General features: G+C 46.1%; 1 protein-coding gene across 1 annotated transcript; it reads right to left on the bottom strand.

The window, feature by feature from the left end:
• Window positions 1-8,049: 8,049 nt before the first annotated feature.
• KCNV1 (potassium voltage-gated channel modifier subfamily V member 1) lies at window positions 8,050-89,064 on the bottom strand. The gene is made up of 2 exons (XM_069732353.1): window positions 88,047-89,064; window positions 8,050-8,587 (listed from the first exon to the last, which is right to left on the bottom strand). The coding sequence occupies exons 1-2, from the start codon at window positions 89,062-89,064 to the stop codon at window positions 8,079-8,081; spliced, it is 1,527 nt and encodes a 508-aa protein (XP_069588454.1). The 3' UTR covers window positions 8,050-8,078.
• Window positions 89,065-144,179: the final 55,115 nt, after the last annotated feature.

Below are 144,179 nucleotides of genomic sequence, written 5' to 3' on the forward strand. Positions count from 1 at the left end.
GCAGGTGCTGCACTCATTGCCTAGGAGTTGCCGAATGTTGGCAATGAGCTGCAGGCTACAGAATTAATTTTCCTTTGTTTCTTGAGGATGGAGAGGATTTTTAATTAAAACTAAATTGCAAAGTTGCTGCTTTTTACAAGCACTTTGCAATTTTAACCATTTAATAAGTTGAGACAACATCTTCAAACTGATATATTTATCTTTTATTATGTTTTTATTACAGGATTTGACTGGAACAACCTCTATGTCGAGAATGGCTCTGAAAACACCAAAATCAAATATCAGGGTCACTCATTGTCATAACCGAACTTGTGGCCGTTTTATATCCTTTTGTTACACGTGTTTAGTGAACAATAAAAGCAAATTCAGATCTTGATTTTCTTGTGTCTGATTCTTTCCCATGTAGATTATAATGAGTGATCACAAATCAGAAAACCAGAACTAAATGCTGATGGTGGTTGTAGTCATTTAGAGTACTACTTCTAAGGGTTTATTCACACGAGCATATAAATCGGATATGTGCAAACCAATAAAAAGGGCATTCAGTGAGGCCGTGCAGATCTGTGTGTTTGGCGTGAATAAATAATCAAAACATGAGAAATCGGGCAAAACGAACTGGTGAAACAAATTCTTTCATTATTCACCAAAAAGTGCTCGGCAGAGGATAAAACAACATCAGCGTAGACAGATACATGATATGCGACATCGACGCGTTTCAGGTGGCTACACACGCTTAGTCATGATGTCCAACATTTTAGTGAGTAACTCTTTTTATGCTAAGTTCTGGTGAAGACACCGGTGTGTTGATTAATTAGCATAGTTACTGACGAGAAACAAAATGAAAACATGTGAGATGCATTATAATAATATATTCAGTTATATAATATCAATTGCAGGACAGCTGATCTGGTGGAACGATGGTACCTGCGAGTTTTAATTCTTTTTCTGTAGTATTTTTTGTATATTCTTCCCTTCCTAGAAAGAGAAAATCTGTGTTTTTGTCCATCAATTTGTATGTATCTTTGGAGATCAGAACTGATTTAATCACCAAAAGACAAAATATTTGGCACCCTTGGTTACATAGTGGTCATTCCTCTATTGACCCGCACCACCTTGTTTGATCGTTTACTTGAGTGGGAATAAGTAAGCATAATTGACATGTCTGTTTTTGTGTTTGTAATATTCTTATTCTGCCATAGTTTGCCAGGACCCCTTGTCTATAACTGAATTGCTAGATAATGTCTTGTGAATGCCTATACTCCTTTCCTCCCCCCCCCCTATTCCCCCTACTGTACCTATCCCTCCCCCCGCCTCTCTCCCCTACTTCTTCCTTTCTGATTGGTTTGGTTTTTCTCCTAACTTATTTCTGGTCATTTTTAGTTGACCTCTGTTACTGTTATTACTGTTAGACTGCACTGTATTGTTTTGGAAATCTTCAATAAACACTAATTGATAAAAAAAAAGAACTGATTTAATCCTCATAAATTAAGATGAATATATTCTTTGTGCTTTGTCCTGTCGAGTTCCGCTTTTTTCGATCTTCTGTAAAGTGACGACGGGCAGTAGCCATGGTCGAACTGCTGCTCCATATCGCCCTTGCAATTTACAGGAAAACCGTGTTCCAGTACCAATGTGCTATCATGTAGGGTTGGATCACCCTCACTTTTAGGCCGCGAACCTTCGTCTTCCATCTTCAGGAGCCACCACCCACAGATCTAGGGACACCTGGTTCGCTTTAACAACCAAAAGCTTACTGGATAGTTCAAGTTTATCAGATACATGCAGCATTGGGCACCACTCTTCCCATTCCTTGTTTCCTTAATATAGTATATTCTAAGCTTCGCTATCCATTCCTCCTGGACTATCCCCACGTTCAATTGCTCTCTCAGCCTCTGGGATTTCCCATCTAGTCTCGTAGTCCACCCTGGATCCTTTACCGTGCCTTCTCGCGGCTCCACGTCCATTGTCCCCTGTATGCCAGAGGTTAAGGCACTCTTCATGGCATCTATATTGAGCCCTGAGCTCGATGAATGTCTGCAAGGGATTTTGGTAAGGCCTCCCGCTGACATGAGCAATAGTTTATTGCCCACTGCAACTTGAAATTGACATTGGTGAACTTCCCTATCTGAGTTACTACTAGGAAGAAGTCTCTTTTTACTGGGAATTATACCTCCCACTATGGGTTAGTCCCAACCTTTATCTATGTCTGTACCTACAGTATGTAGCTGACAGAACTTCCCCAGATATTGTACACTAAATATATTGCATTTATAATGCTTATCCTATAGTAACTATTTATCCTATATCCCCAGCTAACTGCAGGTACTATCTTATACCAGTGTGTACTAATCCCATTGCCCATATCTTATGTCCTAGATCCTAATCTATATCTTAACCTACCCTGTACATTACCACATGACCATCTATTCACAACGTACACTAAAACCACAGTACGTAGTTGACATTTCACATAACACAATATATGTATACAACGCATGACATCATATACATGACCTGATTGGTGCCTTCAGTGGTAGGAGTCCCACCACTCTTATACTATCATTTAAAAAAAAATTGAGATGGGTTAAAGGAGACTAAAACATCTTTATAATTTTGAAAACCTTCAACTAAGAAAAAAAGTCTCACTTTACCAGGATTCCATTCATGTACTGTCATGGTCCAGTCCAGGGTTTGTTTTTTGCTTTCATCTCTCTGGACTGGTCATGCGAGGGTTAACACCCTCTGCATCATTTTGGAGCTGGCTGGGCTTTTTCAGTCCTCTGCAGTCTGCTGGCCAGCGTCAGTGATAGTTCATGCTTCTAGGCTAGAGCAGCTGACCCTTATTCCCTGGTGATCCTTCTGCCTCTGACTTCCTGTATTTGTGTTAGACCCATTCCCTATCCCTGACTTAGTGTTCGTCTGGTGGTTTTCCTTACAGTGTATGACTCAGCCTGATCTCTGAACCCCTCCTCTTGATTTTCGACTCTGATACCTCGTTCCCCGACCGACTTTGACTTCTGGCTTGTACCCTGACTTCATCTTATGTCTCACCTTTTAGATACCGCGCTCCTGTTTGGCTCTTACTTCTGACTTGCCTCTGACTTCGTGCATCCCTGTGACCTCTGGTACTTCTGCTCCTGACAGTTTCTGACTCTGCTCGTCTGACCACTCTTTTGTTACCTGTGACGCTCGTGCTGCTGCTCAGGGTTGCTACGCTGTGAGTGTGCAACCTCCCTTCCCTCACCAGTACCTCCTGGTGGAGGTTACACTAACTGCACTGCAGCCGAAGCACATGTACACTCAGTATCATTTCCATTTTTAACATTCTAATGGGTAGGAGATGTTTTTCAAAATTGTGGGGGGCATATGAGAAAAATCACAGATGAAAATCTGATCTAGCACACAAAATCTGTCTCTTCTTTTACAATAACAAAGAAAGACACCATTATCTGAACAATTAAAATGATTGGTTTCTTTATTCTTTTTAAGGCCTATCTGCAACACAATAAAAAATGTAATGGCGTTAAGTATTACTATTACTCAATAAAATCATACAATGTGACATTTAGATTATAGTCAATGGACATAAAATACATACAAAGCGATTCTGTAGAATTCTGTCTCTGCTTCTAAGGAACAGGAATAATATGCTACTCTTTCTCTGTATTCTTTAGAATAAATAAAGTATGAAAAATAAAATTAGAATGGGAAAATAATTTTGTTTCTACATTTTACTTTACACATTTGGTATGACTGTTGAGATTTACATCAGGGAGTAGATTCCACTTGATGGCAAAGGCCATCACTCACGTGTATTAGATAGTGATCAATAGAGGGTGCAATATTCAAAATACAGCGCAGCCCAGCTCCAAAATACCACTGCGTCCGGCATGTGCACATAAAACATATCTTTTTTGTCTTAGGGAGATAATGTGTACAGTAGTAGCAAATGCTAAAGATGCCAAAAGTAGAAAGTTTTTATAATATATGATCACAAAAACCATTTCCCTTAAAGGCTATGTATACTTTTGCTTTAAAGGTAACCTGTCACCCAGTTTTCCCAATGTAAACTGCGGCCACCACCTTTACCGCCTCTTTTGCAGCAGTATAACATGCTACATATAAGCCCCAAACCCCCTTCGCATGTCTCAAAAAATACCGTTTATAATCCTGTCATACGGTGTGGTGTGGTTGGCGTTGATGATCTTGCTCGGCGCCTCTTTTCTCCCCACAATTTCCATCCTCCTTCTCTACTTCATGTAGATGACGTGCCATACGTCATCCACACAGCACCCTCAATGCCACTCTTATGCAGGTCCACTTGGCTCTTGTGCAGGCGCTGTGGGCAGGACAAAGTACTGTAATGCGCATGCGTCGGGAGAAAACAAAAAAGTGCCGATGACTCAAAAGAAAAGACAGCGCATGCGCATTACAGGACTTTCCCTGCTCTCATGCACCAGATTTACTTCTGGGTTATTGGCACTTTTTTCTCCTCTCCCAGCACATACCCCAAGTGTGCCTGCATAGGAGCGAGATTGGGGGCGCTGGGCGGATGACGTAGGACACGTCATCCATATGAAGATGGGCAGGAGAAGGGCGATTGTGGGGAGTGGAGAGACGCCGAGCAAGACCATAAAATCAGATTATGTCATATGAGGGGATAATAAAAGGTGTCTTTTGGGCTACACAGAGAGGGTTGGGTCTTATATGCGGGTTGCTAGACTACTGTAAAAGAAAAGGGAAAGGTGGTGGCCATAGTTGATTTTGGGAAAACCTGGTGACAGCTGCCTTTTAAGCCATTTTTCAAATAGTCTCCATTTAGTGGTTGATTCCTTTTAATGGCTAACTGAAAAGGTGGTAACAAATTGCAAGCTTTCGAGACTACACAGGTCTCTTCATCAGGCACAGACTAAAGCAAATTCTGAAGAATCACATATTTATGCACAACATAGTACAGAACTGTCATTATGGGAGAGTGATAAGTGATAAACAGTTGTGTCCATAAATATTGGAAAGTTCCTAGATTAGGAGTGAATGTTTTGTTGTCCTCTGATTGGGATCTGGTTCTGTTGTGATGACCAGTCTGTGTCTGATGAAGAGACCTGTGTAGTCTCGAAAGCTTACAATTTGTTACCATCTTTTCAGTTAGCCATTAAAAGGTATCAACTAGGGTTGAGCGAAACGAGTCGGCCATTTTCAGAAGTCGCCGACTTTTGGCAAAGTCGGGTTTCATGAAACCCGACCCGACCCCTGTGTGGGGTCGGCCATGAGGTCGGCGATCTTCTGAATCTGGTATTGGAATTCTGATACCGAGTTCCGATATGTTTGCAATATCGGAAATCGGTATCGGAATCCATATTTAAGTATAAAATAAAGAATTAAAATAAAAAATATTGCTATACTCACCTTCTGACACGCCCTGGTACTAACCGGCAGCCTTCCTTCCTTAGAATCAGCGCGTGAAGGACCTTAGATGACGTCGTGGCTTGTGATTGGTCGCGCGACCGCCCATGTGACCGCTCACGTGACCAATCACAAGCCGCGACGTCACCGAAGGTCCTTCAAGCGCTGATTCTTAGGAAGGAAGGCTGCCGGAAAGAAGCAGGGCGCGTCCGAGGGTGAGTATATACCTAATAGGAATGATTGGTCGCGTGAGCGGTCACATGGGCGGTCGCGCGACCAATCACAAGCCACGACGTCATCTAAGGTCCTTCACGTGCTGATTCTAAGGAAGGAAGGCTGCCGGTTAGTACCAGGGCGCGTCAGAGGGTAAGTATAGCAATATTTTTTATTTTAATTCTTTATTTTACACTTAAATATGGATCCCAGGGCCTGAAGGAGAGTTTCCTCTCCTTCAGACCCTGGGAACCATAGTATCCCATTGCACTGCATTTGGGTTTCGTGTTTCAGCCGACCCCGACTTTTCTATAGGATCGGCCGATTTCACTCGACCCGACTTTTGAGAAAGTCGGGTTTCGTGAAACCCGACCCGATCCTATAAAAGTAAAAGTCGCTCGACCCAAGGAGTAGAATTTGCCATATTTCACCTAGAGATGCATCCAAAGTTTGATAATTATGTTTTATTTTCTTACATACAGTATTAATTACCAATTTTTTACTTCTTTCAAAAAGGACGTTGTATCATCAGTGTTCGAATAGCTTTTTAAAATCTAAAGATCGAGTGTCTTATTTCTGTAGGTAAAATTAACATTTTTCTTTAGATGCTGCTCTAACGTCTCATTTACTAATTTATGGACACTTTACTGTTTTGGCTTTTAATCATCTCTGTAGGCTCAGAATTGTTATTATTATTATTATCATTTTTATTAATGACTTTTTCTACTTTTAATAAAAAAAACTATTACATTTTTTTTTTCAGGATAAAAAAATATAAACTTTTAAATATACATTATTTGTGTATTCTAACTAGGGGAAATGTATTTAAGAATAACTGTTGTTTTATAATTTTTTTTTCTCCATAAATAATGATACATGTGAAAATAAGAATCTTTGTAATATATATTATCAGAGAAATCGTCTTCTGTCTCTGCCGGAACTGATCATTTGTTCTCAAAATTCTCAATTTAGGGGAAATCTGTCTTTGCAATACTGTAACTGTCATTTCAGGCAAGATGTTTGTCTCCGCCTCTAGCTCCTCCCTTCTTCATAGAATTTTAAAAGCACCAACTACCATCTCCTATCTCAGTAATGAGAAAATCTGTCTTCACAGAATGCATATTTTATATAGATTTTACTTATGAATTGAGAGTAATAAGTCCAAGAGGAAGAATAAAGCAAATTTCTCCATTAACATATCATATAAAGTTTCTTACTTTCATGTGTACTATTGATTTATGAAATAAAAATTAAAACAATGGTTACTCTTTAAAATGTGCTTGTTAAAGAAACTCTCCACCCATCCAAATTTTTATTCTCTTAATATATTGCACTCATCATATTATATAGCACTGTGTACTTACAATTGCTCATTTTGCCTTTCTAACTGGCTAATTATTGTTTTTCCCATTAGTTCTATGGCATAACGTGATTAAAAATGGACTAGCTGAATCCTTCTAAGCTCTATGTAGAAACAGGAGGTCAATTTTCCCTGCCTGAGTTATCAGTGACTGCAAAAGTCAATAGCGGGGGGAGGAGCGGAGCAGCTAGGTCAGAAGTGGAAGAGGGGAATGATAAATGAAGGGACAAGAGACTTCTTGTTTCTACACAGAGCAGAGAAAAGAGAAGAATTATCCGGGTAGAAAGGCAAAATGAGCACTTGTAAGTACACGGTGCTATCTAATATGATGATTGCAATGCGAGAGAATCGGAGCACACTGTGATCACAATCTGATCACACTCTAGAGTGTGATCAAAGTGTCATTTCAATAATCTTCCCGATTCTCTCGGATGAGAAAATCTAAGGTCATCAGCACCTGCTCTAACAGTAAGAAAAGGAAGTTCTGTCGAGAGGTCACCGGATCTGTAGGTCTCTAGGCTTCAGGATATTGTTTCTCTGCACAAAATATTGTATTAAAGTAAGTTTTTCATCCTTGGTTTAGCACTTTGGGCAAATGCTGCAAATCCAGACAGCCACCCTAAAGTCTTACGTTGTCCCCACTCGCTATTGATGGAGAGATCCGGACAGCCACCCTAAAGTCTTATGTTGTACCCACTCGTTATTGATGGAGAGATCCGGACAGCCACCCTAAAGTCTTATGTTGTCCCCACTCGTTATTGATGGAGAGATCCGGACAGCCACCCTAAAGTCTTATGTTGTACCCACTCGTTATTGATGGAGAGATCCCTGGTGTTTTCTTGAAGGTTTCTTGAAGGTTCCTTCTTGTATCTCACACATCGAGCATTTGTTCGCATTCCCGAGAATCTGCAGAGCAGAAGGGCGCTTTTAATGTGGCCAAAAGCTGGATTTATCACCATAACAAAAAGTGAAGCATAATAAAATCCCGAAAAAATGAAATGATCGATGCCTGCTACATCTGAATGCAAAAAGCCACATCCAATTGAAGCTAAATTGTAATTGAGACAAAAAAGGTAAAAAACAAACTCAAAACACTCTAGAATTACCAGAATTCATCTCCTCCGCTGCTTCTTGTGCTCGCCCGCTCTCGGGTTTTCAGTCGTAACATTTCCATTATACTTTTAGCATAAATGTCCCTTAGATTTACGTTGATATCGGACTCAGTGCTGATGTTTTTCATTAGCTTCTTTAAGGCCTCCCTTTGCCTCAGAGCTGCCTCCTTCATTTTTAATGTGAAGTAACAAGCAGCAAATCGGTCGTTGATAATTGCTATTGGCAACGCTAAAACTAAGATCCCCGATAAAATGCACAAAAACGCCACAATTTTACCAAACGTGGTGTCCGGTCTGATATCACCGTAGCCTACTGTGGTCATGGAGGTCGTTGCCCACCACCAGGCACTGGGGACACTGGTGAAAGTCGTGTCAGGGACGTTATGCTCAACGGCATATTCCAAGGCGGAGAATATGGAAATGCCCACCGAAAGGAAAAGTAGCAGAAGGCCGACTTCTTCATAACACTGAGCGATGGTCATTCCTAGAGACTTTAAACCTGAAATGTGAAAAGACAAAAATAATTTATTACCTTCCATGTTATCATAAAAAAATCTGAAGAAAAAAAACCATGGCTGCTTTGTCTCAGAAATGGCACCAAACTTGTGAATGGGTTGTGTCTAATATTACATTTTAGCTGCATAGAAGTAAATATTGTTGAGATGCAATACCACCCATAACCAGTGGACAGGGGTGGTGCTGTTTTTCCAACCATGAACATTAATATTTTATTGTCATATTCTTTATGGTTAGTTTTATCATTGCTTTGGACTGGGTGCTGTCTAATAAGGAGGGTGCCAAAAAGCCCCTCTGTGTTCATCAAAAAAGAGAATTTGACGGCAGCATCGTAACTTAGTGGAATAAAGTCTAATCCAGGAAAAAGGAAATCATGCATTTGTAATAAGCTGAACTTGAAATATGCATAACCTTACGTCAAGAACTTTTTTTTTTCATTTTCTTTCATGCTCTGGTGACTATTGATACATGTGTATTTCCTTTTGACCGTGTTCTGCCACTGACCTGCTCCTCTGGGAAGATGCTGAGAATCTTAATAACCGAGCGCCGGTGGCATTAGCGCTGCAATAACAGCCAAGGTTAAAGGACAAACAAACGTATTTAATAATAATTATTTTCTCCCATTATTATTCATTGCTTCTACGTAAGACATACATGAGTATGCTTTAATTATTCATGTTTGGGGTCGAGAGGAATCTAGACTGAATTTCATTGTGCGTTTATTTTTATTAATATCTAATGGATATTTATTGATGCTATGTGAATGTTATAGTTTTTCTTAGTTTCAAAAATTTTTAAACAAAATTAAGCTTGAATGGCAAATTTATCTGGACACAAGTTGGGGTCAATAGTTATAAAGTGTAAGAATCTTCACCTTTCAAATATTTCGTATTGACTCATTTTTCCTCTATAGTGCTATTGTCAGGACTCGAACTCAGTAGCTCTTGTGCACCACGCGCCAGCTCTTCCCTCGGAGTTATTCAGTTAGCTGGACAGTTCTGTGCTAACCCAGATACTTGTACCTTTGTTGTTTCTGATTGTCTCCACCCTGAGTTCCTGATTGGCTCCATCCTGAGTTCCAGATTAGCTCCACCTTTAGTTCCTGATTGGCTCCACCCTGAGTTCTTAATTGGCTCCATTCTGATTGAACACCCTATTTAAACCTGGCATTGCACTCTCTTCCTTGCGAGATTACTGAGCTCCCAGCCTTTAGTCAAGCTTCCTTTCACCTGCACCTTCATTCTAAGATTATATTGCTGCTTATGTGTACCGACTCCTTGGCTATCCCTGACTATGCTATTTGATGCTCCTTTAAACTACATTGCTGATCCTGTGTACTGACCCCTTGGCTATCCCTGACTACACTACCTGCTGGTACTGCCTCTAGTGGCTGCGATACCATTACTGCAACCCAGGTCAGTCTATAACAGTTATTTCAATTCAGGTCTATTTGCTCGAAGTCTCTAAAATTCTATAATTCAGTACTGGATCCTGACTACAAACACTCTTCTGTACTCACATTGTATCATATCAGTAGAAACTCCTCTTAGGCATCCCAGCAGATTGTTCTCTGTCTTAATTAAAGGGGTTCTCTCATATAAGACCTGAATATAATTAAATCCTGACTACAGTCTTCTCTGCCGTAGTAGGTTACCCTTAGTCTCACAGTACACAGAGTTATTCTGCTGATCAACTGCTTATATAATAACCACTCATATAATAACAGTTAGTTCTTAGTAGTCTTAACCATGGATACCTAAGCTACTACATTGCCCTGCACATGGGATAAAGGAAGGTGTTTGCCAATATTTTTATTATTACATCATCTATATATTGGGATAGGATCTTGGAGCTGTGAAAACCCCTTTAAGGACTGTCTGAAAATTTGCTGAAAATGCAGGCTACACGTCATTTAGTGTTTTTCTACTTGTACACATGTACAAATTTACACACTTATTCTTTTAAGCAGTCTTATCCCAAAATTTAAATATAAATTATATGTAAAGAACTATAAAAAATAAACCAAAGATCAAGCCGAAAGCAGCGAATCTGTATTTGGATTTGCAGCCAATTAGGGGATTTTTCCTATAAATCCTGTATCAGGGTCAGCTATTAATATGTGATCACTTTCGCCCCCACAGAACAGAGTAATGGGGGTCCTGAGTTTCTCTTTTCTATGAATTGTGGTGAGTCTGAATGTAGTGCTCACATACATATTGCCTCTTCATTGAAAGTCAATGGAACGGACAGAAACAGCAAAAATAGAAAATCTTGTACAATCAATGTGAGTCATTGCTTTACAGGCATAGTTCATGGATTCATAATGTGCATGGCTACGTCATTGGTGATGCATTACAGGTCTGAAATAAACGTGCCTGAAAGCCCGGTCATATGGGTAGAGTTGTATTTAGGCTGTAGCCTACGGCTCATACAACAGCGGAGAGTCTTCCATTATACCTAACATGACGGCACCAACAATGATCGTCAGCTTATTATTTCTTATAAATCAAAGCATTGGGCGACAAGTAATTTTTGACCACATCATTGCCTGCTTCACTGATCTGCAACTACAGTATTCTTTATTTGCCACAATATGATATAGAGCTGAGGAATTCTGGGGAAACTTTTTTTTTTGCAAACATTTTGCGGTTTTGACAATTGTAATCTAATTCCATGCAGGCGCGTATCTAAAATTGTTGCAGGGGTCGCCATCGCAACCGGGCCTGGCATGTGAGGTGCTCGCCAATGCCAGCAAATCCTTTCAGGTGAAGTGTATTGCGGCACACAAACCAGTCAGGTCAGAGGCCGGCAGCTGATGTCAGCAAGCGTGTGACTGGTGGCAGTGATGTGATGCGCTCCCGTTGCTTCAGAAGAAGATGCTGCATGGCGGGGGGTGGAGGGAAGATGAGTATAATTTTTATATATTTTTTTCTAGACATTTCAAAACAGCGGCAGAATGGGGTGCCCAATCTTTTGCATAGGCTCATTCTCCTTTTTCTAATTTTTAAAATTTTCACTTCAACACAAAAAAGTGAAACTTATATTATGTAGAGTCATTACAAACAGAGTGATCTATTTCACGTGTTTATTTCTGTCAATGTTGATGATTATGGCTTACAGCCAATGAAAACCCAAAAGTCATTATCTAATGTTTTGCTGTTTTGACTATTTTAATCTTATTCCATGCAGGCACGTGGAACAAAAACACCTGCAAAGGCATCCTAAGCATTTATAAAGGTCGCTTAGTCTGTTTCAGTAGCTCCACAATCATGGGGAAGACTGCTGACTTAACAGATGTCCAGAAGGCAGTATCTGACACACTCCACAAGGAGGGTAAGCCACAAAAGGTCATTGCTAAAGAAGCTGGATGCTCACAGACTGTTGTGTCCAAGCATATTATTGGAAAGTTGAGTGGAAGGAAAAAGTGTGATAGAAAAACATGCACAAGCAACCGGGATAACTGCAGTCTTGAAAGGATTGTTAAGAAATGGCCATTCAAAAATTTGGGGGAGATTCACAAGAAGTGGACTGCTGCTTGAGTCATTGCTTCAAAGGCCACCACACACACAAGTATCCAGGACATGGGCTACAAGTGTCGCATTCCTTGTGTCAAGCCACTCATGACCAGTAGACAATGCCAGAAGCGTCTTACCTGGGCCAAGGAGAAAAAGAACTGGACTGTTGTCAGTGGTCCAAGGTGTTGTTTTCAGATGAAAGTAATTTTTGCATTTCATTTGGAAATCAAGGTCCCAGAGTCTGGAGGAAGAGTGGAGAGGCAAACAATCCAATCTGCTTGAGGTCTAGGGTGAAGTTTCCACAAGCAGTGATGGTTGGGGGAGCCATGTTATCTGCTGGTGTAGGTCCACTGTGTTTTATCAAGACCAAAGTCAGTGCAGCCATCTACCAGGAAATTTTAGAGCACTTCATGCTTCCCTCTGCTGACAAACTTTTTGGAGATGGAAATGTAACACCCCAGATTCCTGCTTGTTACAGTGGCATTGCTTTCCTCATGGGGAGAGTGATGTCATGCTTGGAAGCAAGGAATGATCTCTTTCATCAAGTAATCACAAACATGCAACATGTTCGCACTCCAGGCCAGAAGAGGGAGCTCTGACCCAGCTTGTGGGTGGCTCCCCTATATATATATATATTCTGGTCTGGAGGGAAAGTCAGTCAGCCTGTCAGAGAGACACAGGAGAGAGGAAATCAGAGGGGCTGTGCAGCCACGTGAAGTGCTGCAGCTCCTGAAAAAGGAAGAGAAAGGAAGGACCGTGAAGGAGGAAAGAAGTAAAGGAGAAGTTAAGAGCTGGAGAGAGAAGTTGCGACTGGCCTTCCTCCACGTTGAGTGCAGATACCGGCAGTCGGAAGACCGAGGTTGTGGGGGTAACTCTATGCCCCACCGCAGAAACCGGCGGGACAGCAGATTGCAAGTTACCTGTTCACCATTGACACCTGAGGACACAGTAGTGCATATAGCCCGGGTCGTGATAGAGATCCTCTAAAAAGGCTCAAGCTACCTGTCGTACGGGTAGTGTCGTACCTAAAGGGGGACAGAGAGATAACCTGAGGACCTTGTGAGAGGCCCAGGGCAGCAAGGGACTACAGCACCACAGTGCTAGATGGAAGGCTTCCAACTCCACCTGGTAAAGGGGATTCCAGAATTGCTTCCAAGCCGGCCAGACTGTACCTGCACCTGTGATCCGGTACCCTGGACTGTGGCTGCTTGAGACCTTCAGTAAAGAGGTAAAGAGATTGCAACCCTGTGTCCTCCATTTCTTACTACACCACCTATCACCTATCCCTACTACACTGGGAGCCCTGGGGACCCAGCTTCACCTGTGGGAAGGAAGCCATACCATCTCAGCTGCCATAACACCACCCCAGAGGACCCCTTTAAGCAGCGTTATTTGCTCCTGACTGAATGCCACAGGTGGTGTCACGAACACAAACTTTATTCATATAATCCCTTTAAAGACATTCCCTTATACATGGGTGTCCAGGGCCGCGGACCGGGTTGCTGCCACCATGACACATCCCTTTAAGTACCGGGCCCGGTACCGAGAACCTCATGGCCCCGGCGGACGGTCCAGAAATGTCATTCTCCAGCAGGACTTGGCACCTGTTCACACTGCCAAAAGTACCAATACCTGGTTTAAAAACAACAGTATCACGGTGCTTGATTGGCCAGCAAACTCGCCTGACTTTAACCCCATAGAGAATCTATGGGATATTGTCAAGAGGAAGATGAGAGACACCAGACCCAACAATGCAGACAAGCTGAAGGCTACTATCAAAGCAACCTGGGCTTCTATAACATCTCAGCAGTGCCACAGACTGATCGCCTCCATGCCACGGCGCATTGATGCAGTAATTGATGCAAAAGGAGCCCGGACCAAGTATTGAGAGCATTGAGTAATTTTACAATTATTTTTCAAGCTCGTGTTATAAAGTATTCTAATTTACTGATATAATGACTTTTGGGTTTTATTTGGCTGTAAGTCATAATCATCAACATTAACAGAAATAAACACGTAATAGATCACTCTGTGTGTTATGACTATATATAATATAAATTTCACTTTTTGTGTTGAAGAACTGAAATGAATCAACTTTTTGATGTGTATCTTTTCTTGTATCTTGTGACTGTATAGTATCCCTTATCTTATAAGCTTTATAATTATGTTTAAAAGAACATGTGATTTATCACATCTACGCAGGGTCGTACTGGCCCACCAGTGGGCCCAGGCACTGACACCTGCTGGCATACTGGCGAGCAGCTGCCTAGGGCCCCCACTGTTCCTAATAGTGGCACACCAGGCAGGTATGGGGCCCCTGAGTCAGCGGAGCAGCAGCTGGAGAAAGGAGCCTGTCCCCACTGCTAAAGTGAAATGAATATTCACGCTTCCCCACGCCCCCATGGGCATGGAGAGGGGTGAATATCATTTCACTTTAACAGCGGGCAGTGTTAGCCGCAAGCTGAGGCTAGCACTGCCCGCATGTAAAGGCAGAGGTGGGCCCCTGCAGGACGGCTTACCCTGGGCAGAGCAGAGCTGCAGGGATCAAATGCGGCTTCCTTCCCGGCACTTCCTGTCTGACACAGCTCAGCTGGATGACTTCATCATTCAGAGCGCTGTTTCAGACAGAAAGTTGCCGGCGAGGAAGAGGCTGCCGTGATGTGTTGAGAGGAAATTGTGGAGAGGTGAATGGTGCTGTCTGTCTGCCTGCGGTGCTTTGTGTGTGAGTGTGAGAGAGTGCTGGAGTGCTGTGTGTGTGTATGTGGTGTGTTGCTTTGTGTGTGTGTGTGAGTGTGAGAGAGTGCTGCGGTGCTGTGTGTGTATGTGGTGTGTTGCTTTGTGTGTGTGTGTGAGTGAGAGAGAGTGCTGCAGTGCTGTGTGCGTGTATGTGGTGTGGTGCTTTGTGTGTGTGAGTGAGAGAGAGTGCTGCGGTGCTGTGTGCGTGTATGTGGTGTGGTGCTTTGTGTGTGTGAGTGAGAGAGAGTGCTGCAGTGCTGTGTGTGTATGTGGTGTGGTGCTTTGTGTGTGTGAGTGTGCGAGAGTGCTGCGGTGCTGTGTGTGTATGTGGTGTGGTGCTTTGTGTGTGTGTGTGAGTGAGAGAGAGTGCTGCAGTGCTGTGTGCGTGTATGTGGTGTGGTGCTTTGTGTGTGTGAGTGAGAGAGAGTGCTGTGGTGCTGTGTGTGTGTATGTGGTGTGGTGCTTTGTGTGTGTGAGTGTGTGAGAGTGCTGCAGTGCTGTGTGTGTATGTGGTGTGGTGCTTTGTGTGTGTGAGTGAGAGAGAGTGCTGCAGTGCTGTGTGTGTATGTGGTGTGGTGCTTTGTGTGTGTGAGTGAGAGAGAGTGCTGCGGTGCTGTGTGCGTGTATGTGGTGTGGTGCTTTGTGTGTGTGTGTGTGAGTGAGAGAGAGTGATGCAGTGCTGTGTATGTGTATTGGTAATTGCCAATGATGGGGATGGTGGGGAAGGAGGCAATAATGGAGGTGGAGAAATGGGCAGTGATAGGGTGGTGGTGGAGAATGCAATGATAGTTGTTGTGTAAAGGACAATAGTGGTGGTGAGGGAGGAGGCAATGATTGAGGTGGTGGAATGGACAATGATGGGGGTTGTGGGGGAGAAAACAATGATGGAGGTGGAGGGGGAGAACAAGAATGGAGGTGGAGAGGGGCTGCATTATACCCAATGAGAGGGGCTGCATTATACTTTGAGGGGGCTACATTATATTCTGTGGGGGAACTGCATTATTCTCAGGGGACTACATTTTATTCTGGGGGCTACATCATACTATATGAGGGGGCTACAGTATACTCTATGAGGGGCTGCATTATATTCTGTGGTGGGGTTGCATTATTTTCTCAGGGGACTGCATTATTTTCTGGGGGGCTACATCATACTATATGAGGGGGCAGCATTATGCCCTATGAGAGGGCTACAGTATACTCTATGGTGGGGACTGCATTATACCTTATGAGGGGAGTGCATTATATTTTGTGGGGTGTTGCATTATATTCTATGAGGGAGGTTACATTCTATTCTATGAGGGGGCTACTTTATATACTACAAGAAGGCTACCCCAACCCCTGCTACATAATTAAGACATGTACTACCTTATATTATACCCTGATATTAACGCATTTTACCGCACAATTGGAGGTCTTGTATTTATTTCTATGTAGATACATAGTGGGCCGCAAGAATGATTTTCTCTGGTGGGCCCAGGGTGCTCCAGTCCGACGCTGTATCCACACTTTAATTATTAGACAAATACACTTAACATATTCTAATACAAATTGTTGAGATTTCTTATTGGGGGGTTTCGGGGAAGGAGGGGAGATGGAGTGGAGGGTGAGGGTGTTTGGGCAGAGTTGAAGGACTTGCATGACCTGATTACTGCTGAGTAGGCAGAGACACTTACAAGCGTATTTCAAGGATGAATCTATTTTCTTTATACATTTGCATATTATTAATGTGAGTTCTGGGTGTTCTGAATGGAGCATGCTTTAGGATCCTATTCGCTAGAGAGGCCAGTATGCTGGATTCTGGGCTGGAGGGTCTCGTGGGAATACGTTACACATTCAGATCACTCCCACAAGGGATAACAGGCATTATAATCATTTCTAGAAGTAAATGAGTCACGTTCAAAGCATAGAATCTGCTTAAAACCACAGTTGCAGGCAGAACACAAGGAACGAATGGAGCAAGACTAGAGGGAATTCTTCATCAGAAAATAGCTGATTAAAAAAAAATAAAGGTGTTTTATTTCCCTAAACATAAATAACCTTTTAAAAAAAAAAAAAAATCATTACCTAGAGTTATTTAAAAATAAGTGTTGAAATGTTAATTTTTACACTTGTCACCATCAGGGTATGTGCACATGTTAAGTATTTGCTGCATTACATTCATGCATCAAAAACTTGTCGCTTGGCAGTAAAAATGCTGCATAAAAAACATGGGGTTTTGAAGTATTTTTTTGGATAACTTTTGGATGCGTTTTTTCCTTGTCATAAGGGCCCCTTTCCACTAGTGTGAGAAAAAAACGGTCCGATTTACGGACCGAAAAAACTGATGTAATGTCTGCGAGTGCCATGCGAGTGTCATGCGAGTGTCATGCGAGTGTCATGCGATTTTTTTATCGCAACATCCGTATGACATCCGTATTGCTGTCCGATTTTTACGCACGGGTCTCCTTTGAAAAGCCGGTAGATCAGCGCAGAGTACAGTAAAATCACACTGACAGGTTAGATTAGAGTAGATATATACACATAGAATAGGTATATATACATATATATATATGTCAGGGAGACACCTATATATATATATTTATATTTAATGCAGCGCGAGACAGCTTTAAAGCTGGTAATTCAATTACCGGCTTTTGCTTTCTCCTTCCTAAACCCGACATGATATGAGACCTGGTTTACATACAGTAAACCATCTCATATCACCATTTTTTTTGCATATTCCACACTACTAATGTCAGTAGTGTGTATATGCAAAATTTGGCCGTTCTAGCTATTATATTTAAGGGTTAAATGGCGGAAAAAATTGGCGTGGGCTCCCGCGCAATTTTCTCCGCCAGAGTAGTAAAGCCAGTGACTGAGGGCAGATATTAATAGCCTGGAGAGGGTCCACGGTTATTGGCCCCCCCCTGGCTAAAAATACCTGCCCCCAGCCACCCCAGAAGATGCGCCTATTCTGGCACTTGGCCACTCTCTTCCCATTCCTGTGTAGCGGTGGGATATGGGGTAGTGAAGGGTTAATGCCACCTTGCTATTGTAAGGTGACCTTAAGCCTAATTAATAATGGAGAGGCGTCAATTATGACACCTATCCATTATTAATCCAATTGAATGAAAGGGTTTAAAAAAACACACACATTATTAAAAAGTATTTTAATGAAATAAAAACAAAGGTTGTTGTAATATTTTATTTAACGCCCAATCCAATCACTGAAGACCCTCGATCTGTAAATAAAAAAACATAATAAACCAACAATATACTTACCTTCCGAGGATCTGTAAAGTCCAACGATGTAAATCCTTCTGAAGGGGTTAAAATATTTTGCAGCCAGGAGTTCTGCTAATGCAACGCTACTCCTGCCTGCAAAACCCCAGGGAATGAAGGTAAAGTAGGTCATTGACCTATATTTACCTGCATTTGCGGTGAGGCGCCCTCTGCTGGTTGTTCATAGATCATGGGAACTTTCCTAGAAAGCCTGGGAGCTTCCAGATGTGCCTTTTCTGGGGTGGCTGGGGGCAGGTATTTTTAGCCAGGGGGGGGCCAATAACCGTGGACCCTCTCCAGGCTATTAATATCTGCCCTCAGTCACTGGCTTTACTACTCTGGCGGAGAAAATTGCGCGGGAGCCCACGCCATTGTTTCCCCCCATTTAACCCTTAAATATAATAGCTAGAATGGCCAAATTTTGCATATACACACTACTGACATTAGTAGTGTGGAATATGCAAAAAAAATGGTGATATGAGATGGTTTACTGCATGTAAACCATGTCTCATATCATGTCGGGTTTAGGAAGGAGAAAGCAAAAGCCGGTAATTGAATTACCAGCTTTAAAGCTGTCTCGCGCTGCATTAAATATAAATATATATATATAGGTGTCTCCCTGACATATATATATGTATATATACCTATTCTATGTGTATATATCTACTCTAATCTAACATGTCAGTGTGATTTTACTGTACTCTGCGCTGAATTGCCGGCTTTTCTAAGGACACGGGTGCGTAAAAATCGGACAGCACTCGCATGGTGCGAGTGCTGTGCGTTTTTTTTCACGCACCCATTGACTTGCATTGGCGAGTCTCGTCCGAGAATCTCAGCAATACGCAGCATGCTGCGATTTTTTTCTCAGCCGACACAGATTTTTCTCAGTCCGATTTTGGCTGGGAAAAAAATCGCTAATGGAATGTCACCTATTGAAAAACATTGGTCCGAGTGCAATCCGATTTTTTATCGGATTGCACTCGTCCGTTTTTCTCACAAGTGGAAAGGGGCCCTTAGAATGAGTGAAAAATGCTGCAAAACATTGAAAGAATTGACACGCTGCAGATACATAACTGCTTCAAGTCTGCACGAAAAAAATAATCAGCGTGTGCATTTTAGAAATCTCATTCACTTTACTGATACAGTAAAATGCTGTATTTTTCGTGGCAAAAATGCTCGGGAAAGATTGGCAAAAACGCAACGTACCCTAGTTATTGGCTAACACTGGGAAAGTGAAAAATTCCTTTTAAAATGCATTTAGAGCCTCTCAAATACCCTCAGATGGGGCAATGCAGGAAATGACTATTATTCTTTACACTTATATATAAAAATAATATATTTTATCCAAGAATAATCACAACCACACCAGATCCAATAGGAAGTGAATGTGTACCCCGTATTGATTAGGTGATGGAGGTGAAAACTATACTGAACTGGAGATGAAGGTGCACACTGGATCCAATAAGAGATGTGTCTCGCTCAGTGGTGGTCGGGCTCAGCCTCCTCACCTCAGCCGTGTCTCTGAAGACTGAACAACTTGTACTTCTGTGTCTTGCTCAGTGGTGGTCGGGCTCAGCCTCCTCACCTCAGCCGTGTCTCTGAAGACTGAACAACTTGTACTTCTGTGTCTTGCTCAGTGGTGGTCGGGCTCAGCCTCCTCACCTCAGCCGTGTCTCTGAGCACTGAACAACTTGTACTTCTGTGCCTTGATCAGTGGTGGTCGGACTCAGCCTCCTCACGTCGGCCATGTCTCTGAGCACTGAACACCTTGTACTTCTGTGCCTTGATCAGTGGTGGTCGTACTCAGCCTCCTCACGTAGGCCGTGTCTCTGAGCACTGAACACCTTGTACTTCTGTGTCTTGATCAGTGGTGGTCGGACTCAGCCTCCTCACCTCAGCCGTGTCTATGAGCACTGAACAACTTGTACTTCTGTGTCTTGCTCATTGGTGGTCGGGCTCAGCCTCCTCACCTCAGCTGTGTCTATGAGCACTGAACACCTTGTACTTCTGTGTCTTGCTCAGTGGTGGTCGGGCTCAGCCTCCTCACCTCAGCCATGTCTATGAGCACTGAACAACTTGTACTTCTGTGCCTTGATCAGTGGTGGTCGGACTCAGCCTCCTCACGTCGGCCGTGTCTCTGAGCACTGAACACCTTGTACTTCTGTGTCTTGATCAGTGGTGGTCGGACTCAGCCTCCTCACGTCGGCCGTGTCTCTGAGCACTGAACACCTTGTACTTCTGTGTCTTGCTCAGTGGTGGTCAGGCTCAGCCTCCTCACCTCGGCCGTGTCTCTGAGCACTAAACACCTTGTACTTCTGTATCTTGCTCAGTGGTGGTCAGGCTCAGCCTCCTCACCTCGGCCGTGTCTCTGAGCACTAAACACCTTGTACTTCTGTATCTTGCTCAGTGGTGGTCCGGCTCAGCCTCCTCACCTCAGCCGTGTCTCTTAGCACTGAACACCTTGTACTTCTGTGTCTTGCTCAGTGGTGGTCGGGCTCAGCCTCCTCACCTCGGCCGTGTCTCTGAGCACTGAACACCTTGTACTTCTGTGCCTTGCTCAGTGGTGGTCGCGTACCGCATGGCCGATCCCACGCTGGGATCGGAGCAGGTTTCATGAAATCCGACTTTGCCAAAAGTCGGCGACTTGTGAAAATGACCGATCTGTTTCGCTCAACCCTAGTCCTTGAGCATTTCTTACAGATGACTTTGCAGTGATCATTCAGATCTTGGTTAAAAAATTGCCAGACTGCACTCTTCCTACTATTGAATACCTTTTCAGGCATTGCACACTGAGCTACTTTAACCGGATGGCCACGCTGTCCTACAACTGTTTTTGGTTTTGACACACATTTTTTGCCCAGATACGGGCCTGCCAGATGAAAGCTGTTGCGATGTTGATGCCTGCTGCGGCTCCTCCTCCTCCGCTTCAAAGCTACTGCCGGCGGCATCCTGTTCCCCCAATGGCTGCCAATCGTGATCAACAACTGGGTCATCTATGACCTTCTCTTCTATGTCCTGTGCACCTTCCTCTGTTTCACCGCGTAAGCCGGTGCTATAGCGTTCGGGACGGGGCACCATAGTCTCATCAGGGTCAGATTCTGGCTCAGTACACTGCGAGGGTAATGTTGTGATCTGAGTCAATGGAACAGCATAATAATCTGGCTGTGACTGTGCATCTGTGCACTCCATGTCCGATTCATCTTGTAATGGGCATGGCCTGTTAACAATTTCCCTTTCTAACCCAGGCACAGTATGTGTAAAGAGCTCCATGGAGTAACCCATTGTGTCGCCTGACGCATCCTTCTCTGTTGTTCTGGGTGAAGGACACAAGGAAGCGACTTGTTCCTGACTGGGAACATCCACTGACGACGTGCTGCTTTTAAATTTTGCACCTTCCGAAGAGGAGGCGAAAGAGCTAGAGGCAGAGTCAGCAAGGAAAGCCAAAACTTGTTCCTGCTGCTCCAGCTTTAAAAGCGGTTTTCCTACTCCCAGAAAAGGGAGCGTTCGAGGCCTTGTGTAGCCAGACGATGACGCTGGCTCAACAACTCGAGACTTAGGTGCTATATTGCTTTTCCCACGACCACCTGATGCTCCACCACCACTACCATCATTACCAGCTGGCAATGACCGACCACGGCCATGACCTCTTCCACCAGACTTCCTCATTCTTGGAAATATGTAACCAAACTAACAAACGTTATATGGTACTGTAAAACCAGTTAGAAGGTGTATGTAAACTTGTTGTGAGTTTAAATCTCCCTTTATAGGTGTGTGAGACTGCAGCAAAAAATCAGGCCCACTGTATTACACAACAGTTTGAGTGGCAGAAAGTGGATGACAGATGCCACAAACAGGACAGACGCAGATGCACTCAGTGGCAATACAAATCTCCCTATTTTATGTGAGGTAGACAGCGGGAAAAAATCAGGCCCACTGTATTACACTACAGTTTGAGTGGCAGAAAGTGGATGACAGATATATCAAAAAATACAAGGGCTGTAGTCGAATTTCAGTCTCCCTACTGTGAAGAGCAGAACAAAAATGATTACCTCAATGAGCAAAAATAAAAAAAAGAATTTGTGATAAATATTGACCTGTCCATTCAAGGACATTTTAGCTATAGTATGAAATCCTGTTTTTCTTGTCTGTGGAATTGCCTTTGTACTGTTTGTTGTGAAACTGCCGCCCACGAAACTGTTTTCTTTTCTTTTCTTTCTTTCCTGTTTTGTCTCTTTGTTTAAACATGCAAAACTTGTATAACCACTAAACCTACTGAAACAACTATATAAAGAAGGGATAGCACTTTGAAGGCAGGCGTGCTTCAGAGACTTCCCAGTGATACACTATACAAGACGTGTCTTGTGTATTATTTCTGGCGATTCCCCACTTCCAAAGGCTGCTCGACTGAGTGTGATCCCGACATTTCCTGGCGCCTGAACAGGGACCCGAGGTCTGTGTATTCCTTCAAGAACACCGGCAGAATACGAACGAAAAGAGAATCTGGGATAATGGACGGCAGATGAACAAAAACCTGGCCAGGTAAGAGACACTGTTAGATCTCTTATATCTGCCCTGCACTGTCCGTAAGATTTTCTGTGTCGTGTTCTTTAGCGGGTAGTTCTAGTAGAGGAGGATACCTATAGCTCGGGTTCTTGAACTATTTAGGAATTGATCACCTCACGGAGTACGGCATTGAATGAGAGTGAATGTGAATAGAAGGTGTGTGGAAGTTGGGAATAGCCCTATAAGCCGCCCAGGGGGTTGAAACAGAAGAAGTGACTGTCCCACTGGGCAACGTGGTTGCGTCCTTTCGGGGAGACCTCCGCGCCTATGTTCAATCTCTGATCCTGTCTTTGACAAAAACCTGGTGACGGATAAGTGTATGATAGTATGAGCCCAGGACAGATAAATTAGCCTGGGACAAGAATACGTTGTATGTGATAGTATAAGCCCAGGACAGATAAATTAGCCTGGGACAAGATACGTTGTATGTTCTTTTTCTTTTTCTGTCTGGTTGCATTTGTGTTGTTTGCTATAGGTGTAGGAATCAGGATTTTCTTACATCAACACAGTTTAAACATCCTAGCTCCTTAGGAAGAAGGTAACGAGGTATTCTTATACCCAAACGCCACCTAGGGCAAGAAAAAAGACATCCTAGCTCCTTAGGAAGAAGGTAACGAGGTATTCTCATACCCAAACGCCACCTAGGGCAAGAAAGCTCAGGATAAGAAAATGGGGAATAAGCAAACAAAGTCGGAACCAGAAGAATTAGATATCTATACTATCATAAAGGAGAGAAGTGGTGAAGATGCCACTAAGGGGCTGAAAAAGATTTTTAGTAAGTTTGGAGTTACTAGGGCAGAAGCTTTTAGTAGAAAACTATGGGAAGGAATTCAGGAAAGGAAAAAAGGCATAATCAGAGACAAGAAATGGATAGATCAGATCCAAGCATTGATTGATGTCTCTAGGGTAGCAGAAAATGAGGGATGGACATATAATCAACAGAGTAAAAAGTGGTGTATTAGACCCACAGGCTGTGGAGAAAAACAAAATGTGGAATCTAAAAATACCCCACCCCCATACCTTAACCCACATGCCCCATCTTTTCTCCAAACACCACCTCAAAGTTTAGCCGGACCAGGAGGATGGGTATGTCCGCACTGTGGACAACAAAATCCAGACTGGAGAAATGATTGCCTAGCCTGTGGTACACCTAGACATGGCGCTGTACTTGCCCCTGTTAGGGTAGTACCAAGACCCTTTAGGGAACCTGGTGCTGACGGAGTAATGGGAACTAGATATCACCAAACTCGACAATATTTCCCTTGGTCCCCCACTGAAGGCATGTCTCTCTTGCACAACGCACCAGATCCCACCCAGTGTCCAGTTAGATTTGCACAATATATACAGCAAATTATGCAGACTCACGCTGGAGTTTGGGCAGATGGAGAAGAATTATGTAGAATGAAAATGACTCCTGGACTCTTCCAGGAGCTATTAGCAAATCTACAGATACATAGGCCCCAAGCAGGAGATGGTGCCTTACAAACGATAGAATCAGGTACACAATTTGTAGATCACTTAATGGTTTTCATGAGGGAGAGACAGAGGCAGAGAGGAACAACGGGAGTGGTGGCTCAGAAATCTGGACAATCAGTAGACGAATATTATCTAAGTGTAGAAAATAATTTCAGAGATGAAGGCATGGATCTAACCGCTCCAGGAATGATGAGGTTAGTTACAAAAACCTTTATAGATGGATTGTCTCCAAAAGTGAAGGAAAAGCTTAAGGCCGCAACCCCTGATTGGAGAACCTTGGAAGACCCACACCTGGCTAGACAGAAAGCTGTAGGGATAGAAATGGACTTAAGAGAAAATTCTAAGCCAGTAAGAATTGCACAGGCTAATACTGGCTCTGCTAATCAAAAGTTTACTTGTCATTACTGTAAGAAGCCAGGACATTTCCAAAGGGAATGTAGGAAGAGAAAAGCAGATATAGATTCAGGAACCTTTGTACCCAAAAATAGGATAAATAACCCAGTGCCTGATCAAACAGACAGCTCAGAATGACTGAAAGTTATGCAGGTCTCTCTTCCTTCTAGAAGACCAATAATACAAGTTGAAGTTGAGGGTAAAAATGTACCTTTTCTGATAGATACGGGAGCAACATCCTCCATTTTAAATCAGGACTTTTTACCATATCCTGACAATATATCCTCAAAGGTTACATATGCAGAAGGGTATGATGGTAAAATTCAGGCGTTGCCCTTTACAAAACCTTTAAATGTGAGCTTTGGCCCTAAAACTTTTGTATCCAAATTTTTATTTGCTAAAGGTGCACCTACCTGCTTGTTGGGTACTGATGTCTTAAGTAAAATGCATGCAAACATCCATTTTAGAGAAGATGGCACAGTTATGCTGACCATCCCTGAAGATGCAGAAACTCTGGAACCATATGTTAGAATACAGGCAATGGAGGATTTTCCCGAAATTTACACTCAACAAGCAAAAATTGACTTGTCTCGGGTTCCTGACAGCCTATGGGCAAAAGGAGACACTGATGTAGGATTTTTATCAGTAGCTCCTATACTGTTAGAAACTGCCCCGGGAACCATATTACCTCAGCTTAGGCAATACCCCATCAGCGCCCAGCAAGAACAGGCGATTTCTCAACAAATTCAGGATTATGTGTTACAAGGTGTTTTGGTAGAAATCAGGTCACCCGCCAATACACCCTTATATCCTGTTAAAAAGAAAGTGTCCTCCAAAGAAACTATGGTGAAATATCGCATGGTGCACGACTTACGGGAAATCAATAAGGTTTTGGCACCGGTCACCCCTGTGGTACCGAATCCTCATACCTTACTGTCTCAAATTCCCAGCACTGCTGCATATTTTACGGTAATTGACTTATCAAACGCATTTTTTTCTGTGCCACTACATAAGAACTGTTGGCATTTGTTTGCCTTTACATTCAAGGGTAAACAATTAGCATGGACAAGATTGCCACAAGGTATGGTACACTCACCAACTTTGTACTCTGAAGCAATGCAGACCGTGCTAAAAAATTTCATCCCAGAACCAGGAGTAGTCATTCTACAGTATGTAGATGACTTACTTATTTGTTGCCCTGATGAGCAGACGGCAGTTACCTCAACTGTTAATTTCTTAATTTTCCTAGCGCAAGAAGGCTGTAAAGTAAATAGACAGAAACTCCAGGCTTGCCAACAAACAGTCGTGTTTTTAGGTCACTGCATATCACAGGGCATCAGACACCTCACACCTCAACGTACGGAAGCCATACGTAACATGCTTGAACCCAGGAATCACAAACAGCTGCGTGCTTTCCTAGGTATTGTTTCACACTGTAGACAGTGGATCATACATGCAAGTCAACTCATGCAGCCTTTATATGACTGTATTGCCAACACACCATATTCACTCAGTGAAGAGGCTAAACAGTCATTTTCCTCTTTGAAAACAGCACTGGTATCAGCTCCGGCTTTGGGACTCCCAGACTACACTAAACCTTTTCAATTGATGGCAGCTGAGATATCCTCACATGCTACAGGGGTGCTCACACAAAAACATGGAAACAAACAGAGACCTGTGGCATACATATCAGCTCATCTGGACCCTGTAGCTAGAGCCGCACCTTCTTGTGTAAGAGTAGTAGCCGCAATTTCACTGTTATTAGATAAAGCTTCTGAGATTGTTCTTGATCACCCACTTCTAGTTCAGACCACTCATGATGTACATGGCATTCTTAACCAGGTCCAACCTAAACATATTTCAATGGCCAGACACCTCCGTCTCCAATGTTCCCTACTACTGCCGCCCAACATTTCCTTTGCCAGGATTCAGACTCTTAATCTCGCGTCTTTGCTCCCTTTAGAGTCTGAGGGGGGTACCATACCTGATGAAACTGCACTCTCCAACTCCTTTGAAACTGCACTCTCCAACTCCTTTGACCCATCAAAGTCAATGCATGATTGTGTACAATTAATGGAACAAGAGACTCAGGGCTTATGTAATGTACGTGACAAGCCACTCTGTAATGCTACATTTGAACTTTTCATAGATGGCAGTAGATATGCAGATATGAATGGACAATTTCATACAGGTTATGCGGTAGTAACTCAGCATGAAGTGCTGAAAGCAGAACCTCTCCCTGCTAATCAGTCTGCACAAGAAGCAGAACTTACGGCATTAGTTGAAGCTCTAAAAATAGCCAAAGATCAGACAGCAAACATATACACTGATTCTAGATATGCACATGGCATTATTTTCGATTTTGGCGTAATATGGAGAGCCAGAGGTTATATGACTGCTTCAGGCCAACCTGTTAAACATGCCTCCCTCATTAGACAGATTCTGGAGGCAGCACAAGAAACTAAAGAAATAGCGGTGATAAAGGTAGCTGCACATGTGAGACTCGACACCGAGGCAGCAAAACAGGCAGCACGTAAACCCTTACATCATGCCCACACACTAGATAGCTCTGAAGATGATGAGGAAAGATTGAAGGAAGCTCAGAAACAGGTAGACGACGAAGAACGAGGGCAGTGGCAGAAAAAAGGGGCAGAAGATCAGCAAGGATTATGGAAAAAAAGGAACTTTGTTGTGTTTACCCAGAGCCTGGTACCCCGCAGTGGCAAGTGACCTCCACCTACCCACGCATGTGTCGGCAAATGGTATGACGCTCAAGGTAAAAGAAAGGTGGTTGGCTCCAGGCTTTGGTAATTTTGCTCGGAACATGTGTGCTGCATGCGCTATATGCCTGGCACACAATCCAGGTCAGGCCATTAAAACCCCAACCAAGCATCATGTAAGACCACTGTATCCCTTTCAAAGACTCCAGATCGACTACATCCAACTTCCTAGGTACAATGGATACGAATATGTGCTTGTGTGTGTGAACATGTTCTCAGGGTGGCCAGAGGCTTATCCAGTTCGTAAAGCCTCAGCAAAAACTACTGCCATTAAAATAGCACATGAACTGATACCCCGTTACGGCATGCCTGAGGTGATCGAGTCAGATAGGGGTACCCATTTTACTGGGGAAATATTCCAGAATGTTATGAAAATGTTGGGAGTAGAAAACCAGTTTCACACTCCATATCATCCACAGAGTTCAGGTAAAGTGGAAAGATTAAATGGGACAATAAAATTAAAAATCCAGAAGGCCATGGCAGAAACAGGAAAGCCTTGGACCGAGTGTCTACCACTTGCCCTGTATTCCATCCGAAACACCCCAAGGGGGAAGGCTAAGCTGTCACCAGATGAGATTCTTTTTGGTAGAGCAGCAAATTTGGGTTGTTATTTTCCACAACAACTGATGTTGAATACTGAGACTTTAACTGCTTATGTACAAGAATTACAAAAACGTTTAACTAAAGTGCATTCGCAAGTTTTTGCTTCCCTTCCAGATCCAGAAAATCTCGAAGGAGGCCACAAGTTGGAACCTGGTGATCAAGTCTACGTGAAAAGACACACCAGAAAGACTCTGGAACAGAGATTTGACGGACCTTTCCAAGTCCTGTTAACAACTCCAACAGCAGTTAAGCTTGAAGGAAAGGCATCATGGATACATGCAAGCCATTGCAAAAAAGCAGTATAAGACTCATGATATTGATGTTAATAATGTTAACCTCAACGGAGGCATGGGAAAGACTGAATTCTCTAGCCCCTTTGAACAATAGATTCGTACAACATCATAGAAAATTAGTGCATGACTTGTTAAATAATACGCAACCCCTGGCAGATTGTTGGATCTGTACCCATTCACCAGTATCAGCCACAAGTATACCTTTTCTAGCAGTTCCCGTGTCAGCTGAAGAAATATTCGCTTGGCCTAATTGTTCAGACAACCTGGCCAACAACCAACCTGGCAATACTAGGCTATGGAATACTACAATCGCCATACCAATTGTGGGATGGGTAGAATTTCCTTGGTGGCAGGGCAATCTTACAGGAAAAATAGACAACTTACAATTTTTAGCATTCAAGGGAGGAAAATGGGTACCTAGGAATAAGACTGGATTAACTGATTTAGGACAGGTCCCCACTGAAAATCTACAGCTCAGTTTCAGTACAACCACCCCTTCCTCTGATGCTTTCAAACCTACAGTATTGGAAAGATACATACATAATAGAAAATGGGAACATTCTGAGTTGTTCCCCCAAGGTGATGCAGACAGTTGTACAAGTAAGCCGGGGAACCTGGTTTGTAATAAATCCAATGAGTATGTCAACGGAATGCATGTATGTGGGAATCCCGCAGCCGGGTACTGTAGCCCCTTGGGACAAAAACCCTCTTGGTGTATGCTTCAGAATGTATCTAGTTTTGTGGATTTGGCTCACAGATTGGTATTGCAGCACTCAGCTTTGTGGGATCTGCCTGAGGGTACATTTTGGATATGCGGAGAAGGAGCATATAAATGGCTTCCCGTAGGTATAAAGGGTACTTGTACATTAGGACGCCTAACCCCGGCTACTTTCATAATTTCAAATAAACAAGTGAATATGCAAGCCGTGCCCAAGCACACACTATATAAAAGAGCTGCAGATAACTCACCACGTCCCTCGGGGAGGCCGCATATAGTACAAATGGGAATTCCCAACAAAATTGCTAGTACCATTTTTATTTATCCTATGTTAACACAAATGTGGGATAAATTAGTTAGAGCCACGGATTATCTAGATGATCAGATTTGGGATATATTGGACATATTAAATACTAGTATAGCTGTACAGAATCAGCTTATAATAGTCACTAACCAACATACCCTGGTATTGGATTACTTAACTGCCTCACAAGGGGGTATGTGTCAAATCATCGGACCCACCTGCTGTCATTATATAGACCCGAATAGTACTATGAGTATGAGATTTAAATTAAAAGACGTACAACGACTCAGGGATCAGTATGACAAAGACAATGACCAAAATAAGGATAGCTGGTGGTCAGATACCTTTTCTTTTCTTAACCCGGCCAATTGGTTCAGAGGGATCGGTGGGTGGGTTACCGGGATTATGCAAAGCCTAATACATACAGTTATGGTTATTGTAATTATATATGTATTATTCAAGGTTGTACTCAAGGGTATCTCGGTATGCACAAATAAATTTTGTGTAATGGATGCGAGAATATAAAGTTTTTTTTTTGTAATATCACAAAAAGAATGACTAAAATGATCGACAAGGTTTTGAATGGAATATGTCAAAGGGGGGATTGTGAAGAGCAGAACAAAAATGATTACCTCAATGAACAAAAATAAAAAAAAGAATTTGTGATAAATATTGACCTGTCCATTCAAGGACATTTTAGCTATAGTATGAAATCCTGTTTTTCTTGTCTGTGGAATTGCCTTTGTACTGTTTGTTGTGAAACTGCCGCCCACGAAACTGTTTTCTTTTCTTTTCTTTCTTTCCTGTTTTGTCTCTTTGTTTAAACATGCAAAACTTGTATAACCACTAAACCTACTGAAACAACTATATAAAGAAGGGATAGCACTTTGAAGGCAGGCGTGCTTCAGAGACTTCCCAGTGATACACTATACAAGACGTGTCTTGTGTATTATTTCTGGCGATTCCCCACTTCCAAAGGCTGCTCCGACTGAGTGTGATCCCGACACTACAATGATCAAAGGACAAGCATGGCAGCAATAAAAAGGACTGCTGCACACAAGAGTGTGGACAAAGAAACAAGAGAACTGTGCAGAAAAGAAGGAGCAACAGGATTTTTGCTTTGAAAAAAGCAGTTGGTTTGCACAGCGGCGTACACACAGCAATGCAGCTATCAGGGAGCCTTAGAATGCAGCCTAATAGGCTAGAAAGCTGATGCACCCAAAAAAACCTACACTGTCCCTGCAAAGAAAAGGTGGTGTTGGACAGTGGAAATCGCTACAGCACAAGCGGTTTGTGGGTTAATATTCCCTTCCTAACACTATGCCTGCTTCAGACGAAGCGACAGCAACCTCTCCCTATGCTCAGATCGGCAGAAGTAAGATGGCGGCCGGCGTGCACGCCCCTTTATAGCCCCTGTGAAGCCGCAGAAAGCAAGCCAATCACTGTAATGCCCTTCTCTAAGATGGTGGGGACCAAGAACTATGTCATCATGCTGCCCACACTATGAGTCCACCTTCATTGGCTGAGAAATGGCGCTTAACGCGTCATATGAAACGCGACTTTGGCGTGAAGATCGCCGACTACGTGGCCGATCCCACACTGGGATCGGCTCGGGTTTCACGAAACCCGACTTATGAAATTGACCGATCCGTTTCGCTCAACCCTAGTGGTCGGGCTCAGCCTCCTCACCTCTGTAACATCTCTGCTGGCATCACAGCATGGCCTCACATCTCTCACACAATCTTACCCACTGCTCCAGGCCATGATGTGGTTTCTGTTTCATGCCAGCTTCATGTTCTGTGTCTCTGCTCTGTGCATGCCTCATGGCTATGTGTATAGGGGGCCGACGCTTGAACTCTCTGGTTCTTATAGGAATCAGGTGCATCTGTCTAATCAGTTCCTGACCAATTATCAAGAGGCCTCCTGTATATAGTGCAGCTCCACCCTGTGGTCTGGGCCTGTGCAATGTGTTAGCTCAGTTAGTGTTTAGCTGCTGAGTTTGCCTGGCCTTGCTCTGAGTTACTCCCTCTGAGCTTTTCTCTGTGCTATTGCCTTGTTCTTGTAGTCCGCCCTCCAGGAGGCAGAATATCCTGGTCCCTGTGTCTTTGTCCCTGTGTCTTGTTCCATTGCCTTGTCTGTACTTTGTCTTTTCTCGGTCTCCTTGTCGGTGGCTTCCTTCCCTGCTTTGTCTATCCTTGTGTTCTCAGTCTGCTTACACTCCGCACTCTTGCGGCTCTGCACTCAGACCTTGCTTCGCACTCTCTGGCTTTGCTCTGTGGCTCCGCTCTTTGCAGTTCTATCTGGCTCCGCCTCCTGTGTTTCTACACTTGGCTCCGTCTCTGCTCTTGGCTTCGCCTCCAGCGTCTCTGCTCTTGGCTCCGCCTCCAGCGTCTCCGCTCTTGGCTCCGCCTCCAGCGTCTCCGCTCTTGGCTCCGCCTCCAGCGTCTCTGCTCTTGGCTCCGCCTCCAGTGTCTCCGCTCTTGGCTCCGCCTCCAGCGTCTCCGCTCTTGGCTCCGCCTCCAGCATCTCTGCTCTTGGCTCCGCCTCCAGCGTCTCTGCTCTTGGCTCCGCCTCCAGCGTCTCTGCCCTTGGCTCCCCCTCCAGCATCTCTGCCCTTGGCTCCGCCTCTTGCGGCTCCACCCTTGGCTCTGCCTTCTCCTTCTCTTCTCTTAGTTCCACCTTCTACTCTTACTCAGCCTCCTGCGTTTCTGTTCTTGGTTCTAGCTCTTGTGCTTTCGCTCTGCATCCGCTCTTGCGGTCTTTCTCTACCTGTTTCACATACCTAAATATACAAACAACTAAGGGCGCTGCACAAAGGGTTACGCTAGAATTTCTCCCTTGCTGCAAATAAAAGGACACAACTACCAAAAAGTGTCCAAGGTAAAATGTAAAAAACACAAAAACTAAAATATATATATATTTGCGCTAGGGAACCCCAAAAGCTGAGAAACAATTAGTAACAAAACTATTAGTAACAAAACTATATACCCAAGATGGTATAGCTCATAACATGTACCGAAAAGATTACCTATTTGGCATAATTTTTCCTTCATCCATACAATCTACACAATGTGACAGGCGTCCACGTGTGTGCTGCACTTTCCCGAATAGCAGTGACTCTCCAAAAACAAGTGAGGAAAAGGGTGTGAAAAACTGTCCCGGCCGGTGACAGTCACCCCCTACCTCACAGGCGATCTTCCTGGATCTTCAGCGGTGGGACCGCACTTACTCGGGCGAATACCCGGCGATAATCCCAGATCTTCAGCTGCAAAAAGCCGCGCTTCTGTAAACAAGTTTGCCGGCGAGGTGCAGAGAAGCTGCAGGACCTCGCGTGACGTCACATGCACGTGATGATACACGTGATCGGCTGACGAGATGCACCTAGGACCAAAAGACTTATCCAACGCGTTTCGGAGTCGGCAGACTCCTTCTTCAGGATATCGCCCGAGTAAGTGCGGTCCCACCGCTGAAGATCCAGGAAGATCGCCTGTGAGGTAGGGGGTGACTGTCACCGGCCGGGACAGTTTTTCACACCCTTTTCCTCACTTGTTTTTGGAGAGTCACTGCTATTCGGGAAAGTGCAGCACACACGTGGACGCCTGTCACATTGTGTAGATTGTATGGATGAAGGAAAAATTATGTCAAATAGGTAATCTTTTCGGTACATGTTATGAGCTATACCATCTTGGGTATATAGTTTTGTTACTAATAGTTTTGTTACTAATTGTTTCTCAGCTTTTGGGGTTCCCTAGCGCAAATATATATATATTTCTGTTTCACATACCTGCCTGCAGACCGGTCCCTACCGGTTCTTCCTATGTTCCAGCCGTACCCGCCTGCCTACCAGAGAGCCAGCCGTGTCCGCCTGCCCGCTAGTGTCTCTGTTGTACCCGTCTGCCTGCCTGTGTCCCAGCCGTGCCCGCCTGTCAGCCAGAGTGCCAGCCGTGCCCGCTCCGTTCCTTAGTGGGATCAGCAGCCACAGCCAGACATCACCCTGGAGTGGCACCTGGTAGCTTCCTATTGCACAAGTCTGACCTCACCATCAGAGGCTCCAGCGAACACCTAGGAAGCTACTTAGTCACGCCCCTTCCAGGGAAGTTTGGTCTGTGGTCAAGTGGGGCCACACCCCCGTATGCCCGTGCCAACTAGTCAGGGCGCGTGCGTGACAACCTCGGCAGTGTCTCTGAGCACTGGACACCTTGGACTTCTGTGTCTTGCTCAATGGTGGTCAGGCTCAGCCTCCTCACCTCGGCAATGTCTCTGAGCACTGAACACCTTGTAATGTTTCTTGCTCAGTGGTGGTCGGGCTCAGCCTCCTCACCTCGGCCGTGTCTCTGAGCACTGAACACTTGGTACTTCTGTGTCTTGCTCAGTGGTGGTCGGGCTCAGCCTCCTCACCTCGGCCGTGTCTCTGAGCACTGAACACCTTGTACTTCTGTTTCTTGCTTAGTGGTGGAGCGCCCCCAGACACAGGGCCACGAGTTCTCGGTACCGGGCCTCTCTGGTTCGGTTCTGAGGCTGTCATGGTGGCTAGGCCCGGTCCGCGACCCTGCTAAGGGGCGTCCAATAAAGGTGGTGCAGTCAGTCAGGGATTCGTGACGCCACCTGTGGTGTTCGGTCAGGGTGACCGACGATGCTGTGGGGTCCGCTGGGGTGATGGAATGGCAGCTGGATGGTATACCTTCCCACAGGTGAAGTATGTCCCCAGGGCTTCCCAGTGAGGTGGATGGCAATGGTGTAGGGTGCAGTCAATAACGAGGACACAGGGTTGCAGTCTCTTTACCTTTTTACTGAAGACATCAGGATCCTCAATCCAGAGCACGCTTAACAGGGCTATCTGAGACCAGCCGGTCCGATGGGCACATCCAGAGTTTCCTTCGCAGATCGAAATCGTTGCCTACCACTAGCGCCTGTGTGCTGTAGTCCTACCCTGCTGAGCATTCGGAGTAGTCCTCACAACTGCTGTTCTCGTTCGTTCGTTCTCTACAGCTCTCTCTCTTTTGGTTCCAGATGTTACTAGTTTCTCGTCCCCCAGGAATGTTATGGCTAGGACGCACCCATATGACGGGAAGGCTCGGAGCTCTTCTGGGACCCTAGAGACGCCCCTCTCCACGCGTTGCCCCCTATGTCTTCATAGGTGTAGTAAGGTAGACAGCCAACCTATGATTAACTGTCCTGCAGAGTTCGAAGTAAGGCCTAGAGTCAGTTACTCCCGAGGTGTTCCGGCCACCGGCTACGCGCCTCAGCACGACTCCTACTGGTTCTCCTTTGTGCTTGATCTCGTTTCTCACTGTTCCACAATATCCTTCCCTTCGTGTCTCTCTCCTGGATACCGCTGCGGGGTGTGCAGGCGCGGTTCCGTTACGTTCTGCTCTGTTCGCTAGGCACCTGCCAGATTCCCATGCCTGACAGGGACCCCGTGTCTTCTCCCTACAACACCCCCTGCCACGGGATGTTGCCTGAATCCAACCCAGTCAGCTTCTGACTAACTTCCTATCCAACCCCTAGTTTTACCAGTGTGAGCAGTGGCCCAATAAATGAAGCCTTTTTCTCCCCCTAGTGGCCGGAGTGTGAAGTGTAATGTGTTCTGGTGATACCTGGTCAGGAGAACTCCTTTAGTGCCATCAGACATACCATCACTCCCCTTAGTGGCAGAGCGTCATACTGCAACGACCAGGTCTCTGGGGCGCTCCAGTGGTGGTCGGGCTCAGCCTCCTCACCTTGGCTGTGTCTCTGAGCACTGAACAACTTGTACTTCTGTGTCTTGCTCAGTGGTGGTCAGGCTCAGCCTCCTCACCTCAGCCGTGTCTATGAGCACTGAACACCTTGTACTTCTGTGTCTTGCTCAGTGGTTGTCGGGCTCAGCCTCCTCACCTCGGCCGTGTCTCTGAGCACTGAACACCTTGTACTTCTGTGTCTTGCTCAGTGGTGGTCGGGTTCAGCCTTCTCACCTCGGCCGTGTCTCTGAGCACTGAAACCTTGTACTTCTGTGTCTTGCTCAGTGGTGGTCAAATTTCAGCCTCCTCACATCGGCCATGTGTCTGAGCACTGAACACCTTGTACTTCTGTGTCTTGCTCAGTGGTGGTCGGGCTCAGCCTCCTCACCTCGACCATGTGTCTGAGCACTGAACACCTTGTACTTCTGTGTCTTGCTCAGTGGTGGTTGGATTTCAGCTTCCTCACCTCGACCATGTGTCTGAGCACGGAACACCTTGTACTTCTGTGTCTTGCTCAGTGGTGGTTGGATTTCAGCTTCCTCACCTCGACCATGTGTCTGAGCACTGAACACCTTGTACTTCTGGGCCTCCAGGGAGGTTTCAGTTCGTGAATATGACAGCACTGGAGGATAATGGCTTCCTGGTGGCTTCACGTTTGACTCTTATCAGTTCTTTGGCATTTATTGTGCAGATTTTTTTTCTCAACACATTTTTTGTAACTGTTGACTATTTGCCCAAAAATTTTGGTTCTTTGGTCACGCCACAAAGCCTTAGCAATTGCAAGAATGCTTCATCCATCCTGAGACAAACAAGCTGCCTAATAATTCTGCACAACCTGATAAAGGGCAATATATCCTTAGGTCTCACCCCCATTACACAAATACATGTCACCTGATCTGCTTCATCCAATAAGCATTCAACGTTATACAGTGCGGAGTTGGAAAATCTGCATAAAAATGATGGCTATAGTCAGAATACTCTCTCTACCTAATAATTTTGCAAAAAGTATATATAACACAAAGACAATAAATGGACAGTCACAGGCAGGGCTGCCACTAGGAATTTCGGGGCACCATACTGGCAAAATTTTCGGGGCCCCTTTGAGACTCCGCCCAGGCAACACCCCAGCCCCTCTTCCACCCCTCGAACTGTCCACAGCAACACCGCTCTCTCTTAGAAAATCTCCACTTCTCACCATTCACACATTAACAGTTCCCATCACCAGATCACACATTTAACCAGCAGCCTTTGTTTCGGCCAAAAGATTTTTTAAGCTACCACCATGACACGGAAGACTCTTTTGGCCGGACCCTACTCTAACCTATTAAACATTTGTTAAAATATGCAATGCAATTTACGTGTATTTTTAAATCTTTAAAATGACCAATAATATCACACACAAGGGACAAATACCACAGTACCATGATCAGACACCATATTACCACCACATAGTGACCTATAATACCACATACAAAGAACAAATACCACCGCACCATGACCAAACCACATATTAAAATCATAGTGACCGAATAATATCATATACAAGGGACAAATATTGCCACACCATGACCAGACCACATATTACCATCACATAGTGACCAATAGTACCACATACAAGGAACAAGTACGCCACAGCATGGCCGGACAAAATATTACCTCCACTTTGTGACTGAATATTACAATACTGATCAGTGATAAGAAAAACCACAATACCAATATCACCATATGTGCCATTACACACAGGACAGGTGATCTGTGCTTAATATGCAGTGTCAGTGTAAAGGTAATACTGTGATCACTGGTGATATTATACACAGGACCAATGTATATAGCATACAGTGTATAGTGTCAGTGTATAGGTAACACACTGACTCCCCAGTGACGCCTCTAAGTGAAGTTTTTCATCTTCATCCAGCACAGACTGCCATCACTTCTTCCAGCCAGGACACATCTCTGCAGGAAATAACCCAGTTATCTAGAGCACCGCTTGCAGAACACATTACTTTTTTTTCCTCCAACTTCTACACTACACCAAACGAAGAAAAAATGGCAACATAGTGCCACTCTGCACAGTAACAAGACCGCCTCCCCATTTAAAACAGTATTCTCAAAAAATAAAATAAATACATCACTGCAGTAATAATATCCCTTAATTGGCCCCTATGGTAATAATATCCCCCATCCTGGTCATCGTGTGTCTCATTCCTGGCTCCAGCCATATGTTCTCCCATCCGACCCCCATGAGTATCCATTCTGCCCCTATGCGATGTCTCCATCCTGCCCCATCTGTCCCATGATCCTGCCCTATCTGTCCCATGATCCTACCTCATCTGTCCCATGATCCTTCCCCATCTGTCCCATGATCCTTCCCCATCTGTCCCATGATACTGCCCCATCTGTCCCATGATCCTGCCCCATGAACCTGCACCATCTGTTTCCATCCTGCCCGATCTGTCGCCCCATGTCTCCAATCCTGCTCCCTGTGTCTCCAATACTGCCCCCATATCTTTCATCCGGCCACCATGTCTCCAATCCTGCCCCCATATCTTTCATCCTGCCACCATGTCTCCCATCCTGCCCCCATATCATTCATTCTGACCGTGTCTCCAATCATGCACTCTGTGTCTCCAAACCTGCTCCCTGTGTCTCCAATCATTTCCCCTGTGTCTTCAATCATGCCTCCTATGTCTTCAATCATGCCCAGTGTGTCTCCATTCTGCCCCCTGTGTCTCCAATCATGCCCCCTGTGTCTCCAATCACGCCCTGTGTCTCCAATCATGCCCTGTGTCTCCAATCATGTCCCCTGCATCTCCAAATCATGCCTCCTGTGTCTCTAATCCTGCCCCCTGTGTCTCCAATCCTGCCCCCTGTGTCTCCATTCTGCCCCCTGTGTCTCCAATCTGCCCCCTGTGTCTCCATTCTACCCCGTGTCTCCAATCATGCCCGTGTCTCCAATCATGCCCCGTGTCTCCAATCGCACCCCGTGTCTCTAATCCTGCCCCGTGTCTCCAATCATGCCCCCTGTGTCTCCATTCTGCCCCCTGTGTCTCCATTCTGCCCCCTGTGTCTCCATTCTGCCCACTGTGTCTCCATTCTGCCCCCTGTGTCTCCAATCATGGTCAGTGACTCCAATCATGCCCCGTGTCTCCATCCTGCCCCCTGTATCTCCATTCTGCCCCCAGTGTCTCCATTCTGCCCCCTGTGTCTCCATTCTGCCCCATGTCTCCAATCATGCCCCCTGTGTCTCCAATCACACCCTGTGTCTCCAATCATGCCCTGTGTCTCCAATCATGCCCCCTGCATCTCCAAATCATGCCTCCTGTGTCTCTAATCCTGCCCCCTGTGTCTCCAATCCTGCCCCCTGTGTCTCCATTCTGCCCCCTGTGTCTCCAATCTGCCCCCTGTGTCTCCATTCTACCCCGTGTCTCCAATCATGCCCGTGTCTCCAATCATGCCCCGTGTCTCCAATCGCACCCCGTGTCTCTAATCCTGCCCTGTGTCTCCAATCATGCCCCCTGTGTCTCCATTCTGCCCCCTGTGTCTCCATTCTGCCCCCTGTGTCTCCATTCTGCCCCCTGTGTCTCCATTCTGCCCACTGTGTCTCCATTCTGCCCCCTGTGTCTCCAATCATGGTCAGTGACTCCAATCATGCCCCGTGTCTCCATCCTGCCCCCTGTATCTCCATTCTGCCCCCTGTGTCTCCATTCTTGCCCCTGTGTCTCCAATCATGCCCCGTGTCTCGAATCATGCCCTGTGTATCCAATCATGCCCCTGTGTCTCTAATCATGTCCTGTGTCTCCAATCATGCTCCGTGACTCCAATCATTTCCCGTATCTCCATTCTGCCCCCTGTATCTCAATCATGCCCCCTGTGTCTCCATTCTGCCCCCTGTGTCTCCATTCTGCCCCCTGTGTCTCCATTCTGCCCCGTGTCTCCATTCTGCCCCCTGTGTCTCCATTCTGCCCACTGTGTCTCCATTCTGCCCCCTGTGTCTCCAATCATGGTCAGTGACTCCAATCATGCCCCGTGTCTCCATCCTGCCCCCTGTATCTCCATTCTGCCCCCTGTGTCTCCATTCTTGCCCCTGTGTCTCCAATCATGCCCCGTGTCTCGAATCATGCCCTGTGTATCCAATCATGCCCCTGTGTCTCTAATCATGTCCTGTGTCTCCAATCATGCTCCGTGACTCCAATCATTTCCCGTATCTCCATTCTGCCCCCTGTATCTCAATCATGCCCCCTGTGTCTCCATTCTGCCCATGTCTCCATTCTTGCCCCTGTGTCTCCAATCATGCCTCTGTAGTGAGCTGGCCGGCTGTGACTGTTCTGTTATCATTGACATAGAATCTGTGACAGACACTGCCCCCGTGTGGCCAGAAGTTATACCTATGCCAAATGTGATTACAGAGGGACAAACTGTATTGGCAAAACTTCCCCCTGTGATGTCATGTGAACAGGAAGGGGAGGAAAAGAGAAAGCCCGGGAAACTGGTGTGTGCAGAGAGAGGTCTGTGTGTGCTGGCGTCCTCCTGTAGAGGCGATATAGAAGATTGCCTGGATGATCGCTATCTCTTGGAAGCCGACATCCAGATTGTTCCCAGCTCCCACACTGCGGAGCACCCAACGGTGACATCTTCACAGATCCTGGAGCCCATGAACTGTAAGCGGGTCCTCTGTTGAGAGGCCGAACATTCCACCCTTACCTGTTGAACCCCAAGGACTACAGTCTGGACCTGAGAGACGGAGTTTTGTTCAATCCCTGTTGTTTTCTCTTCGGCTGGAGCGTCTCCCTGCAGTGACAGACAGGCCTGCGACGTGGGAAGATAAACTCCTGGAGCAAAGGAACTGGTAACGTGTGGATAGGGAAAGTGAGGGACAGTTTGTTATTACACGTTATCTCTGTGAATAGGCATATTTTGTACTGTATATTATTGTGTTCCGCTGTGTTAAAGAAAATGTATAACAGTAAAGATACGGTTGTTAAAATAGAATCTGAGTGTGGAAGTTTTGCTGGGCCTGATCATGGATATACATGGGCGACCTTGCCCTCGGTCACTTCACCTCTGTGTCTCTAATCATGCCCCGTGTCTGCAATCATGCCCCGTGTCTCCATTCTGCCCCCTGTGTCTCCATTATTGCCCCTGTGTCTCCAATCACGCCCCTGTGTCTCTAATCATGCCCCCTGTGTCTCCATTCTGCCCCCTGTCTCCAATCATGCCCCGTGTCTCCATTCTGCCCCCTGTCAATCATGCCCCATGTCTCCATTATTCCCCCTGTCAGTCATGCCCCCTGTGTCTCCATTCTGCCCCGTGTCTCCAATCATGCCCCCTGTGTCTCCATTCTGCCCCGTGTCTGCAATCATGCCCCGTGTCTCCATTCTGCCCCCTGTGTCTCCATTATTGCCCCTGTGTCTCCAATCACGCCCCTGTGTCTCTAATCATGCCCCCTGTGTCTCCATTCTGCCCCGTGTCTCCAATCATGCCCCCTGTGTCTCCATTCTGCCCCGTGTCTCCAATCCTACCCCCTGTGTTCCCAACCATGCCTCCATATCTTTCACCCTGCCCCGTCTCCATTCTGCCCTGTCTCTATTCTGCCCCCGGCAGGATGGACACTTGTCTCCATCCTGACAGCTTGCCGCTTTCAATAAAAAAAAAAAAATCTTTCCTCTTACCATGCTTGCTACCATCCCTCCAGGCTGAAAGCGCGCACTCTCCGGCAAAGAGGATAACGTCAGACGCCGTCGACGTGCTGCCAGCCTCCTATTGGCGGGCGGCTTTAACTAGTGCCATGCAGGCCAGGGCCCGCAAGGGAATAGAGTGTAACTGAACCCTGCTCCTCGGACGCAGGGTTCAGTTGCAGCAGCGGCAAAATCCTGCCCCTGGGGCCCGATCAGCAGAAGAGACGCGGCCCGATGCGGTTCCCCCTGCTGACCGGGCCCCGTACTCCAGTCAGGGCAGTAATGCCCTGATGGCGGCCCTGGTCACAGGTAGTAATGATGTCAATGGATCCAATGCGTCAGTAACAGCTGTGACCAATGTGAATGACATGCAGATAATGCTGGGAACATTTCTAGTGCAGCTGACGGTATTGTGCTGCTGACACTGGGCAGATATTACCGATGTGATGTAAAAAGGCAACGCATCATATTTGTATATTCAGATGAGAGTTCGGAAACCAATCGCTAGAAACAGAAGGCAAATCATGTATATAACAATCAGCTTTAAAGTGTAAGCGCCATTTTCATTTTTACTACACGGATCAATAGTATGAAAATAAGCAACTTTGTAAAATATCACATCTGAGAAATCTGCTTTCATCCCTTCCTGGACTGATCATCCGTTCTCAAAATTCACAATTTACTGGTAAAATCTGTCTTCAGTGAGCATAGATTTTTTCATTACTGAGATAGGAGACGACAGTTGGTGCTCATGAAGTTCTATGGAGAATTGTAACTTTCCTTTAAGAAGAACTTGCAGTAGAATGTCTGTGCTTTTCTCCTCTTCCCTCCCCATAGAATTTTTAAAGCACCAACTACCATCTATCTGAGTAATGGGAAGGTCTGTCTTCACTGAATACATATTTTATAGATCTTATCTATGAATTGAGAGTAAAAAATGAGTCAAGTAGGTGAAAGAAGCAAATTTCTCTGATGATAATATATTAAAAAGTTGCTTATTTTCATGCGTCCTTTTATAAAATAAAAATTAAAATGACGGTTACTCTATATTTGGCCCATCCCACCCCGACAATGTATACTCAATCGGGACGGTCCTATCCTATCTCTAGTACTAAAATCTCACCTTGTGTCAGCTGAGCCCTTTATAGCTAAGGACAGAGCAGGAACCAGGCCCATGGGAAGCTATATAGATGAAATGCTTCGCTCAGAAAGGGGGGCCACGCCACTGTTTGTGCAGAGTACAAGAAAGTACAGCAAAACCAAGCAAATGAGCCGGAGCATAAAAGGAGCATAATATTTTAAATCAAAATATTGTTAGCTAAGTATCCCCTATGTTACTTATATGTGCTATTACTATTTACTTATTACCTTACTGCAGGGTCTGTGCTCAATAATTTGCTTTTTTCCTTAGGTTTTGTCCGTCAAGTGGCCACAGTGTGAACGTGCTCCTACACAGTGCACATATGCCAACTTATGCTCTCACTCATTTTTTTGGTTTTGCTTCTTACATCTGGCAAAAGTGAGGACAGTGGAGTAGATTAAAACATGATGTCAGACAGAGCCAGACCAACATAGATAGAAATTAGCAAGTAAAATAAGGATGTTCCAAAGAATTCCCCCAAACAGGCAGGTGCAGGAATATCCATATGTTTTGTACACTGTTCATTTTGAAATTCTTGACACAGTTTAAAAAACAATTCAGAGAACTGCTAGATCTGCCGCAGGTAAAACAGGGATTCTATCAAAACTGCAGCACGCAGCCTAATAAGTGACACATCCCTGAAATCAGGGTCACTGCCTCTACATCTAGCTGCTCCCAGATGGGTTAGCAACAACTTATTGACAGGTTTCCTTGAAGACAAGTCTATTTGGAAAGTTGCTTAATTTTTTTTTTAAATGCAACCCAAATTTTGGATGAAAAATTGCACATGGCCTTTAATATTTATGGTAAGATGCAAGAAGATATAGTAGATTAGATTTTATTTAACCAACTTTTATGTTCTCACAGTTGGTATTTTTTTGCATTGTCATTATCCCATGTAATAGTTGCAGAAAACAGATATAGGATAGGATCCCATGTACAGAAACACTCCCCAATCCTCACGGAGGTGTGATCACACCACAGTTATAAATATTTGGATGTGCTGAGAAGACATCATGTGCACCAAGGATTCGAGACTTAGAAGAGGACACTTTGTGGTCGTGCTATTTCACGTGTAAATTTAAGCATTTGTATTGGGGTCGTCCATCCTTCAAAATCCACCTCTCATCCTGTAAGTTTTTCAAGGATTCTTCATACCTGGCTCTTCAATCCAATTAACCCCTTCACAATATCCGCCATACATTTACGGTGCAAGTTGCAAGCAAGTGTATGGAGCAGATTCACGGGGTGAGCTCGCCCCAGACGTGGCAGGTGGTGGCAGGATCTGCTTCTAACAATCGCGGGTGACGTGAAGCACCGCCCACCATTGTTAATCTGTGAAATACCACTGTCATCGGCATTAACAACGCCCTGGCAGGGGGTTCGTCATTCTATGTGTCCATTAGCACGCTCATGACGTGACCACAGTGGCCAATGGATTGCATTGACAGCCTAGCGTCCACTGAAGACCTCCATGCTTGTCCTTCCATTGTCCTTCCAGAGATTCTTTGAAACCCTGCCGGTGGCCGGGCTCCAAAGGAGGCCGTGATTTTTACTACATACAGCAATGCTGAGGTATCACTGTAAGGTATCGTCGGTATTCCGGTCAGCCTCCGAACATAAGAGCTGATGTGTGGCCATGTGTTATGACCTGGTGGTTAAGTGCACACGGAAAGACCTGATAGTTACAATAATACAGGGCAAGCTCTGGGAAGTGGAAACTCTGCTGACCGCAATCCCTAATCCTATCACGCACACTAGAAATAGCCGTGGATTGCTCCTAACGCTCCCTATGCAACTCGTCACAGCCTCAGAACTAGCTAGCCCTAAAGATAGAAAATAAAGCCTACCTTGCCTCAGAGAAATTCCCCAAAGGAAAAGGAAGCCCCCCACATATAATGACTGTGAGTTAAGATGAAAATCACAAACACAGAGATGAAATAGATTTTAGCAAAGAGAGGCCCGACTTACTGAACAGACAGAGGATAGGGAAGGTAACTTTGCGGTCAGCACAAAAACTACAAAAAAACCACGCAGAGTGCGCAAAAAGACCCTCCGCACCGACTCACGGTGCGGAGGCGCCACCCTGCATCCCAGAGCTTCCAGCAAGCAAGACAAAAATCAAAATAGCAAGCTGGACAGAAAAATAGCAAACAAGTGAAAAACAAGCAGGAACTTAGCTTCTGCTGGAGAAAACAGGTCACCAGAACGATCCAGGAGCGAACTAGACCAATACTAGAACATTGACAGGTGGCATGGAGCAAAGATCTAAGTGGAGTTAAATAGAGCAGCCAGCTAACGAATTAACCTCGTCACCTGTGGAAGGAAACTCAGAAGCCGTAGCCCCACTCACAGCCACCAGAGGAAGCCCATGGACAGAACCAGCCAAAGTACCATTCATGACCACAGGAGGGAGCTTGACAACAGAATTCACAACAGCCATGGATGTCTAACATTTGTGTGGTTCTCCAAAACTTTTAGGAATCGACCAAGATGGTGAGCAGCGATGATGCCATAATCAGCATTATGATCCCACTTCTTTGTCTACTGAAACGCTCGAGGCTCACAAGAGGAAGATTTCCAGGAGGAGCAAGTTGAGATGGAGCAAGAAACTAAAATTAACCTACCCTTAAAATGATAGACTTTTCGTGCCTTTGGCAGTGGGCAAACTTACAAAATCAGCAAGGAATCAAATATTTAGTTGCCCCACTGTATATGTATACCCCCCAGGGGTAATTGTTTTTCAGCACATGCACTTAATGCATAGGCCTTACCAGTTTAGGATACCCACTCCTTAATAATGGGAAAAAATATTTTCTGAGGCCCTCCACTAAGTCTCTTAAAAAGGGGTATTGGAGTGGCTCCTTTTACTTTTTGGCATCCCTTGCACTTTCCCAGTGTAGGAGACCCACTCCTCAATAATTGGAAAAAATGCTTTTCTGTGGATTTGGAGCGCCCCCAGACACAGGGCCACGAGTTCTCGGTACCGGGCCTCTCTGGTTCGGTTCTGAGGCTGTTACGGTGGCTAGACCCGGTCCGCGACCCTGCTAAGGGGCGTCCAATAAAGGTGATGCAGTCTGTCAGGGGTTCGTGACGCCACCTGTGGTGTTCGGTCAGGGTGACCGACGCTACTGTGGGGTCCGCTGGGGTGATGGAATGGCAGCTGGATGGTATACCTTCCCACAGGTGAAGTATGTCCCCAGGGCTTCCCAGTAAGGTGGATGGTGATGGTGTGAGGTGCAGTCAATAATGAGGACACAAGGTTGCAGTCTCTTTACCTCTTTACTGAAGACTTCAGGATCCTCAATCCAGAGCACGCTTAACAGGGCTATCTGAGACCGGCCGGTCCGATGGACACTTCCAGAGTTCCCATTGCAGGTGGAAATCAGTGCCTACCACTAGCGCCTGAGTGTTGTAGTGCTACCCTGCTGAGCATTCGGAATAGTCCTCACAACTGCTGTTCTCGTTCGTTCGTTCTCTACAGCTCTCTCTCTCTTTAGTTCCAGATGTTACTAGTTTCTCGTCCCCCAGGTATGTTATGGCTAGGACGCACCCGTACGACGGGAAGGCTCGGAGCTCTTCCGGGACCCTAGAGACGCCTCTCTCCACGCGTTGCCCCCTATGTCTTCATAGGAAATTTAAGGTAGACAGCCAACCTATAATTAACTGTCCTGTGGAGTTTGAAGTAAGGCCTAGAGTCAGTTACTCCCGCGGTGTTCCGGCCACCGGCTACGCGCCTCAGTAGGATGTTGCCTCGGTCTCACGGCACGACTCGTACTGGTTCTCCTTTGTGCTTGATCTCGTTTCTCACTGTTCCACAATATCCTTCCCTTCGTGTCTCTCTCCTGGATACCGCCGCGGGGTGTTCAGGCGCGGTTCCGTTACGTTCTGCTCTGTTCGCTAGGCACCTGCCAGATTCCCATGCCTGACAGGGACCCCGTGTCTTCTCCCTACAACACCCCCTGCCACGGGATGTTGCCTGAATCCAACCCAGTCAGCTTCTGACTAACTTCCTATCCAACCCCTAGTTTTACCAGTGTGAGGAGGGGCCCAATAAATAAAGCCTTTTTCTCCCCCTAGTGGCCGGAGTGTGAAGTGTCATGTGTGCTGGTGATACCTGGTCAGTAGAATTCCTTCAGTGCCATCAGACGTACCATCACTCCCCTTAGTGGCAGAGTGTCATACCGCAACGGCCAGATCTCTGGGGCGCTGCACTCCCCCCCCCCCCCCCGGTTAAATCCAGTACTCCTGGACTGGGAAGAAGAACAACAATATAATACAGCAAAAGACATACAAAATTTTTGAAATGCTTAAAACAAGTCAATAGAACAATGCTTCCCTTTATGGGATGTGAGGACACTTGAACGTTACAAACAAAAACAGGATTAAATATTTTTAAATAACATGACTATAAATAACTCTTTTCACCCAGCCGGGCATTCTACTAAGTGCAAATTCTGAACAATAATTTAACTTTTCCTTTAAGGGCATATAAGCTGAACCCACTAAAGGCCTACTATAAAATACTATAAAATAACTCAACTTTTCTTTCTAGCAGTGACCAGATCTCTGGGGCACTGCAGATCCACCTTTCAGTTGAGGGAACGTTTTTGGAAACAAAATGAGCCGGTGAGTTCTATTAGTAATATATGATCCAGTGCCTTGTTGTGGGCTGTCGGGGTTATCATATTGGGAGTTCTCACACTTCATACAGGATTTCACAGCCGGGATTGGAGAGTCTGTACAGTAAATACAGAAGATCCTGGTCTCCTCCATATAAGGCTGATGCGAAACACTCCATTATATTCCCCAGCAGGGCTGATTAAATAACAGTCCTTGATGCTGCTACGTTAAACTATTCGCTTTTTTCAGGATGGCGACTGCCTGCTGAATGAGAAATATATATATGTTTTTCAAAATATATTATATTCAGTCTGTAAAATAGGGGGCAGGTTACTGAGGGATCAATGACCTGTTATAAGCCACACAGATGCATATATATGTAGGAGGGTGGCACGGTTATGAACAGTAAGGAACACGCTGATACTTAAAGAGACTGCACCCCCTTGTCTGGCGTGATGGAATGTTCTGCTTCTCCCCTGCAATAGACTGTATGAATGCACTGGACTGTGCAGATGGCAGGGGTGGAGCCTGAACTCTGTGTGTGAGCTGAGGCTGCTGCAGAGAGAACTTTGTGCTGATAGCTGCAAGAGAGGAGAACTGTGTCCTGATATAGCTGCAAGAGAGGACCCCCAGCCTGTAACGGAGTGGACTTATGAGATTTGATAGACTTTTCCAGTTGCAGTGAGGGTGGCTGTCCTGTGTTAGTTCGAGGAGCCACGAAGATACCGAGAAAGGGATTTACAGTTTCCAGTAGCACCTCCAGGACCCAGAAGCAAGGAGAAGACCACGTTTCACGGAGCTGGCAGAGAGCCGTGCGCACCACCGTACTAGACTGCTGGGGGCCCCCGGGGACTGGATCTGAGTCCCCAACATCACCGTGAGTTTGTTCCTGGTTTGTGCACATGTCAGGGCCAAGTGTAGGCTTCAATAGTCAGAACACGGCAGCCATGAGGCCTGCTTAGTAAAGGCCAGGGAGGTTATACATAGAGTAGCATCATTCTTTGTTTATTGTTTGCATTTACTTGTGTGACATATATTGAGTCTGTAACAGTTGGAGCACTGAGCTATTTTACGGACAAGCTAAAGAATATAACTCTTGTAAATTATCTTTTGCCATTGCATACCCCTGTTTGCATCTTCCTTATCCACTTCATTCCTTGCCTTCCAATAAATCTACCCTTTGTTATTTGCACCTCAGCTTGTGTACAGTAGTCTTCCTTCACTGTGGTGGTCCCCCGGCCATTGTTTTATATAAGCAGAGCACCACATAATGCCGCACCCACTACCCCACCCACAGCCCCGCCCACAGCTCCACATACAGCCCCACCCACAGCCCCGCCCACAGCTCCACATACAGCCCCACCCACAGCCCCGCCCACAGCTCCACATACAGCCCCACCCACAGTTTCACCCACAGCTCCACATACTGCCCCTCCCATAGGCCGCCCCAGAGTGTGAGAATCTCATTAACTGAAAACTAAAAATAAAGAATAAACAACAACCACAAGACGGATTTCATCACCCCAGGTATCATTTTAATCAGTATAATGGCGCCGACCTGACACTGTATGTAGGTTACTGAGCACAATCCTGCTGAAAGGTTCCCTTAAAGAAGTGGATAATCTCTTTAACTCTAGATGTTTAGGATACGCCATCAATACTTGACCGGCAGACGTCTGTTTCCCAGCCCCACATAACTGAAATAAGAAGCCAAATTATCTCCCTAGTGCTCAGTCACCACAAGAACTAACCTTGCGGCTGATATGGCAGATGACATTAATGGGACCAAGCAGCAAGACGATGGCGTACCAGGCGCAGCTAGAACAACAGCGATTCAACATTTCATTTTCTTCCATATTGCAGAAATGTTAGTGATACAGAATTACAATATGGATGCTGTAACAGTGGGAAGTGGCTCTGAATTGTGGATCCATAAAGCAGCCGTATATAATGTAGGCTGCAGCCTGATTCTTATATTTTCTGTAGTTATAATAAATCCAGTTTACTCCAAAACCATCTAAGCCCAGCACAGCACAAGTGAGAAAAGCACAGAATACCTTAGAAATCATAGGGTGCCATAAGAGAAGTGTTATCCTCCAAGAAAAGGGTCAACATGGTCCACCAGCATAGAAGGGGTTAGCCAGAAACATCAGGAAATTCAGCTCCTTATTGGTCAGTTGAATCTGCTGGTGATCGGGTCTACCAGGGATGTCGCGGCCTGGGAATCAGGCGGATGTTGGCGAGGGCTGGGCAGTTCAGGAGCTGCGGGGACCGGCGAGGTATGCCAATGTCTATACAGGAGTGGGAAAAATTCATACATCCATAAAAACCACACACACAGCTCTGCTACAGCCATAAAGACCACACACACAGCTCTGCTACATCCATAGTACACACACAGCCCTGCTACAGCCATAAAGACCACACACAGCTCTGCTACATCCATAGTACACACACAGCTCTGCTACAGCCAAAAAGACCACACACACAGCTCTGCTACAGCCATAGTACACACACAGCTCTGCTACAGCCATAGTACACACACAGCCCTGCTACAGCCATAAAGACCACACACAGCTCTGCTACAGCCATAAAGACCACACACACAGCTCTGCTACATCCATAGTACACACACAGCTCTGCTACAGCCATAAAGACCACACACACAGCTCTACTACAGCCATAGTACACACACAGCCCTGCTACAGCCATAAAGACCACACACAGCTCTGCTACATCCATAGTACACACACAGCTCTGCTACAGCCATAAAGACCACACACACAGCTCTGCTACAGCCATAGTACACACACAGCCCTGCTACAGCCATAAAGACCACACACAGCTCTGCTACATCCATAGTACACACACAGCCCTGCTACAGCCATAAAGACCACACACAGCTCTGCTACATCCATAGTACACACACAGCTCTGCTACAGCCATAAAGACCACACACACAGCTCTGCTACAGCCATAGTACACACACAGCCCTGCTACAGCCATAAAGACCACACACAGCTCTGCTACATCCATAGTACACACACAGCCCTGCTACAGCCATAAAGACCACACACACAGCTCTGCTACAGCCATAGTACACACACAGCTCTGTACATCCATAGTACATACACAGTTCTGCTACAGCCATAGTACATACACAGCTCTGCTACATCCATAAAAACCACATACACAACGCTGCTACATCCATAGTACACACAGAGCTCTGCTACAGCCATAGTACATAACCAGCTTTGCTACATCCATAAAAACCACACACACAGCTCTGCTACATCCATAGTACATGCACAGCTCTGCTACATCCATAGTACATGCACAGCTCTGCTACATCCATAGTACATACACAGCTCTGCTACATCTATAGTACACACAGCTCTGCTACATCCATAGTACATACACAGCTCTGCTATAGCCATAGTACACACACAGCTCTGCTACATCCATAGTACACACAGCTCTGCTACAGCCATAGTACACACAGCTCTGCTACATCCATAGTACACACACAGCTCTGCTACAGCCATAGTACACACACAGCTCTGCTACATCCATAGTACACACACAACACTGCTACATCCATAGTACACACACAGCTCTGCTACATCTATAGTACACACACAGCTTTGCTACATCCATAGTACACACAGCTCTGCTACATCCAAAGTACACACACAGCTCTGCTACAGCCATAGTACACACACAACACTGCTACATCCATAGTACACACACAGCTCTGCTACAGCCATAGTACACACACAGCTCTGCTACAGCCATAGTACAAATACAGTTCTGCTACATCCATAGTACACACACAGCTCTACTACAGCCATAGTACACACACAGCTCTGCTACATCCATAGTACACACAGCTCTGCTACATCCATAGTACATACACAGCTCTGCTACATCCATAGTACACACACAGCCCTGCTACATCCATAGTACATACACAGCTCTGCTACATCCATAGTACACACACAGCCCTGCTACAGCCATAGTACACACACAGCTCTGCTACAGCCATATCACACACACAGCTCTGCTACATCCATAAAAACCACACACACAGATCTGCTACAGCCATAGTACATACACAGCTCTGCTACATCCATAAAAACACACACACAGCTCTGCTACAGCCATAGTACATACACAGCTCTGCTGCAACCATAAAAACCACACACACAGCTCTACAACAGCCATAGTACATACACAGCTCTGCTACAGCTATAGTACATACACAGCTCTGCTACATCCATAAAAACCACACACACAGGTCTGCTACATCCATAGTATATACAAAGCTCTGCTGCAACCATAGTACATACACAGCTCTGCTACATCCATAGTGCACACACAGCTCTGATACAGCCATAGTACATACACAGCTCTGCTACATCCATAGTACACACACAGCTCTGATACAGCCATAGTACATACACAGATCTGCTACATCCATAGTGCACACACAGCTCTGATACAGCCATAGTACATACACAGCTCTGCTACATCCATAGTACACACACACAGCTCTGCTACAGCCATAGTACACACACAGCTCTGCTACATCCATAGTACACACACAGCTCTGCTACATCCATAGTACACACAGCTCTGCTACAGCCATAGTACACACACAGCTCTGCTACATCCATAGTACACACAGAGCCCTGCTACATCCATAGTACACACACAGCCCTGCTACATCCATAGTACACACACAGCTCTGCTACAGCCATATTATACACACAGCTCTGCTACATCCATAGTACACACACAGCTCTGCTACATCCATAGTACACACAGCTCTGCTACTTCCAAAGTACACACACAGCTCTGCTACATCCATAGTACACACACAACACTGCTACATCCATAGTACACACACAGCTCTGCTACATCTATAGTACACACACAGCTTTGCTACATCCATAGTACACACAGCTCTGCTACATCCAAAGTACACACACAGCTCTGCTACAGCCATAGTACACACACAACACTGCTACATCCATAGTACACACACAGCTCTGCTACAGCCATAGTACACACACAGCTCTGCTACAGCCATAGTACAAATACAGTTCTGCTACATCCATAGTACACACACAGCTCTGCTACAGCCATAGTACACACACAGCTCTGCAACATCCATAGTACACACAGCTCTGCTACATCCATAGTACACACACAGCTCTGCTACAGCCATAGTACACACACAGCTCTGCTACATCCATAGTACACACAGCTCTGCTACAGCCATAGTACACACACAGCTCTGCTACATCCATAGTACACACACAGCTCTGCTACAGCCATAGTACACACACAGCTCTGCTACATCCATAGTAAACACACAGCTCTGCTACATCCATAGTACACACAGCTCTGCTACAGCCATATTACACACACAGTTCTACTACATCCATAGCGTACACATAGCTCTGCTACATCCATAGCGCACACACAGCTTTGCTACAGCCATGGCACACACATAGCTCTGCTACATGCATAGTACACACACAGCTCTGCTACATCCATAGTACACACACAGCTCTGCTACATCCATAGTACACACACAGCTCTGCTACATCCATAGTACACACACAGCTCTGCTTCAGCCATAGTACACACACATCTCTGCTACATCCATAGTACACACACAGCTCTGCTACATCCATAGTACACGCACAGCTCTACTACATCCATAGTACACACAGCTCTGCTACATCCATAGTACACACACAGCTCTACTACATCCATAGCGCACACACAGCTTTGCTACAGCCATGGCACACACACAGCTCTGCTACATCCATAGTACACACACAGCTCTACTACATCCATAGTACACACACAGCTCTGCTACATCCATAGTACACACACAGCTCTGCTACATCCATAGTAAACACAGTTCTGCTACATCCATAGTACACACACAGCTCTGCGACATCCACAGTACACACACAGCTCTGCTAAATCCATAGTACACACACAGCCCTGCTACATCCATAGTAAACACAGCTCTGCTACATCCATAGTACACACACAGCATTGCTACATCCATAGTACACACACAGCCCTGCTACATCCATAGTACACACACAGCTCTGCTACATCCACAGTACACACACAGCTCTGCTACATCCACAGTACACACACAGCTCTGCTACATCCACAGTACACACACAGCTCTGCTACATCCATAGTACACACATAGCTTTGCTACATCCATAGTACATACAAAGCTCTGCTGCAACCATAGTACACACAGCTCTGCTACATCCACAGTACACACACAGCTCTGCTACCTCCATAGTACACACACAGCTCTGCTACATCCATAGTACACACAGCTCTGCTACATCCATAGCATACACACAGCTCTGCTACATCCATAGTACACACACAGCTCTGCTACATCCATAGTACACACACAGCTCTGCTACATCCATAGTACACACACAGCCCTGCTACATCCATAGTACACACACAGCTCTGCTACATCCATAGTACACACACAGCACTGCTACATCCATAGTACACACACAGCCCTGCTACATCCAAAGTACACACAGCTCTGCTACAGCCATTGTACACACACAGCTCTGCTACAGACATAGTACACACACAGCCCTGCTACATCCATAGTACACACACAGCTTTGCTACATCCATAGTACACGCAGCTCTGCTACATCCACAGTATACACACAGCTCTGCTACATCCATAGTACACACACAGCCCTGCTACATCCATAGTACACACACAGCTCTGCTACATCCATACTACACACACAGCTCTGCTACATCCATAGTACACGCAGCTCTGCTACATCCATAGTACACGCAGCTCTGCTACATCCACAGTACACACAGCTCTGCTACATCCATAGTACACACACAGCTCTGCTACATCCATAGCACACACACAGCTCTGCTACATCCATAGTACACACACAGCTCTGCTACATCCATAGTACACACACAGCACTGCTACATCCATAGTACACACACAGCCCTGCTACATCCATAGTACACACACAGCTCTGCTACATCCATAGTACACACACAGCACTGCTACATCCATAGTACACACACAGCTCTGCTACATCCATAGTACACGCAGCTCTGCTACATCCATAGTACACGCAGCTCTGCTACATCCACAGTACACACAGCTCTGCTACATCCATAGTACACACACAGCTCTGCTACAGCCATAGTACACACACAGCTCTGCTACAGCCATAGTACACACACAGCCTTGCTAAATCCATAGTACACACACAGCTCTGCTACATCCAAAGTACACACACAGCTCTGCTACAGCCATAGTACACACACAGCCTTGCTACATCCATAGTACACACACAGCTCTGCTGCATCCATAGTACACACACAGCCTTGCTACATCCATAGTACACACACAGCTCTGCTACATCCATAGTACACACACAGACTTGCTACATCCATAGTACACACACAGCTCTGCTACATCCATAGTACACACACAGCCTTGCTACATCCATAGTACACACACAGCCTTGCTACATCCATAGTACACACACAGCTCTGCTACATCCATAGTACACACACAGCCTTGCTACATCCACAGTACATACACAGCTTTGCTACATCCATATTACACACACAGCTCTGCTACATCCATACTACACACACAGCTCTGCTACATCCACAGTACACACACAGCCCTGCTACATGCATAGTACAGACACAGCTCTGCTACATCCATAGTACACACACAGCTCTGCTACATCCATAGTACACACACAGCTCTGCTACATCCATACTACACACACAGCTCTGCTACATCCATACTACACACACAGCTCTGCTACATCCATACTACACACACAGCTCTGCTACATCCTTAGTACACACACAGCTCTACTACAGCCATAGTACACACACAGCCCTGCTACATTCATAGTACACACACAGCTCTGCTACATCCATAGTACACACACAGCTCTGCTACATCCATAGTACACACACAGTTCTGCTACATCCATACTTCACACACAGCTCTGCTACATCCTTAGTACACACACAGCTCTACTACATCCATAGTACATTCACAGCTCTGCTACATCCATAGTACACACACAGCTCTGCTACATCCATAGTACACACACAGCTCTGCTACATCCATAGTACACACACAGCCCTGCTACATCCATAGTACACAAACAGCTCTGCTACAGCCATATTATACACACAGCTCTGCTACATCCATAGTACACACACAGCTCTGCTACATCCAAAGTACACACAGCTGTGCTACAGCCATAGTACACACACAGCACTACTGCATCCATAGTACACACACAGCTCTGCTACAGCCATAGTACACACACAGCTCTGCTACATCCAAAGTACACACAGCTGTGCTACAGCCATAGTACAAACACAGCTCTGCTACAGCCATAGTACACACACAGCTCTGCTACAGCTATAGTACATACGCAGCTCTGCTACAGCTATAGTACATACACAGCTTTGCTACATCCATAGTACACACACAGCTCTGCTACATCCATAGTACACACACAGCCTTGCTAAATCCATAGTACACACACAGCTCTGCTACAGCCATATTACCCACACAGCTCTGCTACAGCCATAGTACACCCACAGCTCTGCTACATCCATAGTACACACACAGCTCTGCTACATCCATAGTACACACACAGCCTTGCTAAATCCATAGTACACACACAGCTCTGCTACAGCCATATTACCCACACAGCTCTGCTACAGCCATAGTACACACAGCCCTGCTACATCCATAGTACACACACAGCTCTGCTACATCCATAGTACACACACAGCTCTGCTACATCCATAGTACACACACAGCCTTGCTAAATCCATAGTACACACACAGCTCTGCTACAGCCATATTACCCACACAGCTCTGCTACAGCCATAGTACACCCACAGCTCTGCTACATCCATAGTACACACACAGCCCTGCTACATCCATAGTACACAAACAGCTCTGCTACAGCCATATTATACACACAGCTCTGCTACATCCATAGTACACACACAGCCCTGCTACATCCAAAGTACACACAGCTCTGCTACATCCATACTACACACACAGCACTACTGCATCCATAGTACACACACAGCTCTGCTACATCCAAAGTACACACAGCTGTGCTACAGCCATAGTACAAACACAGCTCTGCTACAGCCATAGTACACACACAGCCCTGCTACATCCATAGTACACACACAGCTCTGCTACAGCCATAGTACACACACAGCTCTGCTACATCCATAGTACACACACAGCCTTGCTAAATCCATAGTACACACACAGCTCTGCTACAGCCATATTACCCACACAGCTCTGCTACAGCCATAGTACACCCACAGCTCTGCTACATCCATAGTACACACACAGCCCTGCTACATCCATAGTACACACACAGCTCTACTACCGCCATATTATACACACAGATCTGCTACATCCATAGTACACACACAGCTCTGCTACCGCCATATTATACACACGGTTCTGCTACATCCATAGTACACACACAGCTCTGCTACATCCATAGTACACACAGCTCTGCTACATCCATAGTACACACCCAGCTCTTCTACATCCATAGTACACACACACAGCCCTGCTACATCCATAGTACACACACAGCTCTGCTACATCCATAGTACACACACAGCTCTGCTACATCCATAGTACACACACAGCCCTGCTACATCCATAGTACACACACACACAGCTCTGCTACATCCATAAGAAACACACACACAGCTCTACTACATCCATAGTACACACACAGCTCTGCTGCATCCATAAAACCACACACACAGATCTGCTACAGCCATAAAAACACACACACACAGCTCTGCTACAGCCATAAAAACCACACACACAGATCTGCTACAGCCATAGTACACACACAGCCCTGCTACATCCATAGTACACACACAGCCCTGCTACATCCATAGTACACACACAGCTCTGCTACAGCCATAGTACACACACAGCTCTGCTACATCCATAGTACACCCACAGCCTTGCTAAATCCATAGTACACACACAGCTCTGCTACTTCCATAGTACACCCACAGCTCTGCTACATCCATAGTACACACACAGCCCTGCTACATCCATAGTACACACACAGCCCTGCTACATCCATAGTACACACACAGCTCTACTACCGCCATATTATATACACAGTTCTGCTACATCCATAGTACACACACAGCTCTGCTACCGCCATATTATACACACGGTTCTGGTACATCCATAGTACACACACAGCTCTGCTACATTCATAGTACACACAGCTCTGCTGCATCCATAGTACACACCCAGCTCTCCTACATCCATAGTACACACACAGCCGTGCTACATCCATAGTACACACACAGCTCTGCTACAGCCATAGTACACACACAGCTTTGCTACATCCATAGTACACACACAGTTCTGCTACATCCATAGTACACACACAGCCCTGCTACATCCATAGTACACACACAGCTCTGCTACAGCCATATTATACACACAGCTCTGCTACATCCATAGTACACACACAGCTCTGCTACATCCAAAGTTCACACAGCTGTGCTACAGCCATAGTACACACACAGCACTGCTGCATCCATAGTACACACACAGCTCTGCTACAGCCATAGTACACACACAGCTCTGCTACATCCAAAGTACACATAGCTGTGCTACAGCCATAGTACACACACAGCACTGTTACATCCATAGTACACACACAGCTCTGCTACAGCCATAGTACACACACAGATCTGCTACATCCATAGTACACACACAGCTCTGCTACATCCATAGTACACACACAGCTCTGCTACATCCATAGTACACACACAGCCCTGCTACATCCATAGTACACACACAGCTCTGCTACAGCCATATTATACACACAGCTCTGCTAAATCCATAGAGTACACACAGCTTTGCTGCATCCATAGTACACACACAGCTCTGCTACCGCCATATTATACACACAGCTCTGCTACATCCATAGTACACACAGCTCTGCTACATCCATAGTACACACCCAGCTCTTCTACATCCATAGTACACACACACAGCCCTGCTACATCCATAGTACACACACAGCTCTGCTACATCCATAGTACACACAGCTCTGCTACATCCATAGAACACACACAGCTCTGCTACATCCATAAAAAACACACACACAGCTCTGCTACATCCATAGTACACACACAGCTCTGCTGCATCCATAAAAACCACACACACAGATCTGCTACAACCATAAAAAACACACACACACAGCTCTGCTACAGCCATAAAAACCACACACACAGATCTGCTACAGCCATAGTACATACACAGCTCTGCTACATCCATAAAAAACACACACACAGATCTGCTACAGCCATGAAAACCACACACACAGATCTGCTACAGCCATAGTACATACACAGCTCTGCTACATCCATAGTACACACACAGCCCTGCTACATCCATAGTACACACACAGCTCTGCTACAGCCATAAAATCCACACACACAGATCTGCTACAGCCATAAAAACCACACACACAGATCTGCTACAGCCATAGTACATACACAGCTCTGCTACAGCTATAGTACATACACAGCTCTGCTACATCCATAGTACACACACAGCTCTGCTACAGCCATAGTACAAACACAGCTCTGCTACATCCATAGTACACACACAGCCTTGCTAAATCCATAGTACACACACAGCTCTACTACAGCCATATTACCCACACAGCTCTGCTACATCCATAGTACACACACAGCCCTGCTACATCCATAGAACACACACAGCTCTGCTACATCCATAGTACACACACAGCTCTGCTACATCCATAGTACTCACCCAGTTCTCCTACATCCATAGTACACACACAGCCCTGCTACATCCATAGTACACACACACAGCTCTGCTACATCCATAGTACACACACTGCTCTGCTACATCCATAGTACACACACAGCTCTGCTACAGCCATATTATACACACAGCTCTGCTACATTCATAGTACACACACAGCTCTGCTACATCCATAGTACACACCCAGCTCTTCTACATCCATAGTACACACACAGCCCTGCTACATCCATAGTACACACACAGCTCTGCTACAGCCATATTATACACACAGCTCTGCTACATCCATAGTACACACACAGCTCTGCTACATCCATAGTACACACCCAGCTCTTCTACATCCATAGTACACACACAGCCCTGCTACATCCATAGTACACACACAGCTCTGCTACATCCATAGTACACACACACAGCTCTGCTACATCTATAGTACACACACAGCCCTGCTACAGCCATAAAAACCACACACACAGATCTGCTACAGCCATAAGAAACACACACAGCTCTGCTACATCCATAAAAAACACACACACAGCTCTGCTACATCCATAGTACACACACAGCTCTGCTACAGCCATAAAAACCACACACACAGATCTGCTACAGCCATAAAAAACACACACAGCTCTGCTACATCCATAGTACACACACAGCTCTGCTACAGCCATAAAATCCACACACACAGCTCTGCTACAGCCATAAAAACCACACACACAGATCTGCTACAGACATAGTACATACACAGCTCTGCTACAGCTATATTACATACACAGCTCTGCTACATCCATAGTACACACACAGCCCTGCTACATCCATAGTACACACACAGCTCTGCTACAGCCATAGTACACACACAGCTCTGCTACATCCATAGTACACACACAGCCTTGCTAAATCCATAGTACACACACAGCTCTGCTACAGCCATATTACCCACACAGCCCTGCTACATCCATAGTACACACACAGCCCTGCTACATCCATAGTACACACACAGCTCTGCTACCGCCATATTATATACACAGTTCTGCTACATCCATAGTACACACACAGCTCTGCTACATCCATAGTACACACAGCTCTGCTACATCCATAGTACACACCCAGCTCTCCTACATCCATAGCACACACACAGCCCTGCTACATCCATAGTACACACACAGCTCTGCTACATCCATAGTACACACACAGCTCTGCTACATCCATAGTACACACACAGCCCTGCTACATCCATAGTACACACACAGCTCTGCTACATCCATAAAAAACACAAACACAGCTCTGCTACATCCATAGTACACACACAGCTCTGCTGCATCCATAAAAACCACACACACAGATCTGCTACAGCCATAAAAACCACACACACAGATCTGCTACAGCCATAGTACATACACAGCTCTGCTACATCCATAAAAACACACACACAGATCTGCTACAGCCATAAGAACCACACACACAGATCTGCTACAGCCATAGTACATACACAGCTCTGCTACATCCATAGTACACACACAGCCCTGCTACATCCATAGTACACACACAGCTCTGCTACATCCATAGTACACACACAGCCTTGCTAAATCCATAGTACACACACAGCTCTGCTACATCCATAGTACACCCACAGATCTGCTACATCCATAGTACACACACAGCCCTGCTATATCCATAGTACACACACAGCCCTGCTACATCCATAGTACACACACAGCTCTACTACCGCCATATTATACACACGGTTCTGCTACATCCATAGTACACATACAGCTCTGCTACATCCATAGTACACACAGCTCTGCTACATCCATAGTACACACCCAGCTCTTCTACATCCATAGTACACACACACAGCCCTGCTACATCCATAGTACACACACAGCTCTGCTACATCCATAGTACACATACAGCTCTGCTACATCCATAGAACACACACAGCTCTGCTACATCCATAAAAAACACAGACACAGCTCTGCTACATCCATAGTACACACACAGCTCTGCTGCATCCATAAAAACCACACACACAGATCTGCTACAGCCATAAAAAACACACACACACAGCTCTGCTACAGCCATTAAAACCACACACACAGATCTGCTACAGCCATAGTACATACACAGCTCTGCTACATCCATAAAAAACACACACACAGATCTGCTACAGCCATGAAAACCACACACACAGATCTGCTATAGCCATAGTACATACACAGCTCTGCTACATCCATAGTACACACACAGCCCTGCTACATCCATAGTACACACACAGCTCTGCTACAGCCATAAAATCCACACACACAGATCTGCTACAGCCATAAAAACCACACACACAGATCTGCTACAGCCATAGTACATACACAGCTCTGCTACAGCTATAGTACATACACAGCTCTGCTACATCCATAGTACACACACAGCCCTGCTACATCCATAGTACACACACAGCTCTGCTACAGCCATAGTACACACACAGCTCTGCTACATCCATAGTACACACACAGCCTTGCTAAATCCATAGTACACACACAGCTCTACTACAGCCATATTACCCACACAGCTCTGCTACATCCATAGTACACACACAGCCCTGCTACATCCATAGTACACACACAGCCCTGCTACATCCATAGTACACACACAGCTCTGCTACATCCATAGTACACACACAGCTCTGCTACATCCATAGTACACACACAGCCCTGCTACATCCATAGTACACACACAGCTCTGCTACCGCCATATTATATACACAGTTCTGCTACATCCATAGTACACACACAGCTCTGCTACCGCCATATTATACACACGGTTCTGCTGCATCCATAGTACACACACAGCTCTGCTACATCCATAGTACACACACAGCTCTGCTACATCCATAGTACACACCCAGTTCTCCTACATCCATAGTACACACACAGCCCTGCTACATCCATAGTACACACACAGCTCTGCTACATCCATAGTACACACACAGCTCTGCTACATCCATAGTACACACACAGCCCTGCTACATCCATAGTACACACACAGCTCTGCTACAGCCATATTATACACACAGCTCTGCTACATCCATAGTACACACACAGCTCTGCTACATCCATAGTACACACCCAGCTCTTCTACATCCATAGTACACACACAGCCCTGCTACATCCATAGTACACACACAGCTCTGCTACATCCATAGTACACACACAGCTCTGCTACATCTATAGTACACACACAGCCCTGCTACATCCATAGTACACACACAGCCCTGCTACAGCCATAAAAAACACACACAGCTCTGCTACAGCCATAAAAAACACACACAGCTCTGCTACATCCATAGTACACACACAGATCTGCTACAGCCATAAAAAACACACACACAGATCTGCTACAGCCATAAAAACCACACACACAGCTCTGCTACAGCTATAGTACATACACAGCTCTGCTACAGCCATAAAATCCACACACACAGATCTGCTACAGCCATATTACCCACACAGCTCTGCTACATCCATAGTACACACACAGCTCTGCTACAGCCATAAAAACCACACACACAGATCTCCTACAGCCATAAAAACCACACACAGAGATCTGCTACAGCCATAGTACATACACAGCTCTGCTACAGCTATAGTACATACACAGCTCTGCTACATCCATAGTACACACACAGCCCTGCTACATCCATAGTACACACACAGCTCTGCTACAGCCATAGTACACACACAGCTCTGCTACATCCATAGTACACACACAGCCTTGCTAAATCCATAGTACACACACAGCTCTGCTACAGCCATATTACCCACACAGCTCTGCTACATCCATAGTACACACACAGCCCTGCTACATCCATAGTACACACACAGCCCTGCTACATCCATAGTACACACACAGCTCTGCTACCGCCATATTATATACACAGTTCTGCTACATCCATAGTACACACACAGCTCTGCTACAGCCATAGTACACACACAGCTCTGCTACATCCATAGTACACACCCAGCTCTCCTACATCCATAGTACACACACAGCCCTGCTACATCCATAGTACACACACAGCTCTGCTACATCCATAGTACACACACAGCCCTGCTACATCGATAGTACACACACAGCCCTGCTACAGCCATAGTACACACACAGCTCTGCTACATCCATAAAAAACACACACACAGCTCTGCTACATCCATAGTACACACACAGCTCTGCTGCATCCATAAAAACCACACACACAGATCTGCTACAGCCATAAAAAACACACACACACACAGCTCTGCTACAGCCATAAAAACCACACACACAGATCTGCTACAGCCATAGTACATACACAGCTCTACTACATCCATAAAAAACACACAAACAGATCTGCTACAGCCATAAAAACCACACACACAGATCTGCTACAGCCATAGTACATACACAGCTCTGCTACATCCATAGTACACACACAGCCCTGCTACATCCATAGTACACACACAGCTCTGCTACAGCCATAGTACACACACAGCTCTGCTACATCCATAGTACACACACAGCTCTGCTACAGCCATAGTACACACACAGCTCTACTACCGCCATATTATATACACAGTTCTGCTACATCCATAGTACACACAGCTCTGCTACCGCCATATTATACACACGGTTCTGCTACATCCATAGTACACACACAGCTCTGCTACATCCATAGTACACACAGCTCTGCTACATCCATAGTACACACCCAGCTCTCCTACATCCATAGTACACACACAGCGTTGCTACATCCATAGTACACACACAGCCCTGCTACATCCATAGTACACACACAGCTCTGCTACATCCATAGTACACCCACAGCTCTGCTACATCCATAGTACACACACAGCCCTGCTACATCCATAGTACACACACAGCTCTACTACCGCCATATTATATACACAGTTCTGCTACATCCATAGTACACACAGCTCTGCTACCGCCATATTATACACACGGTTCTGCTACATCCATAGTACACACACAGCTCTGCTACATCCATAGTACACACAGCTCTGCTACATCCATAGTACACACCCAGCTCTCCTACATCCATAGTACACACACAGCGTTGCTACATCCATAGTACACACACAGCCCTGCTACATCCATAGTACACACACAGCTCTGCTACATCCATAGTACACACACAGCGTTGCTACATCCATAGTACACACACAGCCCTGCTACATCCATAGTACACACACAGCTCTGCTACATCCATAGTACACACAGCTCTGCTACATCCATAGTACACACCCAGCTCTCCTACATCCATAGTACACACACAGCCATGCTACATCCATAGTACACACACAGCTCTGCTACATCCATAGTACACACACACAGCTCTTCTACATCCATAGTACACACACAGCTCTGCTACATCCAAAGTACACACAGCTGTGCTACAGCCATAGTACACACACAGCTCTGCTACATCCATAGTACATACACAGCTCTGCTACAGCTATAGCACATACACAGCTCTGCTACATCCATAGTACACACACAGCTCTACTACATCCATAGTACACACACAGCTCTGCTACAGCCATAGTACACACACAGCTCTGCTACAGCCATAGTACATACACAGCTTTGCTACAGCTATAGTACATACACAGCTCTGCTACATCCATAGTACACACACAGCCCTGCTACATCCATAGTACACACCCAGCTCTCCTACATCCATAGTACACACACAGCCCTGCTACATCCATAGTACACACACAGCTCTGCTACATCCATGGTACACACACAGCTCTGCTACATCCATAGTACACACACAGCCCTGCTACATCCATAGTACACACACAGCTCTGCTACAGCCATAGTACACACACAGCTCTGCTACATCCAAAGTACACACAGCTGTGCTACAGCCATAGTACACACACAGCCCTGCTACATCCATAGTACACACACAGCACTGCTACATCCATAGTACATACACAGCTCTGCTACAGCTATAGCACATACACAGCTCTGCTACATCCATAGTACACACACAGCTCTACTACATCCATAGTACACACACAGCTCTGCTACAGCCATAGTACACACACAGCTCTGCTACAGCCAAAGTACATACACAGCTCTGCTACAGCTATAGTACATACACAGCTCTGCTACATCCATAGTACACACACAGCCCTGCTACATCCATAGTACACACACAGCTCTGCTACAGCCATAGTACACACACAGCTCTGCTACAGACATAGTACACCCACAGCTCTGCTACATCCATAGTACACACACAGCCTTGCTAAATCCATAGTACACACACAGCTCTGCTACAGCCATAGTACACCCACAGCTCTGCTACATCCATAGTACACACACAGCCCTGCTACATCCATAGTACACACACAGCCCTGCTACATCCATAGTACACACACAGCTCTACTACCGCCATATTATACACACAGTTCTGCTACATCCATAGTACACACACAGCTCTGCTACCGCCATATTATACACACAGTTCTGCTACATCCATAGTACACACACAGCTCTGCTACATCCATAGTACACACCCAGCTCTTCTACATCCATAGTACACACACACAGCCCTGCTACATCCATAGTACACACACAGCTCTGCTACATCCATAGTACACACACAGCTCTGCTACATCCATAGTACACACACAGCCCTGCTACATCCATAGTACACACACAGCTCTGCTACATCCATAAAAAACACACACACAGCTCTGCTACATCCATAGTACACACACAGCTCTGCTACAGCCATAAAAACCACACACACAGATCTGCTACAGCCATAAAAAACACACACAGCTCTGCTACATCCATAGTACACACACAGCTCTGCTACAGCCATAAAATCCACACACACAGATCTGCTACAGCCATAAAAACCACACACACAGATCTGCTACAGCCATAGTACATACACAGCTCTGCTACATCCATAGTACACACACAGCCCTGCTACATCCATAGAACACACACAGCTCTGCTACAGCCATAGTACACACACAGCTCTGCTACATCCATAGTACACACACAGCCTTGCAAAATCCATAGTACACACACAGCTCTGCTACAGCCATATTACCCACACAGCTCTGCTACATCCATAGTACACACACAGCCCTGCTACATCCATAGTACACACACAGCCCTGCTACATCCATAGTACACACACAGCTCTGCTACCGCCATATTATATACACAGTTCTGCTACATCCATAGTACACACACAGCTCTGCTACCGCCATATTATACACACGGTTCTGCTACATCCATAGTACACACACAGCTCTGCTACATCCATAGTACACACAGCTCTGCTACATCCATAGTACACACCCAGCTCTCCTACATCCATAGTACACAGACAGCCCTGCTACATCCATAGTACACACACAGCCCTGCTACATCCATAGTACACACACAGCTCTGCTACATCCATAGTACACACACAGCCCTGCTACATCCATAGTACACACACAGCTCTGCTACAGCCATATTATACACACAGCTCTGCTACATCCATAGTACACACACAGCTCTGCTACATCCAAAGTACACACAGCTGTGCTACAGCCATAATACACACACAGCACTGCTACATCCATAGTACACACACAGAGCTCTGCTACAGCCATAGTACACACACAGATCTGCTACATCCATAGTACACACATAGCCCTGCTAAATCCATAGTACACACACAGCTCTGCTACATCCATAGTACACACACAGCCCTGCTACATCCATAGTACACACACAGCTCTGCTACCGCCATATTATATACACAGTTCTGCTACATCCATAGTACACACACAGCTCTGCTACCGCCATATTATACACACGGTTCTGCTACATCCATAGTACACACACAGCTCTGCTACATCCATAGTACACACAGCTCTGCTACATCCATAGTACACACACAGCCCTGCTACATCCATAGTACACACACAGCCCTGCTACATCCATAGTACACACACAGCTCTGCTATAGCCATAGTACACACACAGATCTGCTACATCCATAGTACACACATAGCCCTGCTAAATCCATAGTACACACACAGCTCTGCTACATCCATAGTACACACACAGCCCTGCTACATCCATAGTACCCACACAGCTCTGCTACAGCCATATTATACACACAGCTCTGCTACATCCATAGTACACACAGCTCTGCTACATCCAAAGTACACACCCAGCTCTGCTACATCCATAGTACAAACACCGCTCTGCTACAGCCATATTATACACACAGCTTTGCTACATCCATAGTACACACAGCTCTGCTACATCCATAGTACACACACTGCTCTGCTACAGCCATAGTACACACACAGCTCTGCTACATCCATAGTACACACACAGCCTTGCTACATCCATAGTACACACACAGCCTTGCTACATCCATAGTACACACATAGCTCTGCTACATCCACAGTATACACACAGCTTTGCTACATCCACAGTACACACACAGCCCTGCTACATCCATAGTACACACACAGCTCTGCTATAGCCATAGTACACACACAGATCTGCTACATCCATAGTACACACATAGCCCTGCTACATCCATAGTACACACACAGCTCTGCTACAGCCATAGTACACACACAGCTCTGCTACATCCATAGTACACACACAGCTTTGCTACATCCACAGTACAAGCACAGCCCTGCTACAGCCATAGTACACACACAGCTCTGCTACATCCATAGTACACACACAGCTTTGCTACATCCACAGTACACACACAGCCCTGCTACAGCCATAGTACACACACAGCTCTGCTACATCCATAGTACACACACAGCTCTGCTACAACCATATTTTACACACAGCTCTGCTACATACATAGTACACACACAGCTTTGCTACAGCCATAGTACACACAGAGCTCTGCTACATCCATAGTACACACACAGCCTTGCTACATCCATAGTACACACACAGCTCTGCTACATCCATAGTACACACACAGCCTTGCTACATCCATAGTACACACACAGCTCTGCTACATCCATAGTACATACACAGCTCTGCTACATCCATAGTACACACACAGCTCTGCTACATCCATAGTACACACACAGCCTTGCTACATCCATAGTACACACACAGCTCTGCTACATCCATAGTACATACACAGCTCTGCTACAGCCATAGTACACACACAGCTCTGCTACATCCACAGTACACACACAGCCCTGCTACATCCATAGTACACACACAGCTCTGCTACATCCATACTACACACACAGCTCTGCTACATCCATAGTACACACACAGCTCTGGTACATCCACAGTACACACACACAGCTCTGCTACATCCATAGTACACACAGCTCTGCTACATCCAAAGTACACACCCAGGTCTGCTACATCCATAGTACACACACCACTCTGCTACAGCCATATTATACACACAGCTCTGCTACATCCATAGTACACACACAGCTCTGCTACATCCATAGTACACACACAGCTCTGGTACATCCACAGTACACACACACAGCTCTGCTACATCCATAGTACACACAGCTCTGCTACATCCAAAGTACACACCCAGGTCTGCTACATCCATAGTACACACACCTCTCTGCTACAGCCATATTATACACACAGCTCTGCTACATCCAAAGTACACACCCAGGTCTGCTACATCCATAGTACACACACCACTCTGCTACATCCATAGTACACACACAGCTCTGCTACATCCACAGTACACACACAGCTCTTCTACATCCATAGTAAACACACAGCCTTGCTACATCCATAGTACACACACAGCTCTGCTACATCCATAGTACACACACAGCCTTGCTACATCCATAGTACACACACAGCTCTGCTACATCCATAGTACACACACAGCTCTGCTACATCCATACTACACACACAGCTCTGCTACAGCCATAGTACACACACAGCTCTGCTACATCCAAAGTACACACAGCTGTGCTACAGCCATAGTACACACACAGCTCTGCTACATCCAAAGTACACACAGCTCTGCTACATCCATACTACACACACAGCTCTGCTACATCCATAGTACATACACAGCTCTGCTACAGCTATAGCACATACACAGCTCTGCTACATCCATAGTACACACACAGCTCTACTACATCCATAGTACACACACAGCTCTGCTACAGCCATAGTACATACACAGCCCTGCTACAGCTATAGCACATACACAGCCCTGCTACATCCATTGTACACACACAGCTCTGCTACATCCATAGTACACACACAGCTCTGCTACAGCCATAGTACACACACACAGCTCTGCTACATCCATAGTACACACACAGCCCTGCTACATCCATAGTACACACACAGCTGTGCTACATCCATACTACACACACAGCTCTGCTACATCCATAGTACACACACAGCCCTGCTACATCCATAGTACACACACAGCTCTGCTACATCCATAGTACACACACAGCTCTGCTACATCCATAGTACACACACAGCCCTGCTACATCCATAGTACACACACAGCTCTGCTACAGCCATAGTACACACACAGCTCTGCTACATCCATAGTACACACACAACCTTGCTAAATCCATAGTACACACACAGCTCTGCTACAGCCATATTACCCACACAGCTCTGCTACATCCATAGTACACACACAGCCCTGCTACATCCATAGTACACACACAGCCCTGCTACATCCATAGTACACACACAGCTCTGCTACCGCCATATTATATACACAGTTCTGCTACATCCATAGTACACACACAGCCCTGCTACATCCATAGTACACACACAGCTCTGCTACATCCATAGTACACACACAGCCCTGCTACATCCATAGTACACACACAGCCCTGATACAGCCATAGTACACACACAGCTCTGCTACATCCATAAAAAACACACACACAGCCCTGCTACATCCATAGTACACACACAGCCCTGATACAGCCATAGTACACACACAGATCTGCTACAGCCATAAAAAACACACACACACAGCTCTGCTACAGCCATAAAAACCACACACACAGATCTGCTACAGCCATAGTACATACACAGCTCTGCTACATCCATAAAAAACACACACACAGATCTGCTACAGCCATAAAAACCACACACACAGATCTGCTACAGCCATAGTACATACACAGCTCTGCTACATCCATAGTACACACACAGCCCTGCTACATCCATAGTACACACACAGCTCTGCTACAGCCATAGTACACACACAGCTCTGCTACATCCATAGTACACACACAGCCTTGCTAAATCCATAGTACACACACAGCTCTGCTACATCCATAGTACACACACAGCTCTGCTACATCCATAGTACATACACAGCTCTGCTACATCCATAGTACACACACAGCTCTGCTACATCCATAGTACACACACAGCCTTGCTACATCCATAGTACACACACAGCTCTGCTACATCCATAGTACATACACAGCTCTGCTACAGCCATAGTACACACACAGCTCTGCTACATCCACAGTACACACACAGCCCTGCTACATCCATAGTACACACACAGCTCTGCTACATCCATACTACACACACAGCTCTGCTACATCCATAGTACACACACAGCTCTGGTACATCCACAGTACACACACACAGCTCTGCTACATCCATAGTACACACAGCTCTGCTACATCCAAAGTACACACCCAGGTCTGCTACATCCATAGTACACACACCACTCTGCTACAGCCATATTATACACACAGCTCTGCTACATCCAAAGTACACACAGCTCTGCTACATCCATACTACACACACAGCTCTGCTACATCCATAGTACATACACAGCTCTGCTACAGCTATAGCACATACACAGCTCTGCTACATCCATAGTACACACACAGCTCTACTACATCCATAGTACACACACAGCTCTGCTACAGCCATAGTACATACACAGCCCTGCTACAGCTATAGCACATACACAGCCCTGCTACATCCATTGTACACACACAGCTCTGCTACATCCATAGTACACACACAGCTCTGCTACAGCCATAGTACACACACACAGCTCTGCTACATCCATAGTACACACACAGCCCTGCTACATCCATAGTACACACACAGCTGTGCTACATCCATACTACACACACAGCTCTGCTACATCCATAGTACACACACAGCCCTGCTACATCCATAGTACACACACAGCTCTGCTACATCCATAGTACACACACAGCTCTGCTACATCCATAGTACACACACAGCCCTGCTACATCCATAGTACACACACAGCTCTGCTACAGCCATAGTACACACACAGCTCTGCTACATCCATAGTACACACACAACCTTGCTAAATCCATAGTACACACACAGCTCTGCTACAGCCATATTACCCACACAGCTCTGCTACATCCATAGTACACACACAGCCCTGCTACATCCATAGTACACACACAGCCCTGCTACATCCATAGTACACACACAGCTCTGCTACCGCCATATTATATACACAGTTCTGCTACATCCATAGTACACACACAGCCCTGCTACATCCATAGTACACACACAGCTCTGCTACATCCATAGTACACACACAGCCCTGCTACATCCATAGTACACACACAGCCCTGATACAGCCATAGTACACACACAGCTCTGCTACATCCATAAAAAACACACACACAGCCCTGCTACATCCATAGTACACACACAGCCCTGATACAGCCATAGTACACACACAGATCTGCTACAGCCATAAAAAACACACACACACAGCTCTGCTACAGCCATAAAAACCACACACACAGATCTGCTACAGCCATAGTACATACACAGCTCTGCTACATCCATAAAAAACACACACACAGATCTGCTACAGCCATAAAAACCACACACACAGATCTGCTACAGCCATAGTACATACACAGCTCTGCTACATCCATAGTACACACACAGCCCTGCTACATCCATAGTACACACACAGCTCTGCTACAGCCATAGTACACACACAGCTCTGCTACATCCATAGTACACACACAGCCTTGCTAAATCCATAGTACACACACAGCTCTGCTACATCCATAGTACACACACAGCTCTGCTACATCCATAGTACATACACAGCTCTGCTACATCCATAGTACACACACAGCTCTGCTACATCCATAGTACACACACAGCCTTGCTACATCCATAGTACACACACAGCTCTGCTACATCCATAGTACATACACAGCTCTGCTACAGCCATAGTACACACACAGCTCTGCTACATCCACAGTACACACACAGCCCTGCTACATCCATAGTACACACACAGCTCTGCTACATCCATACTACACACACAGCTCTGCTACATCCATAGTACACACACAGCTCTGGTACATCCACAGTACACACACACAGCTCTGCTACATCCATAGTACACACAGCTCTGCTACATCCAAAGTACACACCCAGGTCTGCTACATCCATAGTACACACACCACTCTGCTACAGCCATATTATACACACAGCTCTGCTACATCCATAGTACACACACAGCTCTGCTACATCCATAGTACACACACAGCTCTGGTACATCCACAGTACACACACACAGCTCTGCTACATCCATAGTACACACAGCTCTGCTACATCCAAAGTACACACCCAGGTCTGCTACATCCATAGTACACACACCTCTCTGCTACAGCCATATTATACACACAGCTCTGCTACATCCAAAGTACACACCCAGGTCTGCTACATCCATAGTACACACACCACTCTGCTACATCCATAGTACACACACAGCTCTGCTACATCCACAGTACACACACAGCTCTTCTACATCCATAGTAAACACACAGCCTTGCTACATCCATAGTACACACACAGCTCTGCTACATCCATAGTACACACACAGCCTTGCTACATCCATAGTACACACACAGCTCTGCTACATCCATAGTACACACACAGCTCTGCTACATCCATACTACACACACAGCTCTGCTACAGCCATAGTACACACACAGCTCTGCTACATCCAAAGTACACACAGCTGTGCTACAGCCATAGTACACACACAGCTCTGCTACATCCAAAGTACACACAGCTCTGCTACATCCATACTACACACACAGCTCTGCTACATCCATAGTACATACACAGCTCTGCTACAGCTATAGCACATACACAGCTCTGCTACATCCATAGTACACACACAGCTCTACTACATCCATAGTACACACACAGCTCTGCTACAGCCATAGTACATACACAGCCCTGCTACAGCTATAGCACATACACAGCCCTGCTACATCCATTGTACACACACAGCTCTGCTACATCCATAGTACACACACAGCTCTGCTACAGCCATAGTACACACACACAGCTCTGCTACATCCATAGTACACACACAGCCCTGCTACATCCATAGTACACACACAGCTGTGCTACATCCATACTACACACACAGCTCTGCTACATCCATAGTACACACACAGCCCTGCTACATCCATAGTACACACACAGCTCTGCTACATCCATAGTACACACACAGCTCTGCTACATCCATAGTACACACACAGCCCTGCTACATCCATAGTACACACACAGCTCTGCTACAGCCATAGTACACACACAGCTCTGCTACATCCATAGTACACACACAACCTTGCTAAATCCATAGTACACACACAGCTCTGCTACAGCCATATTACCCACACAGCTCTGCTACATCCATAGTACACACACAGCCCTGCTACATCCATAGTACACACACAGCCCTGCTACATCCATAGTACACACACAGCTCTGCTACCGCCATATTATATACACAGTTCTGCTACATCCATAGTACACACACAGCCCTGCTACATCCATAGTACACACACAGCTCTGCTACATCCATAGTACACACACAGCCCTGCTACATCCATAGTACACACACAGCCCTGATACAGCCATAGTACACACACAGCTCTGCTACATCCATAAAAAACACACACACAGCCCTGCTACATCCATAGTACACACACAGCCCTGATACAGCCATAGTACACACACAGATCTGCTACAGCCATAAAAAACACACACACACAGCTCTGCTACAGCCATAAAAACCACACACACAGATCTGCTACAGCCATAGTACATACACAGCTCTGCTACATCCATAAAAAACACACACACAGATCTGCTACAGCCATAAAAACCACACACACAGATCTGCTACAGCCATAGTACATACACAGCTCTGCTACATCCATAGTACACACACAGCCCTGCTACATCCATAGTACACACACAGCTCTGCTACAGCCATAGTACACACACAGCTCTGCTACATCCATAGTACACACACAGCCTTGCTAAATCCATAGTACACACACAGCTCTGCTACATCCATAGTACACACACAGCCCTGCTACATCCATAGTACACACACAGCCCTGCTACATCCATAGTACACACACAGCTCTACTACCGCCATATTATATACACAGTTCTGCTACATCCATAGTACACACAGCTCTGCTACCGCCATATTATACACACGGTTCTGCTACATCCATAGTACACACACAGCTCTGCTACATCCATAGTACACACAGCTCTGCTACATCCATAGTACACACCCAGCTCTCCTACATCCATAGTACACACACAACCATGCTACATCCATAGTACACACACAGCTCTTCTACAGCCATAGTACACACACAGCTCTGCTACATCCAAAGTACACACAGCTGTGCTACAGCCATAGTACACACACAGCACTGCTACATCCATAGTACATACACAGCTCTGCTACAGCTATAGCACATACACAGCTCTGCTACATCCATAGTACACACACAGCTCTACTACATCCATAGTACACACACAGCTCTGCTACAGCCATAGTACACACACAGCCTTGCTAAATCCATAGTACACACAGCTGTGCTACAGCCATAGTACACACACAGCTCTGCTACAGCCATATTACCCACACAGCTCTGCTACATCCATAGTACACACACAGCCCTGCTACATCCATAAAAACCACACACACAGATCTGCTACAGCCATAGTACATACACAGCTCTGCTACAGCTATAGTACATACACAGCTCTGCTACATCCATAGTACACACACAGCCCTGCTACATCCATAGTACACACACAGCTCTGCTACAGCCATAGTACACACACAGCTCTGCTACATCCATAGTACACACACAGCCTTGCTAAATCCATAGTACACACACAGCTCTGCTACAGCCATATTACCCACACAGCTCTGCTACATCCATAGTACACACACAGCCCTGCTACATCCATAGTACACACACAGCCCTGCTACATCCATAGTACACACACAGCTCTGCTACCGCCATATTATATACACAGTTCTGCTACATCCATAGTACACACACAGCCCTGCTACATCCATAGTACACACACAGCTCTGCTACATCCATAGTACACACACAGCCCTGCTACATCCATAGTACACACACAGCCCTGATACAGCCATAGTACACACACAGCTCTGCTACATCCATAAAAAACACACACACAGCTCTGCTACATCCATAGTACACACACAGCTCTGCTGCATCCATAAAAACCACACACACAGATCTGCTACAGCCATAAAAAACACACACACAGATCTGCTACAGCCATAGTACATACACAGCTCTGCTGCATCCATAAAAACCACACACACAGCTCTGCTACAGCCATAAAAACCACACACACAGCTCTGCTACAGCCATAAAAACCACACACACAGATCTACTACAGCCATAGTACATACACAGCTCTGCTACATCCATAAAAAACACACACACAGATCTGCTACAGCCATAAAAACCACACACACAGATCTGCTACAGCCATAGTACATACACAGCTCTGCTACATCCATAGTACACACACAGCCCTGCTACATCCATAGTACACACACAGCTCTGCTACAGCCATAGTACACACACAGCTCTGCTACATCCATAGTACACACACAGCCTTGCTAAATCCATAGTACACACACAGCTCTGCTACATCCATAGTACACACACAGCCCTGCTACATCCATAGTACACACACAGCCCTGCTACATCCATAGTACACACACAGCCCTGCTACATCCATAGTACACACACAGCTCTACTACCGCCATATTATATACACAGTTCTGCTACATCCATAGTACACACAGCTCTGCTACCGCCATATTATACACACGGTTCTGCTACATCCATAGTACACACACAGCTCTGCTACATCCATAGTACACACAGCTCTGCTACATCCATAGTACACACCCAGCTCTCCTACATCCATAGTACACACACAGCCCTGCTACATCCATAGTACACACACAGCTCTTCTACAGCCATAGTACACACACAGCTCTGCTACATCCAAAGTACACACAGCTGTGCTACAGCCATAGTACACACACAGCACTGCTACATCCATAGTACATACACAGCTCTGCTACAGCTATAGCACATACACAGCTCTGCTACATCCATAGTACACACACAGCTCTACTACATCCATAGTACACACACAGCTCTGCTACAGCCATAGTACACACACAGCCTTGCTAAATCCATAGTACACACAGCTGTGCTACAGCCATAGTACACACACAGCTCTGCTACAGCCATATTACCCACACAGCTCTGCTACATCCATAGTACACACACAGCCCTGCTACATCCATAAAAACCACACACACAGATCTGCTACAGCCATAGTACATACACAGCTCTGCTACAGCTATAGTACATACACAGCTCTGCTACATCCATAGTACACACACAGCCCTGCTACATCCATAGTACACACACAGCTCTGCTACAGCCATAGTACACACACAGCCTTGCTAAATCCATAGTACACACACAGCTCTGCTACAGCCATATTACCCACACAGCTCTGCTACATCCATAGTACACACACAGCCCTGCTACATCCATAGTACACACACAGCCCTGCTACATCCATAGTACACACACAGCTCTGCTACCGCCATATTATATACACAGTTCTGCTACATCCATAGTACACACACAGCCCTGCTACATCCATAGTACACACACAGCTCTGCTACATCCATAGTACACACACAGCCCTGCTACATCCATAGTACACACACAGCCCTGATACAGCCATAGTACACACACAGCTCTGCTACATCCATAAAAAACACACACACAGCTCTGCTACATCCATAGTACACACACAGCTCTGCTGCATCCATAAAAACCACACACACAGATCTGCTACAGCCATAAAAAACACACACACAGATCTGCTACAGCCATAGTACATACACAGCTCTGCTGCATCCATAAAAACCACACACACAGCTCTGCTACAGCCATAAAAACCACACACACAGCTCTGCTACAGCCATAAAAACCACACACACAGATCTACTACAGCCATAGTACATACACAGCTCTGCTACATCCATAAAAAACACACACACAGATCTGCTACAGCCATAAAAACCACACACACAGATCTGCTACAGCCATAGTACATACACAGCTCTGCTACATCCATAGTACACACACAGCCCTGCTACATCCATAGTACACACACAGCTCTGCTACAGCCATAGTACACACACAGCTCTGCTACATCCATAGTACACACACAGCCTTGCTAAATCCATAGTACACACACAGCTCTGCTACATCCATAGTACACACACAGCCCTGCTACATCCATAGTACACACACAGCCCTGCTACATCCATAGTACACACACAGCCCTGCTACATCCATAGTACACACACAGCTCTACTACCGCCATATTATATACACAGTTCTGCTACATCCATAGTACACACAGCTCTGCTACCGCCATATTATACACACGGTTCTGCTACATCCATAGTACACACACAGCTCTGCTACATCCATAGTACACACAGCTCTGCTACATCCATAGTACACACCCAGCTCTCCTACATCCATAGTACACACACAGCCCTGCTACATCCATAGTACACACACAGCTCTTCTACAGCCATAGTACACACACAGCTCTGCTACATCCAAAGTACACACAGCTGTGCTACAGCCATAGTACACACACAGCACTGCTACATCCATAGTACATACACAGCTCTGCTACAGCTATAGCACATACACAGCTCTGCTACATCCATAGTACACACACAGCTCTACTACATCCATAGTACACACACAGCTCTGCTACAGCCATAGTACACACACAGCTCTGCTACAGCCATAGTACATACACAGCTTTGCTACAGCTATAGTACATACACAGCTCTGCTACATCCATAGTACACACACAGCCCTGCTACATCCATAGTACACACCCAGCTCTCCTACATCCATAGTACACACACAGCCCTGCTACATCCATAGTACACACACAGCTCTGCTACATCCATAGTACACACACAGCTCTGCTACATCCATAGTACACACACAGCCCTGCTACATCCATAGTACACACACAGCTCTGCTACAGCCATAGTACACACACAGCTCTGCTACATCCAAAGTACACACAGCTCTGCTACAGCTATAGCACATACACAGCTCTGCTACATCCATAGTACACACACAGCTCTGCTACATCCATAGTACACACACAGCCCTGCTACATCCATAGTACACACACAGCTCTGCTACAGCCATAGTACACACACAGCACTGCTACATCCATAGTACATACACAGCTCTGCTACAGCTATAGCACATACACAGCTCTGCTACATCCATAGTACACACACAGCTCTACTACATCCATAGTACACACACAGCTCTGCTACAGCCATAGTACACACACAGCTCTGCTACAGCCATAGTACATACACAGCTCTGCTACAGCTATAGTACATACACAGCTCTGCTACATCCATAGTACACACACAGCCCTGCTACATCCATAGTACACACACAGCTCTGCTACAGCCATAGTACACACACAGCTCTGCTACAGACATAGTACACACACAGCCTTGCTAAATCCATAGTACACACACAGCTCTGCTACAGCCATAGTACACCCACAGCTCTGCTACATCCATAGTACACACACAGCCCTGCTACATCCATAGTACACACACAGCCCTGCTACATCCATAGTACACACACAGCTCTGCTACATCCATAGTACACACACAGCCCTGCTACATACATAGTACACACACAGTTCTGCTACATCCATAGTACACACACAGCTCTGCTACCGCCATATTATACACACAGTTCTGCTACATCCATAGTACACACACAGCTCTGCTACATCCATAGTACTCACCCAGCTCTTCTACATCCATAGTACACACACACAGCCCTGCTACATCCATAGTACACACACAACTCTGCTACATCCATAGTACACACACAGCTCTGCTACATCCATAGTACACACACAGCCCTGCTACATCCATAGTACACACACAGCTCTGCTACATCCATAAAAAACACACACACAGCTCTGCTACATCCATAGTACACACACAGCTCTGCTACAGCCATAAAAACCACACACACAGATCTGCTACAGCCATAAAAAACACACACAGCTCTGCTACATCCATAGTACACACACAGCTCTGCTACAGCCATAAAATCCACACACACAGATCTGCTACAGCCATAAAACCACACACACAGATCTGCTACAGCCATAGTACATACACAGCTCTGCTACAGCTATAGTGCATACACAGCTCTGCTACATCCATAGTACACACACAGCCCTGCTACATCCATAGTACACACACAGCTCTGCTACAGCCATAGTACACACACAGCTCTGCTACATCCATAGTACACACACAGCCTTGCAAAATCCATAGTACACACACAGCTCTGCTACAGCCATATTACCCACACAGCTCTGCTACATCCATAGTACACACACAGGTCTGCTACATCCATAGTACACACACAGCCCTGCTACATCCATAGTACACACACAGCTCTGCTACCGCCATATTATATACACAGTTCTGCTACATCCATAGTACACACACAGCTCTGCTACCGCCATATTATACACACGGTTCTGCTACATCCATAGTACACACACAGCTCTGCTACATCCATAGTACACACAGCTCTGCTACATCCATAGTACACACCCAGCTCTCCTACATCCATAGTACACAGACAGCCCTGCTACATCCATAGTACACACACAGCCCTGCTACATCCATAGTACACACACAGCTCTGCTACATCCATAGTACACACACAGCTCTGCTACAGCCATAAAAACCACACACACAGATCTGCTACAGCCATAAAAAACACACACAGCTCTGCTACATCCATAGTACACACACAGCTCTGCTACAGCCATAAAATCCACACACACAGATCTGCTACAGCCATAAAAACCACACACACAGATCTGCTACAGCCATAGTACATACACAGCTCTGCTACAGCTATAGTGCATACACAGCTCTGCTACATCCATAGTACACACACAGCCCTGCTACATCCATAGTACACACACAGCTCTGCTACAGCCATAGTACACACACAGCTCTGCTACATCCATAGTACACACACAGCCTTGTAAAATCCATAGTACACACACAGCTCTGCTACAGCCATATTACCCACACAGCTCTGCTACATCCATAGTACACACACAGCCCTGCTACATCCATAGTACACACACAGCCCTGCTACATCCATAGTACACACACAGCTCTGCTACATCCATGGTACACACACAGCTCTACTACCGCCATATTATACACACAGCTCTGCTACATCCATAGTACACACAGCTCTGCTACATCCATAGTACACACCCAGCTCTCCTACATCCATAGTACACAGACAGCCCTGCTACATCCATAGTACACACACAGCCCTGCTACATCCATAGTACACACACAGCTCTGCTACATCCATAGTACACACACAGCCCTGCTACATCCATAGTACACACACAGCTCTGCTACAGCCATATTATACACACAGCTCTGCTACATCCATAGTACACACACAGCTCTGCTACATCCAAAGTACACACAGCTGTGCTACAGCCATAATACACACACAGCACTGCTACATCCATAGTACACACACAGAGCTCTGCTACAGCCATAGTACACACACAGATCTGCTACATCCATAGTACACACATAGCCCTGCTAAATCCATAGTACACACACAGCTCTGCTACATCCATAGTACACACACAGCCCTGCTACATCCATAGTACACACACAGCTCTGCTACATCCATAGTACACACACACAGCTCTGCTACATCCATAGTACACACACAGCCCTGCTACATCCATAGTACACACACAGCTCTGCTACCGCCATATTATATACACAGTTCTGCTACATCCATAGTACACACACAGCTCTGCTACCGCCATATTATACACACGGTTCTGCTACATCCATAGTACACACACAGCTCTGCTACATCCATAGTACACACAGCTCTGCTACATCCATAGTACACACCCAGCTCTCCTACATCCATAGTACACACACAGCCCTGCTACATCCATAGTACACACACAGCCCTGCTACATCCATAGTACACACACAGCTCTGCTATAGCCATAGTACACACACAGATCTGCTACATCCATAGTACACACATAGCCCTGCTAAATCCATAGTACACACACAGCTCTGCTACATCCATAGTACACACACAGCCCTGCTACATCCATAGTACCCACACAGCTCTGCTACAGCCATATTATACACACAGCTCTGCTACAACCATAGTACACACAGCTCTGCTACATCCAAAGTACACACCCAGCTCTGCTACATCCATAGTACAAACACCGCTCTGCTACAGCCATATTATACACACAGCTTTGCTACAGCCATAGTACACACACAGCTCTGCTACATCCATAGTACACACACAGCCTTGCTACATCCATAGTACACACATAGCTCTGCTACATCCACAGTATACACACAGCTTTGCTACATCCACAGTACACACACAGCCCTGCTACAGCCATAGTACACACACAGCTCTGCTACATCCATACTACACACACAGCTCTGCTACCATACTACACACACAGCTCTGCTACATCCATAGTACACACACAGCTCTGCTACAGCCATAGTACACACACAGCTCTGCTACATCCATAGTACACACACAGCTTTGCTACATCCACAGTACACACACAGCCCTGCTACAGCCATAGTACACACACAGCTCTGCTACATCCATAGTACACACACAGCTTTGCTACATCCACAGTACACACACAGCCCTGCTACAGCCATAGTACACACACAGCTCTGCTACATCCATAGTACACACACAGCTCTGCTACAACCATATTATACACACAGCTCTGCTACATCCATAGTACACACACAGCTCTGCTACAGCCATAGTACACACACAGCTCTGCTACATCCATAGTACACACACAGCCTTGCTACATCCATAGTACACACACAGCTCTGCTACATCCATATTACACACACAGCCTTGCTACATCCATAGTACACACACAGCTCTGCTACATCCATAGTACATACACAGCTCTGCTACATCCATAGTACACACACAGCTCTGCTACATCCATAGTACACAGCCTTGCTACATCCATAGTACACACACAGCTCTGCTACATCCATAGTACATACACAGCTCTGCTACAGCCATAGTACACACACAGCTCTGCTACATCCACAGTACACACACAGCCCTGCTACATCCATAGTACACACACAGCTCTGCTACATCCATACTACACACACAGCTCTGCTACATCCATAGTACACACACAGCTCTGGTACATCCACAGTACACACACACAGCTCTGCTACATCCATAGTACACACAGCTCTGCTACATCCAAAGTACACACCCAGGTCTGCTACATCCATAGTACACACACCACTCTGCTACAGCCATATTATACACACAGCTCTGCTACATCCATAGTACACACACAGCTCTGCTACATCCATAGTACGCACACAGCTCTGGTACATCCACAGTACACACACACAGCTCTGCTACATCCATAGTACACACAGCTCTGCTACATCCAAAGTACACACCCAGGTCTGCTACATCCATAGTACACACACCTCTCTGCTACAGCCATATTATACACACAGCTCTGCTACATCCATAGTAAACACACAGCCTTGCTACATCCAAAATACACACCCAGGTCTGCTACATCCATAGTACACACACCACTCTGCTACATCCATAGTACACACACAGCTCTTCTACATCCATAGTAAACACACAGCCTTGCTACATCCATAGTACACACACAGCTCTGCTACATCCATAGTACACACACAGCCTTGCTACATCCATAGTACACACACAGCTCTGCTACATCCACAGTACACACACAGCCCTGCTACATCCATAGTACACACACAGCTCTGCTACATCCATAGTACACACACAGCTCTGCTACATCCATACTACACACACAGCTCTGCTACAGCCATAGTACACACACAGCTCTGCTACATCCAAAGTACACACAGCTGTGCTACAGCCATAGTACACACACAGCTCTGCTACATCCAAAGTACACACAGCTCTGCTACATCCATACTACACACACAGCTCTGCTACATCCATAGTACATACACAGCTCTGCTACAGCTATAGCACATACACAGCTCTGCTACATCCATAGTACACACACAGCTCTATTACATCCATAGTACACACACAGCTCTGCTACAGCCATAGTACACACACAGCTCTGCTACAGCCATAGTACATACACAGTCCTGCTACAGCTATAGTACATACACAGCTCTGCTACATCCATAGTACACACACAGCCCTGCTACATCCATTGTACACACACAGCTCTGCTACATCCATAGTACACACACAGCTCTGCTACAGCCATAGTACACACACAGCCTTGCTAAATCCATAGTACACACACAGCTCTGCTACAGCCATATTACCCACACAGCTCTGCTACATCCATAGTACACCCACAGCTCTGCTACATCCATAGTACACACACAGCCCTGCTACATCCATAGTACACACACAGCCCTGCTACATCCATAGTACACACACAGCTCTACTACCGCCATATTATACACACAGTTCTGCTACATCCATAGTACACACACAGCTCTGCTACATCCATAGTACACACCCAGCTCTTCTACATCCATAGTACACACACACAGCCCTGCTACATCCATAGTACACACACAGCTCTGCTACATCCATAGTACACACACAGCTCTGCTACATCCATAGTACACACACAGCCCTGCTACATCCATAGTACACACACAGCTCTGCTACATCCATAAAAAACACACACACAGCTCTGCTACATCCATAGTACACACACAGCTCTGCTACAGCCATAAAATCCACACACACAGCTCTGCTACAGCCATAGTACATACACAGCTCTGCTACAGCTATAGTACATACACAGCTCTGCTACATCCATAGTACACACACAGCCCTGCTACATCCATAGTACACACACAGCTCTGCTACAGCCATAGTACACACACAGCTCTGCTACATCCATAGTACACACACAGCCTTGCTAAATCCATAGTACACACACAGCTCTGCTACAGCCATATTACCCACACAGCTCTGCTACATCCATAGTACACACACAGCCCTGCTACATCCATAGTACACACACAGCCCTGCTACATCCATAGTACACACACAGCTCTGCTACATCCATAGTACACACACAGCCCTGCTACATCCATAGTACACACACAGCTCTGCTACATCCATACTACACACACAGCTCTGCTACATCCACACTACACACACAGCTCTGCTACATCCATACTACACACACAGCTCTGCTACATCCATAGTACACACACAGCTCTGCTACATCCATAGTACACACACACAGCTCTGCTACATCCATAGTACACACACAGCCCTGCTACATCCATAGTACACACACAGCCCTGCTACATCCATAGTACACACACAGCTCTGCTACATCCATAGTACACACACAGCTCTGCTACATCCATAGTACACACACACAGCTCTGCTACATCCATAGTACACACACAGCCCTGCTACATCCATAGTACACACACACAGCTCTGCTACATCCATAGTACACACACAGCCCTGCTACATCCATAGTACACACACAGCTGTGCTACATCCATACTACACACACAGCTCTGCTACATCCATAGTACACACACAGCTCTGCTACATCCATAGTACACACACACAGCTCTGCTACATCCATAGTACACACACAGCCCTGCTACATCCATAGTACACACACAGCTGTGCTACATCCATACTACACACACAGCCCTGCTACATCCATAGTACACACACAGCTGTGCTACATCCATACTACACGCACAGCCCTGCTACATCCATAGTACACACACAGCCCTGCTACATCCATAGTACACACACAGCTCTGCTACATCCATACTACACACACAGCTCTGCTACATCCATAGTACACACACACAGCTCTGCTACATCCATAGTACACACACAGCTCTGCTACATCCATAGTACACACACAGCCCTGCTACATCCATACTACACACACAGCTCTGCTACATCCATACTACACACACAGCTCTGCTACATCCATACTACACACACAGCTCTGCTACATCCATACTACACACACAGCCCTGCTACATCCATACTACACACACAGCTCTGCTACAGCCATAGTACACACACAGCTCTGCTACAGCCATAGTACACACACAGCCCTGCTACATCCATAGTACACACACAGCTCTGCTACATCCATAGTACACACACAGCCTTGCTACATCCATAGTACACACACAGCTCTGCTACATCCACAGTACACACACAGCCCTGCTACATCCATAGTACACACACAGCTCTGCTACATCCATAGTACACACACAGCTCTGCTACATCCATACTACACACACAGCTCTGCTACAGCCATAGTACACACACAGCTCTGCTACATCCAAAGTACACACAGCTGTGCTACAGCCATAGTACACACACAGCTCTGCTACATCCAAAGTACACACAGCTCTGCTACATCCATACTACACACACAGCTCTGCTACATCCATAGTACACACACAGCTCTACTACATCCATAGTACACACACAGCTCTGCTACAGCCATAGTACATACACAGCTCTGCTACAGCTATAGTACATACACAGCTCTGCTACATCCATAGTAAACACACAGCCCTGCTACATCCATTGTACACACACAGCTCTGCTACAGCCATAGTACACACACAGCTCTGCTACAGCCATAGTACACACACAGCCTTGCTAAATCCATAGTACACACACAGCTCTGCTACAGCCATATTACCCACACAGCTCTGCTACATCCATAGTACACCCACAGCTCTGCTACATCCATAGTACACACACAGCCCTGCTACATCCATAGTACACACACAGCTCTACTACCGCCATATTATACACACAGTTCTGCTACATCCATAGTACACACACAGCTCTGCTACATCCATAGTACACACCCAGCTCTTCTACATCCATAGTACACACACACACAGCCCTGCTACATCCATAGTACACACACAGCTCTGCTACATCCATAGTACACACACAGCTCTGCTACATCCATAGTACACACACAGCCCTGCTACATCCATAGTACACACACAGCTCTGCTACATCCATAAAAAACACACACACAGCTCTGCTACATCCATAGTACACACACAGCTCTGCTACAGCCATAAAAACCACACACACAGATCTGCTACAGCCATAAAAAACACACACAGCTCTGCTACATCCATAGTACACTCACAGCTCTGCTACAGCCATAAAATCCACACACACAGATCTGCTACAGCCATAGTACATACACAGCTCTGCTACAGCTATAGTACATACACAGCTCTGCTACATCCATAGTACACACACAGCCCTGCTACATCCATAGTACACACACAGCTCTGCTACAGCCATAGTACACACACAGCTCTGCTACATCCATAGTACACACACAGCCTTGCTAAATCCATAGTACACACACAGCTCTGCTACAGCCATATTACCCACACAGCTCTGCTACATCCATAGTACACACACAGCCCTGCTACATCCATAGTACACACACAGCTCTGCTACATCCATACTACACACACAGCTCTGCTACATCCATAGTACACACACAGCTCTGCTACATCCATAGTACACACACAGCCCTGCTACATCCATAGTACATACACAGCCCTGCTACATCCATACTACACACACAGCTCTGCTACATCCATACTACACACACAGCTCTGCTACATCCATAGTACACACACAGCTCTGCTACATCCATAGTACACACACAGCTCTGCTACATCCATAGTGCACACACACAGCCCTGCTACATCCATAGTACACACACAGCCCTGCTACATCCATAGTACACACACAGCTGTGCTACATCCATACTACACACACAGCCCTGCTACATCCATAGTACACACACAGCTCTGCTACATCCATAGTACACACACAGCCCTGCTACATCCATAGTACACACACAGCTGTGCTACATCCATACTACACACACAGCCCTGCTACATCCATACTACACACACAGCTCTGCTACATCCATAGTACACACACAGCTCTGCTACATCCATACTACACACACAGCTCTGCTACATCCATAGTACACACACACAGCCCTGCTACATCCATACTACACACACAGCCCTGCTACATCCATACTACACACACAGCTCTGCTACATCCATAGTACACACACACACAGCCCTGCTACATCCATACTACACACACAGCTCTGCTACATCCATACTACACACAGAGCTCTGCTACATCCATACTACACACACAGCTCTGCTACATCCATAGTACACACACAGCTCTGCTACATCCATAGTACACACACAGCTCTGCTACATCCATACTACACACACAGCTCTGCTACATCCATAGTACACACACAGCTCTGCTACATCCATAGTACACACACAGCTCTGCTACATCCATAGTACACACAGTACATTCAGCTCTGAGCTGCAGCCCACCAGGCATTCTCATCCAGGGCAGGTGATACCCGGCAGTCTCTAGAGTAAAGGATGATGGAACTGTATGTGCGCAGTCACTGCCACTAGAGCTAGCAGAGGAGGACGCCACCGGCGACAGGAGACTGAACAGAGCCAAAGGGATGAGTGACGTGGGGGGAGGGGAGCTAAGGGGTTAACAGCTGCAAAAATGATCCATATATTAAAATTCCTTGTATTGGAAAACTTGTTTAATTATGAATGGAGAAAATGACCAGAAAACATCCTGCTATTGGTGACAAGTACAACAAGCTGTGAGGTCACATAACAGCCGGTCACTGGGAGGCCCAGCACCAGGACCCAGTGACCCCAGCTGTATATTCACCTATAGGGACACGCGGATTATTGATTGTTATCTCTATCTTCCTCTGTCCCTTATATTTCCAGTCTGTAGATAACTCATTATATACCCAGTTATGTATCTTAGTGGCTCCCCAATAATATTACCAGTAGTGTGCTCACATATTTGGAGGTAAGTAAGTGCACCTGACCTGGCACCGCCACATACATAATTAACAGCCCAATCCCGTGCCCATGAATACTTCATCGATGACTTTACCCGTTGAATGCCTTCCCAGCTTCAGCATCCTCAGCGATCTCAGCAGTCTCAGAATTTGTACTATCCTCCCCACGTTCTCAAGGTCGGTACTCTCACCAAAGCAGGATTCCACCACCAATGTAATGTAAAAGGGTAGGATGGCAATGAAGTCTATGATGTTGACCACACTCCTCATGAAACGGCATTTATCTCTCACACATAGGAACCTGAGAACTAGCTCCACTGTGAACCAGGAGACACAGATGTACTCCATCACATTTAGGAGAGGTTGGTCTATGGAGTTGACCTCCGAAGAGATCAGAACCATGTTAGCTATGGAGACCACCACAAAAGTCATAGAAACAGTGCCAAAGGTCTTAGCTGCTACAGAAGATCCAGGCTTCTCCAAGACATCCCAGAGCTTCTGCCTCAAGTCTTCAAATGCCACCCCTGTGAAGTCGTCTTCTTCAGCCTCAATCTCCTCCTCATCCTTCTTGATGTCAATTGTCTCAATCTTTAACTTCTTCCTGAAATATCTGTCCCTGCAGCAGTGGTCAATGCTCAGCTCATCAATGCCCCAATATTCAATCTCTTGGAGGAAAGACACTGCACACAGCTGGTCCATGACATGCAAGTGTCCAGTCTTGTAGTAGTTCATGATGTACTCAAACAATTGGGAGCTCCTGTCAAAGAAATACTCATTGTCCATCAAGTTGGCATCATCACACAGGTCATACACCTCGTCCCCTCCTGACGTTGCCAGCTTGCCCAGGCGAGTATGTGGATGGCTGGATAAGATTTGCTGTGAGAGAATGAATCTGCTGCCCCCCACATTGATGTTAAAGTGATCTCTGGGGGCTACAGAATAATCACTGCAGAAGACACTGGAGTCCAGGGAAAGAGCAGAATCTGAATCTCCGCAGGCAGTAAACGACATCTGCTTCTTCAAGTTACTGCTGCCAAAATGCGGGGGCAACTTGAGACCCCCTTCATCATCAGATTGAGATGGGACCTCGGAGAAGAAGAAACGTGGGAGCATCTGTCCTAGAGCAGGATCAGGCTGTGATCTGCAGAAGATCTCCCTGCTGTCAGCTGCTGCTGCCGCTCTCTGAAGTCGTGACTACCTGAGCAGAGTGTCTGCTGCTTGCCTGGCGATCACCACTCATGGAGACGTGGTAATTGCTCCTTTTGTCTTGGTCTCTCCCTCCCTTTGGTGCTGAAAACTTCCCTAGGCTCAAGTGAACAAAAGACTCATCCCGCGACGGATCACATTAATGTGGCAAAAGGGTTCTGTGAGCTGTAAAGCATTGTGAGAGGGGACAGGGCTGTGAGCTTTCTGCACTCTCTGGGTGGTCAGGGTTTATGTGCTTTACCACCTTCAGAATAGACAATAGTCTGCACCTTCAGCACCACCAGAGTGGACAGCGTTCAGCACTCTCAGGGTGGACAGCGTTCAGCACCACCAGAGTGGACAGCGTTCAGCACCACCAGAGTGGACAGCGTTCAGCACTCTCAGGGTGGACAGCGTTCAGCACCACCAGAGTGGACAGCGTTCAGCACCACCAGAGTGGACAGCGTTCAGCACGCTCAGGGTGGACAGTATTCAGCACCACCAGAGTGGACAGCGTTCAGCACTCTCAGGGTGGACAGCGTTCAGCACTCTCAGGGTGGACAGCGGTCAGCACTCTCAGGGTGGACAGCGTTCAGCACTCTCAGGGTGGACAGCGTTCAGCACTCTCAGGGTGGACAGCGTTCAGCACTCTCAGGGTGGACAGCGTTCAGCACTCTCAGGGTGGACAGCGTTCAGCACTCTCAGGGTGGACAGCGTTCAGCAATCTCAGGGTGGACAGCGTTCAGCACTCTCAGGGTGGACAGCGTTCAGCACTCTCAGGGTGGACAGCGTTCAGCACTCTCAGGGTGGACAGCGTTCAGCACTCTCAGGGTGGACAGCGTTCAGCACTCTCTGGGTGGACAGTGTTCTGTGCTTTACCACCTTCACAGTGGCAGCCTCCTGTGTTTTCAGCTCTGTAATGGTTCTGTACTATCAGCACCTCCAGAGCTCACAGCGTTATGTATTTTCCACATCATGAAAGTGGGTGTGATCTGTACTTTCAGCACCACCAGAGTGGACAGTGTCCTGTACTTTCAGTACCATTAGAGTGGACAGTGTCCTGTACTTTCAGCACCACCAGAGTGGACAGTGTCCTGTACTTTCAGGACTATCAGAGTGGACAGTGTCCTGTACTTTCAGCACCACCAGAGTGGACAGTGTCCTGTACTTTCAGGACTATCAGAGTGGACAGTGTCCTGTACTTTCAGCACCACCAGAGTGGACAGTGTTCTGTACTTTCAGGACCATCAGCGTGGACAGGGTTTTGTGTACTTATATGACTAGGGATGAGCGAACCTTTTAAGGTTCGGTTCGGCTGGGATCGTGAACTTCCCGATATTCACCAACCTTATAAGAACCCTGTTGAATTCAATAGAAGGCAAAATGAAACACATAGACAACACCTTCAGGGGGTCCCTAAAGCTGCCAAAGCAGCTCAAATTAGGGGCAGACACCAGAAAAATGACGGAACATGTGAGTGCCGTCCAAATTTTGCACACCTATGTCCTTGTAAATCCGACATTTCATCTGCTGCATACAATAAAATCAAAGCATTAGTTAACAGAATAAACAGATATATACACATAGATTAGATATATATAAAGATATCAGTCACATATATAATTAGTACAGTGCTTTTGTAGCTTACTGTACATGTATTTTATTACTAAATAAATATTTTCTGGAAAAATGACGTGGGATCACCCAAAACTTTATTAACCAGCAGAGAGAAAGGTGACAGGGAAAAGGGGCAGATGTTTATTGCCTGGGAAGGGGGTACTACCCATGCAGCAGCTTCCCAGGTTATTAATATCAGCTCATAGATGTATACTTAGCATTTACTGGTTATTAGAATGGAGACCCCCCAAAATGATGTAGGGTCCGCCTATAATTACTAACCAGCAAAGGCTATGCAGACAGCTGTGGGCTGATATTGATAGCCTGGGAAGGGGCCACAGATGACAGCATGGGGAGCACAATGTGCTCACAGCTTACACTTTCAAAATGGTGCTGAAGCCACATGTCTGCTTTTTATTTTGAAAGGGACATGTGACTTTGGCAGCCAATGATACAAACCCTGGTGTCTAAAAGTTATGGATGGTTTCTGCGCCCTGATTGGCTGCCAGAAACTCCACACATTAAGTTAATAAAAAAATTAATAAACAAATTAGAGTTTGCAGCTCCTCTGACTTCTCCCCACCCCCTCCCGTCATCAAACAGGTCCATGCCACTCCTCATACAGCACCACTATCCTAGCCAAAGTCCTAACAAAAGCATTAGTGGAAACCGAACTTTGACCGAATTTTGTCGATTTTGAGGAAAATGCTCTGGAATCAAAACATAAATCTGAATGTGCAAGGTTTGTGCCGACTGAGATTGGCGAACGTTTTCCCAACACGTTAGCTCATCTCTATTTAGGACCATCAGTGTTCCGTAATTTTAGCACCACCAGAATGGACAGCGCTCTTTACTTTCATTACTCTCCAAGGGTATATAGCTTTACATTCCCTAAAATTGGAAGGGTTTCTATACTTTTGGCCTCTTTGCAATAGACAGCAATATCCGTTTTCACCACGGTTTGCACGAACGAGTGGAAAGGGTTTCTGCTCTTTTAGTCCCATTTCCATTGTTTGCAGAACCATTAGCACGGATGCCTTTTCAGCACCATCAGAGTGGTCAGTGCTCTCTACTTTCTGTACTTTAACCTTCGTCAGGCTGCATAATTTGACAACGTTAACAGGCTGCAGAGGTACAATTGTACCTTCATATATATTTTATTGAAATTTGGCCAATATATTCTGGACCAAAACTTCAGAGATGTCACGAACTTTCAGCCCGCTACGGCTTTTCGAAAAAAAAAAATATTGCAATTTTAAAACGGAATAGTTACAATTGTACTGACTCAGCCGGACGAAGGTTAAGAGTGCACAGCCCTGTGTGTTTTCCTCCCCTCTAAGGTCAGCATGGTTTCTGTACTTTCAGCCTTAAATCCATGGTCAACACTGTTTGCTTTTAGCACAAATATCATACAGCAGTCTATGCTTTCAGAGTGGTCAACTGTCTCATCAAAATCCTCAGAGTGGTCGGCGTTCTTATGCTTTCAGTCCCATTTTCATGCATAGCCCTTTGTATTCAGCATCATTACTGTGGGCGCCTTTTCAGCACCATCGGTGGTCAGAGCTCTGTGCTGTCAGCACCATGACCTTAGGTTGCAGCTTTCAGCACCTCCAGAGCTGATGTTCACATTGCAGGAAAGTGGATGCACATATCAAAGCCAGGTGGAAACCAATAAGATGCATGTGTCCCGGCTGTCAGTCTCTATTATTATTATTATTATTTATTTATATAGCACCATTGATTCCATGGTGCTGTACATGAGAAGGGGTTACATACAAGTTACAAATATCACATACAGTAAACAAACTAACAATGACGGACTGGTACAGAGGGGCGAGGACCCTGCCCTTGCGGGCTTACATTCTACAGGATTATGGGGAAGGAGACAGTAGGTTGAGGGTTGCAGGAGCTCCGGTGTTGGTGAGGCGGTAGCTCCGGTGTTGGTGAGGCGGTAGCTCCGGTGTTGGTGAGGCGGTAGCTCCGGTGTTGGTGAGGCGGTAGTGGTGCATGCCACTAGACAAAACTGCTTCATAGCAATAGCTTCTTCTAACCTTGTTCTGTGGTACAAAAGAGACATGTAGAAAAATATTTTTTTTCTCATGGTTTAAGAATCACATGTTAAAAAGGAGGTATATAGTGATTTCTTTTTTTGTGTTTTATGATCAGGTGATACTTGCATCCAATTTATGCAGAAGCGCAATAAGTTAATTTAAAGGCGTTTTTTCTAGAAAGATAGATAGATAGATAGATAATAGAGAGATAGATGCATAGATTAAATTGTGCAAGGACAAAGGTACAGATTGAACCTATATTCCATTAGCTCCATTGGATGTATCTTAACCCCTTAGTGACAGAGCCAATTTGGTACTTAATGACCGAGCCAATTTTTACAATTCTGACCACTGTCACTTTCTGAGGTTATAACTCTGGAACGCTTCAACGGATCCCGCTGATTCTGAGATTGTTTTTTCGTGACATATTGTACTTCATGTTAGTGGTAACATTTCTTCAATATTACTTGCGATTATTTATGAAAAAAACGGAAATATGGCGAAAATTTTTAAAATTTTGCAATTTTCAAACTTTGTATTTTTATGCCCTTAAATCACAGAGATATGTCATGAAAATTAGTTCATAAATAACATTTCCCACATGTCTACTTTACATCAGCACAATTTTGGAACCAAAATTTTTTTTTGTTAGGGAGTTATAAGGGTTAAAAGTTGACCAGCAATTTCTCATTTTTACAAAACCATTTTTTTTTAGGGACCACATCTCATTTGAAGTCATTTTGAGGGGTCTATATGATAGAAAATAATAAAGTGTGACACCATTCTAAAAACTACACCCCTCAAGGTGCTCAAAACCACATTCAAGAAGTTTATTAACCCTTTACGTGCTGCACAGGAACTGAAACAATGTGGAAGGAAAAAATGAACATTTAACTTTTTTTTTGCAAACATCGTAATTCAGAACCATTTTTTTTATTTTCACATGTGTAAAAACAGAAATGTAACCATAAATTTTGTTATGCAATTTCTCCTGAATACGCCAATACCCCATATGTGGGGGTAAACCACTTTTTGGGCGCACCGCAGAACTTGGAAGTGAAGGAGCGCCGTTTGACTTTTTCAATGCAGAATTGGCTGGAATTGAGATTGGACGCCATGTCGCTTTTGGAGAGCCCCTGATGTACCTAAACAGTGGAAACTCCCCACAAGTGACACCATTTTGGAAACTAGACCCCTTAAGGAACTTATCTAGATGTGTGGTGAGCACTTTGAACCCCCAAGTGCTTCACGGAAGTTTATAACGTAGAGCCGTGAAAATAAAAAATCACTTTTGTTTACACAAAAATGATCTTTTCGCCCACAAATTCTTATTTTCACAAGGGTAACAGGAGAAATTAGACCACAAAAGTTGTTGTGCGATTTCTCCTGAATACGTCGATACCCCATATGTGACGGTAAACCACTGTTTGGACGCACCACAGAGCTTGGAAGGGAAGGAGCGCCGTTTTACTTTTTCAATGTAGAATTGTCTGGAATTGAGATTGGACGCCATGTTGCGTTTGGAGAGCCCCTGATGTGCCTAAACAGTGGAAACCCCCCACAAGTGACACCATTTTGGAAACTAGACCCCTTAAGGAACTTATCTAGATGTGTGGTGAGCACTTTGAACCCCCATGTGCTTCACAGAAGTTTATAACGTAGAGCCGTGAAAATAAAAAATCGCATTTTTTCTACAAAAATGATCTTTCTGCCCCCAAATTTTTATTTTCACAAGGGTAACAGGAGAAATTAGACCACAAAAGTTGTTGTGCAATTTCTCCTGAGTACGTTGATACCCAATATGTGGGGGTAAACCACTGTTTGGGCGCACCGCAGAGCTTGGAAGAGAAGGAGTGCCGTTTTACTTTTTCAATGTAAAATTGTCTGGAATTGAGATCGGACGCCATGTCGCGTTTGGAGAGCCCCTGATGTGCCTAAACAGTAGAAATCCCCCACAAGTGACCCCATTTTGGAAACTAGACCCCCCCATGGAACTTATCTAGATGTGTGGTGAGAATTTTGAATGCCCAACTGCTTCACAGAAGTTTAGAATGCAGAGTCTTGAAAATAAAAAATATTTTTTTTTCCACAAAAAAGATTTTTGTAGCCCCCAAGTTTTTATTTTCACAAGGGTAACAAGAGAAATTGGACCCCAAAAGTTGTTGTCCAATTTGTCCTGAGTATGCTGGTACCCCATATGTGGGGGTAAACCACTGTTTGGGCGCACGGCAGAGCTCGGAATGAAGGAGCGCCGTTTTGGAATGCAGACTTTGATAGAATGGTCTGTGGGCGTTATGTTGCGTTTGCAGAGCCCCTGATGTACCTAACCAGTAGAAACCCTCCACAAGTGACCCCATTTTGGAAACTAGACCCCCCAAGGAACTTATCTAGATGTGTGGTGAGAACTTTGAATGCCCAACTGCTTCACAGAAGTTTAGAATGCAGAGTCGTGAAAATAAAAAATATTTTTTTTTCCACAAAAAAGATATTGTAGCCCCCAAGGTTTTATTTTCACAAGGGTAACAGGAGAAATTAGACCACTAAAGTTGTTGTTCAATTTATCCCGAGTACACTGATGTGCCATATGTGGGGGTAAACCACTGTTTGGGTGCACGGCAGAGCTCGGAAGGGAAGGAGCGCCGTTTTGGAATGCAGACTTAGATAGAATGGCCTGTGGGCGTTATGTTGCGTTTGCAGAGCCCATGATGTATCTAAACAGTAGTAACCCCCACAAGTGACCCCGTTTTGGAAACTAGACCCCCCAAGGAACTTATATAGATGTGTGGTGAGAACTTTGGATGCCCAAGTGCTTCACAGAAGTTTATAATGTAGAGTCATAAAAATAAAAAATATTTTTTTTTCCACAAAAAAGATTTTGTAGCCCAAAGTTTTTATTTTCACAAGGGTAACAGGAGAAATTGGACTCCAGAAGTTGTTGTCCAATTTATCCCGAGTACGCTGATGCCCCATATGTGGGGGTAACCCACTGTTTGGGCACACGGCAAAGCTCAGAAGGGAGGGAGCACCATTTGACTTTTTGAGCGCAAAATTGGCTGTCGTGTTTGGAGACCCCCTGATGTACCTAAACAGTGGAAACCCCGCAATTCTAGCTCCAACCCTAACCCCAACACACCCCTAACCCTAATCCCAACCTGATCCATAATCCTAATCACTAACCCTAACGATAATCACAACCCTTACCCCAAAACAACCCTAATGTCAACACTAACCATAACCCTAATCAAAACCCTAAATCCAACACACCCCTAATCCTAATCTCAACCCTAACCTCAAACCTAACCCTAATCCCAATACACCCCCAATCACAACCCTAATCCCAAACCTAACCCTAATCCCAAGCGTAACCCTAATGCAAACCCTAACCCTAATACCAACCCTAATCCAAACCCTAACCCTAATCCCAACTCTAACCCTAACCTTAGCCCCAACCCCAGCCCTAACTTTAGCCCCAACCCTAACCCTAAGGCTACTTTCACACTTGCGTCATTTGGCATCCGTCGCAATCCGTCGTTTTGGACAAGAAACGGATCCTGCAAATGTGCCCGCGGGATGCGTTTTTTTGCCCATAGACTTGTATTGCCGACGGATCGTGACGGATGGCCACACGTCGCGTCCGTCGTGCACTGGATCAGTGTTTTGGCGGACCGTCAGCACAAAAAAAGTTCAATGTAACGTTTTTTGTATGTCGCATCCACCATTTCTGACCGCGCATGCGTGGCCGTAACTCCGCCCACTCCTCCCCAGGACATAGATTGGGCAGCGGATGCGTTGAAAAACTATATCCGCTGCCCACGTTGTGCACAATTTTCACAACGTGCGTCGGTATGTCGGGCCGACGCATTGTGATGGCCCCGTACCGACGTAAGTGTGAAAGAAGCCTAACCCTAAATTTAGCCCCAACCCTAACCCTAAATTTAGCCCCAACCCTAAATTTAGCCCCAACCCTAACCCTAAATTTAGCCCTAACCCTAAATTTAGCCCCAACCCTAACCCTAAATTTAGCCCTAACCCTATCCCTAACCATAACCCTAGCCCTAACCCTAGCCCTAACCCTAGCCCTAACCCTAGCCCTAACCCTAACCCTAGCCCTAACCCTAGCCCTAACCCTAACCCTAACCCTAACCCTAGCCCTAACCCTAGCCCTAGCCCTAACCCTAATTTTAGCCCCAACTGCTCTTCTCCTGCCGGCCGGCAGATGGAGACAGATGGCGGGCGCACTGCGCATGCGCCCGCCATTTTCTTTTGCCCAGAAGATGCTGGCGGCCAGGAGGAACAGCAGGAGGACCCAGGGACACCGGTAAGTATAATGGGGTCCCCGAATCCCCCTATTACACTTTGCTTTTTTTTTTTTTTTTGCGGTCGCCGTTAAACAGTTAATTACCGGCGATCGCAAAACAGGGGTCAGTAAAATCGACCCCGATCATGCTCTTTGGGGTCTCGGCTACCCCCGGCAGCCGAGACCCCAAAGATTCTCCCGGGGCCGGCGGGCGCACTGCGCATGCGCCCGCCATTTTGAAGATGGCGGCGCCCACCGGGAGCCACGTGGAGCACCGGGGGAGATAGCTGAGTATCGGGGGGCTATCTGGGACCCCCTTTCTCTGTCCTCTGATGTGCGATCACATCGGAGGACAGAGAAATTAAAAAGAGATCGCGTTTTTTTTTTTTTGCGATTGCCGGTAAGCGGTTAATTACCGGCGATCGCAAATGCGGGGTCGGTAAAACCCCCCCCGAATCATGTTCTCTGGGGTCTCGGCTACCCCCGGCAGCCGAGACCCTTGAGAAAATCCGACTCTGGGGGGCGCTATTCACTTTTTCCACAGCGCCGTTAATTAACGGCGCTGTGGTTTAAGTACCCTTAGCGGCCGCCGTTGAAAGGCGTATCGGCGGTCGCTAAGGGGCTAATTGACTCCTGAGTTCAACATTTAGATTGAAAAATGTATTGTTTTGATAAAGTGTAAAATGATCAGTTTTTGGTCTGATTTTTACAGATGTATGACTTAGATGCAAGGATAAATCAGTGTCTTTCAATGTAATATAGAAAACTGCAAGTAGCACATGTACACAACTTTCCCTGCTTCATCTGTCCATTAAATGACAGCAAAAACAAGAAAGCAGAATTGATAAAAGCACTTTACCTGCAAGACAAATGAATGACTGAAAGATTTCATTCTTCAATCAACATGTAAAAAACTACATACTTACATTTATTCCGTTGTCAGTGAAGATACTAGTTAAAGAGCTTGTCCCATTTTTATTATAGCAGATGTAGCATATTTTTATTTATATGTACAGTGGGGGAAATAAGTATTTGATCCCTTGCTCATTTTGTAAGTTTGCCCACTGACAAAGACATGAACAGTTTATAATTTTTAACCCCTTCAAGTCGCGGCCCTTTTTCATTTTTGCGTTTTCGTTTTTCACTTCCCTCCTTCCCAGAGCCATAACTTTTTTATTTTTCCGTCAATATGGTCATGTGAGGGCTTATTTTTTGCGGGACAAGTTGTACTTTTGAACGACTCCATTGGTTTTACCATGTCTTTTACTAGAAAACGGGAAAAAAATTCCAAGTGCGGTGAAATTGCAAAAAAAGTGCAATCCCACACTTGTTTTTTGTTTGGCTTTTTTGCTAGGTTCACTAAATGCTAAAACTAACCTGCCATTATGATTCTCTAGGTCAGTACGAGTTCATAGACACCTAACATGACTAGGTTATTTTTTATCTAAGTGGTGAAAAAAAATTCCAAACTTTGCTAAAAAAAAAAAAAAAAAAAGTGCCATTTTCCGATACCCGTAGCGTCTCCATTTTTCGTCATCTGGGGTCGGGTGAGGGCTTATTTTTTGCGTGCCGAGATGACGTTTTTAATGATACCATTTTTGCGCAGATACGTTCTTTTGATCGCCCGTTATTGCATTTTAATGCAATGTCGCGGCGACCAAAAAAACGTAATTCTGGCGTTTCGGATTTTTTTCTCGCTACGCCGTTTAGCGATCAGGTTAATGCTTTTTTTTAATTGATAGATCGGGCGATTCTGAACACGGCGATACCAAATACGTGTAGGTTTGGCTTTTTTTTTATTGTTTTATTTAGGATGGGGCGAAAGGGGGGTGATTTAAACTTTTATATTTTTTATATTTTTTTCATATTTTTAAAAACATTTTTTTTTTACTTGTGCCATGCTTCAATAGCCTCCATGGGAGGCTAGAAGCTGGCATAGCCTGATCGGCTCTGCTACATAGCAGCGATCATCAGATCGCTGCTATGTAGCAGAAATGCAGGTGTGCTGTGAGCGCCGACCACAGGGGGGCGCTCACAGCAGGCCTGCATCAGTAACCATAGAGGTCTCAAGGACCTCTATGGTTACCTTCCTGATGCATCGCCGACCCCCGATCATGTGACGGGGGTCGGCGATGACGTCATATCCGGCCGCCCGGCCGGATGCGGTAGTTAAATGCCGCTGTCTGTGTTTGACAGCGGCATTTAACAGGTTAATAGCGGCGGGTGAATAGCGATTTCACCCGCCGCTATTGCGCGAACATGTCAGCCCACATCAAAGGGGGAATCACGGCATGCGCAGTAGATGTACGGCGCATGTCGTGAAGGGGTTAAGGGTAGGTTAATTTTAACATTGAGAGATGAAATATCAAAAATAAAATCCAGAAAATCACATTGTATACATTAAATAAATGTATTTGCATTTTGCAGTGAGAAATAAGTATTTGATCCCTCTGGCAAACAAGACTCAATACTTGGTGGCAAAACCCTTGTTGGCAAGCACAGCAGTCAGATGTTGTTTGCAGTTGATGATGAGGTTTGCGCACATGTCAGGAGGAATTTTGGTCCACTCTTCTTTGCAGATCATCTCTAAATCATGAAGATTTTGAGGCTGTCGCTTACCAACTCGGAGCTTCAACTCCCTCCATAAGTTTTCTATGGGATTAAGGTCTGGAGACTGGGCACACAGCTTAAAAAAGCAGCAGCAGGCAGCTCTGCTCCTGATTCCCACGAAAAATAATTACCATATATACTCGAGTATAAGCCGACCCCCTAATTTTGCCACAAAAAACTGGGAAAACTTATTGACTCGAGTATAAGCCTAGGGTAGAAAATGCAGCATTTACCGGTGAATTTCAAAAATAAAAATAGATGCTCCATACCGTTCATTATTGCCCCATAGATGCTCCATATACAACTGTGCTATATAGAATGCTCTGCACCGTTCATTATGGCCCCATAGATGCTCCATATAATGCTGTGCCCCATATATGCTCTGCACCTTTATGGCCCCATAGATGCTCCTTATAATGCTGTGCCCCATATATGCTCTGCACCTTTATGGCCCCATAGGTGCTCCTTATAATGCTGTGCCCCATATATGCTCTGCACCTTTATGGCCCCATAGGTGCTCCTTATAATGCTGTGCCCCATATATGCTCTGCACCTTTATGGCCCCATAGGTGCTCCTTATAATGCTGTGCCATATATGCTCTGCACCTTTATGGCCCCATAGGTGCTCCTTATAATGCTGTGCCCCATATATGCTCTGCACCTTTATGGCCCCATAGATGCTCCTTATAATACTGTGCCATATATGCTCTGCACCTTTATGGCCCCATAGGTGCTCCTTATAATGCTGTGCCCCTTATATGCTCTGCACCTTTATGGCCCCATAGGTGCTCCTTATAATGCTGTGCCCCTTATATGCTCTGCACCTTTATGGCCCCATAGATGCTCCTTATAATGCTGTGCCATATATGCTCTGCACCTTTATGGCCCCATAGATGCTCGTTATAATACTGTGCCCCATATATGCTCTGCACCTTTATGGCCCCATAGATGCTCCTTATAATGCTGTGCCCCTTATATGCGCTGCACCTTTATGGCCCCATAGGTGCTCCTTATAATGCTGTGCCATATATGCTCTGCACCTTTATGGCCCCATAGATGCTCGTTATAATACTGTGCCCCATATATGCTCTGCACCTTTATGGCCCCATAGGTGCTCCTTATAATGCTGTGCCATATATGCTCTGCACCTTTATGGCCCCATAGGTGCTCCTTATAATGCTGTGCCCCATATATGCTCTGCACCTTTATGGCCCCATAGGTGCTCCTTATAATGCTGTGCCCCATATATGCTCTGCACCTTTATGGCCCCATAGGTGCTCCTTATAATGCTGTGCCCCTTATATGCTCTGCACCTTTATGGCCCCATAGGTGCTCCTTATAATGCTGTGCCCCATATATGCTCTGCACCTTTATGGCCCCATAGGTGCTCCTTATAATGCTGTGCCCCATATATGCTCTGCACCTTTATGGCCCCATAGGTGCTCCTTATAATGCTGTGCCCCATATATGCTCTGCACCTTTATGGCCCCATAGGTGCTCCTTATAATGCTGTGCCCCTTATATGCTCTGCACCTTTATGGCCCCATAGGTACTCCTTATAATGCTGTGCCATATATGCTCTGCACCTTTATGGCCCCATAGGTGCTCCTTATAATGCTGTGCCATATATGCTCTGCACCTTTATGGCCCCATAGGTGCTCCTTATAATGCTGTGCCCCTTATATGCTCTGCACCTTTATGGCCCTGTAGATGCTCCTTATAATGCTGTGCCCCATATATGCTCTGCACCTTTATGGCCCCATAGATGCTCCTTATAATACTGTGCCATATATGCTCTGCACCTTTATGGCCCCATAGGTGCTCCTTATAATGCTGTGCCCCTTATATGCTCTGCACCTTTATGGCCCCATAGGTGCTCCTTATAATACTGTGCCATATATGCTCTGCACCTTTATGGCCCCATAGGTGCTCCTTATAATGCTGTGCCATATATGCTCTGCACCTTTATGGCCCCATAGGTGCTCCTTATAATGCTGTGCCCCTTATATGCTCTGCACCTTTATGGCCCCATAGGTGCTCCTTATAATACTGTGCCATATATGCTCTGCACCTTTATGGCCCCATAGGTGCTCCTTATAATGCTGTGCCACATATATGCTCTGCACCTTTATGACCCCATAGATGCTCCTTATAATGCGGTGCCCCTTATATGCTCTGCATCTTTATGGCCCCATAGATGCTCCTTATAATGCTGTGCCCCATATATGCTCTGCACCTTTATGGCCCCATAGGTGCTCCTTATAATGCTGTGCCATATATGCTCTGCACCTTTATGGCCCCATAGATGCTCCTTATAATACTGTGCCATATATGCTCTGCACCTTTATGGCCCCATAGGTGCTCCTTATAATGCTGTGCCCCATATATGCTCTGCACCTTTATGGCCCCATAGATGCTCCTTATAATGCTGTGCCCCATATATGCTCTGCACCTTTATGGCCCCATAGGTGCTCCTTATAATGCTGTGCCCCATATATGCTCTGCACCTTTATGGCCCCATAGATGCTCCTTATAATGCTGTGCCCCATATATGCTCTGCACCTTTATGGCCCCATAGATGCTCCTTATAATGCTGTGCCCCATATATGCTCTGCACCTTTATGGCCCCATAGGTGCTCCTTATAATGCTGTGCCCCATATATGCTCTGCACCTTTATGGCCCCATAGGTGCTCCTTATAATGCTGTGCCCCATATATGCTCTGCACCTTTATGGCCCCATAGATGCTCCTTATAATGCTGTGCCCCATATATGCTCTGCACCTTTATGGCCCCATAGGTGCTCCTTATAATGCTGTGCCCCATATATGCTCTGCACCTTTATGGCCCCATAGATGCTCCTTATAATGCTGTGCCCCATATATGCTCTGCACCTTTATGGCCCCATAGATGCTCCTTATAATGCTGTGCCCCATATATGCTCTGCACCTTTATGGCCCCATAGGTGCTCCTTATAATGCTGTGCCCCATATATGCTCTGCACCTTTATGGCCCCATAGGTGCTCCTTATAATGCTGTGCCCCATATATGCTCTGCACCTTTATGGCCCCATAGGTGCTCCTTATAATGCTGTGCCCCTTATATGCGCTGCACCTTTATGGCCCCGTAGATGCTCCTTATAATGCTGTGCCCCATATATGCTCTGCACCTTTATGGCCCCATAGATGCTCCTTATGATGCTGTGCCCCATATATGCTCTGCACCTTTATGGCCCCATAGGTGCTCCTTATAATGCTGTGCCCCATATATGCTCTGCACCTTTATGGCCCCATAGGGGCTCCTTAGAAAGCTGTGCCCCTTATATGCTCTGCACCTTTATGGCCCCATAGGTGCTCCTTATAATGCTGTGCCCCATATATGCTCTGCACCTTTATGGCCCCATAGGTGCTCCTTAGAAAGCTGTGCCCCTTATATGCTCTGCACCTTTATGGCCCCATAGGTGCTCCTTATAATGCTGTGCCCCATATATGCTCTGCACCTTTATGGCCCCATAGATGCTCCTTATAATGCTGTGCCACATATATGCTCTGCACCTTTATGGCCCCATAGGGGCTCCTTAGAAAGCTGTGCCCCTTATATGCTCTGCACCTTTATGGCCCCATAGGTGCTCCTTATAATGCTGTGCCCCATATATGCTCTGCACCTTTATGGCCCCATAGGTGCTCCTTAGAAAGCTGTGCCCCTTATATGCTCTGCACCTTTATGGCCCCATAGGTGCTCCTTATAATGCTGTGCCCCATATATGCTCTGCACCTTTATGGCCCCATAAATGCTCCTTATAATGCTGTGCCCCATATATGCTCTGCACCTTTATGGCCCCATAAATGCTCCTTATAATGCTGTGCCCCATATATGCTCTGCACCGTTGATTATGGCCCCATAGGTGCTCCTTATAATGCTGTGCCCCATATATGCTCTGCACCTTTATGGCCCCATAGATGCTCCTTATAATGCTGTGCCCCATATATGCTCTGCACCTTTATGGCCCCATAGGTACTCCTTATAATGCTGTGCCCCATATATGCTCTGCACCTTTATGGCCCCGTAGGTGCTCCTTATAATGCTGTGCCCCATATATGCTCTGCACCTTTATGGCCCCATAGGTGCTCCTTATAATGCTGTGCCCCATATATGCTCTGCACCTTTATGGCCACATAGGTGCTCCTTATAATGCTGTGCCCCATATATGCTCTGCACCTTTATGGCCCCATATGTGCTCCTTATAATGCTGTGCCCCATATATGCTCTGCACCTTTATGGCCCCATAGATGCTCCTTATAATGCTGTGCCCCATATATGCTCTGCACCTTTATGGCCCCATAGGTGCTCCTTATAATGCTGTGCCCCATATATGCTCTGCACCTTTATGGCCCCATAGGTGCTCCTTATAATGCTGTTCCCCATATATGCTCTGCACCTTTATGGCCCCATAGATGCTCCTTATAATGCTGTGCCCCATATATGCTCTGCACCTTTATGGCCCCATAGGTGCTCCTTATAATGCTGTGCCCCATTTATGCTCTGCACCTTTATGGCCCCATAGGTGCTCCTTATAATGCTGTGCCCCTTATATGCTCTGCACCTTTATGGCCCCATAGGTGCTCCTTATAATGCTGTGCCCCATATATGCTCTGCACCTTTATGGCCCCATAGGTGCTCCTTATAATGCTGTGCCCCATATATGCTCTGCACCTTTATGGCCCCATAGATGCTCCTTATAATGCTGTGCCCCATATATGCTCTGCACCTTTATGGCCCCATAGGTGCTCCTTATAATGCTGTGCCCCATTTATGCTCTGCACCTTTATGGCCCCATAGGTGCTCCTTATAATGCTGTGCCCCATATATGCTCTGCACCTTTATGGCCCCATAGGTGCTCCTTATAATGCTGTGCCCCATATATGCTCTGCACCTTTATGGCCCCATAGGTACTCCTTATAATGCTGTGCCCCTTATATGCGCTGCACCTTTATGGCCCCATAGATGCTCCTTATAATGCTGTGCCCCATATATGCTCTGCACCTTTATGGCCCCATAGATGCTCCTTATAATGCTGTGCCCCATATATGCTCTGCACCTTTATGGCCCCATAGATGCTCCTTATAATGCTGTGCCCCATATATGCTCTGCACCTTTATGGCCCCATAGATGCTCCTTATAATGCTGAGCCCCATATATGCTCTGCACCTTTATGGCCCCATAGGTGCTCCTTATAATGCTGTGCCCCATATATGCTCTGCACCTTTATGGCCCCATAGATGCTCCTTATAATGCTGTGCCCCATATATGCTCTGCACCTTTATGGCCCCATAGGTGCTCCTTATAATGCTGTGCCCCATATATGCTCTGCACCTTTATGGCCCCATAGGTGCTCCTTAGAGTGCTGTGCCCCTTATATGCTCTGCACCTTTATGGCCCCATAGGTGCTCCTTATAATGCTGTGCCCCATATATGCTCTGCACCTTTATGGCCCCATAGGTGCTCCTTATAATGCTGTGCCCCATATATGCTCTGCACCTTTATGGCCCCATAGGTGCTCCTTAGAATGCTGTGCCCCATATATGCTCTGCACCTTTATGGCCCCATAGGTGCTCCTTAGAATGCTGTGCCCCTTATATGCGCTGCACCTTTATGGCCCCATAGGTGCTCCTTATAATGCTGTGCCCCTTATATGCTCTGCACCTTTATGGCCCCATAGGTGCTCCTTAGAATGCTGTGCCCCATATATGCTCTGCACCTTTATGGCCCCATAGGTGCTCCTTAGAATGCTGTGCCCCATATATGCTCTGCACCTTTATGGCCCCATAGGTGCTCCTTATAATGCTGTGCCCCATATATGCTCTGCACCTTTATGGCCCCATAGGTGCTCCTTAGAATGCTGTGCCCCATATATGCTCTGCACCTTTATGGCCCCATAGGTGCTCCTTAGAATGCTGTGCCCCTTATATGCGCTGCACCTTTATGGCCCCATAGGTGCTCCTTATAATGCTGTGCCCCTTATATGCTCTGCACCTTTATGGCCCCATAGGTGCTCCTTATAATGCTGTGCCCCATATATGCTCTGCACCTTTATGGCCCCATAGGTGCTCCTTATAATGCTGTGCCCCATATATGCTCTGCACCTTTATGGCCCCATAGATGCTCCTTATAATGCTGTGCCCCATATATGCTCTGCACCTTTATGGCCCCATAGGTGCTCCTTATAATGCTGTGCCCCATTTATGCTCTGCACCTTTATGGCCCCATAGGTGCTCCTTATAATGCTGTGCCCCATATATGCTCTGCACCTTTATGGCCCCATAGGTGCTCCTTATAATGCTGTGCCCCATATATGCTCTGCACCTTTATGGCCCCATAGGTACTCCTTATAATGCTGTGCCCCTTATATGCGCTGCACCTTTATGGCCCCATAGATGCTCCTTATAATGCTGTGCCCCATATATGCTCTGCACCTTTATGGCCCCATAGATGCTCCTTATAATGCTGTGCCCCATATATGCTCTGCACCTTTATGGCCCCATAGATGCTCCTTATAATGCTGTGCCCCATATATGCTCTGCACCTTTATGGCCCCATAGATGCTCCTTATAATGCTGTGCCCCATATATGCTCTGCACCTTTATGGCCCCATAGGTGCTCCTTATAATGCTGTGCCCCATATATGCTCTGCACCTTTATGGCCCCATAGATGCTCCTTATAATGCTGTGCCCCATATATGCTCTGCAACTTTATGGCCCCATAGGTGCTCCTTATAATGCTGTGCCCCATATATGCTCTGCACCTTTATGGCCCCATAGGTGCTCCTTAGAATGCTGTGCCCCTTATATGCTCTGCACCTTTATGGCCCCATAGGTGCTCCTTATAATGCTGTGCCCCATATATGCTCTGCACCTTTATGGCCCCATAGGTGCTCCTTATAATGCTGTGCCCCATATATGCTCTGCACCTTTATGGCCCCATAGGTGCTCCTTAGAATGCTGTGCCCCATATATGCTCTGCACCTTTATGGCCCCATAGGTGCTCCTTAGAATGCTGTGCCCCTTATATGCGCTGCACCTTTATGGCCCCATAGGTGCTCCTTATAATGCTGTGCCCCTTATATGCTCTGCACCTTTATGGCCCCATAGGTGCTCCTTAGAATGCTGTGCCCCATATATGCTCTGCACCTTTATGGCCCCATAGGTGCTCCTTAGAATGCTGTGCCCCATATATGCTCTGCACCTTTATGGCCCCATAGGTGCTCCTTATAATGCTGTGCCCCATATATGCTCTGCACCTTTATGGCCCCATAGATGCTCCTTATAATGCTGTGCCCCATATATGCTCTGCACCTTTATGGCCCCATAGGTGCTCCTTAGAATGCTGTGCCCCATATATGCTCTGCACCTTTATGGCCCCATAGGTGCTCCTTATAATGCTGTGCCCCTTATATGCTCTGCACCTTTATGGCCCCATAGGTGCTCCTTATAATGCTGTGCCCCATATATGCTCTGCACCTTTATGGCCCCATAGGTACTCCTTATAATGCTGTGCCCCTTATATGCTCTGCACCTTTATGGCCCCATAGGTGCTCCTTAGAATGCTGTGCCCCATATATGCTCTGCACCTTTATGGCCCCATAGGTGCTCCTTATAATGCTGTGCCCCTTATATGCTCTGCACCTTTATGGCCCCATAGGTGCTCCTTATAATGCTGTGCCCCATATATGCTCTGCACCTTTATGGCCCCATAGGTGCTCCTTATAATGCTGTGCCCCATATATGCTCTGCACCTTTATGGCCCCATAGGTGCTCCTTATAATGCTGTGCCCCTTATATGCTCTGCACCTTTATGGCCCCATAGGTGCTCCTTATAATGCTGTGCCATATATGCTCTGCACCTTTATGGCCCCATAGGTACTCCTTATAATGCTGTGCCCCTTATATGCTCTGCACCTTTATGGCCCCATAGGTGCTCCTTATAATGCTGTGCCCCTTATATGCTCTGCACCTTTATGGCCCCATAGGTGCTCCTTATAATGCTGTGCCCCTTATATGCTCTGCACCTTTATGGCCCCATAGGTGCTCCTTATAATGCTGTGCCCCTTATATGCTCTGCACCTTTATGGCCCCATAGATGCTCCTTATAATGCTGTGCCCCTTATATGCTCTGCACCTTTATGGCCCCATAGATGCTCCTTATAATGCTGCCCCATATATGCTCTGCACCTTTATGGCCCCATAGATGCTCCTTATAATGCTGTGCCCCATATATGCTCTGCACCTTTATGGCCCCATAGGTACTCCTTATAATGCTGTGCCCCTTATATGCTCTGCACCTTTATGGCCCCATAGGTGCTCCTTAGAATGCTGTGCCCCTTATATGCTCTGCACCTTTATGGCCCCATAGGTGCTCCTTATAATGCTGTGCCCCATATATGTTCTGCACCTTTATGGCCCCATAGGTGCTCCTTATAATGCTGTGCCCCTTATATGCTCTGCACCTTTATGGCCCCATAGATGCTCCTTATAATGCTGTGCCCCTTATATGCTCTGCACCTTTATGGCCCCATAGGTGCTCCTTATAATGCTGTGCCCCATTTATGCTCTGCACCTTTATGGCCCCATAGGTGCTCCTTATAATGCTGTGCCATATATGCTCTGCACCTTTATGGCCCCATAGGTGCTCCTTATAATGCTGTGCCCCTTATATGCTCTGCACCTTTATGGCCCCATAGGTGCTCCTTAGAATGCTGCTGGTGCTGCCATTAAAAAAATAAAAAATCACATACTCACCTCTCTTCTCAGGACGCCGGCGCTTTCAATATTTACCTGCTCCTCGTGCGGCTCCGTCTCCAGCACTGACGCTCAGCAGAGGGCGCGCACTGACTACGTCACAGCGCCCTCTAACCTGAGCGTCATTGCTAGAGGACGCTGCAGACGGAGCCGGAGCGAGGAGCAGGTAATTATAGCGCTGCGCTCCCCTTACCTGCTGCGGCGCGGTCCCTGCAGTCCCTGGCTTCTCCGGCGCTGCAGCTTCTTCCTGTAATTGAGCGGTCACATGGCACCGATCATTTACAGCAATGAATATGAGGCTCCTCCCCTATGGGGGTGGAGCTGCCTATTCATTTCTGTAATGAGCGGTGCCATGTGACCGCTCAGTGCAGGAAGAATCTGCAGCGCCGGAGAAGCCAGGGACTGCAGGGACCGCGCTGGGAGCAGGTAAGTATAACTACACAGCCCCTGCTCCCCCTCCCCTGCTGACACCCGGGTATATGACTCGAGTATAAGCCGAGAGGGGGACTTACAGCCCAAAAAAATGGGCTGAAAATCTCGGCTTATACTCGAGTATATACGGTAGGCGCACAGAGTGAAAACAACCCCCATGACAGATAAGAAGCTCTGTCTGGCTGTGGAGGGTGTGTGCAGTGCAGGGGCTGCACCTCATGTTGGGATTCTTCAAGTCTGCAACCCATAAACACACTTCATCTCCTGCTGCCCCATATCCAATTGTTTAACTCTTGCTGGACTGGAACAGTTTAATGTGGATGCTGAGGGCAACAATACCTGATTACCCATAAACAGAAAGCTACTTCTTGTGCTGAGTTAACTCTTTATATACAGACCACAAGTACACCTTATCTCCTGCTGCCCCATACCCACCTGATTAACATTCATTAGGTTGGCACGATAACTGTGGATGTGTTACTAGCTCCCTATAAAAGCCAATTTTAAGCTTCACCTAATCTCTCTTCCTTGGTTCCTCACCAACCCCCATAAGATGTAAACCCACACCTGGGGGAAACTGAGGGTGATCTGGGAGTTCTCATTATTTGCTGCACACCTCAAGCATGATGGTGAAACCCTCACAAAAGCTGACGAGATCGGGGTTAAAGTCCACCAGCTCCAAACCTCTTGCAGACATGGATAAATTCCTGAAAAAGCAAGGCAACACATCCAACTCTGCTAAATCCTCTCACTCAATAGGGAAAGATCCAGAAACTTACTCAGAATCCGAACGAGAGAGCGACGGAGACAATGACGACCAGGACAAGGGTGATCTGGTAACGAGATCATTTATTAAAAGGATTCTAGGCAAAACATTAGAACCCATAAGCAGAGATCTTTCTACCATCAAGCAAGACGTCAGCCAACTGGGACACAGAATTGAAGCGATAGAGGCCTCCCATGCGGAAATAGTCCAAAGCTCTAACTCCAATCTAACTTGCCATAAACGGCATGAGGACCACATCAATAAGATATATACCATACTGGAAGACCATGAAAATAGGGAAAGAAGGAACAATCTGAGACTCAAAGGTGTCCCCGAGTCCATACTTCCAGATGCCCTGATTCCCACCGTCACTGAAATCTTTCACTCAATCCTTACTTCCTCAGACTCATCAGAACTTGATATGGTGAGAGTCCACAGAGCACTGAGGCCCAAACCGAAGCCTGACAAAGCTCCTCGAGATGTCTTATGTCGTTTCCTCGACTTCAGAACAAAAGACCTACTTCTGAAAAGAGCCAGAGAAGCAGACTCGATCACTTTTGGAGGAACCCCAATCCAAATTTTCCAAGACCTCTCTGCCTCCACGCTCTATAAAAGACGCCTTTTAAGACCTCTCACCTCAATCCTTCAACAAAGGCATTATCCATATCGCTGGCTCTTCCCCTTTGGTATCTCCATATCCGCAAAAGATCGGAAATTTCTTATTAAATCTACCACCGATATTAAATCTGTCTGCGAAGCCTTGGAGATTCAACTCGACCAACCGCTTGTCCTAGAAACTACTTGTGAGTAGGGTTGAGCGAAACGGGTCGTTCATTTTCAAAAGTCGCCGACTTTTGGCAAAGTCGGGTTTCATGAAACCCGATCCGACCCCTGTGCGGGGTCGGCCATGCGGTACGCGACTTTCGCGCCAAAGTCGCGTTTCAATGACGCGAAAAGCGCCATTTATCAGCCAATGAAGGTAAACGCAGAGTGTGGGCAGCGTGATGACATAGGTCCTGGTCCCCACCATCTTAGAGAAGGGCATTGCAGTGATTGGCTTGCTGTCTGCGGCGTCACAGGGGCTATAAAGGGGCGTTCCCGCCGACCGCCATGTTACTGCTGCTGATCTGAGCTTAGGGAGAGGTTGCTGCCGCTTCGTCAGAAGCAGGGATAGCGTTAGGCAGGGTCCATTAACCACCAAACCGCTTGTGCTGTAGCGATTTCCACTGCCCAACACCACCTTCGGTGTGCAGGGACAGTGGAAGCTACATTTTTTTTTTCCCCCTCAGCGCTGTAGCTCATTGGGCTGCCCTAGAAGGCTCCCTGATAGCTGCATTGCTGTGTGTACGCCGCTGTGCAAACCAACTGCTTTTTTCAAAGCACAAATCCTCTTGTTCCTTCCTTTCTGCACAGCTATCTTGTTTGTTTGTCCACACTTTTTATTTAATTTGTGCATCAGTCCACTCCTTATTGCTGCCTGCCATACCTGGCTGAGATTACTGCAGGGAGATAGTAATTGAAGGACAGTTCCTTTTTTTTTTTTTTTTTTTTTTTTGTGGGAGATTAAGATTGGCATTTCTGCTAGAGTGCCATCCCTGTCTGTGTCATCTCTCACTCAGTGGGCCATAGAAAGCCTATTTATTTTTTTGCTTGATTTGGGTTCTAAAATCTACCTGAAAAAATCACTACATCAATCAGTGGGAGAAAAATATTGGCCTCAGGGCTTGTGTGCCACTCCTTACTCCTGTGTGTGCCATCTCTCACTCAGTGGGCCATAGAAAGCCTATTAATTTTTTTGCTTGATTTGGGTTCTAAATTCTACCTGAAAAAATCAATAAATCAATCAGTGGGAGATTAATATTGGCCGTTGGGCTTGTGTGCCAGTCCTAAGCGTGCCATCTCTCTTTCTCAGATAGTGGGCCATAGAAAGCCTATTTATTATTTTTTTTATTGGGTTTATAAATTTTCCCTGGAAAAAAAAAAAAAGTGGGAGATTAATATTGGCCTCTGGGCTTGTGTGCCAGTCCTGAGCGTGCCATCTCTCTCACAAATAGTGGGCCATAGAAAGCCTATTTATTTTTTTGGTTGATTTGGGTTCTAAATTCTACCTGAAAAAATCAATAAATCAATCAGTGGGAGATTAATATTGGCCTTTGGGCTTGTGTGCCAGTCCTAAGCGTGCCATCTCTCTCTCTCAGATAGTGGGCCATAGAAAGCCTATTTATTATTTTTTTTATTGGGTTTATAAATTTTCCCTGGAAAAAAAAAAAAAAAAGTGGGAGATTAATATTGGCCTCTGGGCTTGTGTGCCAGTCCTGAGCGTGCCATCTCTCTCACAAATAGTGGGCCATAGAAAGCCTATTTATTTTTTTGGTTGATTTGGGTTCTAAATTCTACCTGAAAAAATCAATAAATCAATCAGTGAGAGATTAATATTGGCCTTTGGGCTTGTGTGCCAGTCCTAAGCGTGCCATCTCTCTCTCTCAGATAGTGGGCCATAGAAAGCCTATTTATTATTTTTTTTATTGGGTTTATAAATTTTCCCTGGAAAAAAAAAAAAAAGTGGGAGATTAATATTGGCCTCTGGGCTTGTGTGCCAGTCCTGAGCGTGCCATCTCTCTCACAAATAGTGGGCCATAGAAAGCCTATTTATTTTTTTGGTTGATTTGGGTTCTAAATTCTACCTGAAAAAAACAATAAATCAATCAGTGGGAGATAAATATTGGCCTCTGGGCTTGTGTGCCACTCCTGACTCCTGTATGCGTCCTCTCTCACTCAGTGGGCCCTACAAAGCCTATTTTTTTAAATTTGTTTTCTAAATTCTCCCTGAAACAATCATTTTATTTTATTTGGTTTCTAAATTATTCCTGAAAAAATCATTTTTTTTGTATTTTTTTTTTTCTAAAGTCTCCCTGAAAAAAAAAAAAAAAATCAAATCAGTGGGAGATTAATATTGCCCTTTCTGCTTGTGTGCCAGTCTTGACTCCTGGGTGTGCCATCTCTCTCTCTCCAATTGTGGGCCATAGAAAGCCTATTAATTTTTTTGCTTGATTTGGGTTCCAAAATCTACCTGAAAAAATCACTAAATCAATCAGTGGGAGATAAATATTGGCCTCTGGGCTTGTGTGCCACTCCTGACTCCTGTGTGCGTCCTCTCTCACTCAGTGGGCCCTACAAAGCCTATTTTTTTTTATTTGTTTTCTAAATTCTCCCTGAAACAATCATTTTATTTTATTTTGTTTCTAAATTCTTCCTGAAAAATTCATTTTTTTTTTTTTTTCTAAAGTCTCCCTGAAAAAAAAAAAAAATCAAATCAGTGGGAGATTAATATTGCCCTTTCTGCTTGTGTGCCAGTCTTGACTCCTGGGTGTGCCATCTCTCTCTCTCCAATTGTGGGCCATAGAAAGCCTATTAATTTTTTTGCTTGATTTGGGTTCTAAAATCTACCTGAAAAAATCACTAAATCAATCAGTGGGAGATAAATATTGGCCTCTGGGCTTGTGTGCCACTCCTGACTCCTGTGTGTGTCCTCTCTCACTCAGTGGGCCCTACAAAGCCTATTTTTTTTTATTTGTTTTCTAAATTCTCCCTGAAACAATCATTTTATTTTATTTTGTTTCTAAATTCTTCCTGAAAAATTCATTTTTTTTTTTTCTAAAGTCTCCCTGAAAAAAAAAAAAAAATCAAATCAGTGGGAGATTAATATTGCCCTTTCTGCTTGTGTGCCAGTCTTGACTCCTGGGTGTGCCATCTCTCTCTCTCTCCAATTGTGGGCCATAGAAAGCCTATTTATTTTTTTGCTTGATTTGGGTTCCAAAATCTACCTGAAAAAATCACTAAATCAATCAGTGGGAGATAAATATTGGCCTCTGGGCTTGTGTGCCACTCCTGACTCCTGTGTGCGTCATCTCTCACTCAGTGGGCCCTAGAAAGCCTATTTTTTGTTTTATTTGTTTTCTAAATTCTCCCTGAAAAAATCATTTTATTTTATTTGGTTTCTAAATTATTCCTGAAAAAATCATTTTTTTTGTATTTTTTTTTTCTAAAGTCTCCCTGAAAAAAAAAAAAAAAATCAAATCAGTGGGAGATTAATATTGCCCTTTCTGCTTGTGTGCCAGTCTTGACTCCTGGGTGTGCCATCTCTCTCTCTCCAATTGTGGGCCATAGAAAGCCTATTAATTTTTTTGCTTGATTTGGGTTCCAAAATCTACCTGAAAAAATCACTAAATCAATCAGTGGGAGATAAATATTGGCCTCTGGGCTTGTGTGCCACTCCTGACTCCTGTGTGCGTCCTCTCTCACTCAGTGGGCCATAGAAAGCCTATTTTTTTTTTATTTGTTTTCTAAATTCTCCCTGAAACAATCATTTCATTTTATTTGGTTTCTAAATTCTTCCTGAAAAATTCATTTTTTTGTATTTTTTTTTCTAAAGTCTCCCTGAAAAAAAAAAAAAATCAAATCAGTGGGAGATTAATATTGCCCTTTCTGCTTGTGTGCCAGTCTTGACTCCTGGGTGTGCCATCTCTCTCTCTCTCTCCAATTGTGGGCCATAGAAAGCCTATTTATTTTTTTGCTTGATTTGGGTTCCAAAATCTACCTGAAAAAATCACTAAATCAATCAGTGGGAGATAAATATTGGCCTCTGGGCTTGTGTGCCACTCCTGACTCCTGTGTGCGTCCTCTCTCACTCAGTGGGCCATAGAAAGCCTATTTTTTTTTAATTTGTTTTCAAAATTCTCCCTGAAACAATCATTTCATTTTATTTGGTTTATAAATTCTTCCTTAAAAAATCATTTTTTTTATTATTTTTTTCTTTCTAAAGTCTCCCTTTTAAAAAAAACAAACAAATCAGTGGGAGATTAATATTTACATTTGCGCTTCAGTGACAGTCCTGCGTGTGTGGCATCTCTCTCATTTGTTGCCACCAACAACAGAGTGTGTAACATTGTGCCTGATTTTCGTTGTGGTCTCACCCACCTGTAAAGGGGTAGCTAAATCATACTGAAGTTATAGCTCACCGTGTAAGTTGTGTGACAGCAACAAACACCGTTAGTTTGGTAACGTTTTTAAAACAATGAGGAAGTCTGGTGGAAGAGGTCGTGGCCGGGGGCGTTCATTGTCAGCTGGTAATGAGGGTAGTGGTAGTGGTGGAGCATCAGGTGGTCGTGGGAAAAAAAATATTGCACCTAAGTCTGGAGCTGTGGAGCCAGGTTCGTCGTCTGGCTACACAAGGCCTCGAACGCTCCCTTTTCTGGGAGTAGGAAAACCGCTTTTAAAGCCGGAGCAGCAAGAGCAAGTTTTGGCTTATCTTGCTGACTCAGCCTCTAGCTCTTTTGCCTCCTCTCGTGAAACTGGTAAAAGTAAAAGCAGCGCGTCGTTAGTGGATGTTCACGGTCAGGGACAAGTCGCTTCCTTGTCCTCTTCAGCAAAAACAACAACAGAGAAGAATGCAGCAGGCGACACAACGGGTTACTCCATGGAGCTCTTTACACATACCGTCCCTGGCTTAGAAAGTGAAGCAGTTAACAGTCCATGCCCATTACAAGTTGAATCTGACATGGAGTGCACTGATGCACAGCCACAGCCAGACTACTATGCTGGTCCTTTGACTCAGACCACAACATTGCCCTCGCAGGGTGCTGATCAAGACTCAGACCCTGATGAGACTATGTTGCCCCATCACGAACGCTATACCACCGACCGACATGGTGACACAGACGAAGTTGCACACGAGCTACAAGAAGAGGTAATAGATGACCCAGTTCTTGACCCCGATTGGCAGCCATTGGGGGAACAGGGTGCAGGCGGCAGCAGTTCTGAAGCGGAGGAGGAGGGGCCGCAGCAGGCATCAACATCGCAACAGGTTCCATCTGCCGGGCCCGTATCTTGCCCAAAACGTGTGGCAAAGTCAAAACCTGTTGGAGGACAGCGTGGCCATCCGGTTAAAGCTCAGTCTGAAATGCCTGAAAAGGTATCCGATGCTAGAAAGAGTGCAGTCTGGCATTTTTTTAAACAACATCCAATTGATCAGCGCAAAGTCATCTGTCAAAAATGTTCAACTACCTTAAGCAGAGGGCAGAATCTGAAAAGTCTCAATACAAGTTGCATGCATAGACATTTAAGCACCATGCATTTGCAAGCTTGGACTAACTACCAAACGTCCCTTAAGGTTGTAGCACCCTCGGCCAATGAAGCTAGTCATCAACGCAACATCCCTTCCGGCAGTGTAGGGCCACCATTTTCTGCACCACCTGCAGTATCTGTGCAGGTTTCTTTGCCAGGCCAAAGCAGTCAGGGTCAGGGAATCACCAGTTTCGTAGTAGGAAACACTGCATCTAGGGCACCGGCGGCAACAATACCATCTCCCACCGTCTCTCAGTCTGCCATGTCCACCGGCACCCCCGCTAGTTCCACGATCTCCAGCTCTCCAGTCCAGCTCACCCTACATGAGACTATGGTTAGAAAAAGGAAGTACTTCGCATCCGCGTACACAGGGTTTGAACGCCCACATAGCTGGACTAATCTCGTTAGAAAGCCCTGATGGACTACGCTGTACCACGCTACGAGCTACCCAGTTGACACTTTTTTTCCAGAAAAGCCATCCCAGCCCTCCACCAGCATGTTAAAGAGCGCATCGTCCATGCACTCAGGCAATCTGTGAGCACAAAGGTGCACCTGACAACAGATGCATGGACGAGTAGGCATGGCCAGGGACGTTACGTGTCCATCACGGCACACTGGGTAAATGTGGTGGATGCAGGGTCCACAGGGGACAGCAAGTTTGGGACAGTTCTGCCTAGCCCACGGTCTAGGAAACAGTTGGCTGTAGCCGTTCGCACCCCCTCCTCCTCCTCCTCGTCCTCCTGCAGAAGCGAGACCTCGTCCACAGACCACAGTCGCACAACCACTCCATCCGCAGCTGCCACTGTTGCACACCAGGTCTCCCATTATGGGGCAGCTACTGGCAAACGTCAGCAGGCTGTATTGGCTATGAAGTGTTTGGGCGACAACAGACACACCGCTGAAGTTCTGTCCGAGTTCTTGCAGAAAGAAACGCAGTCGTGGCTGGGCACTGTAGATCTTGAGGCAGGCAAGGTAGTGAGTGATAACGGAAGGAATTTCATGGCTGCCATCTCCCTTTCCCAACTGAAACACATTCCTTGCCTGGCTCACACCTTAAACCTGGTGGTGCAGTGCTTCCTGAAAAGTTATCCGGGGTTATCCGACCTGCTCCTCAAAGTGCGTGGACTTTGCTCACATATCCGCCGTTCGCCCGTACACTCCAGCCGTATGCAGACCTATCAGCGTTCTTTGAACCTTCCCCAGCATCGCCTAATCATAGACGTTGCAACAAGGTGGAACTCAACACTGCACATGCTTCAGAGACTGTGTGAACAGAGGCGGGCTGTTATGTTTTTGTGGGAGGATACACATACACGGGCAGGCAGTAGGATGGCAGACATGGAGTTGTCAGGTGTGCAGTGGTCGAAGATTCAAGACATGTGTCAAGTCCTTCAGTGTTTTGAGGAATGCACACGGCTGGTTAGTGCAGACAACGCCATAATAAGCATGAGCATCCCCCTAATGCGTCTGCTGATGCAAAGTTTGACGCACATAAAGGATCAGGCGTCTGCAGCTGAGGAAGAGGAAAGCCTTCATGACAGTCAGCCATTGTCTGGCCAGGGCAGTGTACAGGACGAGGTAGCGGGCGAACAGGAGGAGGAGGACGAGGAGGATGATGGGGATGATTATATTTTTAATGAGGAAGCTTTTCCGGGGCCAGTGGAAATTGTTGGCGCGGCAAGGCCGGGTTCTGGTTTTTGGAGGGACACAAGTGACGTGGATTTGCCTGAAACTGCCCCTCAACCAAGCACAACCACAGATTTGAGAACTGGAACTTTGGGCCACATGGCGGATTATGCCTTACGTATCCTCAAAAGGGACACACGCATAACAAAAATGATGAACGATGACGATTACTGGTTGGCCTGCCTCCTTGATCCTCGCTATAAAGGCAAATTGCAAAATATAATGCCACATGAGAACTTGGAACTAATATTAGCAACCAAACAATCAACTCTTGTTGACCGTTTGCTTCTGGCATTCCCTGCATACAGCGCCCGTGATCGTTCTAACACGAGCTGCAGGGGCCAGCAGACCAGAGGTGTTAGAGGGGCAGAAATCAGAAGTGGCGTTGGCCAGAGGGGTTTTCTGACCAGGTTGTGGAGTGATTTTGCTATGACCGCAGACAGGACAGGTACTGCAGCATCAATTCAAAGTGACAGGAGACAACATTTGTCCAGTATGGTTACTAACTATTTTTCATCCCTTATCGACGTTCTCCCTCAACCGTCATTCCCATTTGATTACTGGGCATCAAAATTAGACACCTGGCCAGAATTGGCAGAATATGCATTGCAGGAGCTTGCTTGCCCGGCAGCTAGTGTCCTATCAGAAAGAGTATTCAGTGCTGCAGGTTCAATACTAACAGAAAAAAGGACTCGTCTGGCTACCCAAAATGTAGATGATCTAACCTTCATTAAAATAAACCACAACTGGATTTCGAAATCTTTTGCCCCACCTTGCCCGGCTGACACCTGGCTTTCCTATGTAAAGGTCTTGCCTGTGGACTATTCTGAACGACTTTTCCAATCTCGTAATTTGCAGCACCTGATTGTCCAGCATCCGACATGTTAACACCTCCCTAAATGGCCAAAGTCCCCACACGGGGCCGTGGTATCGCCACTTGGCGCCAGCACCCGTGAGAGTACTGTTTGTCTGAGGAGGTGGGTGTGCCCGCTTTTGGTCGACGGCACTGCCACTAGGTCCCTCATAGTACAATAAAGTGTCTGGCGGTGGTGGTGCGCACCCAACGTCAGACACACCGTTGTAATATGAGGGGCCCTGGGCCTGTACCGCCGGCCACAAGACAGTCCCCCCCCCAGCTCAAACAGTGCTCTACCACTTGCAAAATTTTCTCTCACAGCTCCACCAATGTTTAGTCTATGCGCTGACATCCTTCAATGCCTGGCACTGTCAATACCATTGTATTGACATTTTTCTTATGTTAGGCCTTCGAAGCCTGTCTGCGGTCACTCCTTCCACTAGGCCTCCACTGGCCTGTCTACTGCTGCTCGTGTTCCCCTGGAACCAATTTTAAATTGCCTACATCCCAATTTTTGTTATGTTAGGCCTTCGAAGCCTGTCTGCGGCCCGTTCTTTCCTCTACTACTACACTGACCAGGCCACTGCTGCCCGTGTTCCCCTGGAACCAATTTAAAATTGCCGACAGCAAGCCCAATTTATTATGTTAGGGCTTCGAATCCTGTCTGCGGTCCCTCCTTCCACTAGGCCTCCACTGACCTGTCTACTACTGCCCGTGTTCCCCTGGAACCAATTTTAAATTGCCTACAGCCCAATTTTTGTTATGTTAGGCCTTCGAAGCCTGTCTGCGGCCCGTTCTTTCCACTACTACTACACTGACCTGGCTACTGCCGCCCGTGTTCCCCTGGAACCAATTTAAAATTGCCGACAGCAAGCCCAATTTATGTTAGGCCTTCGAAGCCTGTCTGCGGTCCCTCCTTCCACTAGGCCTCCACTGACCTGTCTACTGCTGTCCGTGTTCCCCTGGAACCAATTGTAAATTGCCTACATCCCAATTTTTGTTATGTTAGGCCTTCGAAGCCTGTCTGCGGCCCGTTCTTTCCACTACTACTACACAGACCAGGCCACTGCTGCCCGTGTTCCCCTGGAACCAATTTTAAATTGCCTACAGCCAGCCCAATTTATTATGTTAGGCCTTCGAAGCCTGTCTGCGGTCCCTCCTTCCACTAGGCCTCCACTGACCTGTCTACTGCTGCCCGTGTACCCCTTGAACCAACATCAGAAAATATAAAAATAAGTATTTTGCTTATAAAAAAGAAAATACTGGAGAGATATCAAATGCAGACATTTTAACATTAAAAACAAACACATACAACAAAAAACTGGTACAGTACTAAAAATGGCCACCAGCTACAATAACTTTCTCCTGCAAGTAGTTAACTGAAAGTTTTTTTCAATTTAAAACACAGATATGGCATCCACCGAGTGTTGTCCTGTCGCGTCTTCTTTATATTATTGCCAAGAAGATGCAAAACAATGAAAATAATAAAATCATTATTTACCAAAAAAATAGAGTAAGTCAAAACCACATTGCAAATAAACTTTCATTACAAATAAAGAAGCAGGGCGCGTCCGAGGGTGAGTATATACCTAATAAGAATATAATCACCCTCGGACGCGCCCTGCTTCTTTCCGACAGCCTTCCTTCCTAAGAATCAGCCCTTCCGTGGTGTAGAGAGAGGGTGTGTTACACTCCAAGGTGTTCCCCAGGTTGCCTTTCCTGAGCTTCGATCTTCATGCTCTCGTTTAGTAGTTGTCGGAAAGTAGGCTGCATTAGGCCTACAAATTGGGTATGGGGTGGAGAGAGATGGTGTGTTACACTCCAAGGTGTTCCCCAGGTTTCCTTGCCATTGCTTCGGTCTTCCGACTCTCGTTTAGTAGTTGTAGAAAACTACACTGCATTAGGCCTACAAAATGGGTATCGGGTGGAGAGAGATGGTGTGTTACACTCCAAGGTGTTCCCCAGGTTTCCTTGCCATTGCTTCGGTCTTCAGACTCTCGTTTAGTAGTTGTAGAAAACTACACTGCATTAGGCCTACAAAATGGGTATCGGGTGGAGAGAGATGGTGTGTTACACTCCAAGGTGTTCCCCAGGTTTCCTTGCCATTGCTTCGGTCTTCAGACTCTCGTTTAGTAGTTGTAGAAAACTACACTGCATTAGGCCTACAAAATGGGTATCGGGTGGAGAGAGATGGTGTGTTACACTCCAAGGTGTTCCCCAGGTTTCCTTGCCATTGCTTCGGTCTTCCGACTCTCGTTCAGTAGTTGTAGAAAACTACACTGCATTAGGCCTACAAAATTGGGTATCGGGTGAAAAGAGATGGTGTGTTACACTCCAAGGTGTTCTCCAGGTTGCCTTTCCAGAGCTTCGATCTTAATGCTCTCGTTTAGTAGTTGTTGGAAACTACACTGCATTAGGCCTCCAAATTGGCTATAGGGTGGAGAGAGATGGTGTGTTACACTCCAAGGTGTTCCCCAGGTTTCCTTGCCATTGCTTCGGTCTTCCGACTCTCGTTTAGTAGTTGTAGAAAACTACACTGCATTAGGCCTACAAAATGGGTATCGGGTGGAGAGAGATGGTGTGTTACACTCCAAGGTGTTCCCCAGGTTTCCTTGCCATTGCTTCGGTCTTCAGACTCTCGTTTAGTAGTTGTAGAAAACTACACTGCATTAGGCCTACAAAATGGGTATCGGGTGGAGAGAGATGGTGTGTTACACTCCAAGGTGTTCTCCAGGTTTCCTCGCCATTGCTTCGATCTTCCGACTCTCGTTTAGTAGTTGTAGAAAACTACACTGCATTAGGCCTACAAAATGGGTATCGGGTGGAGAGAGATGGTGTGTTACACTCCAAGGTGTTCCCCAGGTTTCCTTGCCATTGCTTCGGTCTTCCGACTCTCGTTTAGTAGTTGTAGAAAACTACACTGCATTAGGCCTACAAAATGGGTATGGGGTGGAGAGAGATGGTGTGTTCCACTCCAAGGTGTTCTCCAGGTTGCCTTTCCTGAGCTTCTATCTTCAGGCTCTCGTTAAATTGTGGTTAAATGGAACAACTGCATTTGGCGTACAAGTTGGTTTGGGGCCTACTAACAGTGTCTGCCGCTCCTTGCTGTTCTCCTGGTTTCCTGTCCTGAAATTCCGTTTTCAGGCGCTCGTTAAGTAGTTGTTAATGTTAGACTGCATTTGGCCTACTAGTTGGGTTGGGGCCTACTATCGGTGTCTGCCACTCCTTGCTGTTCTCCACTGAACAAAGCTGTGCCGCCTGTTTACTACGGTTGCCAATTTTGAACTGCATTTCGACTACTTACTGATTTGGGCCTACTCTCTGTGTCAGCCTCTCATTCCAGTTGTCCTCCACTGTAATGCCCCCTGGTTATTCCTGTGTTACCAATTTTGAACTGCATTTAGCCAACTTTATTCTTTGGGCCTATATCTGTGTTTCCTCCTCATCCTGCCCATTGCCCAGCCAGTGATAGATGAGTCTGCTGGTACATTGACCCATAACGCAACATTCCCCGTGCACGCTACACAACAACATTGTGACCCTGCTGAAAGTCAGGTTGCTCTTCCCGCATACCATACCACATTACACGGGGACAAAGAGGAAGGTGCAGATGAAAGTGCAGGTTCCTTCATCAGGTGGGGGGAGGAATACTAGTTGGCGACGTCACTGGCACAGGGCCTCTCATAGTACGCAAAAGTGTTGCTGCCGGTGGGATGCGCCCCCGCCGTGCAAACACACCGCTGTACTTTGAGGGGCCCTGTGCCAGTGCCAATGCCAACGAGTGGGCCCCCCCTGCTTGCTCAGGTTCACAGCACTTGCAAAGTTGAAATACTTACCTCTCCGTGCTCCACTGCCGTGACGTGGTCCAGATTTCCTGGGCCCACTAATTACTTGAACCAGCCCTACCCACCACAACTTTAGCCAAATGACCCCCAATTTCAAATGCCTTCCAATTATTATAAGGTAAATTACGCTTGACAAGCTTCATTAAGAAGAATGGATGGTTTTGACATTAAAATGGGCATTCTAGGTGTTTTCCTGGCCCCCACTCACTGCCGACTATGCTGCCCCATTGGCCTCGGGGAGACCAAAACATCCAACACCGCGGAGACACCATCACGTGTTTCTCAACGCAGTGATTCCAGAACACTGCCCCCATCCCTTATGGGAAATATGCAGATGCATGTAAAGAAGCTGCGGAGACACCATCACGTGTTTCTCGACGCAAGCAGTGAATAGCCAGGCCTTTCCCCGGGAAGGAACAACCACGGGAAGGGCAGCATCCTATGAAGGAAAGCCACCTATGCCAAGCATGGTATCCATCCACAGACAGCTGTTTCGGGGTTTTTGCCCCTCATCAGTGTGGAGTAGGGATCTGGCTATTAGGAGCAGTGCCTAGTAAAAAGGCTATAAAGGTACAGATGATTGGCCTCGGGGAGACCAAAACATCCAACACCGCGGAGACACCATCACGTGTTTCTCAACGCAGTGATTCCAGAACACTGCCCCCATCCCTTATGGGAAATATGCAGATGCATGTAAAGAAGCTGCGGAGACACCATCACGTGTTTCTCGACGCAAGCAGTGAATAGCCAGGCCTTTCCCCGGGAAGGAACAACCACGGGAAGGGCAGCATCCTATGAAGGAAAGCCACCTATGCCAAGCATGGTATCCATCCACAGACAGCTGTTTCGGGGTTTTTGCCCCTCATCAGTGTGGAGTAGGAATCTGGCTATTAGGAGCAGTGCCTAGTAAAAAGGCTATAAAGGTACAGATGATTGGCCTCGGGGAGACCAAAACATCCAACACCGCGGAGACACCATCACGTGTTTCTCAACGCAGTGATTCCAGAACACTGCCCCCATCCCTTATGGGAAATATGCAGATGCATGTAAAGAAGCTGCGGAGACACCATCACGTGTTTCTCGACGCAAGCAGTGAATAGCCAGGCCTTTCCCCGGGAAGGAACAACCACGGGAAGGGCAGCATCCTATGAAGGAAAGCCACCTATGCCAAGCATGGTATCCATCCACAGACAGCTGTTTCGGGGTTTTTGCCCCTCATCAGTGTGGAGTAGGAATCTGGCTATTAGGAGCAGTGCCTAGTAAAAAGGCTATAAAGGTACAGATGATTGGCCTCGGGGAGACCAAAACATCCAACACCGCGGAGACACCATCACGTGTTTCTCAACGCAGTGATTCCAGAACACTGCCCCCATCCCTTATGGGAAATATGCAGATGCATGTAAAGAAGCTGCGGAGACACCATCACGTGTTTCTCGACGCAAGCAGTGAATAGCCAGGCCTTTCCCCGGGAAGGAACAACCACGGGAAGGGCAGCATCCTATGAAGGAAAGCCACCTATGCCAAGCATGGTATCCATCCACAGACAGCTGTTTCGGGGTTTTTGCCCCTCATCAGTGTGGAGTAGGAATCTGGCTATTAGGAGCAGTGCCTAGTAAAAAGGCTATAAAGGTACAGATGATTGGCCTCGGGGAGACCAAAACATCCAACACCGCGGAGACACCATCACGTGTTTCTCAACGCAGTGATTCCAGAACACTGCCCCCATCCCTTATGGGAAATATGCAGATGCATGTAAAGAAGCTGCGGAGACACCATCACGTGTTTCTCGACGCAAGCAGTGAATAGCCAGGCCTTTCCCCGGGAAGGAACAACCACGGGAAGGGCAGCATCCTATGAAGGAAAGCCACCTATGCCAAGCATGGTATCCATCCACAGACAGCTGTTTCGGGGTTTTTGCCCCTCATCAGTGTGGAGTAGGAATCTGGCTATTAGGAGCAGTGCCTAGTAAAAAGGCTATAAAGGTACAGATGATTGGCCTCGGGGAGACCAAAACATCCAACACCGCGGAGACACCATCACGTGTTTCTCAACGCAGTGATTCCAGAACACTGCCCCCATCCCTTATGGGAAATATGCAGATGCATGTAAAGAAGCTGCGGAGACACCATCACGTGTTTCTCGACGCAAGCAGTGAATAGCCAGGCCTTTCCCCGGGAAGGAACAACCACGGGAAGGGCAGCATCCTATGAAGGAAAGCCACCTATGCCAAGCATGGTATCCATCCACAGGCAGCTGTTTCGGGGTTTTTGCCCCTCATCAGTGTGGAGTAGGAATCTGGCTATTGGAGCAGTGCCTAGTAAAAAGGCTATAAAGGTACAGATGATTGGCCTCGGGGAGACCAAAACATCCAACACCGCGGAGACACCATCACGTGTTTCTCAACGCAGTGATTCCAGAACACTGCCCCCATCCCTTATGGGAAATATGCAGATGCATGTAAAGAAGCTGCGGAGACACCATCACGTGTTTCTCGACGCAAGCAGTGAATAGCCAGGCCTTTCCCCGGGAAGGAACAACCACGGGAAGGGCAGCATCCTATGAAGGAAAGCCACCTATGCCAAGCATGGTATCCATCCACAGACAGCTGTTTCGGGGTTTTTGCCCCTCATCAGTGTGGAGTAGGAATCTGGCTATTAGGAGCAGTGCCTAGTAAAAAGGCTATAAAGGTACAGATGATTGGCCTCGGGGAGACCAAAACATCCAACACCGCGGAGACACCATCACGTGTTTCTCAACGCAGTGATTCCAGAACACTGCCCCCATCCCTTATGGGAAATATGCAGATGCATGTAAAGAAGCTGCGGAGACACCATCACATGTTTCTCGACGCAAGCAGTGAATAGCCAGGCCTTTCCCCGGGAAGGAACAACCACGGGAAGGGCAGCATCCTATGAAGGAAAGCCACCTATGCCAAGCATGGTATCCATCCACAGACAGCTGTTTCGGGGTTTTTGCCCCTCATCAGTGTGGAGTAGGAATCTGGCTATTAGGAGCAGTGCCTAGTAAAAAGGCTATAAAGGTACAGATGATTGGCCTCGGGGAGACCAAAACATCCAACACCGCGGAGACACCATCACGTGTTTCTCAACGCAGTGATTCCAGAACACTGCCCCCATCCCTTATGGGAAATATGCAGATGCATGTAAAGAAGCTGCGGAGACACCATCACGTGTTTCTCGACGCAAGCAGTGAATAGCCAGGCCTTTCCCTGGGAAGGAACAACCACGGGAAGGGCAGCATCCTATGAAGGAAAGCCACCTATGCCAAGCATGGTATCCATCCACAGACAGCTGTTTCGGAGTTTTTGCCCCTCATCAGTGTGGAGTAGGAATCTGGCTATTAGGAGCAGTGCCTAGTAAAAAGGCTATAAAGGTACAGATGATTGGCCTCGGGGAGACCAAAACATCCAACACCGCGGAGACACCATCACGTGTTTCTCAACGCAGTGATTCCAGAACACTGCCCCCATCCCTTATGGGAAATATGCAGATGCATGTAAAGAAGCTGCGGAGACACCATCACGTGTTTCTCGACGCAAGCAGTGAATAGCCAGGCCTTTCCCCGGGAAGGAACAACCACGGGAAGGGCAGCATCCTATGAAGGAAAGCCACCTATGCCAAGCATGGTATCTTTTTACTAGGCACTGCTCCTAATAGCCAGATTTCTACTCCACACTGATGAGGGGCAAAAACCCCGAAACAGCTGTCTGTGGATGGATACCATGCTTGGCATAGGTGGCTTTCCTTCATAGGATGCTGCCCTTCCCGTGGTTGTTCCTTCCCGGGGAAAGGCCTGGCTATTCACTGCTTGCGTCGAGAAACACGTGATGGTGTCTCCGCAGCTTCTTTACATGCATCTGCATATTTCCCATAAGGGATGGGGGCAGTGTTCTGGAATCACTGCGTTGAGAAACACGTGATGGTGTCTCCGCGGTGTTGGATGTTTTGGTCTCCCCGAGGCCAATCATCTGTACCTTTATAGCCTTTTTACTAGGCACTGCTCCTAATAGCCAGATTCCTACTCCACACTGATGAGGGGCAAAAACCCCGAAACAGCTGTCTGTGGATGGATACCATGCTTGGCATAGGTGGCTTTCCTTCATAGGATGCTGCCCTTCCCGTGGTTGTTCCTTCCCGGGGAAAGGCCTGGCTATTCACTGCTTGCGTCGAGAAACACGTGATGGTGTCTCCGCAGCTTCTTTACATGCATCTGCATATTTCCCGTAAGGGATGGGGGCAGTGTTCTGGAATCACTGCGTTGAGAAACACGTGATGGTGTCTCCGCGGTGTTGGATGTTTTGGTCTCCCCGAGGCCAATCATCTGTACCTTTATAGCCTTTTTACTAGGCACTGCTCCTAATAGCCAGATTCCTACTCCACACTGATGAGGGGCAAAAACCCCGAAACAGCTGTCTGTGGATGGATACCATGCTTGGCATAGGTGGCTTTCCTTCATAGGATGCTGCCCTTCCCGTGGTTGTTCCTTCCCGGGGAAAGGCCTGGCTATTCACTGCTTGCGTCGAGAAACACGTGATGGTGTCTCCGCAGCTTCTTTACATGCATCTGCATATTTCCCATAAGGGATGGGGGCAGTGTTCTGGAATCACTGCGTTGAGAAACACGTGATGGTGTCTCCGCGGTGTTGGATGTTTTGGTCTCCCCGAGGCCAATCATCTGTACCTTTATAGCCTTTTTACTAGGCACTGCTCCTAATAGCCAGATTCCTACTCCACACTGATGAGGGGCAAAAACCCCGAAACAGCTGTCTGTGGATGGATACCATGCTTGGCATAGGTGGCTTTCCTTCATAGGATGCTGCCCTTCCCGTGGTTGTTCCTTCCCGGGGAAAGGCCTGGCTATTCACTGCTTGCGTCGAGAAACACGTGATGGTGTCTCCGCAGCTTCTTTACATGCATCTGCATATTTCCCATAAGGGATGGGGGCAGTGTTCTGGAATCACTGCTTTGAGAAACACGTGATGGTGTCTCCGCGGTGTTGGATGTTTTGGTCTCCCCGAGGCCAATCATCTGTACCTTTATAGCCTTTTTACTAGGCACTGCTCCTAATAGCCAGATTCCTACTCCACACTGATGAGGGGCAAAAACCCCGAAACAGCTGTCTGTGGATGGATACCATGCTTGGCATAGGTGGCTTTCCTTCATAGGATGCTGCCCTTCCCGTGGTTGTTCCTTCCCGGGGAAAGGCCTGGCTATTCACTGCTTGCGTCGAGAAACACGTGATGGTGTCTCCGCAGCTTCTTTACATGCATCTGCATATTTCCCATAAGGGATGGGGGCAGTGTTCTGGAATCACTGCGTTGAGAAACACGTGATGGTGTCTCCGCGGTGTTGGATGTTTTGGTCTCCCCGAGGCCAATCATCTGTACCTTTATAGCCTTTTTACTAGGCACTGCTCCTAATAGCCAGATTCCTACTCCACACTGAGGAGGGGCAAAAACCCCGAAACAGCTGTCTGTGGATGGATACCATGCTTGGCATAGGTGGCTTTCCTTCATAGGATGCTGCCCTTCCCGTGGTTGTTCCTTCCCGGGGAAAGGCCTGGCTATTCACTGCTTGCGTCGAGAAACACGTGATGGTGTCTCCGCAGCTTCTTTACATGCATCTGCATATTTCCCATAAGGGATGGGGGCAGTGTTCTGGAATCACTGCGTTGAGAAACACGTGATGGTGTCTCCGCGGTGTTGGATGTTTTGGTCTCCCCGAGGCCAATCATCTGTACCTTTATAGCCTTTTTACTAGGCACTGCTCCTAATAGCCAGATTCCTACTCCACACTGATGAGGGGCAAAAACCCCGAAACAGCTGTCTGTGGATGGATACCATGCTTGGCATAGGTGGCTTTCCTTCATAGGATGCTGCCCTTCCCGTGGTTGTTCCTTCCCGGGGAAAGGCCTGGCTATTCACTGCTTGCGTCGAGAAACACGTGATGGTGTCTCCGCAGCTTCTTTACATGCATCTGCATATTTCCCATAAGGGATGGGGGCAGTGTTCTGGAATCACTGCGTTGAGAAACACGTGATGGTGTCTCCGCGGTGTTGGATGTTTTGGTCTCCCCGAGGCCAATCATCTGTACCTTTATAGCCTTTTTACTAGGCACTGCTCCTAATAGCCAGATTCCTACTCCACACTGATGAGGGGCAAAAACCCCGAAACAGCTGTCTGTGGATGGATACCATGCTTGGCATAGGTGGCTTTCCTTCATAGGATGCTGCCCTTCCCGTGGTTGTTCCTTCCCGGGGAAAGGCCTGGCTATTCACTGCTTGCGTCGAGAAACACGTGATGGTGTCTCCGCAGCTTCTTTACATGCATCTGCATATTTCCCATAAGGGATGGGGGCAGTGTTCTGGAATCACTGCGTTGAGAAACACGTGATGGTGTCTCCGCGGTGTTGGATGTTTTGGTCTCCCCGAGGCAATCATCTGTACCCTTATAGCCGCCTTTTTACTAGGCACTGCTCCTAATAGCCAGATTCCTACTCCACACTGATGAGGGGCAAAAACCCCGAAACAGCTGTCTGTGGATGGATACCATGCTTGGCATAGGTGGCTTTCCTTCATAGGATGCTGCCCTTCCCGTGGTTGTTCCTTCCCGGGGAAAGGCCTGGCTATTCACTGCTTGCGTCGAGAAACACGTGATGGTGTCTCCGCAGCTTCTTTACATGCATATGCTGCCCCATTGACTTGCATTGGGTTTCGTGTTTCGGTCGATCCCGACTTTACGTCATAATCGGCCGATTTCACTCGACCCGACTTTTGAGATAGTCGGGTTTCGCGAAACCCGGCTCGACTCTAAAAAGGTCAAGGTCGCTCAACTCTACTTGTGAGGCCCACCGTCTGAAACCTCTCCCCATTCCCCCTCCGTGGCAAGACGCATCTACCCTGAAATCCTCAAGATCAAAACGTCGCTCTTCAAAAGGCACGCCACCTAGGGACGAGGAAGATGATCCCGGCGGATGAACAATGGAGAATCACTAACGTTTTTCTTTTTTGTTTACCTACTTCTCTACGTTCTTTATGGTTTCAAGGGCTTTGTGACATTTATCACTAGCCCATAAAGTTAAATACTTGTGCAGCGTTATCACTGCCAATTTAGGAATCTTAGCCTCCTATACCATGAAGCTAATTATAACTCCCTTTACTTGATCCCCTTTTTCCTCCCTCGCTAGATGTTAAAATTGCAATGTTTTCCCCCTCACTTAAGATTATCTACCCTCATGCTCTACGTCAATGGTTATTTTACTATTGTGTATCTACCATTCTAACCCCCTCTTTCTCATCCATCTCTCCCACCCCTCTCCTTCTTTTCCCTCCTTTGGATCCAATGGTCGAGTCTCATCCTCATCCAACTTGCCTTCAATCACTTCCACCATGACGGTAAACCGTAAGTCTTTTCAGATTATTTCACACAACTCACACGGTCTAAACTCCCCAATCCCAAGGTCACAAACACTTGCCTTCTTCAAAAAATCAGGCTACGATATACTACTCTTGCAAGAGACCCATTTCATCCCCGACAAGACCCCTTCCTTTGAGAAATGCTTCTTTGACAGATGGTTCCACGCTAGCTCCCCCCAAAAAGGATCTAGAGGCGTCTCAATAGCCCTTGCTAGGGATGTCCCCTTCCTCCTCCTAGACAGCAAGATTGATCCTGAAGGCCGTTACGTTTTCATCAAGGGGCTTATAGCCGGTAACATGGTGACCCTAGGCAGTCTATATGCCCCCAACAAACGCCACCTGAAATGGCTTCGCAAAGCCTTATCCCTCCTACGTACATTCCAGGAAGGTGTAGTCATCCTAGGGGGTGATCTGAATGTCTCTCTAGATCCATCTCTGGACACATCTACAAAAAAAAGCTCTATTTCTCTGAAAGATTTGGCGCGCCTTAAATCAACCATTCATTCATTAGAGCTGATCGATGCCTGGAGATATCTGCACCCTTCTGATATTGATTTCACATATTACTCGCATCCCCATAATTCCTATCACCGCCTTGACTACATACTGGTATCCAGATCCATTCTACCTTCCACATTAAAAGTTGAAATAATCCCTGCCATACACTCGGACCACTCTGTGGTACTGACTAAATTAGAATTTCACAAACCATACTCTAGTTTCAACTCATGGAGGCTCAATGAGCCTATACTACATAGCGAGGAATTCAAAAACCGTATCCGTGAGTCGCTTCAAGAGTTTTTCAATATTAACCCCTTCATGACCCAGCCTATTTTGACCTTAAAGACCTTGCCGTTTTTTGCAATTCTGACCAGTGTCCCTTTATGAGGTAATAACTCAGGAACGCTTCAACGGATCCTAGCGGTTCTGAGATTGTTTTTTCGTGACATATTGGGCTTCATGTTAGTGGTAAATTTAGGTCAATAAATTCTGCGTTTATTTGTGATAAAAACGGAAATTTGGCGAAAATTTTGAAAATTTCGCAATTTTCACATTTTGAATTTTTATTCTGTTAAACCAGAGAGATATGTGACACAAAATAGTTAATAAATAACATTTCCCACATGTTTACTTTACATCAGCACAATTTTGGAAACAAAATTTTTTTTTGTTAGGAAGTTATAAGGGTTAAAATTTGACCAGCGATTTGTCATTTTTACAACGAAATTTACAAAACCATTTTTTTTAGGGACCACCTCACATTTGAAGTCAGTTTGAGGGGTCTATATGGCTGAAAATACCCAAAAGTGACACGATTCTAAAAACTGCACCCCTCAAGGTACTCAAAACCACATTCAAGAAGTTTATTAACCCTTCAGGTGCTTCACAGCAGCAGAAGCAACATCGAAGGAAAAAATGAACATTTAACTTTTAAGTCACAAATATTATCTTTTAGCAACAATTTTTTTATTTTCCCAATGGTAAAAGGAGAAACTGAACCACGAAAGTTGTTGTCCAATTTGTCCTGAGTACGCTGATACCTCATATGTGGGGGTAAACCACTGTTTGGGCGCACGGCAGGGCTTGGAAGGGAAGGAGCGCCATTTGACTTTTTTAATCAAAAATTGGCTCCACTCTTTAGCGGACACCATGTCACGTTTGGAGAGCCCCCGTGTGCCTAAAAATTGGAGCTCCCCCACAAATGACCCCATTTTGGAAACTAGACGCCCCAAGGAACTTATCTAGATGCATATTGAGCACTTTGAACCCCCAGGTGCTTCACAAATTGATCCGTAAAAATGAAAAAGTACTTTTTTTTCACAAAAAAATTTTTTAGCCTCAATTTTTTCATTTTCACATGGACAACAGGATAAAATGAATCCTAAAATGTGTTGGGCAATTTCTCCTGAGTACACCAATACCTCACATGTGGGGGTAAACCACTCTTTGGGCACATGGTAAGGCTCGGAAGGGAAGGAGCGCCATTTGACTTTTTGAATGAAAAATTATTTCCATCGTTAGCGGACACCATGTCGCGTTTGGATAGCTCCTGTGTGCCTAAACATTGGCGCTCCCCCACAAGTGACCCCATTTTGGAAACTAGACCCCCCAAGGAACTTATTTAGATGCCTAGTCAGCACTTTAAACCCTCAGGTGCTTCACAAATTGATCTGTGAAAATGAAAAAGTACTTTTTTTCACAAAAAATTATTTTCGCCTCAATTTTTTCATATCCACATGGGCAGTAGGATAAAATGGATCATAAAATTTGTTGGGCAATTTCTCCCGAGTACGTCGATACCTCATATGTGGGGGTAAACCACTGTTTGGGCACTCGGCTTGGCTCGGAAGGGAAGGCGCGCCATTTGACTTTTTGAATGGAAAATTAGCTCCAATTGTTAGCGGACACCATGTCGCGTTTGGAGAGCCCCTGTGTGCCTAAACATTGGAGCTCCCCCACAAGTGACCCCATTTTGGAAACTAGACCCGCCAAGGAACTTATCTAGATGCATATTGAGCACTTTAAACCCCCAGGTGCTTCACAGAAGTTTATAACGCAGAGCCATGAAAATAAAAAATAATTTTTCTTTCCTCAAAAATGATTTTTTAGCCTGGAATTTCCTATTTTGCCAAGGATAATAGGAGAAATTGGACCCCAAATATTGTTGTCCAGTTTGTCCTGAGTACGCTGATACCCCATATGTGGGGGTAAACCACTGTTTGGGCGCACGGCAGGGCTCGGAAGGGATGGCACGCCATTTGGCTTTTTAAATGGAAAATTAGCTCCAATCATTAGCAGACACCATGTCACGTTTGGAGAGCCCCTGTGTGCCTAAACATTGGAGATCCCCCAGAAATGACCCCATTTTGGAAACTAGACCCCCAAAGGAACTAATCTAGATGTGTGGTGAGGACTTTAAACCCCCAAGTGCTTCACAGAAGTTTATAACGCAGAGCCATGAAAATAAAAAAAAAAAATTATTTTCTCAAAAATGATTTTTAGCCTGCAATTTTTTATTTTCCCAAGGGTAACAGGAGAAATTTGACCCCAAAAGTTGTTGTCCAGTTTCTCCTGAGTACGCTGATACCCCATATGTGGGGGTAAATCACTGTTTGGGCACATGCCGGGGCTCGGAAGTGAAGTAGTGACGTTTTGAAATGCAGACTTTGATGGAATGCTCTGTGGGCGTCACGTTGCGTTTGCAGAGCCCCTGATGTGGCTTAACAGTAGAAACCCCCCACAAGTGACCCCATTTTGGAAACTAGACCCCAAAGGAACTTATCTAGATGTGTGGTGAGCACTTTGAACCCCCAAGTGCTTCATAGAAGTTTATAATGCAGAGCCGTGAAAATAATAAATACGTTTTCTTTCCTCAAAAATAATTATTTAGCCCAGAATTTTTTATTTTCCCAAGGGTTACAGAAGAAATTGGACCCCAAAAGTTGTTGTCCAGTTTCTCCTGAGTACGCTGATACCCCATATGTGGGGGTAAACCACTGTTTGGGCACATGCCGAGGCTCGGAAGTGAAGTAGTGACGTTTTGAAATGCAGACTTTGATGGAATGCTCTGTGGGCGTCACGTTGCGTTTGCAGAGCCCCTGATGTGGCTTAACAGTAGAAACCCCCCACAAGTGACCCCATTTTGGAAACTAGACCCCGAAAGGAACTTATCTAGATGTGTGGTGAGCACTTTGAACCCCCAAGCGCTTCATAGAAGTTTATAATGCAGAGCCGTGAAAATAATAAATACGTTTTCTTTCCTCAAAAATAATTATTTAGCCCAGAATTTTTTAATTTTCCCAAGGGTAACAGGAGAAATTTGACCCCAATATTTGTTGTCCAGTTTCTCCTGAGTACGGTGATACCCCATATGTGGGAGTAAACTACTGTTTGGGCACATGCCGGGGCTTGGAATTGAAGTAGTGACGTTTTGAAATGCAGACTTTGATGGAATGCTCTGCGGGCGTCACGTTGCGTTTGCAGAGCCCCTGATGTGCCTAAACAGTAGAAACCCCCCACAAGTGACCCCATTTTGGAAACTAGACTCCGAAAGGAACTTATCTAGATGTGTGGTGAGCACTTTGAACCCCCAAGTGCTTCATAGAAGTTTATAATGCAGAGCCGTGAAAATAATAAATACGTTTTCTTTCCTCAAAAATAATTATTTAGCCCAGAATTTTTTATTTTCCCAAGGGTTACAGGAGAAATTGGACCCCAAAAGTTGTTGTCCAGTTTCTCCTGAGTACGCTGATACCCCATGAGTGGGGGTAAACCACTGTTTGGGCACACGTCGGGGCTCAGAAGGGAAGTAGTGACTTTTGAAATGCAGACTTTGATGGAATGGTCTGCGGGTGTCACGTTGCGTTTGCAGAGCCCCTGGTGTGCCTAAACAGTAGAAACCCCCACAAGTGACCCCATTTTAGAAACTAGACCCCCCAAGGAACTTATCTAGATATGTGGTGAGCACTTTGAACCCCCAAGTGCTTCACAGACGTTTACAACGCAGAGCCGTGAAAATAAAAAATCATTTTTCTTTCCTCAAAAATTATGTTTTAGCAAGCATTTTTTTAGATTCACAAGGGTGACAGGAGAAATTGGACCCCAGTAATTGTTGCACAGTTTGTCCTGAGTATGCTGGTACCCCATATGTGGGGGTAAACCACTGTTTGGGCACACGTCAGGGCTCGGAAGTGAGGGAGCACCATTTGACTTTTTGAATACGAGATTGGCTGGAATCAATGGTGGCGCCATGTTGCGTTTGGAGACCCCTGATGTGCCTAAACAGTGGTAACCCCTCAATTCTAACTCCAACACTAACCCCCCCACACCCCTAACCCTAATCCCAACTGTAGCCATAACCCTAATCACAACCCTAACCACAACCCTAATTCCAACCCTAACCCTAAGGCTATGTACCCACGTTGCGGATTCGTGTGAGATATTTCCGCACCATTTTTGAAAAATCCGCGGGTAAAAGGCACTGCGTTTTACCTGCGGATTTTCCGCGGATTTCCAGTGTTTTTTGTGCGGATTTCACCTGCGGATTCCTATAGAGGAACAGGTGTAAAACGCTGCGGAATCCGCACAAAGAATTGACATGCTGCGGAAAATACAACGCAGCGTTTCCGCGCGGTATTTTCCGCACCATGGGCACAGCGGATTTGGTTTTTCATATGTTTACATGGTACTGTAAACCTGATGGAACACTGCTGCGAATCCGCAGCGGCCAATCCGCAGCCAAATCCGCACAGTGTGCACATAGCCTAATTCTAAAGGTATGTGCACACGCTGCGGAAAATGCTGCAGATCTGCAGCAGTTTCCCATGAGTTTACAGTTCAATGTAAACCTACGGGAAACAAAAATCGCTGTACACATGCTGCGGAAAAACTGCACGGAAACGCAGCGGTTTACATTCCGCAGCATGTCACTTCTTTGTGCGGATTCCGCAGCGGTTTTACAACTGCTCCAATAGAAAATCGCAGTTGTAAAACCGCAGTGAAATGCGCAGAAAGAAACGCGGTAAATCCGCCATAAATCCGCAGCGGTTTAGCACTGCGGATTTATCAAATCCGCAGCGGAAAAATCCGCAGAGGACCAGAATACGTGTGCACATACCGAAACCCTAACCTTAGCCCTACCCCTAACCCTACCCCTAACCCTAGCCCTAACCCTGGCCCTAACCCTACCCCTAACCCTAGCCCTAACCCTACCCCTAACCCTACCCCTAACCCTACCCCTAACCCTACCCCTAACCCTAACCCTATTCTAACATTAGTGGAAAAAAAACATTTCTTTATTTTTTTATTGTCCCTACCTATGGGGGTGACAAAGGGGGGGGGGGTCATTTATTATTTTTTTTATTTTGATCACTGAGATATAATCTATCTCAGTGATCAAAATGCACTTTGGAACGAATCTGCCGGCCGGCAGATTCGGCGGGCGCACTGCGCATGCGCCCGCCATTTTGGAAGATGGCGGCGCCCAGGGAGAAGACGGACGGGACCCTGGCTGGATCGGTAAGTATGATGGGGTGGGGGGGGACCACGGGGGGGGATCGGAGCACGGGGGGGGAATCGGAGCGTGGGGGGGGTGGAATGGAGCACGGGGGGCGTGGAACGGAGCACGGGGGGGCTGGAATGGAGCACGGGGGGGTGGAACGGAGCACCGGGGGGGTGGATCGGAGTGCAGGGGGGGTGATTGGAGCACGGGGGGGTGATTGGAGCACGGGGGGAGCGGACAAGAGCACGGGGGGAGCGGAGCACTGGATGGAGGGGAGCCGGAGCAGTGTACCGGCCAGATCGGGGGGCTGGGGGGGCGATGGGTGGGGTGGGGGCACATTAGTATTTCCAGCCATGGCCGATGATATTTCAGCATCGGCCATGGCTGGATTGTAATATTTCACCAGTTATAATAGGTGAAATATTACAAATCGCTCTGATTGGCAGTTTCACTTTCAACAGCCAATCAGAGCGATCGTAGCCACGAGGGGGTGAAGCCACCCCCCCTGGGCTAAACTACCACTGCCCCTGTCCCTGCAGATCGGGTGAAATGGGAGTTAACCCTTTCACCCGATCTGCAGGGACGCGATCTTTCCATGACGCCACATAGGCGTCATGGGTCGGATTGGCACCGACTTTCATGATGCCTACGTGGCGTCATGGGTCGGGAAGGGGTTAACGCTTCTCCAGACATAGTTCCTCCCGTGTTATGGGAAGCACATAAGGCCACAATCCGAGGGGTTTTTATTTCAATTGCCTCTTTCCTAAACAAACAAAGGAAATCAAAAATCCTTGCCTTATACAATGATATCGTAGCTCTGGATACCCAACACAAAAAAGAACTCTCTCAAACCACACTCTCCCAACTCACCGAGAAACGCCAATCTCTCAGGGACCCCCTCAACACACAGTCTCCCAAACATTATCTATCCTGGAAAAACAAAATCTTTGCTCACGGAGACAAAGCCTCTAAACTCATGATCTCGCTGATCAAAAAACGCCAAACAAGTACATTTATCCACAGAATCAAATCTAAAGATGGCAAAGTCCTCCAGCATTGTAATCAAATCACCGACTCCTTTCTGTCCTACTATAAAGACCTATACCAACTCCGACATAATGACACAACAGAAGATAAAAATCAGAGGAGATCCCATGTCCAAGCTTTCTTATCCTTCTTACACCTCCCTAAACTAACCAACCTCCAGCAAGATTGCTTACTCAGACCCTTCGACCTCTCTGACCTCCAGTCCACCCTGTCTGGGGGGGTAGGGGGAAGGCCCCTGGCCCAGATGGGCTCCCTAAAATCTATTACAAAACCTTTGCTGATATCTTAGGCCCGCACCTCCTGAACGTCTGTAACGCAGTCCTGGGTGGGAATCCTTTCCCTTCTCAGTCACTAGAAGCCCACATTTCTCTTCTTCATAAAGAAGGTAAAGACCCAGAATGCTGTGGAAGCTATAGGCCTATCTCCCTACTCAATGTTGATCTAAAAATTTATGCCAGTCTTATTGCGGGGAGATTGGCGGAGCTCATGCCACAACTCATTTCTCTCAATCAATCGGGCTTCGTGATAGGACGTGAGGGAAGGGACAATACAGCTAGAATTCTTCACCTTATTCAGTACGCAAAAATACGGAAAACCCCACTCGTCCTACTGGGAACAGACGCTGAAAAGGCCTTTGACAGGGTGGACTGGATATTCCTTCGCGAAACACTTCTTGCTTTTCACATCCCCCCTCAACTTGTAGATGCCATTTTCCAAATGTACACTACCCCCTCTGCCCGTTTAAGAATAAACAATCTACTACCGGACCCTTTCTCCATTCAAAATGGCACGAGGCAGGGATGTCCTCTCTCTCCGATTCTATATGTATTGGCCATGGAGCCTCTCATTCAGAGCATCCAACAAGATCCAGGCATTAAGGGAATCCAGATAGGTAGTTTTCACCATAAATCTGCAGCGTTCGCTGATTGTCTCTTGGTGTTCCTATCGGATCCCGAGGAGGGCATCCCTGCCTTCGTCCGCATATTAGACCTATACGGGAAGCTTTCTAATTACAAAATCAACATTACTAAATCGGAAGCTCTCAGCATTAATATCCCCAACCCCGCTATAGACAAATTAAAAAAACTATACCCCTTCAAATGGCCCTCGAGTTTCATCACCAACCTAGGGATTAAGATCGGGAGATCGACGGGGGAGCTTCTGGAACTTAATATCATCCCCCTGTTGAAACAAGCTACCTCCACGGTACAGTCCTGGAGAGCCCCCTTCCTATCTTGGATGGGCAGAAAAAACCTCTTGAAAAGTATTATCTTACCCAAATTCTTATATTTATTCCAGATGCTCCCCATCTACATCCCAAAGCACTATCTATCGAAGATAAACTCTTTTTTCATTAACTACATCTGGAATGGCAAACGCCCACGAATCAATGCCAATTCTCTTGCCATGCCGAAGTCAAAAGGAGGAATGGGGGCCCCGGATATCTTCAAATACTACCGAGCAGCGATGCTCACTAGAGTAGTAGATTGGATTAGAAATCCTTCAGAAAAAGTGTGGATACCAATTGAAGAACATCTAGCCCCTATTCCCCTTAGGACATTAGCCCTTCTGCCCTTCTGTATAACCACACAAACCTAGACCAACTGCTACTCAACGAAATTACAACCGCTATTCTCAAAACTTGGAGAATAGAATTTCCCAAATTAACCCCGCCTACCTCCCCAATTCTGACGATACAAGACATCGCGGTCCCCATCCCCTTTAAATTACCTAAAGATCCCCCCAGCTCCACCAGTGACTTTCTTAACTCTCCTATACCACTTGACACTCTTTTTATCGACGGGTCCCTAATGAACCTCGCTGAATTCCAGGCCTCGAACCCACAATTAAATATTTCTTTTCTTCACTACAAAAGATTAAAAGATTACTGCCATAAGCACAAACATAAAAGACAGTTAGATTTGCTCCGCCCTCTGACTCCCTTCGAACTATTGTGCGCCCACAAAAACCCACCCAAAAAAGTCCTATCAAAAATTTACAACCTTCTGTTGATGGACGGCGCCGATGTCAAAAGAGCCTTCATAGGTCTCTGGGAGAGAGATCTCACCATCTCTTTCACGGACGACCAGATTGCCTCTATCTACAACAAATCTCACGGACCCTCACAATGCGTAAAAATACAAGAAAACTCATATAAGGTAATATCTAGGTGGTACCGCACTCCAACCCTACTCCATCATTGGCACCCCTCCACTCCCGATCTGTGCTGGAGATGCCGTTCAGACTCAGGCTCCTATCTGCACATCTGGTGGTCTTGCCCAAAAATTGTCCCCTTTTGGCAAATGGTTTTGAACGTAATCTCTAAGGTGCTAGATCAAAACACTCTCTTACTTCCTCAATCTACTCTCCTTAACCAACCCCTATGGCCCGAGAATTCGATGGCCTCGAAACTAGCAAGCAACATAATAGCAGCCGGGAAATATCTAATCCCCACTTTCTGGAAATCTACTCTCACACCCACCAAAAAACAAGTACTAGATAAAATTGACCTTCTATACCACACTGCTGAGTTAGTTGCCAATACACAAGAATCCCTCACCTCGTTTAGACTTACCTGGAAACCGTGGATTACCTTCCGCTCCAGTTCTGACTTCTTATCAACATTACCGGAGGATACCTGAATCCACCTCAACCCATCAGATCCTATATGCCGAGCCCCCCCCTCATTATCATTCTCGACTTCATCTTTTAATTTCATCTCCACCATCGGTCCTTTTTTTCCCTCTCCCCCCTCCCTCCTCCAAGCCCCCCCTTCAGCTCCCTCTCCCTCCCCTTTCTTACCTCACCCCCCCTCTTTCCTATAACCCTCTCAATCTTTCTATTCCTATCTTAAAACTTTACTCATGTTTCTAATGTTTCCACTGTTTCTCTAATCACCTTTGCTAGTTTCCCTTTCTTCTGAATTTATGTCAAAGTTTGATCCAGAATCCTTTTCCAGTTCTTCAAATTTATTGTATCCCGACATCTTGTTGGACTTTTGTTATTGTCCCATTGGATACCTAATGTTGTTTGAAACTTCCTCTGGCTATTTTTCAATTCCTGTTCAATTGTGATTCCTTTTTCTTCAATAAAAAGAAAATTGAAAGAAAGAAAGGTCTGGAGACTGGCTAGGTCACTCCATGACCTTAATGTGTTTCTTTTTGAGCCACTCCTTTGTTGCCTTGGCTGTATGTTTTGGATCATTGTCTTACTGGAAGACGCAGCCACAACCCATTTTTAATTTCCTGGCGGAGGGAAGGAGGTTGTCACTCAGGATTTTACGGTACATGGCACCATCCATTTTTCCATTGATGCGGTGAAGTAGTCCTGTGCCCTTAGCAGAGAAATACCCCAAAACATAATGTTTCCACCTCCATGCTTGACAGTGGGGACAGTGTTCTTTGGGTCATAGGCAGCATTTCTCTTCCTCCAAACACAGCGAGTTGAGTTAATGCCAAAGACCTAAATTATTGTCTCATCTGACCACAGCACCTTCTCCCAATCATTCACAGAATCATCCAGGTTGTCATTGGCAAACTTAAAATGGGCCTGCAAATGTGTCTTCTTGAGCAGGGGGATCTTGTGAGCACTGCAGGATTTTAAACCTTTATGGCGTAATGTGTTACCAATGGTTTTCTTGGTGACTGTGGTCTCAGCTGCCTTGAGAGCATTAACAAGTTTCCCCCGTGCAGTTTTAGGCTGATCTCCCACTTTCCTCATGATCCAGGATACCTCATGAGGTGAGGTTTTGCATGGTGCCCCAGATCAATGTCGATTGACAGTCATTTTGTATTTCTTCCATTTTCTTGATATTGCACCAACAGTTGTCTCCTTCTCACCCAGCACCTTACTTATGGTTTTGTAGCCCATTCCAGCTTTGTGCAGGCCTATGATTTTGTCCCTGACATCAATATAAAGTTCTTTGGTTTTGCCCATGTTGTAGAGGTTAGAGTTTGACTGATTAATTGAGTCTGTGGACAGGAATCTTTTATAAAGGTGACTATGTAAGACAGGTGTCTTTAATGCTGGTAATGAGTTGATTAGGAGCGTCTAACTGGTCTGTAAGAGCCAGAACTCTTAATGGTTGGTAGGGGATCAAATACTTATTTCTCACTGCAAAATGCAAATTGTTGTGAATTCTGTGGCTGAGTTCACTTCTGTGGTCACAAGTGGTATTGCAGTCTCTGGGCTTCCTCCCTCAGGTGTTTTGGTGAGCTCGTTGGCTGCCTTGCTATTTAGCTCCACCTGAGTCTGTCTTCCTTGCTCCTTGTCAATGTTCCAGTGTTGGATCTGAGCTACTGCATCTTTCCTTGGGCCTGCTGCTCTGCTAGATAAGTGCTTCTAGTTTGTTTTCTGTTTTTTCTGTCCAGCTTGTTATTATCTTTTGCTGGAAGCTCTGAGAAGCAAAGGGGTGCACCGCCGTGCTGTTAGTTCGGCACGGTGGGTCTTTTTGTCCCTTTGCGTGGTTTTCGTTTTAGGGTTTTTTGTAGACTGCATAGTTCTCTTTGCTATCCTCGCTCTGTCTAGAATATCGGGCCTCACTTTGCTGAATCTATTTCATTCCTACGTTTGTCTTTTCATCTTGCTAACAGTCATTATATGTGGGGGCTGCCTATTCCTTTGGGGTATTTCTCTGAGGTAAGTCAGGCTTGTATTTCTATCTTCAGGCTAGTCAGCTCCTCAGGCAGTGCCGAGTTGCATAGGTAGTTGATAGGCGCAATCCACTGCTGCTTCCAGTTGTGTGAGGATAGTTCAGGTACTGCAGTCTACAGAGATTCCACGTCTCAGAGCTCGTCCTATTGTTTTGGGTTATTGCCAGATCTCTGTATGTGCGCTGATTACTGCACGCTGTGTTGCCTGATTGCCAGCCATAACAGTACAAGGAGCCATTCAATGATTTCCAATAGAGGGAAAAAAGAAATCCTGACATCATTTTTTTTTCTTAGCTCTGTCTTCAGTCTTTTTTTCCCCCTAGACATTAGAGTGCTTCAGGACACAGCTGTGGACATGGATATTCAGGCTCTGTGCTCCTCAATGGATAATCTCGTTGTAAATGTACAAAAGATTCAAGATACTATTGATCAGAAATCGATGCTAGAACCAAGAATTCCGATTCCTGATTTGTTTTTTGGTGACAGAACTAAGTTCCTGAGCTTCAGAAATAATTGTAAGCTATTTTTGGCCTTGAAACCTCATTCTTCTGGTAATCCTATTCAACAGGTTTTGATTATTATTTCTTTTTTGCGCGGCGACCCACAGGACTGGGCGTTTTCTCTTGCACCAGGAGATTCTGCATTGAGTAATGTTGATGCATTTTTCCAGGCGCTGGGATTGCTTTACGATGAGCCTAATTCAGTGGATCAAGCTGAGAAAAATCTGCTGGCTTTATGCCAGGGTCAGGATGATGTAGAAGTATATTGTCAGAAATTTAGAAAATGGTCAGTACTCACTCTGTGGAATGAATCTGCACTAGCGGCTTTGTTCAGAAAGGGTCTCTCTGAAGCTCTTAAGGATGTAATGGTGGGATTTCCTATGCCTGCTGGTTTGAATGAGTCTATGTCCTTGGCCATTCAGATCGGTCGTCGCTTGCGCGAGCGTAAATCTGTGCACCATCTGGCGGTATTGTCTGAGAGTAAGCCTGAGCCTATGCAGTGCGACAGGACTATGACTAAAGTAGAACGGCACGAACACAGACGTTTGAACAGACTGTGTTTCTATTGTGGTGATTCTACTCATGCTATTTCTAATTGTCCTAAACGCACTAGGCGGTTCGATAGCTCTGCCGTTATTGGTACTGTACAGTCCAAATTCCTTTTGTCCATTACCTTAATGTGCTCTTTGTCATCATATTCTGTCATGGCGTTTGTGGATTCAGGTGCTGCCCTGAATCTGATGGATTTGGATTATGCTAAACGTTGTGGATTTTTCTTGGAGCCTTTGCGGTGTCCTATTCCGTTGAGAGGAATTGATGCTACACCTCTGGCCAAGAATAAGCCTCAGTACTGGGCCCAGCTGACCATGTGCATGGCTCCTGCACATCAGGAAGTTATTCGCTTTTTGGTACTGCATAATTTGCATGATGTGGTCGTGTTGGGGTTGCCATGGCTACAAACCCATAATCCAGTATTGGATTGGAACTCTATGTCGGTAACCAGCTGGGGTTGTCAGGGAGTACATGGTGATGTTCCATTTTTGTCTATTTCGTCATCCACTCCTTCTGACATCCCAGAGTTCTTGTCGGACTTTCAGGATGTATTTGAAGAGTCCAAGTCTGATGCCCTTCCTCCGCATAGGAATTGTGATTGTGCTATCGATTTGATTCCTGGTAGTAAATTCCCTAAGGGTCGTTTATTTAATTTGTCCGTACCTGAACACACCGCTATGCGCAGTTATGTGAAGGAGTCCCTGGAGAAGGGACATATTCGCCCATCGTCGTCACCATTGGGAGCAGGGTTCTTTTTTGTAGCCAAGAAGGATGGTTCGCTAAGACCGTGTATTGATTACCGCCTTCTTAATAAGATCACTGTTAAGTTTCAGTATCCCTTGCCATTGATTTCTGACTTGTTTGCTCGGATTAAGGGGGCTAGTTGGTTTACTAAGATTGATCTTCGTGGTGCGTATAATCTGGTGAGAATCAGGCAGGGAGATGAATGGAAAACGGCATTTAATACGCCCGAGGGTCATTTTGAGTATCTGGTGATGCCGTTCGGACTTGCCAATGCTCCATCTGTTTTTCAGTCTTTTATGCATGACATTTTCCGTGAGTATCTGGATAAATTCTTGATTGTTTACTTGGATGACATTTTGATCTTCTCAGATGATTGGGAGTCTCATGTGAAGCAAGTCAGAATGGTTTTCCAGGTACTGCGTGTTAATTCCTTGTTCGTGAAGGGATCAAAGTGTCTCTTCGGTGTGCAGAAAGTTTCATTTTTGGGGTTCATCTTTTCCCCTTCTACTATCGAGATGGATCCGGTTAAGGTTCAGGCCATCCAGGATTGGACTCAGCCGACATCTCTAAAAAGTTTGCAGAAATTCCTGGGCTTTGCTAATTTTTATCGTCGCTTCATCTGTAATTTTTCTAGCATTGCCAGACCATTGACCGATTTGACCAAGAAGGGTGCTGATTTGGTTAATTGGTCTTCTGCTGCCGTGGAAGCTTTTCAGGAGTTGAAGCGTCGTTTTTGCTGTGCCCCTGTGTTGTGTCAACCTGATGTTTCTCTTCCGTTCCAGGTCGAGGTTGATGCTTCTGAGATTGGTGCAGGGGCGGTTTTGTCACAGAGAGGTTCTGGTTGCTCAGTGTTCAAACCATGTGCTTTCTTTTCCAGGAAATTTTCTGCTGCTGAGCGTAATTATGATGTGGGCAACCGAGAGTTGCTGGCCATGAAGTGGGCATTCGAGGAGTGGCGTCATTGGCTTGAGGGTGCTAAGCATCGCGTGGTGGTTTTGACTGATCATAAGAATCTTACTTATCTTGAGTCTGCCAAG

Source organism: Ranitomeya imitator, chromosome 6 (genome assembly GCF_032444005.1).
Source record: "Ranitomeya imitator isolate aRanImi1 chromosome 6, aRanImi1.pri, whole genome shotgun sequence".
NCBI classification, from domain to species: Eukaryota; Metazoa; Chordata; class Amphibia; order Anura; family Dendrobatidae; genus Ranitomeya; species Ranitomeya imitator.

Excerpts from the sequence above, each read along its gene's own strand:
- KCNV1 (XM_069732353.1), bottom strand. The coding sequence starts at position 89,064 with ATGCTCCCACGTTTCTTCTTCTCCGAGGTCCCATCTCAATCTGATGAT. Across the intron at positions 8,588-88,046 it reads GCTGGGAAGGCATTCAACGG|GTTTAAAGTCTCTAGGAATG; the intron begins GTAAAGTCATCG and ends TTCACATTTCAG.